The following is a 144,179-nucleotide window of genomic DNA, read 5'->3' on the forward strand; positions in this document are numbered from 1 at the left end:
CAAGCCTGTAGTTTTGAATTAAATAAAGAGTGTTTCTCTCTGTGCTGTATTGTATTGGATGTGACCCAAGCCTGTAGTTTTTAATTTAGGCCAAAAAGTCCATGTATTTGCTGTGTTGTCTTGTTTAACACAGGCTTCCTTCTTTTCTCTTTGTCATTCAGGCCTTTAATGTGGAGTGAATGCAATGTTGTTGATTGTCTGCATTTTCAAGTCCTGTGGTGGCAGCATCATGTTATGGGTATGCTTGTACACTCTGGAATGATCAGAAATCCTTAATACAGTGCATTCAGAAAGTATTCAGACCCATGAACTTTTTCCACATTTTGTTGCATTACAGCCTTATTCTAAAATAGATTCAATGCATAAACAATTATCATTAATCTACACACTATACCCCATAATGACAATGCAAAAATAGGATTTTTAGATATTTAGAAAATGTATTTAAAAAAAAAAGTATTCAGACCCTTTACTCAGTACTTTGTTGAAGCACCTTTGGGAGTGATTACAGCCTCAAGTCTTCTTGAGCCAAGCTTGACGATACAAGCTCGGCACAACTGTATTTGGGGAGTTTCTCCTATTCTCTGCAGATCCTCTTAAGCTCAGTCAGATTGGATGGGGACTGTTACTGCACAGTTATGTTCTGGTCTCTCCAGAGATGTTCGATCAGGTTCAAGTCTGGGCTCTGGCTGGGCCCCAGTCTGAGGTCCTGAACGCTCTGGAGCAGGATTTCAGCAAGAATCTCTTTGTACTTTGCTCCATTTATCTTTCCCTCAATCCTGACTAGTCTCCCTGCTGCTGAAAACATCCCCACAGCATGATGCTGCCACCACCATGCTTCACCATGGGGATGGTGCCAAGTTTCCTCCAGACGTGACGGTTGTTCAGGCCAAAAGAGTTCAATCTTGGTTTCACAAGACCAGAGAATCTTGTTTCTCATGGTCTGATAGTCCAAGCGGGCTGTCGTGCCTTTTACTGAGGAGTGGCTTCTGTCTGGCCACTCTACAATAAAGGCCTGATTGGTGGAGTGCTGCAGAGATGGTTGTCCTTCTGAATGGTTCTTCCATCTCCACAGAGGAACTCTGGAGCTGTCAGAGTGACCATCGGGTTCTTGGTCACCTCCCAGACGATGGCCCTTCTCCCCCAGTTGCTCAGTTTGGCCGGGAGGCCAGCTCTAGGAAGAATCTTGTTGGTTCCAAACTTCTTCCATTTAAGAATAATGGAGGCCACTGTTCTTGGCAACCTTCACCGCTGCAGACATTTTTTGGTACCCTTTCCCAGATCTGTGTCTCAACACAATCCTGTGTCGGAGCTCTACGGACAATTCCTTCGACCTTATGGTGTGGTTTTTGCTCTGACATGCACTGTGAACTGTGGGACCTTATATAGACAGGTGAGTGCCAATCCAAATCAGGTCCAATCAATTTAATTTACCAGAGGTGGACTCCAATCCAATTGTACAATCCAAATGTACAAATGACCTCGACTAACCTGTACCCCCACACACTGACTTGGTACCGCCTGTATTTTTTATTACATTTTTTACTTTAGTTTATTTAGTAAATATTTTCTTAACTATATTTTGTGAACTGTATTGTTGTTTAAGGGCTTGTATGTAAGCATTTGTATTTGGTGCATGTGACAAATAAAATTTGATTTGATTTGTAGAAATTTGTCAAAAAGGATTAATGGAAACAGGATGCACCTGAGCTCAATTTTGAGTCTCATATTAAAGCGTCTGAATACTTATGTATTCAGAAAATAGAAATAAGGTATTTCTGTTTGATATTTTTCATAAATTAGCAAAAATGTCTAAAAATGTTTTTTGCTTCGTCATCATGGGGCACTGTGTGTATATTTATGAGGAAAAATAAGGCTGTAACGTAACAAAATATGGAAAAAGAGAAGAGCTCTGAATACTAAGGAATCATTGTGTAAGACAAATCAGAAAGGCTAAATCTGATTATTATGTAACTGCTCTTTTGGATTGTAATGGGAACCCAGCTAAATTCTGGAAAACTGTCTAATCTCTTAAGGGTTTTACTTCTTCCTCTCTGCCACAACAAATTAATTCAGACACTGGCCTCTTTACGGAAAAAAATGCCTTTATTGATGCATTTTATCACCATTTTATTTCAGCGGGCTATCTCTTTGAAATAACTTCTACGTCTATTCACAGTGATTTTGGGCTGGATGCTGATAGGGGAAACTTGCTGAATGATCAGAGAAATAATAGTTAAAGCTTTTCTTTTAGGTTATTTACAGAAACATAAGTCCTGGATGCTTTGCTAGCAATAGACAAAAATAAATCCACAGGGACCGACCAATTGGATCCTGGTCTGCTTAAGTGTGCAGCTCCCAGCATTGTTGGCTGAATAACCCAAATGTTTTATTTAACATTGTTATCCGGAAATATTCCAAAAGTATGGAAATCAGTTCTGGTGCTGTCACTCTATAAGGGCGAGTATAGTAGTGGTCTTAATAATTATCGCTCCATTTCAAGGCTTCCTTGTCTAGCTAAGATTCTAGAATCCTTGGTAAATGTACAACTTTTCTCTTTTGTATCTGAGAAATGTATTTAGAATGTAAACCAATCAGGGTTTAGATCTGAGAATAGCTTTATTAAAGCAACCACTTTAGATGTTAATGATCTTGTTAATGTTTTAGACACTACAATGAAATGTGCTGCTTTGTTTGTGGACCTGTCAAAGCTTTTGATACTGTTTATCCGGCTATTCTATTGGATAAGTTGTCCTTGATAGGCCTGAGCCCTGATGCCTGTTGATGGTTTCATCATTATCTTAGTGACAGAACTCAGGCCATCATGATTATCTTAGTGACAGAACTCAGGCCATCATGATTATCTTAGTGACAGAACTCAGGCCATCATGATTATCTTAGTGACAGAACTCAGGCCATCATGATTATCTTAGTGACAGAACTCAGGCCATCATGATTATCTTAGTGACAGAACTCAGGCCATCATGATTATCTTAGTGACAGAACTCAGGCCATCATGATTGATGGAATTATCTTGGCAAAGGAGACATGCTCACTAACAGGGGTGTTAACAAATTTGTGGCCAAAATTTCAGGGAAATAAGGTTTTTGTGCCTGTGGAAAATGTATTAGATATTTTATTTCAGCTCATGAAACATGGGACCAATACTTTACATGTTGCGTTTATATTTTTGTGCCATATATTTTAATGTGTGTAGATGTGCCAGTTCTTTGTATGTTTTACAGGTTTTAATTTTTTTATTTTATTACATACAAATGAATGCCAATGACACACCAGAATGACTTTCCAATAGGTGTTGAGTGTTCCTGAATGATCCAGTCTCAGTCCTGACTTAAATTTGTTTGAAAATCAGAGACAAGGTTTGAATATTGCTGTCCATCAATGACTCCCAACCAAACGTATTGAGCTTGAGCAATTAACAAAACAAACAATTGATATATGTTTGTAGAATCTGATTTAAAATGATTCCCAGCTGCAATGGCTGCAAAAGGTGCTTCCACCAAGTATTACATCTGGGCTGTGAAGACAAACGCAATCAAGAGGCATGTTCGTTTTTTTATTGTCATTCATTTGGAAGTTTTTCTTTCACTTTGAAAATGTGGAGTAGGTTATGTACATCGGTAGGGAAACAATCTAATTCAATAAATGTTTTGATTTATAATCCTCAGGACTGCAATACAGCGCCAGGCTTTAAAAATGATTCTGTTGATCTATTCCCAGTTATACTCTGATGGATACAGTACATAAATGAAATGATACTGTGTGGTGCCGTGTTGGGAGATAGCTAGTACAGTAATATATACAAAGACAGAACACCCAGGCATGATCCTATACACATTTATGCAACACACACACACACACACACACACACACACACACACACACACACACACACACACACACACGTACAGTACCTATAGAAAGTCTGCACACCCTTGAACTTTTTTCACATTTTGTAAAGGGGGATTGAAATAGATTTTTTTCACATTTTGTAAAGGAGGATTGAAATAGATTTTTTTCACATTTTGTAAAGGGGGATTGAAATATTTTTTTTTCACATTTTGTAAAGGGGGATGAAATAGATTTTTTTTCACATTTTGTAAAGGGGGATGAAATAGATTTTTTTCACATTTTGTAAAGGGGGATTGAAATGGATTTTTTTCACATTTTGTAAAGGGGGATTGAAATAGATTTAATTGTATTTTTTGTCATTGATCTACACAAAATACTTCATAATTGAAAAGAAAATTTTACACATTTTGACAAATTAATAAAAATAAAATAACTAAAATATAGTCATTGCCTAAGTATTCACCCCCTTTGTTTAGGCAAGCCTAAATTAGTTCAGAAGGCTTAACAAATCACATAATAAGTTATATTGACTCACTCTGTGTGAAATAATAGGAGTTGACATGATTTTGAAAACCCCTTCCTCTGTCCCCCATACATACAACATCTGAAAGATCCCTCAGCCGAGTATTGAATTTCAAGCACAGATTCAACTCGAAAGAACATGGAGCTTTTCAAAATTCTCATTAAAGGGTGATTAGATGTGTAACAATAACAAATCAGACATTGAATATCTCTTTAAAGCATGGTCAAGTTAATAATTATGCTGTGGATTTTATATTAAACCACCCAGACACATCAAAGAAGTAGTCGGCATTCTGAACTGAGCTGCAGTACAGGAAGGAAACTGCTCAGGGATGTTACCATGATGCCATTGGTCATTTTTAAACAGCTACAGAGTTCAACTAGGCAAGTCAGTTAAGAACAAATTCTTATGTACAATGACAGCCTACACTGGCCAAACCCAGACGACGCTGGGCCAATTGTGCACTGCCCTATGGAACTCCAAATCACAGCTGGTTCTGATACAGCCTGGAATTGAACCAGGGTGTCTGTAGTGATGCTTCAAGCACTGAGATGCAGTGCCTTAGACCGCTGCACCACTTGGGAGCCCTAGTTCCCAATGGCTGATGGGAGAAAACTGTGGATGGGTTGTTGTAGTGACTTCACAATAATGACAGAATGAAAAGAAGAATACAAATAATATAATAAAATATTCCAAAACATGAACTGCAACAAAGAACATGGCAAAAGAATACACTTTTGGTCTAAATGCAAAGGCTCAAGTTTGGGGCAAATCCAACACAACACATAGCTGAGTAAATGACTCCTTATTTTCAACCATGGTAATGGCTGCATCACCATGGTGAATTCACCTTTCAGCAAAACAATGACCTACAACACGAAGCCAAATCGACACTTTAGTTGCTTACCAAGAAGACAGTGAATGTTCCTGAGTGGCCGAGTTACACTTTTGACTTAAATCTGTTTGAAAATCAATGGAAATATTTGATCTGTCTAGCCATGATCCCCACCACCTTGACAGAGCTTGAAGAATTCTGACAAGAATAATGGCCAAATTATGCACAATACAGGTGTGCAAAGCTCCTATGAGACTTACCCAAGAAGACAGCTGTAATTGGTGCCAAAGGTGTTTCTAAGATGTATTAACTCGGGGGTGAATACTTATCTAATCAAGGTATATTAGTGTTGTATTTTTCATTCATCTTTTTTTCTCCACTTTGACATTACAGAGTATTTTGTGTAGATCATTCACACAAAAATGATAATTAGATCCATTTGAAGCTAATATACATATCAGTTGGTGGATTAAAGTAGCTAATATACATATCAGTTGGTGGATTAAAGTAGTTAATATACATATCAGTTGGTGGATTAAAGGAGCTAATATGCATATCAGTTGGTGGATTAAAGGAGCTAATATGCATATCAGTTGGTGGATTAAAGTAGCTAATATACATATCAGTTGGTGGATTAAAGTAGTTAATATACATATCAGTTGGTGGATTAAAGTAGCTAATATACATATCAGTTGGTGGATTAAAGTAGCTAATATACATATCAGTTGGTGGATTAAAGGAGCTAATATACATATCAGTTGGTGGATTAAAGGAGCTAATATACATATCAGTTGGTGGATTAAAGTAGTTAATATACATATCAGTTGGTGGATTAAAGGAGCTAATATGCATATCAGTTGGTGGATTAAAGTAGCTAATATACATATCAGTTGGTGGATTAAAGGAGCTAATATACATATCAGTTGGTGGATTAAAGTAGTTAATATACATATCAGTTGGTGGATTAAAGGAGCTAATATACATATCATTTGAAGAATTAAAGTAGTTAATATACATATCATTTGAAGAATTAAAGTAGTTAATATACATATCAGTTGGTCAACATCAACAGTGAAGAGGCGACCCCGGGATGCTGGCCTTCTAGGCAGACATGCAAAGAAAAAGACATATCCCAGACTGGCTAATAAAAATAAAAGATTAAGATGGGCAAAAAATCACAGACACTGGACAGAGGAACTCTGCCTAGAAGGCCAGCATCCCGGAGTCGCCTCTTCACTGTTGATGTTGAGACTGGTGTTTTGCGGGTACTATTTAATGAAGCTGCCAGTTGAGGACTTGTGAGGTGTCTGTTTCTCAAACTAGACACTCGAATGTACTTGTCTTCTTGCTCAGTTGTGCACCGGGCCTCCCACTCCTCTTTCTATTCTGTTTAGAGCCCATTTGCGATGCTCTGTGAAGGGAGGAGTACACAGCGTTGTACGAGATCTTCAGTTTCTTGGCAATTTCTCGCATGGAATAGCCATTTCTCAGAACAAGAATAGACTGACGAGTTTCAGAAGAAAGGTCTTTGTTTCTGGACATTTTGAGCCTATAATCGAACCCACAAATGCTGATGCTCCAGATACTCAACTAGTCTAAAGAATGCCAGCTTTATGGCTTCTTTAATCAGAACAACACTTTTCAGCTGTGCAAACATAACTGCAAAAGTGTTTTCTAATGATCAATTAGCTTTTTAAAATGATAAACTTGGATTAGCTAGCACAACGTGCCATTGGAACACAGGAGTGATGGTTGCTGATAATGGGCCTCTGTATGCCTATGTAGACATTCCATTAAAAATAATCAGTTTCCAGCTACAATAGTCATTTACAACATTAACAATGTCTACACTGTATTTCTGACATTATTTTAATGGACAAAAAAATGTGCTTTTCTTTAAAAAACAAGGACATTTCTACGTGACCCCAAACTTTTGAATGGGAGTGTCACGACTCCGACCGAAGGACACTCCCCTTCCCGTTCGGGTGGCGCTCGGCGGTCCTCGTCGCCGGCCTACTAGCTGCTACTGATTATTTCCTCCCCCTCCTTATGTGTTGATTGAGTGCACCTGTTTTGAATTAGGTAGTAGGCTTTATTAGTCAGCCGGCCCGCAGAGTTCCTTGTGCGGGATTAATTATTGTGACCATCTGTTTTAGTGCACTTGTGTGCACGTCTATAGGTTTTGTGTTTTTCCCATTTTGTGGGTTTTCCCTGGACCGTTTAAGTCCCGCTGTTTGGGGGCATTTGTTTGCTCATTACGCCCTGTGTGTTCGTGAGGGTTTGCTTATGTTCGCCGTTTGTTCGGTGCATTAAAATAGCACTCACCTGAACTCTCTGCTTCCTGCGCTTGACTCCTCACCCACTACACTCAGATCGTTACAGGGAGTGTACATAGCAGTTGAAGGATGAAGCTAGTTAATATACATATCAGTTTGAAGAAGTCCTTGAATGGGTATCAGTATAGATCAGAGATCAGGGTTGGCCTAGTATGATCACTGGTTCACGTCTCAGTGCTACTTTCGATAAAGATCTGAGAGAGCTCAGAAGAACTCAAAAGCCCCAAATCTGATAATATAACCTTAGATCTGGTATGTTTTCTGGGCCAATTAAGCTGTAGGGGGGCTTTTTGAAGTTCTACATTGAAGGGCGGGAGGCTGGCTTTCCAGCACGGCCTGAACTTACCAGTGAGGGGGGAAGAGAGGGGAAGACCCCAGGGGTCCCGGTTCCCAGAGCCTGGCTGTGTAATCCAGTCAAAAACGCATGCAAATCTCATCTGTGCCCGCACACAATGGCCTGTCTGTGCTCGAGGCCTGGGAGGAGAGCAAGGTGGACATGGTGGATGTTCCCTGTGTGCCACAGATACCCTGATAGGCATATATGAACAAACAAAGCAGACCTGGGTTCAAATAGTATCTGTTTTCTTTAGAAAGGGTTGATCGAGCATCAAGAGCCAGATGGCGGAGTTTGGGGTTCCATTGTCCGGGGCCGGCAGACGAGCTCAATCAAGCGCAGCTCACGTTATTGAGAGACAATAGAAATATGCATCCCAAATAAAAACGATTTGAACCCAGTTCTGATAGCTACAGTAAATAGACACACAGAGAAAGATTGAGAAACTAGCGTCTTTCTTAAGGGCTGTTACACAAACATCTCACTAATTAGCCAGACATTTTTATTGCTAATGGCGTCTGAAGAGAGAAGATACAGCGTCTCCAATAGAGGAACAATGTGCGGATAGCTACTTGGCACTTCTCATGATACGGGTCTCTGCAGGCAAGCAAAGTTGGCAAAGTGCATCTCTGGGGAAATTAAAAATCTTTCTATTTTCTGGCCAATTAAATTGAATCCCATTTTCAAAAAATGTGTTGCGGCTCCTCCGAATAAATGTTTTATTTGTGAGCTGTGTCTGCCATGTCTATCTAGTCTATGCCCATTGTTGAGCTTCATTGAGTTTCCCGACATGGAACAGTGTGGGAGTTGGGAAGGGGACTGGATGAGGGGGTGTATGTGGGGATTTTTCCCAGGGTTCCAGATCAGAGACACAGGGAACTCAGTTTACATCTGTCGCTATTTTATAGATTTATAGGATTAGGGCATATGCTCTTCAGCACACACTGGCTCCAATCTTTAATCTTAAACATTGGATTAGATGGTCCTGTGAGATTGTGTGTATACGTGTGTGTGTGTGTGTGTGTGTGTGTGTCCCTTCAAATGGATATGGTCCCTTTTCTCTGGCATCCCCTTATGCTATTGTGTGTGAGGGTGTATGCGTGCCTGTGTGTGTGTGTGTGTGTGTGTGTGTGTATTCTCCCCTAGAACCTGTTCTATTGTGATCCCAGTTAGTAGACTATAGCTCAACAGGCAGCCTTCTCTCCAATTTGCCATCGTTTGTCCCCATTTGTTCGCCCAACAAACATAAGTTGGCCTTCAATCTTTCCTGTTGGTCACACACACACGCACACACACACACACACACACACACACACACACACACACACACACACACACACACACACACACACACACACACACACACACACACACACACACACACACACACACACACACACACACACACACAATCACTGACAATCCTCCTCTCTTAATATAATAAGAATTTGTTCTTAACTGACTTGCCTAGTTAAATGAAGGCAACATTTTTTTTAAATGCACCAATGAGAGTCCAGTAGGTCTATACCATTATTGAATACTCTATAATAATAATAGCTATATACAGGGTCAGTTTCAGGGTCAGTTCCAATACCATATGTACACTGTGCAGGAATACTGGAGTGATAGAGGTATACTGTTTGTATAGGGGTAAGGTGACTAGGCATCAGGATATAATGATAAACAGAGCAGCAGCAGCGTATATGATGATTGTATATGAGTGGGTGTGCGGATGTGTAGAGGCAGTATAAATGTATGTGCATATTATGTGTGTGTGAGCAAATGATGGAGTGAGTGTTTGTGTGTGTTGGAGTATCAGTGTGCGTAGTGTGGGTGTGCATAGAGACAGTGCAAAAATGAAGATTTTGGGGGTCAACTCACAGATAGTGCATATAGCCATTTTGTTAGCTATTTAGTTAGCTATTTAGCAGTCCTATGGCCTGGGGATATAAACTGTTCAGGAGCCTGTTGGTGTCAGACTTGATGGTCCGGTACCACTTGTCATTCGGAAGCAGAGAACAGTCTATGGAGCAGTCGATGGAACAGTCTATGGAACAGTCTATGGAACAGTCTAAGGAGCAGTCTATGGAACAGTCTAAGGAACAGTCTATGGAACAGTCTATGGAACAGTCTAAGGAACAGTCTAAGGAACAGTCTATGGAACAGTCTATGGAACAGTCTAAGGAACAGTCTATGGAACAGTCTAAGGAGCAGTCTATGGAACAGTCTAAGGAACAGTCTATGGAACAGTCTATGGAACAGTCTATGGAACAGTCTAAGGAACAGTCTAAGGAACAGTCTATGGAACATTCTATGGAACAGTCTAAGGAACAGTCCATGGAACAGTCTATGGAACAGTCTAAGGAACAGTCTAAGGAACAGTCTAAGGAGCAGTCTATGGAACAGTCTAAGGAACAGTCTATGGAACAGTCTATGGAACAGTCTAAGGAACAGTCTATGGAACAGTCTATGGAACAGTCTAAGGAACAGTCTATGGAACAGTCTAAGGAACAGTCTATGGAACAGTCTATGGAACAGTCTAAGGAACAGCCTAAGGAACAGTCTAAGGAACAGTCTAAGGAACAGTTTATGGAACAGTCTAAGGAACAGTCTAAGGAACAGCCTAAGGAACAGTCTAAGGAACAGTTTATGGAACAGTCTAAGGAACAGTCTAAGGAACAGTCTATGGAACAGTCTAAGGAACAGTCTATGGAACAGTCTAAGGAACAGGCTAAGGAACAGCCTAAGGAACAGTCTAAGGAACAGTTTATGGAACAGTCTATGGAACAGTCTAAGGAACAGTCTAAGGAACAGCCTAAGGAACAGTCTAAGGAACAGTTTATGGAACAGTCTAAGGAACAGTTTATGGAACAGTCTATGGAACAGTCTAAGGAACAGTCTATGGAACAGTCTAAGGAACAGTCTAAGGAACAGCCTAAGGAACAGTCTAAGGAACAGTTTATGGAACAGTCTAAGGAACAGTCTATGGAACAGTGTCTCCTAGTGTATTGGGCATTTAGTTTGGCGTTTCTCACCAACTAAGGCAGACAATGGCTACGCCCCAAAAGGCACCCTATTCCCTATATAGTGCACTACTTTTGACCAGAGCCATATGGGCCCTAATCAAAAGTACTGCACTATACAGGGAATAGGGTGCCCATTTGGTGTGCAGCATTATAACAGCGACACACATCTCTAATACCAGACTGGCGGACCCTCAGATTCCAGATTAATCATGTTATCAGGGAATAGGGTGCCCATTTGGTGTGCAGCATTATAACAGCGACACACATCTCTATTACCAGACTGGCGGACCCTCACATTCCAGATTAATCATGTTATGCTGCCCACCGAATCAAACACTGCATGGTAGTTGTACTTCGCTAATGCTACTCAAACTTTCTCACGCAAAATCTTAGATTCTGGCTGCAGAGGTAACATGAGAAGACTCTATGTCATCAGATTGTTACTGTTGGTTTCAGTTGGTGGTGGTAACATCTCAGTGTTCCCATCTCAACCGCTGTCTGTGGTGAACCTGAAGCATGATAAAATGGTCTATAGCTCCATAAATGCCAGCGGAAGGTCAAACTGTTAATGATCTGTACTGGCTGGGAGGCGAAGCGTCTCTTTAGAGCGCCTGTAAATGGTTGGGCCATAAACTTTAGGTGACTGGGAGTTTAACGGTCAGAAATGAATCCAGTCAGTTGGAGGGATTCAATTTCAACACTCATTCTCTACCATAATATTTCAACACACATTCTCTACCACAGTATTTCGACACTCCTTCTCTACCACAGTATTTCGACACTTATTCCCTCCCACACTGATCTGATGTTCTGTGTTATTATGTTTTAGAGATGAGTTGTCGGATGAAACAGCCTGGTCTCATAGACTAGACATAATAAATGTTAATGATGTTACGTTTGGTATGGTTTAAGGCAAAAACGAAAGTAGGGTGGTTAGTTAGGATGGATGGGTGGGCATATAACGTGAACGTCTAGCAACCCAAAGTTGCGAGTTTGAATCTCATCACGGACAACTTTAGCATCTTAGCTAATTAGCAACTTTTCAACTATTCACTACTTTTTAGCTACTTTGCAAGTACTTAGCATGTTAGCTAGCCCTAACCCTAACCTTAACCCTTTAACCTAACTCCTAAACTTATCCCTAACCTTAACCCTAACCCCTAGTCTAACTAACATTAGCCACCTAGCTAATGTTAGCCACCTAGATAGAATTCGTAACATATCATACGTTTTGCAAATTCGTAACATTAGTACTTTTTGAAAATTCATAACATATTGTACGTTTGGCAAATTCGGAACATATAATATGAAATGGGTGATGTACATCCACAAATGAATACATACCATACGAAATGTAGCATATCAAACATATCATGGAGTGTCTCAGATTTATGTACAGAATAATACAAAATGCTCTGAGACCAGGTTGGATGAAGAGAGAGAGAGGGAACTGTTCTGTTTGGTGGTTCACTGTGTTAATGTGTAACTACATAAGGACAAGTTGGCTAAAGCAGGACACCCACAGATGTGGGCTCTAAATTCAATCACCCTGTTGCAAGAGAACTTTCCTGCAATTCAGAACATTTTAAACGTGTAGTGTTTTTGTCATTTTAAAAGATTTCTGAAGTGTGCAATTTCCACTTAGAAATGTCAGACTTGATTTTCTCTTATGGAAAATTGATCAACCCCTACAGAAATGTCCATGAATTATAATTCACATAGTAATTCACATTTCCTGTTGCTACAGGATTATTTTCCTGCTGCAGCAAACTGAATCAAATGAAGATCCTATATCTGTATAGGCTAAAAAAAAAACATTAAAAAAAGGGAAGTGCAGATACTTGAAGTGTTAAAATCATTTTTTTTAAATGCAGTGAATTTAAACTCTTAATTAACCTGTTACTAGGAAGAATTTGTTGTCAAAAGCATGTATGTTGTACATATTTAAAACAGCATACTAAACTTTTAAATAGTATGTCCTTACTTTAACTCCTTCCTAGCGTACCTGATTATAAATTCTCTCATTACTTTGATATAAACTGTCTGCTTGTGTGGATCTACTAGGAAGGCCATGTGAGCTCAGACAGCAGTTAGTGGGTAATTGGAGACAGAGATGTTGACCTGGTAGTACATTTTCCAGACCAAAGTAAAGACCGACCTTGCTACTTTTATGTTTCTTTGCCTCTAGGGCTTTACGGCTCATGGGATATTTATTGCAAACATAAATCCAATGTTTAAAGACTGTGTGCAAATATGTTCAAGATGGTCTTGCTGATACCCTGTGATGTTGTAGGAATAAATAAATAAACAGTTAACATGTATGATATTCCATGAAGTCTATTGATGTGTTGTCCCTCTGATGGTTATAAGGTTTGATGGTAGGTTTGTAATACTGCATGTTAAAATTAGGACTAATATGTTGTGTCCCCAAGCAATTATGACCAACACGATTAAGGCGAGTAACACATAAAAAGGTACCCATAGTCTTATAGAGAGCAGGCTATTCACTAGTCTTATGAGAAGACTAGAACGAGGGTGTAACGGTACCATGGAAAGCCCCGCTGACAGCTGTGTAGGCATTTATAAGAGAAGTGCCTACATGGTCTGCAGCCACTAACATATGTTGCATAGCAAGTAACGCCAAGAAAATCGTTAAAAGATGCAAATGGGTTAATGTGAGAGATTACCAAGTGTTGTTTGGGAACAGTACTTAGTGAATGTGGATGTGAAAGTTGTGAGATATGACATATTAAGCTTGATTGAAATTTGGATAATAAATCGATTGAAATTATTATTGTTAAGATTTAAATTTGGATAATGAGATTGATACAAATTTGGTTAACAAGAAAAATGGATAATAAACTGATTGAAAATTGTATAATAAGATATTGAAATTTAGCTATAACGTACTGAGTGAATGAGAGCTGTCAGTGAAAAACTCAGTGAATGTGAGTTTTTCAATCTATAATGTTATCTAGGGGTTCTGTCCACCACTGCCCATCATAATCTGGGGCTACGAATAATAGCACTGGTGTTATTGAGCACAGGTTCTGTTATAATCTCCACCCGGCACAGCCAGAAGAGGACTGGCCACCCCACATAGCCTGGTTCCTCTCTAGGTTTCTTCCTAGGTTTTTGCCTTTCTAGGGAGTTTTCCTAGCCACCGTGCCTCTACACTTGCATTGCTTGCTGTTTGGGGATTTAGGCTGGGTTTCTGTACAGCACTTTGAGATATCAGCTGATGTACGAAGGGCTATATAAATACATTTATATGTATAGGACGTAGTGGTCTATAGACATTTCTGGAATTGTCTATGTGGTCTGGGATCACTGTACCATAGTCTCTGGTAGGCTAAAGAACCGTTTAAGATACATATGGAGTGGTGTGTATGTGAATACCTAAGTATATTTATATAGGGAAAATAATGAACACCCCAACCTGTTCTGTGAGCTGAGTTTTTCAATCTATAATATTATCTACGCTTATTATATATGTATAGGAAGTAGAAGGTGTGAGAATGTCTTCCTATTGGGATAAGGGAGTCCTAGATGAAGGAAACAGATATGGAGACTAGTGAAAGAAACAAAGTAAATGGTAATTGGCTTTCAGATAGCACTCTAATAATGCAATATCTTAGTAATTTGAAGAAGTACATTTAAATACAAGGTCACATGACGAACAGAGGTATAAGGCCACCATCTGGTGTTTGGGTTAGAGATAAGCTTCCTGTGGAACAATAGATAGCTGTCAGTACACACTGAACTCAAACAGGCTGTAAGGGAAACGAAGGGATCTCCCAAATTAAGGCCAGGCCATTTTATTTGTTTTTACCCTACGATTTTTAGCACACACACCTCAGCACCCAAACACAACCCACCTTGATAAGAAATGTACCGAAAAACCCATTGCGAACTTGTTTCAACAAACGTTAGAAATGTTTGAAATATCCTCCTGATCGACATGTGTACTTGGTGCATTGAGTTGTTTGGAACCTCTCCAGCGCACTGATAATAAACAACGATTCATTTAAGATTGACTTCGAGTGTCCCTGCGTAGAATTTCCACGACAGACCATTTATACAACGGGTGGGTCTAATCTTATGACCATATTTATATTTGTCAGAGATATGGGTAGATCGGTTCAATAAAAATGCAATGAGGGGAGTCAGGGGAAAAACAACCCAATCCCGGGTCCTCGCTGGCGAGACCCTTCCTCCTAATCAAATCATGTGTCCCCTTAACCTTAAATTTAACTCAAATTCAGAACATGGTACTGTGACTTGGCTGAGGTTAAATAAATAAATGAAGTATCAGTGAGATAATTTAAAGGTTATTTCTGATTGATCAGATATATGTGTTTACTGGGAATGCCGAGAGGCGAAATTACAGAACATCTGCTCCTGGGTACTTGTGAGCCATTATGGAGGCTTAGCTTCTGCGTTTAAAGGACGATTAAATATTGACATTAGTTTAAAAACAGCAAACCCACATAGTTATGTGATATACAGCAATTTCGGGCCACCTTACATTTGATGTTTTGTTGGTTTTTTAAAAAGGACAAATGTGAGATTGTTTTATGTACTATAATAGCAATGCAATGCAATTAATTATGCAGCATTACAAAGAAACTAACACCATGGTATTTCTTTCATCCACTGAAGCAGTATTGTCAGTATGAATGAGAACGACAGAAAAAAGTGGAAACAATATAAAGGATGAATACGACCCCATATATGTCACCTGTTCTAAATAGGCCTCAATGTGTTTGTTAATCATTAATCTACAGGTAACTGCCCAAATAAAATAAACACTTCGGTAAATGAGAGATATAAAGCATATTGAAAGCAGGTGCTTCCACACAGGTGTGGTTCCTGAGTTAATTAAGCAATAAACATCTCATCATGCTTAGGGTCATGTATAAAAATGCCCAGATGCCAATTATTTTGGCTACCATGAAGAAGAGATTTCAGTGACTTTGAAAGAGGAGTCTCAAAGGAGCTTAGGGGTTTTAAAGGGTGTGTGTGTGTATGTATGTGTGTTTGTCTGTCTGTCTGTGTGTGTGTCAAAGTCACCAGATCTCAAACCAGTTGAGGACTAATGGGAGATTCTGGAGTGGCGTCTGAGACAGCGTTTTCCACCACCATCAAAACACCTAATTATGGAATTTCTCATGGAAGAATGGTGTCGCATCCCTCCAATAGAGTTCCAGACACTTGTAGAATCTATACTAACACCTATTAAGACCCTTTATGTTGGTGTTTCCTATATTTTGACAGCTACCTGTAAATGTGTCTATTAAGGAATACTTTGGGGTGGCAGGGTAGTCTAGTGGCTAGAGCTTTGGACTAGTAACCGAAAGGTTGCAAGTTCATATCCCCGAGCTGATAAGGTACAAATCTGTCCTTCTGCCCCTGAACAAGGCAGTTAACCCACTGTTCCTAGGCTGTCATTGAAAATAAGAATTTGTTCTTAACTGACTTGCCTAGTTAAATAAAGGTAAAATAAAAAAAGCACTGATGTAAAGCCTAGTGTCAAACATTCATCAAAGTTAAGATAGTAATATTAAGTTAAAATAGTACACAGTCATCTTTTATAGTTAAACTATGTGTTTATATACCATACATTTTTGCAGTGCCTATCCCATAAAATTATATGAATTTAAGATACAGATTCTCAAATCAAATCAAATTGTATGCGTCACATGCACCGAATAGAACAGGTGGCAGGGTGGCTTACTTACAAGCCCTTAACCATGCACCGAATAGAACAGGTGGCAGGGTGGCTTACTTACAAGCCCTTAACCATGCACCGAATAGAACAGGTGGCAGGGTGGCTTACTTACAAGCCCTTAACCATGCACCGAATAGAACAGGTGGCAGGGTGGCTTACTTACAAGCCCTTAACCATGCACCGAATAGAACAGGTGGCAGGGTGGCTTACTTACAAGCCCTTAACCATGCACCGAATAGAACAGGTGGCAGGGTGGCTTACTTACAAGCCCTTAACCATGCACCGAATAGAACAGGTGGCAGGGTGGCTTACTTACAAGCCCTTAACCATGCACCGAATAGAACAGGTGGCAGGGTGGCTTACTTACAAGCCCTTAACCATGCACCGAATAGAACAGGTGGCAGGGTGGCTTACTTACAAGCCCTTAACCATGCACCGAATAGAACAGGTGGCAGGGTGGCTTACTTACAAGCCCTTAACCATGCACCGAATAGAACAGGTGGCAGGGTGGCTTACTTACAAGCCCTTAACCATGCACCGAATAGAACAGGTGGCAGGGTGGCTTACTTACAAGCCCTTAACCAATAATGCAGTTTTCAGAAAATACCAACAAAAAAGTAAGAGATAAGAATAAGAAATAATTCAAGAGATGCAGTAAATAACACAGCCCTATAGGCTGGCTACATACAGGGGATACCGGTACAGGGTCAATGTGCGGTGGCACCGGTGTCGAGGTAATTGAGGTAATATGTACATGTAGGTAGAGTTATTAAAGTGACTATGCATAGTTAATAACAGAGAGTAGCAGCAGTGTAGAAGAGGGGGGGGGGCATAGTCTAATAGTCTGGGAAGCCATTTGATTAGCTGTTCAGGAGTCTTATGGCTTGGTGGTAGATGCTGTTTAGAAGCCTCTTGGACCTAGACTTGGCACTCCAGTACCGCTTGCTGTGCGGTAGCTGAGAGAACAGTCTATGGCTAGGGTGGCTGGATCTTTAGGGCCTTCCTCTGATACCGCCTGGTATAGAGGTCCTGGATGGCAGGAAGCTTGGCCCCAGTGATGTACTGGGCCGTACGTACTACCCTCTGTAGTGCCTTGCAGGCGGAGGCCGAGCAGTTGCCATACCAGGTAGCGATGCAACCCGTCAGGATGCTCTCGGTGATGCAGCTGTAAAACCTTTTGAGGATCTGAGGACCCAAGTCTTTTCAGTCTCCTGAGGGGGAATAGGTTTTGTTGTGCCCTCTTCACGACTGTCTTGATGTGCTTGGACCACGTTAGTTTGTTGGTGATGTGGACACCAATGAACTTGAAGCTCTCAACCTGCAGCCCCGTTGATGAGAATGGGGGGCGTGCTCGGTCCTCCTTTTCCTATAGTCCACAATCATCTCCTTTGTCTTGATCACATTGAGGGAGGGGTTGTTGTCCTGGTACCACACGGTCAGGTCTCTGATCTCCTCCCTATAGGCTGTCTCATCGTTGTCGGTGATCAGGCCTACCACTGTCATCAGCAAACTTAATGATGGTGTTGGAGTCGTGCCTGGCCGTGCAGTCATGAGTGAACAGCGAGTACAGGAGGGGACTGTGCACGCAGCCCTGAGGGGCCCCCGTGTTGAGGATCAGAATGGCGGATGTGTTGTTACCTACCCTTACCACCTGAGGGCGGCCCGTCAGGAAGTCCAGGATCCAGTTGCAGAGGGAGGTGTTTAGTCCCAGGGTACTTAGCTTAGTGATGAGCTTTGAGGGCACTATGGTGTTGAACGCTGAGCTGTAGTCAATGAATATCATTCTCATATAGGTGTTCCTTTTGTCCAGGTGTGAAAGGGCAGTGTGGAGTGCAATAGAGATTGCATCATCTGTGGATCAGTACATGTCCTGGTGATCCGTCTGGCCCTGCGGCCTTGTGAATGTTGACCTGTTTAAAGGTCTTACTCACATCAGTTGCGGACAGTGTGATCACACAGTCGTCCGGAACAGCTGATGCTCTCATGCATGTTTCGGTGTTACTTGCCTCGAAGCGAGCATAGAAGTTATTTAGCTCGTCTGGTAGGCTTATGTCACTGGGCAGCTCTCGGCTGTGCTTCCCTTTGTGGTATGTAAGGGTTTGCAAGTTTCGGAGCTGGTGTAGTACGATTCGATCTTAGTCCTGTATTGACACTGCCTGTTCTATGGTTCATCGGAGGGCATAGCGTGATTTCTTATAAGCTTCCGGGTTAGAGTCCCAATCCTTGAAAGTGGCAGCTCTACCCTTTAGCTCAGTGCGAATGTTGCCTGTAATCCATGGCTTCTGGTTGGGGTATGTCCGTACAGTCACTGTGGGGACGACGTCCTCAATGCACTTATTGATAAAGCCAGTGACTCTCAGCCCAAAACCCCTTCCTGGACTGTGTCTCACGTTGCATCCCACATGGCACCCTATTCCCTACATAGTGCACTACTTTTGATCCGAAGTAGTGCACTAGTTTTGATCCGAAGTAGTGCACTACTTCAGTTGAATACATGCAGTTGGACAACTGACTATGTATCCCCCTTTTCCTTTACTTACTTTTGACCCGAAGTAGTGCACTACTTCAGTTGAATACGTCCAGTTGGACAACTGACTAGATATCCCCCTTTTCCTTGACTTACTTTTTTTTCCCGAAGTATTGCACTATATAGGGAATAAGGTGCCATTTGGAGCACATCATCTTCTTTAATGTCGAGGGCTTTGTTCACACCAACTCCTGTAAAGGCTTCTTTGTGGCTCTAACTACGGAATAAGATTAGAGAGAATTCGCACGCCAACACTTTGATGACAAAGACAGAAGAGACGCACAGAAAATGTCATCCTTCAAGAACCCTAGTAACCAAACCGATTTAACTTGTGGGGGTTCAGTTGAGAATGTCAGTTTTTAACAGCTATTTTCTGTGAAATGTGAGAGAAGAGCATGTTATCTTCAGTCAACCCTAAGAAGCTGTGTGGATGCATCCTTTGAAAATGAATTATTCATAGTTTTGTTACTCAAGTTCAACCTGCGCGTAATCCAAAGCGTCTAATCTTCTCCCTCTTTTGCAAACATGAAAGTTATTTTAAGTATACTATTTAAATATACATATTTAAAGGCCCAGTGCAGTCAACAACATGATTTTTCCTGTGTTTTATACATTTCCACAATATGAGGCTGGAATAATACTGTGAAAATGTGAAAATGATGATAACCCATTAAGCACAGATGTCAATTCAACGTCTTTTCCACGTTGGGTCAACGTATTTTCAGTGAAATGACGTGAAAACAGTGATTCAACCTCCCACTGGGCACAAACTGGTTTAATCAACATTGTTTCAATGTCATTTGGATTTGAAAAAAGTAATCAAAAAAGTAATCAACAATAAACTGTTGTTTTGAGTGTTCAACCACAGGATTATGTCTTCATAGTAAGTATTTTAAACATAGACAAACCTTGTATAAAATATGTTGAATTTGTATCTTTGAAACAATGTCAGATCTTCAAAGTTATATCCTCTATCAGAAAATAAACAATAGGCTGGGCAGTACCTCCTACTACTAGAGAGTTGATCTGTCTACAGCCATCTATGTGGTCTCCCATCCAGGGTTTTAATCAAGCCCTGCTTAGCTTTGATATTTGTCACTGACTACTACCAAGTTTAACAGAGCAAATTAAATGCACGTTATAGGCCATACAGTATATCATCAATTATACTGTTAAGGCCTATATAGGTGAAAAATATCCCCATAGCATGATGTTGACACCACCATAGTTCACCGTAGGGATGGTGCCAGGTTTCCTCCAGATGTGACGCTTGGCATTCAGGCATTCAGCTCTAAGAAGTTTTGATGGTTCCAAACATCTTCCATTTAAGAATGATGGAGGCCACTGTGTTCTTGGGGACCTTCAATGTTGCGGAAATGTTTTGGTACCCCACCCCAGATATGTGCCTAGCCACAATCCTGTCTCGGAGCTCTACCGACAATTCCTTCGATCTCATGGCTTGGTTTTTGCTCTGACATGCACTGTCAACTTTGGGACTTCATATAGACAGGTGTGTGCCTTTCTAAATCATGTTCAATCAATTGTAATCTATCACAGGGGGACTCCAATCAAGTTGTAGAAACACCTCAAGGATGATCAATGGAAACAGGATGCACCTGAGCTCAACTTCGAGTCTCATAGCAAAGGGTCTGAATACTAAGGTATTTCTGTTTTGAAGTTTTTAAGAAATTTGAAAAGAAATCAAAATACTTGTTTTTGCTTTGTTATTATGGGGTATTATGTGTAGATTGATGAGGAACATTTTTATTTAATCCGTTTTAGAATAAGGCTGTAACGCAACAAAATGTGGAAAAAGGGAAGGGGTCTGAATACTTTCCAAATTACATTTTGATATTTGGTTGCATTGTCAAACAAACAATTTAATATAACTTCTGTAATACAGTAAATACACTAAAGTTAAGGCTATCTTACAAACTAATATAACAGTATTTATTCAACCTTAAAATGAGTAACACATCCATGGCCACATTTTGAGGGTACTGTAACTATAAATGTCTTCTTATGTAATCATATAAAGCATGTATGTTCAAGATAGCAAACATAGGTCATTGCAGGTCTGTGGAGATCTTCACAATTGATGCAATTATCTGCGCTGAATTTCAAACAGCATCGATCACTTTCAACATGTACTTTTAATGTACTGTAATCTCAACTGCAATCCAGATCATTTGTTTGTGCTATTAGATGAAGCACAGTGATAACACATTAAGTTGTTATATAAATACCAAATATCTGACATTGTATTCCCATTTGAACTTTTTTGTGTTTTTAAATGGTTGAAAGCATAGTGATAACACATTTAGATGACAACTAAACCAGAACGTGAAATTGTTTTAACATTGGAATTGCTTGGTTGTGCTTCTATATGGTTGAAGGCATAGTGATAACACATTGGGAATTCAACAAACTTCTGGCTGTCTTTTTGAGTGTGTGAATAAAGGTTGAAATATCATTGGTCAACATCTCAACCAAATACGATCCACATTTCCACGTTGAAATGACGTGATGTGCCCAGTGGGAATGCCCTTATTGAGTATGAGAGCTGTTTGAAAAGACCGCTTGACATTTCAGCCTTTTTTGGTAGGATTGTGTTTAGGCCTGCCTGGTAACATCACCAGCCACTAAATTAGTTCATAGACCAATAAGAGAGTTCCAAACCTCTCTGCCAATAACAGCTACTTTTCAGTTTTCCCCTCCCCACTCAGACTATTCCCAGATAGTCCTAGCAACATTTTAGCTTGAGAAATTGTTCTTTGCTAAGAAGCAATTTTTGTTTAGTTTGACAGTTTTAATTGAAAACAAGCGCAGTAAGGTACAGTACTTAATTGTTACCCAGAAATGATTTGATATTGAGATGAAAACGGTTGCATTGGAATTTTAATATATCCATGGATTAAAATAATCCTTCCTTAATTTCTAGAACTAATATTTTATTAAAATGGGAGTTTTCAGGGCAGAAACTCGCATAGGCAATAAAATATACTTGCAGCACTGAGTTGTTCAAGCGAATAGCAAGAAACAAAGTACAGCATCCCTCTCTGCTGTACTCCAGTCTATTCCTCAGCACTCATTACTGGGAGGAGGAGGTGGGGGGGTAGAAGAATAGAGGATGAATCTCAGAGCTCGTAGTGTTTCAGGGAAGTAGACTCATATCTCGTTACATACAGCTGGAGCTCAATTAGCGGCCATTTTGCCTAGTTAGGCACACTCAGCCCGATTCACTGCTGCGAAAAACAAATGTTGTTTGTCCAATCACACCCCACATCTGTCAAGTTGCCTCTGAGGCAGCCTTTAAGACCTAAGTAAATACTGAAGCATACAAGCAGCCTCTTTGGCAGTGTGAATACAACAACAACCAAAATGAAGTGAGGAGCTGTAACAATTCCAGTGGCTTCTAATCCAAGGTAGCTTTGATTTTGAGTTTGAAAGTTTTTGGTGAACCCAAATTTCCCTCACTATTTTGTTGTTGTTATTGTTTGTGAACAGCAATTATTCCAAGAGGAGTGAGTCGTATCATGTAAAGTAGGTTGGCTTGCAAAGAGTGTTTCTAATAGTGCGTGAGCGAAAAACAAAGTAGTGGCAACTTCACTCTCGATGAGTAAAGTGAGAAAGACCCACCGAGAGAGACTTGTGTTAATTGCCTCAGAAGTGTCTGTGTGGTTAACAATCTTGTCTCATGAGATGTGTTAAATTGCCCCCCGAGGCCGTTTGGGGACAGAAACAGTCCAGCTCTATACTCCAACTGCGTTCGGTATTAATTTACCAGACAAGACAGGTCCTCAACAGAAGGGTCAGTCTTCCCCAAACGATCTGTCGACCCCTTCATCCCTTTCTTTCATCCCTTATCATGGGTGCTCTTTCCTCCATCTAGCTGTTGCCATGGCTACTGGTCGCAGGGACGAAGGAATGAGAAGCACGCTGGAGTTTAGAGAAGAAGAACTGCTATCACTGGAGTTTAGAGAAGAAGAACTATCACTGGAGTTTAGAGAAGAAGAACTCCTATTACTGGAGTTTAGAGAAGAATAATTTCTATCACTGGAGTTTAGAGAAGAAGAACTCCTATTACTGGAGTTTATAGAAGAAGAACTCCTATTACTGGAGTTTATAGAAGAAGAACTCATATTACTGGAGTTTAGAGAAGAATAACTTCTATCACTGGAGTTTAGAGAAGAAGAACTCCTATCACTGGAGTTTAGAGAAGAAGAACTACTATCACTGGAGTTCAGAGAAGAAGAACTCCTATTACTGGAGTTTAGAGAAGAAGAACTCCTATTACTGGAGTTTAGAGAAGAAGAACTCCTATTACTTGAGTTTAGAGAAGAAGAACTCCTATTACTGGAGTTTAGAGAAGAAGAACTCCTATTACTGGAGTTTAGAGAAGAAGAACTCCTATTACTGGAGTTTAGAGAAGAAGAACTCCTATTACTGGAGTTTAGAGAAGAAGAACTCCTATTACTGGAGTTTAGAGAAGAAGAACTCCTATTACTGGAGTTTAGAGAAGAAGAACTCCTATTACTGGAGTTTAGAGAAGAAGAAGAACTCCTATTACTGGAGTTTAGAGAAGAAGAACTCCTATTACTGGAGTTTAGAGAAGAAGAACTCCTATCCACACACACCCTCTGTTAACCCGGACTAAATCCCTTATTTTGATCCTCCTTTGATGGAGCCATTAAGGATGTATCTTCTGTACAGTTTGACTAGCTGAGGTATTTAGTTCAGAATGTTTTAGGCTCTCGAGTGGCGCAGCGGTCTAAGGCATCTGCATCTCAGTGCTAGAGGCGTCACTACAGACCCTGGTTTGATCCAGGTCTATATCACAACCGGCTGTGATCAGGAGTCCTATAGGGTGGCACACATTTGGCCCAGCGTCGTCCTGGTTAGGGGAGGGTTTGGCCGGGGTAGGCCGTCATTGTGAAATAAGAATTTGTTCTTCACTGACTTGCCTAGTTAAATAAAGGTACTTCCATATGCAATATTTGAAGATAGAGTGGCAGGTAGCCTAGCGATTAGAGCATTGGGCCAGTAACTGAAAGGTTGCCAGTTCGAATCCCCGAGCCAACAATATTACAAATCTGTTGATGTGCCCTTGAGCAAGGCACTTAACCCTATTTGCTCCAGGCTAGCAGTTGATAATAGTAGACCCGGGCCGTGATCCCACTCTTCTAGGATGTCTCAGGGGGAAAAAAAGAAGGAAAAAAAACATTTCCAATTCATTCATACAAATGTGAATTTGTGGGGCAAAAAAGTATTTAGTGGGGCAAAAAAGTATTTAGTCAGCCACCAATTGTGCAAGTTCTCCCATTTAAAAAGATGAGAGAGGCCTGTAACAGACAAAATAAGGGAAAAAAATCCAGAAAATCACATTGTAGGATTTTTAATGAATTGATTTGCAAATGATGGTGGAAAATAAGTATTTGGTCAACAACAAAAGTGTATCTCAATACTTTGTTATATACCCTTTGTTGGCAATGACAGAGGTCAAACGTTTTCTGTAAGTCTTCACAAGGTTTTCACACACGGTTGCTGGTATTTTGGCCCATTCCTCCATGCAGATCTCCTCTAGAGCAGTGATGTTTTGGGGCTGTTGCTGGGCAACACAGACTTTCAACTCCCTCCAAAGATTTTCTATGGGGTTGAGATCTGGAGACTGGCTAGGCCACTCCAGGACCTTGAAATGCTTCTTACAAAACCACTCCTTCGTTACCCGGGCGGTGTGTTTGGGATCATTGTCATGCTGAAAGACCCAGCCACGTTTCATCTTCAATGCCCTTGCTGATGGAAGGAGGTTTTCACTCAAAATCTCACGATACATGGCCCCATTCATTCTTTCCTTTACACGGATCAGTCGTCCTGTTCCCTTTGCAGAAAAACAGCCCCAAAGCATGATGTTTCCACCTCCATGCTTCACAGTAGGTATGGTGTTTTTTGGATGCAACTCAGCATTCTTTGTCCTCCAAACACGACGAGTTGAGTTTTTACCAAAAAGTTATATTTTGGTTTCATCTGACCATATGACATTCTCCCAATCTTCTTCTGGATCCTCCAAATGCTCTCTAGCAAACTTCAGACGGGGCTGGACATGTACTGGCTTAAGCAGGGGACACGTCTGGCACGGCAGGATTTGAGTCCCTGCCGGCATAGTGCTTTACTGATGGTAGGCTTTGTTACTTTGGTCCCAGCTCTCTGCAGGTCATTCACTAGGTCCCCCCGTGTGGTTCTGGGATTTTTGCTCACCGTTCTTGTGATCATTTTGACCCCACGGGGTGAGATCTTGCGTGGAGCCCCAGATCGAGGGAGATTATCAGTGGTCTTGTATGTCTTCCATTTCCTAATAATTGCTCCCACAGTTGATTTCTTCAAACCAAGCTGCTTACCTATTGCAGATTCAGTCGTCCCAGCCTGGTGCAGGTCTACAATTTTGTTTCTGGTGTCCTTTGACAGCTCTTTGGTCTTGGCCATAGTGGAGTTTGGAGTGTGACTGTTTGAGGTTGTGGACAGGTGTCTTTTATACTGATAACAAGTTCAAACAGGTGCCATTAATACAGGTAATGAGTGGAGGACAGAGGAGCCTCTTAAAGAAGAAGTTACAGGTCTGTGAGAGCCAGTAATCTCACTTGTTTGTAGGTGACCAAATACTTATTTTCCACCATAATTTGCAAATAAATTCATTAAAAATCCTACAATATGATTTTCAGGATTTTTTCCCCTCATTTTGTCTGTCATAGTTGAAGTGTACCTATGATAAAAATTACAGGCCTCTCTCATCTTTTTAAGTTGGAGAACTTGCACAATTGGTGGCTGACTAAATACTTTTTTGCCCCACTGTATAAGCACCCACCAAATTAGAATTATTACACACAAACACAATGAGGATAATGAACTCTGCTGTGGTCTATGATAGAGCGTTGTGCACTACTCACTCCTAGTACTCTTACAAAGAACAAGCTCTATTCAATTACAGAGGTTAGCCTCAAGTTACATTGCACTTCAAAACTGACAAATGTAGTTTACGAAGGTTGAATCAGGAAGGCTGGTCTGAATGGCTTGTCACTTTTAAATTAATCTAGTAAACACAATATAATTCACATCACTTCCTATCGCACGGGCATAGCAGGTATACATACAGTAGTGTTTATCATGTTACCTCATCAGCATAGCAGGTAGTGTTTATAATGTTACCTCATCAGCATAGCAGGTAGCGTTTATCATGTTACCTCATCAGCATAGCAGGTAGCGTTTATCATGTTACCTCATCAGCATAGCAGGTAGTGTTTATCATGTTACCTCATCAGCATAGCAGGTAGTGTTTATAATGTTACCTCATCAGCATAGCAGGTAGCGTTTATCATGTTACCTCATCAGCATAGCAGGTATCCAACCAGTAGTGTTTCTCATGTTACCTCATCGGCATAGCAGGTATCCAAACAATAGTGTTTCTCATGTTACCTCATCAGCATAGCAGGTATCCATTCAGTAGTGTTTATCATGTTACCTCATCAGCATAGCAGGTATCCAAACAGTAGTGTTTCTCATGTTACCTCATCGGCATAGCAGGTATTTAAATGAATATAGGGGTTCGATGCCAGCTGCCTAGCATAAGACAACCTGTCATCAGCATCTGGCTCTGAGGAGCAATCCTCAGAGAAGAGGCCATACCCCAAACTATTCAATAAAATCCCATATTGCATTCTGTCCTGTACTCGATTTAACAGAACTGAACGGTCGTCATGGGTAACAGTACACTAGAAAATCAAGAGAGGACATTCGTATTCATCACATGCCGCCTGGCACAATCATTTATAACCGCTCATGTCCGTCAATGACAAATGATGCATCGCACATAGTGGCATGCGCCAACTAGCTGACACGTTAACAAGGTCGTTGTGATTTGATTGGAGTGAGCCGTATGCATCGTTATACTCCCGTGAAGTCATTTGTCAGCTAGGGGTTCTAAAAGTTAAAACTGGTGTCGTGTTGTGTATATGCTAGCTGGAGTTCTATGGGGTGTGTAATAAATTGTTGGTGTCAGGTGTTTCCATGGGGATGATTACTTGAGAGCAAGACAAGGCAGTATAAGCATGTGGGATTTGGAGCCAGCCCATCAAACGCTCGACAGGCCCATCTATTTCACATATACCAGGTAGTTTCAGATAATCAGAATCTGACATGGTATGCCTTTGTGTTTATTCGTTTCGGGAATCAAATGTTCAGAATATGCCAAAGGTTGCCTATAAATACCTGTATGAACCAAACAACCCAAAAAAGTAATTTGAGGGGGCTTTGTTGCTATGGTTAACGCGTCTCTACATCAATACTTTTTTGTTGGTTCGGGTAATCTGTTTGCCTTTCTCTCCTTGTATTTTTAATATAAATCTTGTTGAAATGGTTCCCAGAGCCGTGCCAGTCTGTTCACATTACAAAGAGTCATCATGCCCTCTGGCCACACTCTTGAAATACCCTTTTAGATCTACGGCTGCCTGCTATACTACATTCTACAGATATACGTTTTTTTTGTGAAATATTCCCAGGCTTTATATCTAGTAGTCCCTTGCACTTTCTCTCTTTCTTCCCCAATTTTCACCATCTGTTCAGAGACCTCAGACCTCATCACCCCCGTATCAAACAAAGTTTGCTCAAAGGCCTATGTTACCCATCTATCTCCCTCTTTTCTTTGTTCTATCCTTCTCCTTCCCCTCCCTGGTGGGGTTTGTAATGCAAGCAGGAGGTTTGTGAGACCTTCCAATCCCATCAGCAAACACTCAGATGCATAATCTGTCTAAATCTGCCATTTCTCCCTCACCCATCCACATGCAAGCTAATTTGTCTTGGTAGGTTCTTCTTTTGAGCCAATGTCCATCACTGTGACTGGGATGACTGCTGGGCACCACAAGCCATGAATCAAGACTTCTTATCCTAGGATGTATATTGGTTAACACTTAAAGCTGACAGGGATAATGGGTTATTACTTGTTTTTAACTAATAACAATTTGGGGGGGGGTGCTTATATTTGTCCTGTTACACACAGAGACACCCACTGTAATGAGTTATTACTTGTTACATAAGCATGTATGTTATGAGATGACATAGGACTGTATAATGGGTTCATACATGCTTATGACATGTCGTAAAATGCATTATAACGGCACAATACATTATACCTATTGGGTTTAAGTAAAGTGGTACTTGATGAAATCTCCCTAGCATTTTTTGTGGAGTTAAATGTAAAAATCACCACATAAAATGTATCTGCGGAACACTAACAGAATGAGAGTTAAAACAGAGATTATGATATTTTACTTTGTATTCAAGGGTTCAGACTTGTACTTTGAAAGCCGAAGACATGGACAGTACTGTATTTGAAGAGTAAAATATAATTATGGAATTTCAGTTGAAATATATAATATTTTTGACTGTTGCCAATGGCTCAAATTTGAGGGATTTGAGCTTGCATGACTCCAATTAAAGGGCATATTTTTGTCGAGTGTTGTCAGAGTCAATCATCTCAAACTCACATCAGTGGATTGGCATACTTGTGATGCAGCTCCACGCGATGATGTGTAGATCAGTGAATTAGTGTCATCCCCCGAGCTATGATGAGCAACCGTCAATTAACAAACCACACAGGTTCAATTAGACAAATGACTTCAGATTGATCTATTTTAGAATACAGATTAATTCACACACAAGCACCTGTGGGTGGCACAGACAGACAGACAGGCAGACTGACAGACAGACTGGCAGGCAGGCAGACAGACAGACAGACAGACAGACAGACAGACAGACAGGCCTTGGGTAGTTGAGCAGTATTGGAAGAGCAAGGCTCTCTGTTTGTGAATGTAGCCAGGCACATTGTGATGCGTATCCTGTATCCTATCCATCAGACTCAGGCCCTTGGGTATTGACACCCATTTAATCAATGGCAGGCTTTAGGCCTTTAGTGGATCGCATCACACTGAACTATACAAAACAGACACACAGGCCTTACCCTCTTCAGCCTCACTGGCCGCACACAAAGTGCACTGTCATGCTAATCTGGAAAACACTGGAAGCTAAATACATTATGACAAAGACTGGCGGGAGTTGTGGAGTTGACTTGGAACTGCGTAATGACAAAGACTGGCGGGAGTTGTGGAGTTGACTTGGAACTGCGTAATGACAAAGACTGGCGGGAGTTGTGGAGTTGACTTGGAACTGCGTAATGACAAAGACTGGCGGGAGTTGTGGAGTTGACTTGGAACTGCGTAATGACAAAGACTGGCGGGAGTTGTGGAGTTGACTTGGAACTGCGTAATGACAAAGACTGGCGGGAGTTGTGGAGTTGACTTGGAACTGCGTAATGACAAAGACTAGCGGGAGTTGTGGAGTTGACTTGGAACTGCGTTGCTTTGACTATTTTTGTTTGTCTCAATTATATAATTTTATTTGAATGAATATTGGGGTAAATAACCTTGTAAATGAGTGTGCAGTATGCTGAACAATGTGATTCCTTCACTGTAACAGCATTATGTAGATCATTGATGGCACAACATCATTTTGTCATTTCCCAACAACTTCACCTGTCAACTTTCCCCATCCTCCTTGATAAACCCTTCAATCTGCTGTGTTGAGGTTTCCTCCCAATGAGAGATAGCAGGCACAGTTGAAAGGCAGATCTTTTTGTGACTAGCCCGGCAGTTTTCAGCCGAACAGCCTGTCATTTTCTACATGAAGGGGGTAGTTTTCCACTGATGAGGCTGCACAGACAGCATCGGCCGTCTCACCGGCAGCAAATCACTACTCTGTTAAAAGTCCCTGATGCGTAGCAAACTCTGCCTGCCAAACCTCGCTTCAAATCTGCCTGCTAGCACAGCCTGCAGTAATTGGAGGCATTACACTAGCTTTGGACAGAATAGCAAATGAGCGCTATGAGCTTAGGCAGAAACTGTGAGATGGGGGGTGGAATCAGAAGAGGGTACTGAGAGATAGGGGGGGTGGAATCAGAAGAGGGTACTGAGAGATAGGGGGCGGAATCAGAAGAGGGTACTGAGAGATAGGGGAGGGGTGGAATCAGAAGAGGGTACTGAGAGATAGGGGGGTGGAATCAGAAGAGGGTACTGAGAGATAGGGGAGGGGGTGGAATCAGAAGAGGGTATTGAGAGATGGGGGTGGAATCAGAAGAGGGTACTGAGTGATAGGGGAGGGGTGGAATCAGAAGAGGGTATTGAGAGATGGGGGGTGGAATCAGAAGAGGGTACTGAGAGATAGGGGGGTGGAATCAGAAGAGGGTATTGAGAGATGGGGGGGTAGAATCAGAAGAGGGTATTGAGAGATAGGGGGTAGAATCAGAAGAGGGTATTGAGAGATAGGGGGATGGAATCAGAAGAGGGTACTGAGAGATAGGGGGGTAGAATCAGAAGAGGGTATTGAGAGATAGGGGGATGGAATCAGAAGAGGGTACTGAGAGATAGGGGGGTAGGATCAGAAGAGGGTACTGAGAGATAGGGGGGTAGTGTGTGTGTGTGTGTGTGTGGCTGTGTGTGGGGGGAAGGGAGTGTGTGCAAGCAAATGTGCATGTGTACGTGCATGTATTAGTCTCTCTCTCTCTGTGTGTGTGTGTGTGTGTGTGTGTGTACACATGCTGGCATGTGTGTGTGTGGGTGGATGATTATCCTTCCCCACACACACTCTCATGTACACACAGTGGTAAGTACAAGAGCTTGCCTGTTGTTAATCTCCCAGTAATCACATGGCTCACTCTGGAGATTTGACGTTCTACTGCACGAGTGTCTGGCCATCAAAAAGCATACGACAAGCAAGCAGGAAATTGCCTGCCATCTACGCGCCGCGTCCTCCGTTCTTACTCCATCAAGCACGCTCATTAAAATCTACAGATGAACTGTCTCAGTTGATTTGTCATTACCTAATAGGCTGTAATATGGGGATGGTGTCACATCCTTTCCTGAGAAGTTTGCTGTCGTCTAGCATTAAATTGGAAGGATATAAAAAAAACGAGTTTCCGAAACAGTTTTATTGAGATTAAGTGATGGAAGATTGAAGATTTCTAGCTTGTAGTCCGTGGTGGTCCTGAGAGATATTGTGTTGGATCAACATTGATTTCATTGTAGAAAAATAGAATGCGAAACCCCACTCCTGACACCACGTGTCAACGGCGCTACACACAGTCAATATGGAATATATACTCTGGCTGAAGGCATTAGTTAGTCAAGGCCCTCGTCTTCAACACCTAATGCACTGAAGTGCTGTATACTCAAAGCTCTACACAGCAAAAACCTAAAATACTATTCTTCATTCTTTAACACAACCTTTATTTAACCCATTGACATAGATAGACTCTTCTCCAAGGGAGACCTGGCCAAGATGGCAGCTTCAGTATCTATATTAATAGGTTTTCTCCCATCTACGTCTAGTGCTGTATGTTCCTGAACAACCTATACTGGGGGCTACAGTACAAGAAGAATATCTATAACAAGACCCATTATAGCCCAGATATACAGTACTCTATTATACACAAGAAGGAAATCATGCCAGATCTAACCATACATCTCAATGACCTATTCCCACATTCTTAATCAACTGGGACACTATATGGTGTTGGTGGCAGTACGTCTATCTTCTCAAGGACAAATTCGGAGGAGAACGGACATGTCACCTCCGATCTCTCCTCAGGGAGATTATCATACGCCTTCTTCCTCAACATCGGGTCCAAAAACCCCCGATAAATATCTGCATTAGCCGTCCAGGCCATCCACGAGGGTCGGTTTTAACACAGTCAATAAAAACAGAACATCAGTAAAGTGTCCACCTCTAGGGTGTTGCCAGGTGACAGCACCGCTCCTTAATATTGGCAAGACAAGACCGATGTGACATGATGCGGTTGTGTACAGGTTGTATACAGGTCGTGTACAGGTTGTGTACAGGCTGCCAAGAAATGCACATAGATCCACTACCAGTGCTGGAATGATGTCAGGGTATCTCGCTTCCTTGAAGCCTCTCTCATGACAGAGGACGAATCTATAGTCCTGCTTTCTCACTAATTAATGAGCTGTGTGGACTGGTCTTTGATTAAGCTTAAAAGTGAATGAGTTTCATAACTAATATGATATTCTAAAAGAAAAACATACTTGCTATTCCTTATGTTCGTCCTACGACTGGAAGAAGAGAAGACCTGGAATGACTTTGTGCTGGACCCGCAGAGAAATAAAAGAGAATACCATAGATCACTTTAATAATTGATTTGCATATGATTATCGAAAAAATACTAAGAGAGAAATGCTTATTTTGTTCTAGTTTCTTTTTTCTTCTTCAATTCCATACACCTTAGTCTCACAGAAAGAAGTCTGCCCTGACGGACATTTCCTTGTTTTTCTTATTTCACATAGATTTTTCTATCCTGGTACATGGCCCCTTTAAACTGTCATTTTTCTTTTGATGTTGCCAACAACAAACAAACATACGGAGGTTCACACGAAGGTCAGAGGGGCCAAATGAAGATGAACTCTGAGCGGATTTAGTAGGGATGGGGAGATCATATAACACGGCAGATACTGACAGCTGGCGTACTTTAAAAAAAAACATGTCAAGAGTAATTCACTGAATAATTCAAACTTTTTGTGGGTCAGGTTGATATTGAGGTCACATAGTTATCATCTTAATGGCAACATATTTCATTTGCACGGGATCCTTGACACATTTTACTTAAGAAAACATCCGACACTTCAACATAGTTAGCCAGTTAGCCTGGTACCATATTCTATGTGCTTTAGCCAACTTCCCTGACTATCGGTGTCAGACCAAACATGTTCGGCATGACTAATGGAAAAACACAGAGACGATTTGGTTAAAGCACAAACAGACTGGAACCCCAGGCTAAGATATCAGTAGCGTGTCCAGAATAATGGAATTGACAACTGTACTGACAGGCTGGCGATGTGGGCCAGCAATGGTGACTAGAAGTAGCTATGGTTCATCATTAACCCTTTCCTACGAGCTACAGCTGCCACAAAATATTTGAATATTGTTTAATCATTAAATTCACTGTCTAGTGTATTAAGATAACGTGTGGAAAAAAAGAAGATATCCCTCAATTACTGTAGAAAACGCAATACTATATTCAACTATAAGTAATAACTTAGCATCCAAAACAAGACATAGTTGAATAAAATAAGAGTAAGAAAATAGAGTAATAGTTATGCGGAACCATTGTCTCTTGTTCACATGACATTCATCCACAACAGTTCCAATTTGGCATGCACATGATGGTGTGTCCTGTACTGTGTTACAGTCAAATACGTCCTACTCAGTCAGCCCCTTTATCCAGGGAAGGTGAATGGGACACGCAAAGACACATACAGTATCATGAGACCGAAACCTTCCACTGACATGAAAGACCACAATTAAAGAAAGTGGACAAAACAAGATAATAAAAAACAGCAATTCTTATAGAAGTCTGCAATCAAGTTCTCTGACCAAGGGCATTCGGATACAATCTTTTCAGGTGTCCGCGTTCCTTCAGAATCCATAGAATACATCCTCAAAGACTCATCATTCGAACAATCCCTTTTGTATCATCATTGCGCCTGTATCTTTCCATATAGTATCCTTATCTGTTCCCATCCGTGGTCAAAGTCAATAATAAAGGCAGGGAAGACATGGGAATCACTTTGGCAAAAAGGACGCTTCCCAGGCAGCAGAAAACACATGCAGACATGCAAACATAACCTGAGGGAGAGTTTGGCTTTCTGTCAATGGACGGTTCTCGAAATCACAAATGTCAATACTGAGTGCGAGCACCCACCAATAAACAAGTTCTCCACAAGCTGCTCAAGAGTCTGTTCTCAACAGAGCTCCACTGAAGCTGTCCAAAGTCAAGATGTCCTTTTCCATGTTAGTTTTGTGTAGGTACAGCAGACCACTTTTGTTTTGTCTAGGAATGGGTCATCCATTCATTTATTCATTGGGTTCTGCAAGTAGAGCTCCTAGGTAGTTTCTAGTGGGTCCAGTTTCCTCTGCTGATTTGTTGGTTTGTTGTTCTGTTGGTCCAGATCCAAACCTCAGACCCTTATGGGGAGAGTTGCGCTCATCTGTTGTCGAACGATGTCATTCTGACTGCTGTCCAGGCTCTTCATGTGGTGGCCAGGCAACGTCCCCCCGATCCGCATCAGATCCCTGTTAACAGAGGCAATAGGTCAGTCACGTGTGGTTTTTTTCAAGAGTACAAACTGTTACACCAGTGTTATTAGATTCCTGGTTCTGGAGCAGAGACCCATAGGGTGTGCAGGGTTTTGTTCCAGCTCAGTGCTAGCACAAAATGTTCAACTTATCAACTAATTATCAAGCCCTTGGTTTGTTCAATTAGGTGTGTTAGTGCTACACTTATCTATTTCAAACTGTATTTACCCAGGATCAGGACTGAAGAACGCTGCTGTGTTAGGTGGTATAGTATTATGCTGTCAACAACATTGAGGATGGGAGACAGCACACAGCACAGCACACAGTGAGAATCCATCAAATATGTGTTGATACCGATCATGGAAAAGACAATCTAGAAGCCAGTTCCACCACTTACAAAATCCAATTTAACCTCAGAGCAGAATAAATTAATCATGTTGGGGTTGTAATAAAAACGAGTACCTCCGTCATCTCCATTCTAAAGATACTACAGTATCCGTACAGTATTGATAAGGCTCTCACTCACACTCACTCACTCACTCACTCACTCACTCACTCACTCACTCACTCACTCACTCACTCACTCACTCACTCACTCACTCACTCACTCACTCACAGATGAGGCCATAAATGAATCATCGGCATACAATGACACGTAGCATAACACACGCAAGACATACACCTACATACACACATTGATACACACACACACAATGACACACGCACACAAACACACGCTTCCCCATTTGGCCCATCACAGCAATGGGCTTGGCCTCCCTTAGCAACCTAATTAAATACATTCCTCTTTTAGCTTCTCCTCAATCTGTCTTATTACCCACACTCCATCCCCTCAGCTCTCTGTTAGTCTGTTTCTACATCCTCCATCACCTCAGTCTGTTTCTACATCCTCCATCACCTCAGTCTGTTTCTACATCCTCCATCACCTCAGTCTGTTTCTACATCCTCCATCACCTCAGCTCTCTGTTAGTCTGTTTCTACATGCTCCATCACCTCAGTCTGTTTCTACATCCTCCATCACCTCAGTCTGTTTCTACATCCTCCATCACCTCAGTCTGTTTCTACATCCTCCATCACCTCAGCTCTCTGTTAGTCTGTTTCTACATCCTCCATCCCCTCAGCTCTCTGTTAGTCTGTTTCTACATCCTCCATCACCTCAGTCTGTTTCTACATGCTCCATCACCTCAGCTCTCTGTTAGTCTGTTTCTACATCCTCCATCACCTCAGTCTGTTTCTACATCCTCCATCACCTCAGTCTGTTTCTACATGCTCCATCACCTCAGCTCTCTGTTAGTCTGTTTCTACATCCTCCATCACCTCAGTCTGTTTCTACATCCTCCATCACCTCAGCTCTCTGTTAGTCTGTTTCTACATCCTCCATCACCTCAGTCTGTTTCTACATCCTCCATCACCTCAGTCTGTTTCTACATCCTCCATCACCTCAGCTCTCTGTTAGTCTGTTTCTACATCCTCCATCACCTCAGCTCTCTGTTAGTCTGTTTCTACATCCTCCATCACCTCAGCTCTCTGTTAGTCTGTTTCTACATCCTCCATCACCTCAGTCTGTTTCTACATCCTCCATCAGTCTGTTTCTACATCCTCCATCACCTCAGCTCTATGTTAGTCTGTTTCTACATCCTCCCTCAGTCTGTTTCTACATGCTCCATCACCTCAGTCTGTTTCTACATACTCCATCAGTCTGTTTCTACATCCTCCATCACCTCAGCTCTATGTTAGTCTGTTTCTACATCCTCCCTCAGTCTGTTTCTACATGCTCCATCACCTCAGTCTGTTTCTACATACTCCATCAGTCTGTTTCTACATGCTCCATCACCTCAGCTCTCTGTTAGTCTGTTTCTACATACTCCATCAGTCTGTTTCTACATCCTCCATCAGTCTGTTTCTACATCCTCCATCACCTCAGCTGTCAGTCTGTTTCTACATCCTCCATCAGTCTGTTTCTACATCCTCCATCACCTCAGCTGTCAGTCTGTTTCTACATGCTCCATCACCTCAGCTGTCAGTCTGTTTCTACATCCTCCATCAGTCTGTTTCTACATCCTCCATCACCTCAGCTCTCCATCAGTCTGTTTCTACATGCTCCATCAGTCTGTTTCTACATGCTCCATCACCTCAGCTGTCCGTCAGTCTGTTTCTACATCCTCCATCACCTCAGCTGTCAGTCTGTTTCTACATCCTCCATCAGTCTGTTTCTACATGCTCCATCACCTCAGCTGTCCATCAGTCTGTTTCTACATCCTCCATCACCTCAGCTGTCAGTCTGTTTCTACATCCTCCATTAGTCTGTTTCTACATCCTCCATCACCTCAGCTGTCAGTCTGTTTCTACATGCTCCATCACCTCAGCTGTCAGTCTGTTTCTACATCCTTCATCAGTCTGTTTCTACATCCTCCATTAGTCTGTTTTTACATCCTCCATCACCTCAGCTCTCTGTTAGTCTGTTTCTACATCCTCCATCAGTCTGTTTCTACATCCTCCATCACCTCAGCTCTCTGTTAGTCTGTTTCTACATCCTTCATCAGTCTGTTTCTACATCCTTCATCAGTCTGTTTCTACATCCTCCATCAGTCTGTTTCTACATCCTCCATCAGTCTGTTTCTACATGCTCCATCACCTCAGCTGTCCGTCAGTCTGTTTCTACATCCTCCATCAGTCTGTTTCTACATCCTCCATCAGTCTGTTTCTACATCCTCCATCACCTCAGCTGTCCGTCAGTCTGTTTCTACATCCTCCATCAGTCTGTTTCTACATCCTCCATCAGTCTGTTTCTACATCCTCCATCGGTCTGTTTCTACATCCTCCATCGGTCTGTTTCTACATCCTCCATCGGTCTGTTTCTACATCCTCCATCGGTCTGTTTCTACATCCTCCATCGGTCTGTTTCTACATCCTCCATCGGTCTGTTTCTACATCCTCCATCGGTCTGTTTCTACATCCTCCATCAGCTCAGCTGTCCGTCAGTCTGTTTCTATATCAGCAGCCCTGGCTCTGTCTGTGCCATCTCTTTCTCTGTCCTATTACCTACATTCAGGAGGCAGCCAAGAGCACGGGGAATTAAACCTAGGTCAGACATTACATTTCCACACGCAATTAGCTTCACAGAGGCCCGCTCCTGGCAATAGGAATCACTCTTGGGGTAATGCTGCAACAGTGAAACTGGCAGACATTGAGGCTCAAGCGAGAAACTGATAAGTGGAATATGATAATTTTGTGGTTTTGTTTAGTGGGGTACAAAGAGCTGAACCAGAACTTCATGCCCTATACATCAGTTTAGGCCCAACACGCTGCTGTTGATATTGTTGATCGCACGCCAAAACAACAAATCAAACCAACAAGAAATAAAATATGACCATGTCTGTAAAAACCACTAAATGTGTAGGTTGGTGTTTCGATAATTATTACTATTGACAGTATACTTTGAATTTTTGTTCATTATCATGGGAGAGGTTTTTGTGCAAATCTGTAGGTTTCTCGGGTGCAGACGCACGTATGCTTATTTAGAAACTGTTGTTTAGAAACCATTTAAATGTTTCTTTACACCGGTCTTGTTGTGCATATAAAATACACATATATATACATTTATATAAAAAATATGATTAAAACAATTATATAAACTCAGTAAAAAAATAAAAGTCCTCTCACTGTCAACTGCGTTTATTTTCATCAAACTTGGACTGCACCAGATTTGCCAGTTCTTGCTGTGAGATGTTACCCCACTCTTCCACCAAGGAAGGATCCGGGTTGGAGCGAGCGGTCGCATCTGCACTCGGTCCGCAGGTAGTATTACATTTCATTACATTTCATTATAGTACAACGGTTTGATTTGTCTAATCTTAGCAATTTTTCTTCTTAGCTAGCTACATAGCCGTCTTTGTATCATAGATAATTGCGTAATTATCGTATTTCGTCGTCCTAACGCAGTCTACACCGCCCTGCAGCTAGCTAGCTAGCTAACGTCTACCGTTAGCTAGTCCACCGTCTACCGATTAGCAGCACAACTTACACTCAACTGAACGACTTGATTAGTGTAGTGTTAGCTAGCTACATAGTTGTCTTTGCTGTCTTCGTATCCAAGATAATTGTGTAGTTTAGAGTGTGTAGTTTTAGAGTGATTATCTTAATTTACCGAGGTTAGCTAGCCAGCTATTTGTCGTCCTTAACGTAACAGAACTTCCACACTCAACAATCCGGTCGCATTTCGCTTCGCTCCACAGGTAGTATCACATTTTTCATTTCATTACAGTACAACGGCTTGATTTGTTTGATCGTAGCTAGCTACATAGCTAGCTACATAGCCGTCTTTGTATCAAAGATAATTGTGTAGTCTTGAGCGATTTCCTAGGTTAGCTAGCCAGCTATTGTCGTTCTTTTAACGCAACGTAACGTAAATCAACACTGTTAGCTAGCCAGCTAGCCCCGAATAGCAGCACAGTAGCACAGTAGAAACCATTACACTCAACGGAACGACTTGATTAGTGTAGTGTCAACAACGCAGACACTGCCAGCTAGCCTACATAGTCAACAACGCAGCCTCTGCCAGCTAGCCTACTTCAGCAGTACTGTATCATTTTAATCATTTTAGTCAATAAGATTCTTGCTACGTAAGCTTAACTTTCTGAACACTCGAGACGTGTAGTCCACTTGTCATTCCAATCTCCTTTGCATTAGCGTAGCCTCTTGTGTAGCCTGTCAACTATGTGTCTGTCTATCCCTGTTCTCTCCTCTCTGCACAGACCATACAAACGCTCCACACCGCGTGGTCGCGGCCACCCTAATCTGGTGGTCCCAGCGCGCACGACCCACGTGGAGTTCCAGGTCTCCGGTAGCCTCTGGAACTGCCGATCTGCGGTCAACAAGGCAGAGTTCATCTCAGCCTATGCCTCCCTCCAGTCCCTCGACTTCTTGGCACTGACGGAAACATGGATCACCACAGACAACACTGCTACTCCTACTGCTCTCTCTTCGTCTGCCCACGTGTTCTCGCACACCCCGAGAGCTTCTGGTCAGCGGGGTGGTGGCACCGGGATCCTCATCTCTCCCAAGTGGTCATTCTCTCTTTCTCCCCTTACCCATCTGTCTATCGCCTCCTTTGAATTCCATGCTGTCACAGTTACCAGCCCTTTCAAGCTTAACATCCTTATCATTTATCGCCCTCCAGGTTCCCTCGGAGAGTTCATCAATGAGCTTGATGCCTTGATAAGCTCCTTTCCTGAGGACGGCTCACCTCTCACAGTTCTGGGCGACTTTAACCTCCCCACGTCTACCTTTGACTCATTCCTCTCTGCCTCCTTCTTTCCACTCCTCTCCTCTTTTGACCTCACCCTCTCACCTTCCCCCCCTACTCACAAGGCAGGAAATACGCTCGACCTCATCTTTACTAGATGCTGTTCTTCCACTAACCTCATTTTCCTCTTCTCTCTCTGCTGCTAAAGCCACTTTCTACCACTCTAAATTCCAAGCATCTGCCTCTAACCCTAGGAAGCTCTTTGCAACCTTCTCCTCGCTCCTGAATCCTCCTCCCCCTCCCCCCCCTCCTCCCTCTCTGCAGATGACTTCGTCAACCATTTTGAAAAGAAGGTCGACGACATCCGATCCTCGTTTGCTAAGTCAAACGACACCGCTGGTTCTGCTCACACTGCCCTACCCTGTGCTCTGACCTCTTTCTCCCCCTCTCTCCAGATGAAATCTCGCGTCTTGTGACGGCCGGCCGCCCAACAACCTGCCCGCTTGACCCTATCCCCTCCTCTCTTCTCCAGACCATTTCCGGAGACCTTCTCCCTTACCTCACCTCGCTCATCAACTCATCCCTGACCGCTGGCTACGTCCCTTCCGTCTTCAAGAGAGCGAGAGTTGCACCCCTTCTGAAAAAACCTACACTCGATCCCTCCGATGTCAACAACTACAGACCAGTATCCCTTCTTTCTTTTCTCTCCAAAACTCTTGAACGTGCCGTCCTTGGCCAGCTATCCCGCTATCTCTCTCAGAATGACCTTCTTGATCCAAATCAGTCAGGTTTCAAGACTAGTCATTCAACTGAGACTGCTCTTCTCTGTATCACGGAGGCGCTCCGCACTGCTAAAGCTAACTCTCTCTCCTCTGCTCTCATCCTTCTAGACCTATCGGCTGCCTTCGATACTGTGAACCATCAGATCCTCCTCTCCACCCTCTCCGAGTTGGGCATCTCCGGCACGGCCCACGCTTGATTGCGTCCTACCTGACAGGTCGCTCCTACCAGGTGGCGTGGCGAGAATCCGTCTCCACACCACGTGCTCTCACCACTGGTGTCCCCAGGGCTCTGTTCTAGGCCCTCTCCTATTCTCGCTATACACCAAGTCACTTGGCTCTGTCATAACCTCACATGGTCTCTCCTATCATTGCTATGCAGATGACACACAATTAATCTTCTCCTTTCCCCCTTCTGATGATCAGGTGGCGAATCGCATCTCTGCATGTCTGGCAGACATATCAGTGTGGATGACGGATCACCACCTCAAGCTGAACCTCGGCAAGACGGAGCTGCTCTTCCTCCCGGGAAGGACTGCCCGTTCCATGATCTCGCCATCACGGTTGACAACTCCATTGTGTCCTCCTCCCAGAGCGCTAAGAACCTTGGCGTGATCCTGGACAACACCCTGTCGTTCTCAACTAACATCAAGGCGGTGGCCCGTTCCTGTAGGTTCATGCTCTACAACATCCGCAGAGTACGACCCTGCCTCACACAGGAAGCGGCGCAGGTCCTAATCCAGGCACTCGTCATCTCCCGTCTGGATTACTGCAACTCGCTGTTGGCTGGGCTCCCTGCCTGTGCCATTAAACCCCTACAACTCATCCAGAACGCCGCAGCCCGTCTGGTGTTCAACCTTCCCAAGTTCTCTCACGTCACCCCGCTCCTCCGCTCTCTCCACTGGCTTCCAGTTGAAGCTCGCATCCGCTACAAGACCATGGTGCTTGCCTACGGAGCTGTGAGGGGAACGGCACCTCAGTACCTCCAGGCTCTGATCAGGCCCTACACCCAAACAAGGGCACTGCGTTCATCCACCTCTGGCCTGCTCGCCTCCCTACCACTGAGGAAGTACAGTTCCCGCTCAGCCCAGTCAAAACTGTTCGCTGCTCTGGCCCCCCAATGGTGGAACAAACTCCCTCACGACGCCAGGACAGCGGAGTCAATCACCACCTTCCGGAGACACCTGAAACCCCACCTCTTTAAGGAATACCTAGGATAGGATAAAGTAATCCCTCTCACCCCCCTTAAAAGATTTAGATGCACTACTGTTCCACTGGATGTCATAAGGTGAATGCACCAATTTGTAAGTCGCTCTGGATAAGAGCGTCTGCTAAATGACTTAAATGTAAATGTAAGGCACTTGCAAGTTCCCAGAAATTTCTGTTGGGAATGGTCCTAGCCCTCACCCTCCGATCCAACAGGTCCCAGACGTGCTCAATATGATTGAGACCCGGGCTCTTCGCTGGCCATGGCAGAACACTGACATTCTTGTCTTGCAGGAAATCACACACATAATGAGCAGTATGGCTGGTGGCATTGTCATGCTGGAGGGTTATGTCAGGATGAGCCTACAGGAAGGGTACCACATGAGGGAGGAGGATGTCTTCCCTGTAACGCACAGCATTGAGTTTGCCCGTTAATCTTTTTTTTTACAACAAGCTCAGTCCGATGATGCTGTGACACAACGCCGTCCACCTCCAAATCGATCCCACTCCAGAGTACAGGCCTCAGTGTAACGCTCATTTCTTTGACGATAAAGGCGAATCCGACCATCACCCTTGGTGAGACAAAACCACGACTCGTCAGTGAAGAGCACTTTTCCCCAGTCCTTTCTGGTCCAGCGACAGTGGGTTTGTGCCCATAGGCAACATTGTTGCCAGTGATGTCTGGTGAGGACCTGCCTTACAACAGGCCTACAAGCCCTCAGTCCAGCCTCTCTCACCCTATTGCGGACAGTCTGAGCACTGATGGAGGGATTGTGCGTTCCTGGTGTAACTCGGGCAGTTGTTGTTGCCATTCTGTACTTGTCCTGCAGGTGTGATGTTCGGATGTACCGATCCTGTGCAGGTGTTGTTACACGTGGTCTGCCACTGCGAGGACGATCAGCTGTTTGTCCTGTCTCCCTGTAGCGCTATCTTAGGCGTCTCACAGTACGGACATTGCAATTTATTGCCCTGGCCACATCTGCAGTCCTCATGCCTCCTTGCAGCATGCCTAAGGCATGTTCACGCAGATGAGCAGGGCCCCTGGGCATCTTTCTTTTGGTGTTTTTCAGAGTCAGTAGAAAGGCCTCTTTAGTGTCCTATGTTTTCATAACTGTGACCTTAATTGCCTATCGTCTGTAAACTGTTAGTGTCTTAACAACCGTTACACAGGTCCATGTTCATTAATTGTTTATGGATCATTGAATAAGAAGATCTGTGAAGTTATTTGGATTTTTACAAATGATCTTTGAAAGACAGGGTCCTGAAAAAGGGATGTTTCTTTTTTTGCTGACTTTAATAATTATTATTTAAAAAATATATAATAATAAAGAAATAAATACATGATAAAGAAATAAAGAAATAATTCCTCTCCAGTCTCTTCCACTCACCCTGAGTATGTGCTGGTGACCACTTTGAGTGTGGCGGCGTTGCGGAGCAGCTTGTCCAGGGTGCTGACGATCTGGCAGAATTTGGGCCTCAGGTTCCTCTCCTTCACCCAGCACTCCAACATGAGCTGGTGCAGCACCATGGGGCAGTCCATAGGAGGGGGCAGACGGTAGTCCTGTTCAACCGCAGTCATCACCTAAGGAAAGGGTTTAATACGATATGATACAATGTGATTGTATACAATGTGGTACGATACAATATGATATGTTATGATACCACAGGATACAATACCATATGATATGATAGAATAGGTTTAGGGATCAATTCCATTCTCAATTCCTGTCCATTTAAAAAGTGTATTGAAATTCTAATTCATGAGGAAGAACAGAAAAGAAAGTAAGAGTCAGTTAATTCAGTTGATTACTGTTGATTGCTGTTGATTACATGTGATTACTGTTGATTACAGTTGATTACAGTTGATTACTGTTGATCGCTGTTGATCACTGTTGATTACTGTTGATTACAGTTGATCACTGTTGATCGCTGTTGATTACTGTTGATCGCTGTTGATTACTGTTGATTGCTGTTGATTACTGTTGATCGCTGTTGATTACTGTTGATTACAGTTGATTACTGTTGATCGCTGTTGATTACTGTTGATCGCTGTTGATTACTGTTGATTACAGTTGATCACTGTTGATTACAGTTGATTACAGTTGATCACTGTTGATCACTGTTGATCGCTGTTGATTACTGTTGATCGCTGTTGATTACTGTTGATTGCTGTTGAATACTGTTGATCACTGTTGATTACTGTTGATTACAGTTGATTACTGTTGATCGCTGTTGATTACTGTTGATCGCTGTTGATTACTGTTGATTACAGTTGATCACTGTTGATTACTGTTGATCGCTGTTGATTACTGTTGATCGCTGTTGATTACTGTTGATTACAGTTGATTACTGTTGATCGCTGTTGATTACTGTTGATTACAGTTGATCACTGTTGATTACTGTTGATTACAGTTGATTACAGTGGATCACTGTTGATTACAGTTGATTACTGTTGATTACTGTTGTTACAACATGCTATTTTCTGTTCTACTTTCTATAAACTTCACATGTATTTGACTACTTGCTACAAAGCAAATGGGCCTTTGTAAAAGATGAAGAATCTCTCTACTGCACTGCACAACTTGCTCTCCCCGTTTCCTCATTTATTTGTCATGACGTGTTTGTATTCTCTACAAAGCTATTTATATCCATATGCTGTCGGTATGTATTTTGGTTACTTCTTGCTGCAATGCAAATTTGCCTTTGGGATCATACAACATCTGTACTATTCATATTCCTATTTTTCACTGCTCACAAATGTAATGATTATTTTGAAACTGGCTACTGCAGTGATACAACATGTTGGATGCCACGTTTGGATGAGCATAATTGCTCTCTATTCATTAATAAGGTAGAAGCCCAGTGAGATGGTAAGATGTGTTTTGGGGATAGAGAGTGGGTGTGTGTGCGCGTGAGCTTGTGCATATGAGTGTGTGTGTGGTAGTTAACTACTCTGCCGTAGTAAATATCTGTGGATTGATGATACAGGCGGAGACGTGGTTAGCAGGAGACATTAAAGTAAAAAAACGTCAACACAGCTGCACTAACCACCTGCACAGTGAAGATAAAAACTCTCAAGCATAACTGTCAAGCTCAAACTAAAAGTGCAACTGCAATGTACCTCAGTGTAAACTATCCCTTCAAGACTTAAAGCGTATTTTAACTTATAAACGCAACTATGTATCCATGGAAGTATGTTGTAGCCAAGTCTATAAAAATATACCCTTGTCTGGCGCTAGACTGTATAACGTTACAATGATAATACACTATGATATTTAAGTTGCTGTTTTAGTGGAATAAAACTTTCCCGGCGGCGACATAATTTAGGGGTCTAGACCTCGATGTGGATCGAGTCTTGAAATAGACGAACCAATAAACCGCTTTAGACGCTTTCGTGTTTATTAGCCAGTGTATTTTAAACTCACTAATGTCGTCTAGTTAGGTATCCGATTTAATTTCATATTTACGGTGTTGTTGTTATTATTATTCAACTAGCGGGCTGGTTCAGTTAGCATTAGCCCAGCTAGCTAACATCTCCGACCATGAGTTCACTAAGCTGTTCTCCTTCTGATAAAGAAGAGGTGGTCTGCTGGACGGAGAAAGAGGGTCTCGTCAAAGAGGAGGAGGAAGAGGAGGCTGTTACAATACAAAAACAAGTAGAGGGTGAGGCTGTTACCTGCTGTCATTAGCGTCACGGTTGGAGCGAGCGGTCGCATCCGCACTTCGGTCCGCAGGTAGTATAACTTTTCATTACATTTCATTATAGTACAACGGTTTGATTTGTCTAATCTTAGCAATTTCTTCTTAGCTAGCTACATAGCCGTCATTGTATCAAAGATAATTGCGTAATAATTTTGCCACCTTCTCCTCCCTCCTGAATCCTTCTCCCCCTCCCCCCCTCCTCCCTCTCTGCAGATGACTTCGTCAACCATTTTGAAAAGAAGGTCGACGACATCCGATCCTCGTTTGCTAAGTCAAACGACACCGCTGGTTCTGCTCACACTGCCCTACCCTGTGCTCTGACCTCTTTCTCCCCTCTCTCTCCAGATGAAATCTCACGTCTTGTGACGGCCGGCCGCCCAACAACCTGCCCGCTTGACCCTATCCCCTCCTCTCTTCTCCAGACCATTTCCGGAGACCTTCTCCCTTACCTCACCTCGCTCATCAACTCATCCCTGACCGCTGGCTACGTCCCTTCCGTCTTCAAGAGAGCGAGAGTTGCACCCTTCTGAAAAATCTACACTCGATCCCTCCGATGTCAACAACTACAGACCAGTATCCCTTCTTTCTTTTCTCTCCAAAACTCTTGAACGTGCCGTCCTTGGCCAGCTCTCCCGCTATCTCTCTCAGAATGACCTTCTTGATCCAAATCAGTCAGGTTTCAAGACTAGTCATTCAACTGAGACTGCTCTTCTCTGTATCACGGAGGCGCTCCGCACTGCTAAAGCTAACTCTCTCCTCTGCTCTCATCCTTCTAGACCTATCGGCTGCCTTCGATACTGTGAACCATCAGATCCTCCTCTCCACCCTCTCCGAGTTGGGCATCTCCGGCGCGGCCCACGCTTGGATTGCGTCCTACCTGACAGGTCGCTCCTACCAGGTGGCGTGGCGAGAATCTGTCTCCTCACCACGTGCTCTCACCACTGGTGTCCCCCAGGGCTCTCTTCTAGGCCCTCTCCTATTCTCGCTATACACCAAGTCACTTGGCTCTGTCATAACCTCACATGGTCTCTCCTATCATTGCTATGCAGACGACACACAATTAATCTTCTCCTTTCCCCTTCTGATGACCAGGTGGCGAATCGCATCTCTGCATGTCTGGCAGACATATCAGTGTGGATGACGGATCACCACCTCAAGCTGAACCTCGGCAAGACGGAGCTGCTCTTCCTCCCGGGAAGGACTGCCCGTTCCATGATCTCGCCATCACGGTTGACAACTCCATTGTGTCCTCCTCCCAGAGCGCTAAGAACCTTGGCGTGATCCTGGACAACACCCTGTCGTTCTCAAATAACATCAAGGCGGTGGCCCGTTCCTGTAGGTTCATGCTCTACAACATCCGCAGAGTACGACCCTGCCTCACACAGGAAGCGGCGCAGGTCCTAATCCAGGCACTTGTCATCTCCCGTCTGGATTACTGCAACTCGCTGTTGGCTGGGCTCCCTGCCTGTGCCATTAAACCCCTACAACTCATCCAGAACGCCGCAGCCCGTCTGGTGTTCAACCTTCCCAAGTTTTCTCACGTCACCCCGCTCCTCCGCTCTCTCCACTGGCTTCCAGTTGAAGCTCGCATCCGCTACAAGACCATGGTGCTTGCCTACGGAGCTGTGAGGGGAACGGCACCTCAGTACCTCCAGGCTCTGATCAGGCCCTACACCCAAACAAGGGCACTGCGTTCATCCACCTCTGGCCTGCTCGCCTCCCTACCACTGAGGAAGTACAGTTCCCGCTCAGCCCAGTCAAAACTGTTCGCTGCTCTGGCCCCCCAATGGTGGAACAAACTCCCTCACGACGCCAGGACAGCGGAATCAATCACCACCTTCCGGAGACACCTGAAACCCCACCTCTTTAAGGAATACCTAGGATAGGATAAAGTAATCCTTCTCACCCCCCTTAAAAGATTTAGATGCACTATTGTAAAGTGGCTGTTCCACTGGATGTCATAAGGTGAATGCACCAATTTGTAAGTCGCTCTGGATAAGAGCGTCTGCTAAATGACTTAAATGTAAATGTAAATGTAAGACTATGAATCTGAAATAAAACAGTGGCTCCGTTCCAACAGCCATACTAGCACACTACTTTAAATTCATGACCAATAAATTATTTCATTCTAAGTAATTCATTCAGGGAACATTTGCTTTGTTGCTAAACGGGGACATTTACATTGATGTTGAAACTGAAATGTTTTAATTCAATGACTAATGTGCACTGTCCCTATCAAATAAATACCCTGAATAAATCAATAAGTAGTAAGGTAGTGTGGGTATTGGAACCATATTCAACACGCTGTGTCGATCTGTCAGACGCAACGGGAGCTAGGAACTAACTAACTGACATCCAGGTCGCATGCTAGTGTGTTCTAGTCTGCTACAGTAGATATTGAAACACTTCTTCTGGTAGTATGAGCCTATCAGACGCAACAGGAGCTAGGAACTAACTAACTCACATCCTGGTTGCCCATGTCCCAGTAGGGCCTCTCTCCGTAGGACACCACCTCCCACATGACGATGGCGTAGCTCCAGACGTCACTAGCCGAAGTGAACTTCCTGAAGGCAATGGCCTCAGGGGCGGTCCAGCGGATGGGAATCTTCCCTCCCTGCAGAGACACAGGGGGAGGCGGGGTTGATACAGTGGAGCATGCTGGGCGATGGAGCCATTATAAACACTCACACAGGGAGAGGAAGGTAGACACATGCAGACACACGCAGGCAGAGACACACACACGCAGAAATACACACACGCAGAGATACACACAGAGACACACACACACTTACACACAAACACACGCAGAGACACACATACGCAGAAATACACACACACACACACACACACACACACACACACACACACACACACACACACACACACACACACACACACACACACACACACACACACACAGGTAACCAAAGTCTCACAAACATGATCACAGAATGCAGAGAGACACAAAGACACAAATGAGTGAGCACACACACACACACACACACACACAATTGCAAACAAACAAAGAAAGCAAACAAACAAGCAATCTCACAGATAAACACACACAGACAAAAATAGAAAGACCGATTAAATACAGACCAAGCTAACAAGATCCATACCTACAACCCCCCTCTCCATTCAGGTCACTCATACCCACAACCACCCTCTCCATCCAGGTCACTCATACCTACAACCCCCCTCTCCATCCAGGTCACTCATACCCACAACCACCCTCTCCATCCAGGTCACTCATACCTACAACCCCCTCTCCATCCAGGTCACTCATACCCACAACCCCCTCTCCATCCAGGTCACTCATACCTACAACCCCCTCTCCATCCAGGTCACTCATACCCACAACCCCTCTCCATCCAGGTCACTCATACCCACAACCACCCTCTCCATCCAGGTCACTCATACCCACAACCCCCTCTCCATCCAGGTCACTCATACCCACAACCCCCTCTCCATCCAGGTCACTCATACCCACAACCACCTTCTCCATCCAAGTCACTCATACCTACAACCCCTCTCTCCATCCAGGTCACTCATACCCACAACCACCTTCTCCATCCAAGTCACTCATACCTACAACCCTCTCTCCATCCAGGTCACTCATACCCACAACCCCCTCTCCATCCAGGTCACTCATACCCACAACCCACCCTCTCCATCCAGGTCACTCATACCCACAACCCCTCTCCATCCAGGTCACTCATACCCACAACCCACCCTCTCCATCCAGGTCACTCATACCCACAACCCCCCCTCTCCATCTAGGTCACTCATACCTACAACCCCCTCTCCATCCAGGTCACTCATACCTACAACCCCCTCTCCATCCAGGTCACTCATAGCCACAACCCCCTCTCCATCCAGGTCACTCATACCCACAACCACCCTCTCTATCCAGGTCACTCATACCTACAACCCCCTCTCCATCCAGGTCACTCATACCCACAACCCCCTCTCCATCCAGGTCACTCATACCCACAACCATTCTTTCCATCCAGGTCACTCATACCCACAACCCCCTCTCCATCCAGGTCACTCATACCCACAACCCCTCTCCATCCAGGTCACTCATACCCACAACCACCCTCTCCATCCAGGTCACTCATACCTACAACCCCCCTCTCCATCCAGGTCACTCATACCCACAACTCCCCTCTCCATCCAGGTCACTCATACCCACAACCACCCTCTCCATCCAGGTCACACATATCTACAACTCCCCTCTCCATCCAGGTCACTCATACTCACAACTCCCCTCTCCATCCAGGTCACTCATACTCACAACCCCCCTCTCCATCCAGGTCACTCACCAGAGAGCTAGTGTAAGTGGGATCGGCTGATGAGTCGTCTAGGAAACGGGACAGGCCGAAGTCGGACACCTTACACACCAGGTTGGTATTAACCAGGATGTTGCGGGCAGCCAGGTCCCGGTGAACGTAGTTCATATCCGAGAGGTACTTCATGCCCGCCGCGATGCCACGCAGTATGCCCACCAGCTGGGTCACCGTGAAGCGCCCGTCATTCAGCTGTGAGGGAGGCGAGGGGTAATGGAGAGGGGGTTGGGGAGGGAGGGTAGATAGATAGAGGGTTAATGCAGAAAGAGGGAGTGGGTAGATAGAGGGGGATGGGAGAGGAAGAGAGGGAGGGAAAGAGAGAAGAGAGGAGGGAGAGAGACAGAAATGGGGGAGATGGGAGAGGAAATATATATAGGTGAGGGAGAGTGAGAGAGACCGAGTGTGAGCGAGAGAAAGGACACCACCTCAGCACACAGGGGCACAAACACCTACCTGGAGGTGACAGCATTCCCTCCCCCATATATGCCCCCCTAGACACAACTACGACAACATAACCAACAGAAATGGGTCACAACTCCTGCAGCTCTGTCACACGCTGGGTATGTACATAGTCAATGGTAGGCTTCGAGGGGACTCCTACGGTAGATACATTTTTAGCTCGTCTCTTGGCAGTAGTACTGTAGACTACGTTATCACTGACCTCAACCCAGTCTCTCAGAGTGTTTACAGTCAGCCCAATGACACCCCTATCAGATCACAGCAATATCACAGTCTACTTGAACAGAGCAATACTCAATCATGAGGCATCAAAGCCAAAGGAACTGAATAATATTAAGAAATGCTATAGATGGAAGGAAACAACAAATTCAATCCCTTTTAGACAATTTCCTGGACAAAAAGTTTCACTGTAATAGGAAAGTTGTAAACTTGGCAGTAGAAAACCTAAACTGTATTTGACCTCTCAGCTTCCATATCAAATCAAAAAATTGCAAGCAGACAACCTAGGAAAATGAACAACAATGACAAATGGTTTGATGAAGAATGCAAAAACCCAAGAAAGACATTGAGAAACCTATCCAACCAAAAACATAGAGACCCAGAAATCCTGAGCCTACACCTTCACTATGGTGAATCACTAAAACAATACAGAAATACACTACGGAAAAAGAAGGAACAGCACGTCAGAAATCCTCTCAATGTAATTGAAGAATCCATCAAATCTAACTGCTTCTGGGAAAATTGGACACTAAACAAACAACAACAAGAAGAGTTATTTATCCAAAATGGAGATTATATATGACCAAATACAAATCTTAGAATCAACAATTAAAGACTCCCAGAATCAACTGGATTCTCCAATTACGTTGAATGAACCCCAGGACAAAATACAAACCCTCTCACCTCAAAAGGCTTGTGGTGTTGATGGTATCCTAAATTAAATGATAAAATATACAGACCATAAATTCTAATTGGCTATACTTCAATTATTTAACATCATCCTCAGCTCTGACATCTTCCCCAATATAAGGAACGAAGGACTGATCAGCCCAATAACTACCGTGGAGTGGGATATGCGTCAACTTCAACCTTAGGGAAATCCTCTGCATTATATCATTAACAGCAGACTCGTACATATCCTCAGTGAAAACAAGGTACTGAGCAAATGTCAAATTGGCTTTTTACCAAATTACCGTATGACATACCACGTATTCACCCTGCACTACCCTAATTGACAAACAAACCAAAAAAAGGCAAAGTCTTCTCATGCTTAGTTGATTTCAAAAAATATTTGGACTCAAATTGGAATGAGGGTCTGCTATGCAAATTGATGGAAGGCGGTGTTGGGGAAAAAAACAAGACATTCTAAAAATCCATGCACATAAACAAAATGTGTGTGGTTAAAATTGGCAAAAGAACACACACATTTCTTTCCACAGGGCTGTGGGGTGAGACAGGGATGAAGCTTGAGCCCCACCCTCTTCAACATACACCACTGTTCAAAAGTTTGGGGTCACTTAGAAATGTCCATGGCCTTCTAGGCAGAGTTGCAAAGAAAAAAACATTTCTCAGACTGGCCAATAAAAATAAAAGATTAAGATTGGCAAAAGAACACAGACACTGGACCTCTGCCTAGAAGGCCAGTGTCCCAGAGTCGCCTCTTCACTGTTGATGTTGAGACTGGTGTTTTGCCGGTACTATTTATTGAAGCTGCCAGTTGAGGACTTGTGAGGCGTCTGTTTCTCAAACTAGACACTCGAATGTACTTGTCCCCTTGCTAAGTTATACACCGGGGCCTCCCACTCCTCTTTCAATTCTGGTTAGAGACAGTTTGTGCTGCTCTGTGAAGGGAGTAGTACACAGCATTGTACCAGATCTTCAGTTTCTTGGCAATTTCTCACATGGAATAGTCTTCATTTCTTAGAACATGAATAGACTGATGAGTTTCAGAAGAAAGGTCTTTGTTTCTGGACATTTTGAGCCTGTAATCGAACCCACAAATGCTGATGCTCCAGATACTCAACTAGTCTAAAGAAGGCTAGTTTTATTGCTTCTTAAATCAGGACAACAGTTTTCAGCTGTGCTAACATAATTGTAAAAGGGTTAATGATCAATTAGTATTTTAAAATTATAAACTTGGATTAGCTAACACAACGAGCCATTGGAACATAGAAGTGATGGTTGTTGATAATGGGCCTCTATACGCCTATGTAGATATTCCATAACAAATCTGCCGTTTCCAGCTACAATAGTAATTTACAACATTAACAATGTCTACACTGTATTTCGGATCAATTTGATGTTATTTTAATGGACAAAAAAAATGTGCTTTTCTTTAAAAAACAAGGACATTTCTAAGTGACCCCAAACTTTTGAATGGTAGTGTATACAGTATATCAACGAATTGGTGGGCACTAGAACAGTCGGCCTCACCCTACTAGAATCTGAAGTCAAATGTCTACTGTTTGCTGATGATCTGGTGCTTCTGTCCCCAACCAAGGAGGGCCTACAGCAGCAACTAGAACTTCTGCACACATTCTGTCAGACCTGGACCCTGACAGTGAATCTCAGTCAGACAAAAATAATGGCGTTCCTAAAAAGGTTATGCAGGTTATGTATTCCATCTAGACACCGACAACTCTACATACCTCGGCCTAAATGTCAGCGCCACAGGTAACGTACACTGTGAATGAGGCAAGGCAAGAGGTGCCTTCTACGCCATCAAAATAAACATTACGCTTCAAAGCCATACAATACTCCTTCCGTGGCCTCCAACTGCTCTTAAGTGCTAGTAAAACTAAATGCATGCTCTTCAAAAGATCGCTGCCCGCACCCGCCCGCCCGACTAGCATCACTACTCTGGACGGTTCTGACTTAGAATATGTGGACAACTACAAATACCTAGGTGTCTGGCTAGACTGTAAACTCTCCTTCCAGATTCACATTTAGCATCTCCAATCCAAATTTAAATCTAGAATCGGCTTCCTATATCACAATAAAGCCTCCTTCACTCATGCTGCCAAACTTACCCTCGTAAAACTGACTATCATACCGATCCTTGACTTCGGCGATGTAATTTACAAATTAGCCTCCAACACTCTACTCAGCAAATTGGATGCAGTCTATCCCAGTGCCATCCGTTTTGTCACCAAAGCCCCATATACTACCCACCACTGCGACCTGTATGCTCTCGTTGGCTGGTCCTTGCTACATATTTGTCGCCAAACCCACTGGCTCCAGGTCATCTATAAGTCTTCATTCGGTATAGCTCGGCCTTATCTCAGCTCACTGGTCACCACAGCAACACCCACACGTAGCACGCGCTCCAGCAGATATATTTCACTGGTCATCCCCAAAGCCATCACCTCCTTTGGCTGCCTTTCCTTCCAGTTCTCTGCTGCCAATGACTGGAACGAATTGCAAAAATCACTGAAGTTGGAGACTTATATCTCCCTCACTCATTTTAAGTGTCAGCTGTCAGAGCAGCTTACCGATTGCTGCAGCTGTACACAGCCCATCTGTAAATAGCCCATCCAACCAACTACCTACCTCATCCCCATATTTGTTTTTGTTTTTCTGCTCTTTTGCACACCAGTATTTCTACTTGCACATCCTCATCTGCACATATATCACTTCAGTGTAAATTGCTGAATTGTAATTACTTCGCCACTGTCATGACGTTGGCCTGCGGGTAGGTTTATGACAGTCATAAATACCTCTTCCCCCCTTTTTCCTCTCTCTACCCTACTGATGTTACATTTGCAAACACCTTGGTTAACATAGAGATTCTGGGAACATCAGAAGGTGGGGGGAAATGAACTATATTCTGGTAATCTGACCAATTGAACATATGCGGTGGTACTTAATGAATATGATGTCAGTTCCGTTGTCATTTGAGACATTCTCATCAATGATAAGATGACATAAACTCTACAGTGGAAAGTCTACACATCAGAGTTATCGGATTCACATGGAATTGTTGTTCAATTTAAATGTTTGAATATGAAATTATTCGTGATGGGATGAAAATGAGAATTGGGTTTTTATAAGGTTAGGGCTCTGCTCAATCAGTGGCCCGCCCCTGTGAAGGGACATGGGCTATAAAACTTTTCAAACACGCCCTCCTCTCCCTTCCTATATAAAGCCTTGACGACAATATAACCTCCGGTTCCGAGGATGTGAGGACGACGGTCCGATGTCAAAATGGTTCAGATAATAACTACAGAACGAAGCCAACATCAGCGTGAGCTTTGGTTGCGAATGGTATGAACTTTGAACTCTTATTCACTACAGAAGTGATACCTCCTAGCCGTTGAGTTAGCAACAGCAGCTGCAAACGCAGGTTAGGAAGGAACAGACAGAGTATCCCGTCTACCACACAACGATGTTACTACAACGTATTCAATTTACCAGCAGAGACATTCTTCAAAGGACAAAGGACTCGGTTGGGCAACACGGCCTTCCATCTACCACCAACCTACCGAAGCGCAGCTCAGAGTAAATATTTATTGCATTTTCCTTTTCCAAATGGGCGGTAATTTAGAATGCATAATATACTGTATTTACGATAGCACAGCTTCTCCCTGTGTCCCTCAGTCTTCCCGCTCTTTCACTCAAACCCAGTCCTTTTCTTTTGTGTAACCAGCTGTCATATCTGTTCCGCCCGCTAGGGATGTTTTCCTTTATGATGTAATTTGTAATCAAGTTATGATTAATTATGTGTATGTGTAATTATGTGTGATTAGTTAGGTATTTAGTAAATAAATAATTAAACCCAATTTTGTATTGCTGATTCAACTTGTTAGCCAGGGTTCGTGCAGATAACCAAGAATTTACAACTTTCAGATGAGACTGAATTAAGGTGAGGATTAATATTGACTGCTATTGATGTAAAATATTACTAGGTCTTTAAGAGTTATTCAGAAGATAACAGCTCTATAAATATTATTTTGTGGTGCCCCTTATCTCTAGTTATTTACATTTACATGATTAGCTCAATCAGGTCATATTAATTCCGGATAAATTATTTTATAGAACAGCATGTCATATCACTTAATCCGGCATAGCCAAAGAAACGACACCACTATTGGCCTATTTATTGCCTTACCTCCTTACTTCATTTGCACACACTGTATACAGATTTTTCTATTGTGTTATTGACTGTTCATCCCATGTGTAATTCTATGTTGTTGTTTTAGTCGCACTTGCTTTCCTTTATCTTGGCCAGGCCGCAGTTGTAAATGAGAATGTGTTCTCAACTGGCCTACCTGGTTAAATAAAGGTGTTCTCAACTGGCCTACCTGGTTAAATAAAGGTGTTCTCAACTGGCCAACCTGGTTAAATAAAGGTGTTCTCAACTGGCCAACCTGGTTAAATAAAGGTGTTCTCAACTGGCCTACCTGGTTAAATAAAGGTGTTCTCAACTAGCCTACCTGGTTAAATAAAGGTGTTCTCAACTGGCCTACCTGGTTAAATAAAGGTGTTCTCAACTGGCCTACCTGGTTAAATAAAGGTGTTCTCAACTTGCCTACCTGGTTAAATAAAGGTGTTCTCAACTGGCCTACCTGGTTAAATAAAGGTGTTCTCAACTGGCCTACCTGGTTAAATAAAGGTGTTCTCAACTAGCCTACCTGGTTAAATAAAGGTGTTCTCAACTGGCCTACCTGGTTAAATAAAGGTGTTCTCAACTGGCCTACCTGGTTAAATAAAGGTGTTCTCAACTGGCCTACCTGGTTAAATAAAGGTGAAATAAATGTAATTAAATAAATAAATAAAAATTGACATACCAATTAGGATCTGGCTAAAAGTACTTGAATCAGTTATATAACCCCTTGCCCTTTATGGCTGTGAGATCTGGGGTCTGCTCACCAACCAAAAATTCACAAAATGGGACACACACCAAATTGAGACTCTGCATGCAGAATTCTGCAAAAAATATCTTCAGTGTACAACGTAAAACACCAAATAATGCATGCAGAGCAGAATTAGGCCGATACCCACAAATGATCAAAATCCAGAAAAGAGACGTTCAATTCTACAACCACCTAAAAGGAACCGATTCCCAAACCTTTTATAACAAAGCCATCATCTACAGAGAGATTAACCTGGAGAAGAGTCTCCTAAGCAAGCTGGTCTTCTCCCAAGAGCTCTACCGGCTCTATGCACACTGCCCACAAAATGAGGTGGAAACTGGGCTGCAATTCTTAACCTCCTGCCAAATGTATGACCATATTAGAGACACATACTTCCCTCGGATTACACAGACCTACAAAGAATTCAAAAACAAATCCAATTTTGATAAAATCCCATATCTATTGGTTGAAATACCACATTGTGCCATCACAGCAGCATTATTTGTGACCTGTTGCCACAAGAAAAGGAAAAACGCCATTGTAAATACAACACATATTTATATATTTTACTTTTTGTACTTCAACTATTTGCACATCATTACAATACTGTATATAGCCAAAATATGACACTTTCTTTGGCAATGTAAACATGTTTCCCTTGCCAATAAAGCCCTTTGAATTTGATTGAAGAGGGAGATAAAATCAGTCCGTAGGTCAGTCTAAATAAGCATAAACCTACATAAGCCTACATAAACATAAACCTACAAAAACATAAACCAACAAACAACTTCATAAACATAAGTCTACATAAACCTACATAAACCTAAATAAGCCTTCATAAACATAAACCTACATAAGCCTTCATAAACATAAACCTACATAAGCCTACATTGACATAAACCTACATAAATATAAACCTACATAAATATAAACATAAATAAAAATAAACCTACATAAACCTACTTAAACCTACATAAGCCTACATAAGCATACATAAACATAAACCTACATAAGCCTTCGTAAACATAAACCTATATAAACCTACATAAACATAATAAACATAAACCTATATAAACCTACATAAGCCTTCATAAACATAAACTTACATAAACATAATAAATATAAACCTATATAAAGCTACATAAACATAAACATAACATATGGCATAACTATCCACGACTGGTTCTGTCAGTCTGCAACAGATTACCATGTGTCTGATCCCATCTAATGAGTCATTTAAATATTTAATAGTTAGAGGTGTGTGTGTGTGTGTGTGTGTGTGTGTGTGTGTGTGTGTGTGTGTGTGTGTGTGTGTGTGTGTGTGTGTGTGTGTGTGTTGCTACAGCATGAAAGTGAATAGGACAGTCCACTGATAATTAGTTACAGTTAGAATTAAATTATCTTTTCCCAGAATGACTAGAGGTTCGACCTTTCTCTGCTTATCCAGTCTTGACTGAAATTAATTAAGCATTGAGTTGATGGGAACCAAGCTACCACTCACAACACCTCCATAGAATTAGAATAACTAGAATGGAAAATCATGTCTCCTTGACTTGAAGCAGGTTGACATTTATTATCATGAATCTTGCCTTGGAGGCCAACCTGAGCGATGTCCGCTAGATGGGCCAGCTGCAAAGTAAAATTGGCAAAATCGTAAAAATGAATGCAAACAAAAATGTTTAGGTTAGGGTTAGGTTAATTTAAGGTTAGGGTTAGGCATTAGGGTTAATAGTGGGTTAAGGTTATGTTTAAAATCAGATTTTTATGACTTTGCGGCTGTGCCAGCTTAGTGACCACTCTAAAGAGCTGCCTCCAGTACATGAGTCATTCAAATAAATGCCAACCTTCTGACTTGAATGGGGATGTTCGTTGTAATGATTCTATTTTTATAAACAGCTCCATAATCAGTCCCATTTCTCATTAGTTTTGTGATGGCATACTTCCCATGTCTCAAGGAGCCTGGAAATCAAGGTTTATTTGTCATGAACTCAGGAGGGTTAGATTCCCAACGTGCCAAGTATCTAAACATACTGCTTTGTTCTTTACACATGAATGGAGTTTGACATTAAAACACATCTGGATGGGTATGTTAACAACATGATTCATCAGGGGGGGAACTCAGGGGGGCAACTTTCACATTTTGAAATTGTCTCCCTCAGTTTTATCATTGGAATGTGATACAAAACGAGGCAACGGTGTGCTTTAGGACCATGCGGACGCCCCCGAGCGGTCGGGTAAGCTGTTTGGAGTGTTTATCCGACTGGATTTAAATGAATAAAAAATAAATACAAATATGCCAACAAAACCCTAAGTAGATGTACCTTCTTTAGGAAAACAGCTCTAATGTTGGAAACAAACATCATTATGTTGTCCAGAGTCACATTTATTTATTTTACAAGCTATAGCACAACAGCACAGTTTGGTCTGTTTTGTGTTTTCATTTTTGCCATGGAAAATATATCCCAATGCTGGTATCGTCACAGCCCTAATGCATTGGAGGCATAGATGGATAGGACAGTCCTGCTTGGGAGTGTGTGTTTGTGTTTATGAGTGCACATGTGTTTCTTGTTGTTATGCATGTGTTATGTGTGTTCACATGTGTTTCTTGTTGTTATGCATGTGTTATGTGTGTTCACATGTGTTTCTTGTTGTCATGCATGTGTTATGTGTGTTCACATGTGTTTCTTGTTGTCATGCATGTGTTATGTGTGTTCACATGTGTTTCTTGTTGTCATGCATGTGTTATGTGTGTTCACATGTGTTTCTTGTTGTCATGCATGTGTTATGTGTGTTCACATGTGTTTCTTGTTGTCATGCATGTGTTATGTGTGTTTGTGTTTATGAGTGCACATGTGTTTCTTGTTGTCATGCATGTGTTATGTGTGTTTGTGTTTATGAGTGCACATGTGTTTCTTGTTGTCATGCATGTGTTATGTGTGTTCACATGTGTTTCTTGTTGTCATGCATGTGTTATGTGTGTTCACATGTGTTTCTTGTTGTCATGCATGTGTTATGTGTGTTTGTGTTTATGAGTGCACATGTGTTTCTTGTTGTCATGCATGTGTTATGTGTGTTTGTGTTTATGAGTGCACATGTGTTTCTTGTTGTCATGCATGTGTTATGTGTGTTTGTGTTTATGAGTGCACATGTGTTTCTTGTTGTCATGCATGTGTTATGTGTGATGTGTGTTTGTGTTTATGAGTGCACATGTGTTTCTTGTTGTCATGCATGTGTATGTGTGTTTGTGTTTATGAGTGCACATGTGTTTCTTGTTGTCATGCATGTGTTATGTGTGTTTGTGTTTATGAGTGCACATGTGTTTCTTGTTGTCATGCATGTGTTATGTGTGTTCACATGTGTTTCTTGTTGTCATGCATGTGTTATGTGTGTTCACATGTGTTTCTTGTTGTCATGCATGTGTTATGTGTGTTCACATGTGTTTCTTGTTGTCATGCATGTGTTATGTGTGTTTGTGTTTATGAGTGCACATGTGTTTCTTGTTGTCATGCATGTGTTATGTGTGTTTGTGTTTATGAGTGCACATGTGTTTCTTGTTGTCATGCATGTGTTATGTGTGTTTGTGTTTATGAGTGCACATGTGTTTCTTGTTGTCATGCATGTGTTATGTGTGATGTGTGTTTGTGTTTATGAGTGCACATGTGTTTCTTGTTGTCATGCATGTGTATGTGTGTTTGTGTTTATGAGTGCACATGTGTTTCTTGTTGTCATGCATGTGTTATGTGTGTTTGTGTTTATGAGTGCACATGTGTTTCTTGTTGTCATGCATGTGTTATGTGTGTTCACATGTGTTTCTTGTTGTCATGCATGTGTTATGTGTGTTTGTGTTTATGAGTGCACATGTGTTTCTTGTTGTCATGCATGTGTTATGTGTGTTCACATGTGTTTCTTGTTGTCATGCATGTGTTATGTGTGTTCACATGTGTTTCTTGTTGTCATGCATGTGTTATGTGTGTTCACATGTGTTTCTTGTTGTCATGCATGTGTTATGTGTGTTTGTGTTTATGAGTGCACATGTGTTTCTTGTTGTCATGCATGTGTTATGTGTGTTCACATGTGTTTCTTGTTGTCATGCATGTGTTATGTGTGTTCACATGTGTTTCTTGTTGTTATGCATGTGTTATGTGTGTTCACATGTGTTTCTTGTTGTCATGCATGTGTTATGTGTTATGTGTGTTTGTGTTTATGAGTGCACATGTGTTTCTTGTTGTCATGCATGTGTTATGTGTGTTCACATGTGTTTCTTGTTGTCATGCATGTGTTATGTGTGTTCACATGTGTTTCTTGTTGTCATGCATGTGTTATGTGTGTTCACATGTGTTTCTTGTTGTCATGCATGTGTTATGTGTGTTCACATGTGTTTCTTGTTGTCATGCATGTGTTATGTGTGTTTGTGTTTATGAGTGCACATGTGTTTCTTGTTGTCATGCATGTGTTATGTGTGTTCACATGTGTTTCTTGTTGTCATGCATGTGTTATGTGTGTTCACATGTGTTTCTTGTTGTCATGCATGTGTTATGTGTGTTCACATGTGTTTCTTGTTGTCATGCATGTGTTATGTGTGTTTGTGTTTATGAGTGCACATGTGTTTCTTGTTGTCATGCATGTGTTATGTGTGTTCACATGTGTTTCTTGTTGTCATGCATGTGTTATGTGTGTTCACATGTGTTTCTTGTTGTTATGCATGTGTTATGTGTGTTCACATGTGTTTCTTGTTGTCATGCATGTGTTATGTGTTATGTGTGTTTGTGTTTATGAGTGCACATGTGTTTCTTGTTGTCATGCATGTGTTATGTGTGTTCACATGTGTTTCTTGTTGTCATGCATGTGTTATGTGTGTTCACATGTGTTTCTTGTTGTTATGCATGTGTTATGTGTGTTCACATGTGTTTCTTGTTGTTATGCATGTGTTATGTGTGTTCACATGTGTTTCTTGTTGTCATGCATGTGTTATGTGTTATGTGTGTTTGTGTTTATGAGTGCACATGTGTTTCTTGTTGTCATGCATGTGTTATGTGTGTTTGTGTTTATGAGTGCACATGTGTTTCTTGTTGTCATGCATGTGTTATGTGTGTTTGTGTTTATGAGTGCACATGTGTTTCTTGTTGTCATGCATGTGTTATGTGTGATGTGTGTTTGTGTTTATGAGTGCACATGTGTTTCTTGTTGTCATGCATGTGTATGTGTGTTTGTGTTTATGAGTGCACATGTGTTTCTTGTTGTCATGCATGTGTTATGTGTGTTTGTGTTTATGAGTGCACATGTGTTTCTTGTTGTCATGCATGTGTTATGTGTGTTTGTGTTTATGAGTGCACATGTGTTTCTTGTTGTTATGCATGTGTTATGTACGTTCACATGTGTGTAGTTCTGCCTGCATCCCAGAGCCAGGCACCGTAGTTTGACGGGACATCACTAGATCACTGCAGTGTGTATCTATGAGTCACACACACAAACACACACAAATGTAGCTGGATGGACATCTGACTGACAGGAGTGTGTGAGAAGGAGTGAGAGGATGAGCTTGAGTCACGAGATGAGCTTGAGTTTGAGTCACGAGAGATGAAATGAAATGAGATTAAATGAAATTAGATGAATTGAGATGAGATGAAATGAACCAAGGAGGGTTATGGACATTGCTCTGTACTTTATGATCGTAAATCTATCCAATAAGAGAGATTATTTGTATATATTAATGTTATACACCATTTATTTTTTATTTATTTTTTATTTAACCTTTAACTAGGCAAGTCAGTTCTTATTTACAATGACGGCCTACGAAAAGGCAAAAGGCCTCCTGCGGGGACGGGGGCTGGGATTAAAAATATATATAGGACAACATTGGACTGTAATAATCTGGGTTAACTGTTACAGAAAGGACAGGAGCTACTGCATAACTACACAGAGATTAAGCGATTCCATATTATAAACTGGGTGGTTCCAGCCCTGAAAGCTGATTGGCTGACAGCCGTGGTACATCAGACCGTATACCACGGGTATGACAAAACATTGATTTTTACTGCTCTATTTACGTTATTTCACCTTTATTTAACCAGGTAGGCTAGTTGAGAACAAGTTATCATTTGCAACTGCGACCTGGCCAAGATAAAGCAAAGCAGTTCGACACATACAACAACACAGAATTACACATGGAATAAACAAACATACAATCAATAATACAGTAGACAAATCTATATACAGCATGTGCAAATGAGGTAGGATAAGAGAGGTAAGGCAATAAATAGGCCATGGTGGTGAAGTAATTACAATATAGCAATTAAACACTGGGATGGTAGGATGTGCAGATGATGAATGTGCAAGTAGAGATACTGGGGTGCAAAGGAGCAAGCTAAATAAATAAATACAGTATGTGGATGAGGTAGATTGGATGGGCTATTTACAGATGAGCTATGTACAGGTGCAGTGATCTGTGAGCTGCTCTGATAGCTGGTCCTTAAAGCTAGTGAGGGAGCTAAGAGTCTCCAGCTTCAGTGATTTTTGCAGTTCGTTCCAGTCATTGGCAGCAGAGAACTGGAAGGTAAGGCGGCCAAAGTAAGAATTGGCTTTGGGGGTGACCAGTGAGATATACAGTGCCTTGCGAAAGTATTCGGCCCCCTTGAACTTTGCGACCTTTTGACACATTTCAGGCTTCAAACATAAAGATATAAAACTGTATTTTTTTGTGAAGAATCAACAACAAGTGGGACACAATCATGAAGTGGAACGACATTTATTGGATATTTCAAACTTTTTTAACAAATCAAAAACTGAAACATTGGGCGTGCAAAATTATTCAGCCCCTTTACTTTCAGTGCAGCAAACTCTCTCCAGAAGTTCAGTGAGGATCTCTGAATGATCCAATGTTGACCTAAATGACTAATGATGATAAATACAATCCACCTGTGTGTAATCAAGTCTCCGTATAAATGCACCTGCACTGTGATAGTCTCAGAGGTCAGTTAAAAGCGCAGAGAGCATCATGAAGAACAAGGAACACACCAGGCAGGTCCGAGATACTGTTGTGAAGAAGTTTAAAGCCGGATTTTGATACAAAAAGATTTCCCAAGCTTTAAACATCCCAAGGAGCACTGTGCAAGCGATAATATTGAAATGGAAGGAGTATCAGACCACTGCAAATCTACCAAGACCTGGCCGTCCCACTAAACTTTCAGCTCATACAAGGAGAAGACTGATCAGAGATGCAGCCAAGAGGCCCATGATCACTCTGGATGAACTGCAGAGATCTACAGCTGAGGTGGGACACTCTGTCCATAGGACAACAATCAGTCGTATATTGCACAAATCTGGCCTTTATGGAAGAGTGGCAAGAAGAAAGCCATTTCTTAAAGATATCCATAAAAAGTGTCATTTAAAGTTTGCCACAAGCCACCTGGGAGACACACCAAACATGTGGAAGAAGGTGCTCTGGTCAGATGAAACCAAAATTGAACTTTTTGGCAACAATGCAAAACGTTATGTTTGGCGTAAAAGCAACACAGCTCATCACCCTGAACACACCATCCCCACTGTCAAACATGGTGGTAGCAGCATCATGGTTTGGGCCTGATTTTCTTCAGCAGGGACAGGGAAGATGGTTAAAATTGATGGGAAGATGGATGGAGCCAAATACAGGACCATTCTGGAAGAAAACCTGATGGAGTCTGCAAAAGACCTGAGACTGGGACGGAGATTTGTCTTCCAACAAAACAATGATCCAAAACATAAAGCAAAATCTACAATGGAATGGTTCAAAAATAAACATATCCAGGTGTTAGAATGGCCAAGTCAAAGTCCAGACCTGAGTCCAATCGAGAATCTGTGGAAAGAACTGAAAACTGCTGTTCACAAATGCTCTCCATCCAACCTCACTGAGCTCGAGCTGTTTTGCAAGGAGGAATGGGAAAAATTTCAGTCTCTCGATGTGCAAAACTGATAGAGACATACCCCAAGCGACTTACAGCTGTAATCGCAGCAAAAGGTGGCGCTACAAAGTATTAACTTAAGGGGGCTGAATCATTTTGCATGCCCAATTTTTCAGTTTATGATTTGTTAAAAAAGTTTGAAATATCCAATAAATGTCGTTCCACTTCATGATTGTGTCCCACTTGTTGTTGATTCTTCACAAAAAAATACAGTTTTATATCTTTATGTTTGAAGCCTGAAATGTGGCAAAAGGTCGCAAAGTTCAACGGGGCCGAATACTTTCGCAAGGCACTGTACCTGCTGGAGCGCGTGCTACGGGTGGTTGCTGCTATGGTGACCAGTGAGCTGCGATAAGGCGGGATAGCAATAATAGCAATAAGGCACTTAGGGGGTTTGTGATATACAGTCAATATACCACGGCTAAGGGCTGTATCCAGAACATCCCTTAAGCCCTCAGCCGTGGTATATTGGCCATATACCACACCCCCTGGTGCCTTATTGCTTAAGTATGACCACCTATGAATGGACTTGAACAGTGCTCCATTCTCGTAAGAGCTCATTGAGGATAATGAACTCTTACTGAGTGAGAGAGCATTACTGTGTGAGTGCACAGCCTATTGCCTACTGTAGGAATCATGTAATAGAACTCTTTAGGTTGTAGAAGTTCTGTACTTCCCCCATCAGTGTCCACTGTCCTGTAGGAGGTGGTGTGTGTCCTTGTCCCCAGGCTTTTGTGTAGTAATATAATAATATACATTTTATGTCATTTAGCAGACACTTTTATCCAAAGCGACTTACAGGGATGCGTGCAAACATTTTATTTATGGGTGGTCACGGGAATCAAACCCACAACCCTGGTGTTGCAAGCACCATGCTCTATCAACTGAGCTACAGAGGTCCACATGTAGTCCAGTAAAATATGGTTTTGTACAGCTGAATTCCTATCAGTCAGCGATGTTGTGTCTGACTACGCATGTCTCTGGATTTTCAACAGCACAACTCCTGTTCACTATTGGTCAGAGGTATCATGAACGGTTCAGCGTATCGCCATAACTGGTGTGTGTGCGGTACGACTCTAAGCATTACTGGTGTGTGTGCGGTACGACTCTAAGCATTACTGGTGTGTGTGCGGTACGACTCTAAGCATTACTGGTGTGTAGGTGGTGGTATGTGTGATTATGCGTGACTCCAGGTTTTTATGAAGTACGGTAGAATCGATATCAATTAGAATGTATCATGTACAATTCCGCACATCATCGCACCTGTCAGCTTCACTCACCCTGAGGAAGGAGTCCAGTGCTCCGTTCTCCATGAACTCGGTGATGATGAGCACGGGGCAGCTGCGGGTCAGCACGCCCTCCAGCCGGATCACGTTGGGGTGGTCAAACTGGCCCATGATTGACGCTTCGCCAAGGAAGTCCCGCCTCTGGCGCTCTGTGTAGCCTGCCTTCAGTGTCTTAATGGCCACCACCGCCTCACGGCGCCCGGGCTGCTTCAGGCGCCCGCGGCACACCTCCCCAAACTCACCTGGGTGGAGGGTTGGGGGGAAGGGGGGTAGGGAAGAGGGTGTGAGGGTTGGGAAGGGGGAGGGAAGTGAAGTGAAGGAAGAGGGAGGAGAGAGAGGGGAGTGGAGGAAGAGGGAGGAGGGAGAGAGGGGAGTGGAGGAAGAGGAAGGAGAGAGAGGGGAGTGGAGGAAGATGGAGGAGGGAGAGAGGAGTGGAGGAAGAGGGAGGAGGGAGAGAGGAGTGGAGGAAGAGGGAGGAGGGAGAGAGGGGAGTGGAGGAAGAGAGAGGAGAGAGAGGGGAGTGGAGGAAGAGAGAGGGGAGTGGAGGAAGAGAGAGGGGAGAGAGGGGAGTGGAGGAAGAGGGAGGAGGGAGTGGAGGAAGAGAGAGAGGAGAGTGGAGGAAGAGGGAGGAGAGAGAGGGGAGTGGAGGAAGAGGGAGGAGGGAGTGGAGGAAGAGAGAGAGGAGAGTGGAGGAAGAGGGAGGGAGAGAGAGGGGAGTGGAGGAAGAGGGAGGAGGGAGAGGGGAGTGGAGGAAGAGGGAGGAGGGGAGTGGAGGAAGAGGGAGAGAGGGGAGTGGAGGAAGAGGGGAAAGAGGAGGAGGAGGAGTGAGGGAGGGAGAGGGAGGGAGGGAGGGAGCATTACTGGTTGAACCGAAGAGGAGGAAGAAGAGGAGGAGGAAGAGGAGGAGGAACTCTAGAAATATAGGAGTGAAAGGAAGAAGGAGATTGTAAAAGAGCGAGGGATGGGGGTTGAGCTGTGTAGGAGAGAGAGTGAATGAGGAAGGTAGGAAAAGAGAGAGACAGGAAACTTAGGGGTCTGAGAGGTTGGGGAGGGATGGAGAGAAGGAAAGATCATCCCGTGACCGGGAGTGGAGCCTGGGACCGGTGGAGGGGGAGAGGGAACGGATGAGGAGCCTGGGAGTTTTGGTGCCTTGGTAAAAAGTTGTGTGTTTATAAAGGAGAAGAGAGAAAGAGGAAGAGAAATAAAGGGACATATGGTTCAGGGTGAAGTCAGGAGAAAGAACACATGCTCTCGGAGAAGAAACAGCAAACTAGCTGGATGACAGAAGAAGTTGTTTCACTGACACCTCTCCTCCACTCCTCCCCCCCACACCTCCCCTCCACACATCCCCCCCACGCCTCAACCTCCACACCTCCTCTTCACGCCTCCCCTCCACACCTACTCTCCACGCCTCCCTCTACACCTACCATCCACACCTCCTCCCCCCCACACCACCCCCACACCTCCTCTCCACACCACACCTCCCCTACACATCCCCCCACACCACCCCCACACCTACTCTCCACACCACCCCCACACCTCCTCTCCACACCACCCCCACACCTACTCTCCACACCACCCCCACACCTACTCTCCACACCACACCTCCTCTCCACACCACACCTCCCCTACACATCCCCACACCTACTCTCCACACCCCCACACCTCCTCTCCACACCTCCCCCAACAACCCTTTTGCCCCTTTCCACCCAACACACATCTTGTTCAACCAACAACCCACCCCAACATCACCCACTCCCCTAAACACACAGCTGTCCCAAAACATCTCTCCATTTTCACAAATACCCCCCCCCCCCTACCACCAAACACAAAATCCACTCCCTCCCAAAACCCTGCCCTCTGAACACCGCACTTCAACACCTAGCTATGTTGGTTACCTGCACCAATGACCTCCTCAATCTTCACACACGAGATGTCAATCTCCTTGGCAAACTCATGGACTGCCTCATTGGGGTCCTCGTAAGTGAACGGATCAATGTACACCTTCACCCCGGGAGAAACTACAGAGATGAAGGGAGGGATGCATCAGATGTTCTTGAATATACACATTCATCAGACATTCATCAGATGTTCATGACACTGGCAGTTTGTTGTTGTTGTGTTCCAATGCATAATTATTAACTAATACAGTTATGAATGGAAATGGAATCACATTTGATGCATGAACAGCAGTTGGACATATCTATCACGCAGCTCTTTGAGTCTTGAAAAGCTGAAAAGCCAGGGAGTCTGCTGCACTTTGGGGTTTCATAAACCATCTGATCTAGATAATCATGGTTTCATTGAGCAAATGCAGTTTCCTGCTTTGGTTAGGTGATTGGATAATTGATTAAATCAGGTGGTTTACTGTCCTGGTTTGAACAAAGGACCACAGAAAGGCGTAGCTCTCCAAGTCTGCACTCACAACATGCACGCACGCACACAAACCCCTCCACCAACACACACACACACAACCCCCTCCCCCAACACACATACACACAACCCCCTCCCCCAACACACACACACACACACACACACACACACACACACACCTCTCTCCCCCAACATGCACACAAACCCCTCCCCCAACACACACACACACACACACACACACACACACACACACACAACCCCCTCCCCCAACACACACACACACAACCACCTCCCCAACAGACACACACATACACACACACACACACACAACCCCTCCCCAACACACACACACACACACACACACACACACACACACACGCACACACACACACAACCCCCTCCCCCAACAGACACACACCTTCCCCTCAGTACTCACCATACTGCTGCAGTTTCTCTGTGTACTCCAGCTCCGAACCGCTGCGTTGTTTCCTACAAACAAGGACCACACACGCACAATCTCATTCACATCATCCATCCTCTGTCTTGGCAGGCACTCCACAGTAGATACACAGGCTGCTTTCAAATAACAAGCAGAAGATAGTAGATTGTCTGCAGACAGTCGGGATTGGAAGAATGGAACAATGCTCAGGGTGGCTAAAGCCTTTCTAAGGGCCTTTTCAGGATTCAAGGAACCAAGATACCAAACAATGACCAAAAATGTCAAAACAATGACCAAAAAGGCCTGTTAGATAAATATACATAAAAGTCAAAGACTTACCGAGAGCAAACTATGGCAATGACCACAAGGGCGACGATGACCACAAGACCGGCGGACGCTGAGCCCACTATGAGAGGCAGCTGGTCCTGCACTGACTTCATAGGGTCACCTAAAGGTCACCGAAGAAATAATAATCAAAGAATAAACACCTGGAATGTCACTGAAGAACTTCTTAAAGAAACAGCTAGCGAAATATGGAGGCAGATTCATGGCAAAACAAATAATGGGTATTGTATTCCAATCTGTGTTTACATGTATATATATATATCTATATATTTTTTTCACAATAAATACATGTCATTATGAAAAACAATGCATAGTAAAAACAAAACAATATTCTAATATTAATTTGACTTCAATGTTATTTGTATTCACCTTGCATTCATCTGCTACCATGATATGCGACCCTGTGTATATCGCCTCGTCGTGTATTTATTCCTTGTGTTATTATTTTTCACTTTTTTGCTTTACATTTTATTCTGCATTGCTGGGAAGGGCCCGTAAAAAAAAGCACAGCTCCTTGAAATAGCTTGTTCGGAGTTCTTTCACTGCTTGGATGGATTGTACTGATTAAAGATAACATAGAAAATCTCTAAAACACTGGTGAATAAAAAGATGAGGCATTATCAATGGTGAAGGACAATGATAAATAGTGATGGGACAGAAGGGAAGGGAGAGAGACAGAGAAAGAGAAGGAAATACAAAGTAGTGAAGGCGGAGAAGGAGGAGGAGGAGGAGGAGGAGGAGGAGGAGGAGGAGAGAGAGGGAAAGAGAGAGAACGAGAGACAGACACAGAACGCAGAGAGAAAGAGTGTGACAATGAAGTAGCGAAGGAGGCGGAGGAGGAGGAGGAGGAGAAGGAGGAGGAGGAGGAGGAGAGAGAGGGAAAGACAAAGTAGTGAAGGCGGAGAAGGAGGAGAGAGAGGGAAAGAGAGAGAACGAGAGACAGACACAGAACGCAGGAGGAGGAGGAGAAGGAGGAGAGAGAGGGAAAGAGAGAGAACGAGAGACAGACACAGAACGCAGAGAGAAAGAGTGTGACAATGAAGTAGCGAAGGAGGCGGAGGAGGAGGAGGAGGAGGAGGAGGAGGAGGAGGAGGAGAAATGAAATGACTTACTGTGTGTTGAGGTGCTGAAGTCCTTAGGGATGCTGTAGCGGCCATAGCCAGCCACGGTGCGAGCCCGGACCTGGACCACGTAGGGAGTGGCAGCCCGCAATCCCTCCACACGGACTGAGCTGTGCTGGGCTGTCACCGTGTGAGACATGGCCTGGCCCTGTGGAACACATCAATCAATCACATGTATTTATGAAGCCCTTTTAATATCAGCAGTTGTCACATGCTTTTACAGGAACACAGCTTAGACCAGTGGTATTCAAAGTCGGGGGTCCCCAGAAATTCTGGCGGAAAAAACAGGCTCCCCTGAATTAGACTTGTTGGATTCTAGCTGGAAATATACTTATTCATGTTACCATACTACAACTTACTGATTACTTTATATGTATAAGGAATGTATATATTAGGGGTCAAGGAAATGTCAAGAGGAACTTGGTATGTGGGAAGTTACTGACTGAGAAAAGGGGAAATGCAGAAAGTTATTGTGGAAAAGAGAAACAGTCTAGTTTCAGTTCCTGATAGGGCAGGCCAGTTCCTGTGGAACCAGGAACATGAGGGATGTGGAACTCAACTTGAGATAAGGGCAACAGATGAAGAGAGAAGACACTGCTGGAAGGGGGGCCACAGGGGCCCACCCTGAAGACCATCTGATTATAGTAGGGCATGGTTGCGTTGTCTAGCGATTACGATTCGGCACTCTCACCGCCATGGCCCGGGTTCAATTCCCTTTTTTAATTTTTTTTTATTTATTTCACCTTTATTTAACCAGGTAGGCTAGTTGAGAACAAGTTCTCATTTGCAACTGCGACCTGGCCAGTTGCAAATTCCCTGTCAGGAAACGACTTACGATAGGGCTCCCGAGTCGCGCAGCGGTCTAAGGGGTCAGTTTGTTATATCTGGAGTACTTCTCCTGTCCTATTCGGTGTCCTGTGTGAATTTAAGTGTGCTCTCTCTAATTCTCTCTTTCTCTCTTTCTTTCTCTCTCTCGGAGGACCTGAGCCCTAGGACCATGCCTCAGGACTACCTGACATGATGACTCCTTGCTGTCCCCAGTCCACCTGGCCGTGCTGCTGCTCCAGTTTCAACTGTTCTGCCTTATTATTATTGGACCATGCTGGTCATTTATGAACATTTGAACATCTTGGCCATGTTCTGTTATAATCTCCACCTGGCACAGCCAGAAGAGGACTGGCCACCCCACATAGCCTGGTTCCTCTCTAGGTTTCTTCCTAGGTTTTGGCCTTTCTAGGGAGTTTTTCCTAGCCACCGTGCTTCTACACCTGCATTGCTTGCTGTTTGGGGTTTTAGGTTGGGTTTCTGTACAGCACTTTGAGATATCAGCTGATGTACGAAGGGCTATATAAATAAATTTGATTTGATTTAAGGCAAGAGGGTTACTACAGTCCCTGGTTTGAATCCAGGCTGTATCACATCTGGCCGTGATTGGGAGTCCCATAGGGCAGCGCACAATTGGCTCGGGTTTGGCCGGGATAGGCAGTCATTGTAAATAATAATTTGTTCTTAACAGACTTGCCTAGTTAAATACAACAACAACAACAACAAAACTTGTCCTATCTCACACACACACACATTTCCACGCCCATGAGGGTCCTATCTCTCACACACACACATTTCCACGCCCATGAGGGTCCTATCTCACACACACACACATTTCCACGCCCATGAGGGTCCTATCTCACACACACACACACATTTCCACGCCCATGAGGGTCCTATCTCACACACACACACACACACACACACACTTCCACGCCCATGAGGGTCCTATCTCACACACACACACACACACACATTTCCACGCCCATGAGGGTCCTATCTCACACACACACACACACATTTCCACGCCCATGAGGGTCCTATCTCACACACACACACACACACACACATTTCCACGCCCATGAGGGTCCTATCTCACACACACACACACATTTCCACGCCCATGAGGGCCCTATCTCACACACACACACACACACACACACACACACACACACACACACACACATTTCCACGCCCATGACATTTACATTTACATTTAAGTCATTTAGCAGACGCTCTTATCCAGAGCGACTTACAAATTGGTGCGTTCACCTTAAGACATCCAGTGGAACAGCCACTTTACAATAGTGCATCTAAATCTTTTAAGGGGGGTGAGAAGGATTACTTTATCCTATCCTAGGTATTCCTGAAAGAGGTGGGGTTTCAGGTGTCTCCGGAAGGTGGTGATTGACTCCGCTGTCCTGGCGTCGTGAGGGAGTTTGTTCCACCATTGGGGGGCCAGAGCAGCGAACAGTTTTGACTGGGCTGCGCGGGAACTGTACTTCCTCAGTGGTAGGGAGGCGAGCAGGCCAGAGGTGGATGAACGCAGTGCCCTTGTTTGGGTGTAGGGCCTGATCAGAGCCTGGAGGTACTGAGGTGCCGTTCCCCTCACAGCTCCGTAGGCAAGCACCATGGTCTTGTAGCGGATGCGAGCTTCAACTGGAAGCCAGTGGAGAGAGCGGAGGAGCGGGGTGACGTGAGAGAACTTGGGAAGGTTGAACACCAGACGGGCTGCGGCGTTCTGGATGAGTTGTAGGGGTTTAATGGCACAGACAGGGAGCCCAGCCAACAGCGAGTTGCAGTAATCCAGACGGGAGATGACAAGTGCCTGGATTAGGACCTGCGCCGCTTCCTGTGTGAGGCAGGGTCGTACTCTGCGGATGTTGTAGAGCATGAACCTACAGGAACGGGCCACCGCCTTGATGTTATTTGAGAACGACAGGGTGTTGTCCAGGATCACGCCAAGGTTCTTAGCGCTCTGGGAGGAGGACACAATGGAGTTGTCAACCGTGATGGCGAGATCATGGAACGGACAGTCCTTCCCCGGGAGGAAGAGCAGCTCCGTCTTGCCGAGGTTCAGCTTGAGGTGGTGATCCGTCATCCACACTGATATGTCTGCCAGACATGCAGAGATGCGATTCGCCACCTGGTCATCAGAAGGGGGAAAGGAGAAGATTAATTGTGTGTCGTCTGCATAGCAATGATAGGAGAGACCATGTGAGGTTATGACAGAGCCAAGTGACTTGGTGTATAGCGAGAATAGGAGAGGGCCTAGAACAGAGCCCTGGGGGACACCAGTGGTGAGAGCACGTGGTGAGGAGACAGATTCTCGCCACGCCACCTGGTAGGAGCGACCTGTCAGGTAGGACGCAATCCAAGCGTGGGCCGCGCCGGAGATGCCCAACTCGGAGAGGGTGGAGAGGAGGATCTGATGGTTCACAGTATCGAAGGCAGCCGATAGGTCTAGAAGGATGAGAGCAGAAGAGAGAGAGTTAGCTTTAGCAGTGCGGAGCGCCTCCGTGATACAGAGAAGAGCAGTCTCAGTTGAATGACTAGTCTTGAAACCTGACTGATTTGGATCAAGAATGTCATTCTGAGAGAGATAGCGGGAGAGCTGGCCAAGGACGGCACGTTCAAGAGTTTTGGAGAGAAAAGAAAGAAGGGATACTGGTCTGTAGTTGTTGACATCGGAGGGATCGAGTGTAGGTTTTTTCAGAAGGGGTGCAACTCTCGCTCTCTTGAAGACGGAAGGGACGTAGCCAGCGGTCAGGGATGAGTTGATGAGCGAGGTGAGGTAAGGGAGAAGGTCTCTGGAAATGGTCTGGAGAAGAGAGGAGGGGATAGGGTCAAGCGGGCAGGTTGTTGGGCGGCCGGCCGTCACAAGACGCGAGATTTCATCTGGAGAGAGAGGGGAGAAAGAGGTCAGAGCACAGGGTAGGGCAGTGTGAGCAGAACCAGCGGTGTCGTTTGACTTAGCAAACGAGGATCGGATGTCGTCGACCTTCTTTTCAAAATGGTTGACGAAGTCATCTGCAGAGAGGGAGGAGGGGGGGAGGAGGATTCAGGAGGGAGGAGAAGGTGGCAAAGAGCTTTCTAGGGTTAGAGGCAGATGCTTGGAATTTAGAGTGGTAGAAAGTGGCTTTAGCAGCAGAGACAGAAGAGGAAAATGTAGAGAGGAGGGAGTGAAAGGATGCCAGGTCCGCAGGGAGGCGAGTTTTCCTCCATTTCCGCTCGGCTGCCCGGAGCCCTGTTCGGGCAGCCGAGCGGGTCCTATCTCACACACACACACATTTCCACGCCCATGAGGGTCCTATCTCACACACACACGCACATTTCCACGCCCATGAGGGTCCTATCTCACACACACACACACACACACACTTCCACGCCCATGAGGGTCCTATCTCACACACACACACACACACACATTTCCACGCCCATGAGGGTCCTATCTCACACACACACACACACACACACATTTCCACGCCCATGAGGGCCCTATCTCACACACACACACACACACACACACACACACACACACACACACACATTTCCACGCCCATGAGGGTCCTATCTCACACACACACACACACACACACACACATTTCCACGCCCATGAGGGTCCTATCTCACACACACACACACATGTCCACGCCCATGAGGGTCCTATCTCACACACACACACACATTTCCACACCCATGAGGGTCCTATCTCACACACACACACACACACACACACACATTTCCACACCCATGAGGGTCCTATCTCACACACACACACATTTCCACACCCATGAGGGTCCTATCTCACACACACACACACACACACACACACACACACACACACACATTTCCACGCCCATGACATTTACATTTACATTTAAGTAATTTAGCAGACGCTCTTATCCAGAGCGACTTACAAATTGGTGCGTTCACCTTAAGACATCCAGTGGAACAGCCACTTTACAATAGTGCATCTAAATCTTTTAAGGGGGGGTGAGAAGGATTACTTTATCCTATCCTAGGTATTCCTGAAAGAGGTGGGGTTTCAGGTGTCTCCGGAAGGTGGTGATTGACTCCGCTGTCCTGGCGTCGTGAGGGAGTTTGTTCCACCATTGGGGGGCCAGAGCAGCGAACAGTTTTGACTGGGCTGCGCGGGAACTGTACTTCCTCAGTGGTAGGGAGGCGAGCAGGCCAGAGGTGGATGAACGCAGTGCCCTTGTTTGGGTGTAGGGCCTGATCAGAGCCTGGAGGTACTGAGGTGCCGTTCCCCTCACAGCTCCGTAGGCAAGCACCATGGTCTTGTAGCGGATGCGAGCTTCAACTGGAAGCCAGTGGAGAGAGCGGAGGAGCGGGGTGACGTGAGAGAACTTGGGAAGGTTGAACACCAGACGGGCTGCGGCGTTCTGGATGAGTTGTAGGGGTTTAATGGCACAGACAGGGAGCCCAGCCAACAGCGAGTTGCAGTAATCCAGACGGGAGATGACAAGTGCCTGGATTAGGACCTGCGCCGCTTCCTGTGTGAGGCAGGGTCGTACTCTGCGGATGTTGTAGAGCATGAACCTACAGGAACGGGCCACCGCCTTGATGTTATTTGAGAACGACAGGGTGTTGTCCAGGATCACGCCAAGGTTCTTAGCGCTCTGGGAGGAGGACACAATGGAGTTGTCAACCGTGATGGCGAGATCATGGAACGGACAGTCCTTCCCCGGGAGGAAGAGCAGCTCCGTCTTGCCGAGGTTCAGCTTGAGGTGGTGATCCGTCATCCACACTGATATGTCTGCCAGACATGCAGAGATGCGATTCGCCACCTGGTCATCAGAAGGGGGAAAGGAGAAGATTAATTGTGTGTCGTCTGCATAGCAATGATAGGAGAGACCATGTGAGGTTATGACAGAGCCAAGTGACTTGGTGTATAGCGAGAATAGGAGAGGGCCTAGAACAGAGCCCTGGGGGACACCAGTGGTGAGAGCACGTGGTGAGGAGACAGATTCTCGCCACGCCACCTGGTAGGAGCGACCTGTCAGGTAGGACGCAATCCAAGCGTGGGCCGCGCCGGAGATGCCCAACTCGGAGAGGGTGGAGAGGAGGATCTGATGGTTCACAGTATCGAAGGCAGCCGATAGGTCTAGAAGGATGAGAGCAGAAGAGAGAGAGTTAGCTTTAGCAGTGCGGAGCGCCTCCGTGATACAGAGAAGAGCAGTCTCAGTTGAATGACTAGTCTTGAAACCTGACTGATTTGGATCAAGAATGTCATTCTGAGAGAGATAGCGGGAGAGCTGGCCAAGGACGGCACGTTCAAGAGTTTTGGAGAGAAAAGAAAGAAGGGATACTGGTCTGTAGTTGTTGACATCGGAGGGATCGAGTGTAGGTTTTTTTCAGAAGGGGTGCAACTCTCGCTCTCTTGAAGACGGAAGGGACGTAGCCAGCGGTCAGGGATGAGTTGATGAGCGAGGTGAGGTAAGGGAGAAGGTCTCTGGAAATGGTCTGGAGAAGAGAGGAGGGGATAGGGTCAAGCGGGCAGGTTGTTGGGCGGCCGGCCGTCACAAGACGCGAGATTTCATCTGGAGAGAGAGGGGAGAAAGAGGTCAGAGCACAGGGTAGGGCAGTGTGAGCAGAACCAGCGGTGTCGTTTGACTTAGCAAACGAGGATCGGATGTCGTCGACCTTCTTTTCAAAATGGTTGACGAAGTCATCTGCAGAGAGGGAGGAGGGGGAGGGGGAGGAGGATTCAGGAGGGAGGAGAAGGTGGCAAAGAGCTTTCTAGGGTTAGAGGCAGATGCTTGGAATTTAGAGTGGTAGAAAGTGGCTTTAGCAGCAGAGACAGAAGAGGAAAATGTAGAGAGGAGGGAGTGAAAGGATGCCAGGTCCGCAGGGAGGCGAGTTTTCCTCCATTTCCGCTCGGCTGCCCGGAGCCCTGTTCGGGCAGCCGAGCGGGTCCTATCTCACACACACACATTTCCACGCCCATGAGGGTCCTATCTCACACACACACGCACATTTCCACGCCCATGAGGGTCCTATCTCACACACACACACACACACACACTTCCACGCCCATGAGGGTCCTATCTCACACACACACACACACACACATTTCCACGCCCATGAGGGTCCTATCTCACACACACACACACACACACACATTTCCACGCCCATGAGGGCCCTATCTCACACACACACACACACACACACACACACACACACACACACACACACACACACACACACATTTCCACGCCCATGAGGGTCCTATCTCACACACACACACACACACACACACACACATTTCCACGCCCATGAGGGTCCTATCTCACACACACACACACATGTCCACGCCCATGAGGGTCCTATCTCACACACACACACACATTTCCACACCCATGAGGGTCCTATCTCACACACACACACACACACACACACACATTTCCACACCCATGAGGGTCCTATCTCACACACACACACATTTCCACACCCATGAGGGTCCTATCTCACACACACACACACACACACACATTTCCACGCCCATGAGGGTCCTATCTCACACACACACACACACATTTCCACACCCATGAGGGTCCTATCTCACACACACACACACTTCCACGCCATGAGGGTCCTATCTCACACACACACATTTCCACGCCCATGAGGGTCCTATCTCTCACACACACACACACATTTCCACGCCCATGAGGGTCCTATCTCACACACACACACACATTTCCACGCCCATGAGGGTCCTATCTCACACACACACACACACACACACACACACACACACACACACACACACACACACACACACATTTCCACACCCATGAGGGTCCTATCTCACACACACACACATTTCCACGCCCATGAGGGTCCTATCTCACACACACACACATTTCCACACCCATGAGGGTCCTATCTTACACACACACACACACACACACACACACACACACACACACACACACACACACACACACACATTTCCACGCCCATGAGGGTCCTATCTCACACACACACACACACACACACACACACACACATTTCCACGCCCATGAGGGTCCTATCTCACACACACACACACACACACATTTCCACGCCCATGAGGGTCCTATCTCTCACACACACACACACATTTCCACGCCCATGAGGGTCCTATCTCACACACACACACACATTTCCACGCCCATGAGGGTCCTATCTCACACACACACACATTTCCACACCCATGAGGGTCCTATCTCACACACACACACATTTCCACGCCCATGAGGGTCCTATCTCACACACACACACACACACACACACACACATTTCCACGCCCATGAGGGTCCTATCTCACACACACACACACACACACACACATTTCCACGCCCATGAGGGTCCTATCTCACACACACACACATTTCCACGCCCATGAGGGTCCTATCTCACACACACACACACATTTCCACACCCATGAGGGTCCTATCTCACACACACACACACACACACACATTTCCACACCCATGAGGGTCCTATCTCACACACACACACATTTCCACACCCATGAGGGTCCTATCTCACACACACACACACACACACACACACATTTCCACACCCATGAGGGTCCTATCTCACACACACACACATTTCCACGCCCATGAGGGTCCTATCTCACACACACACACACACACACACACACATTTCCACGCCCATGAGGGTCCTATCTCACACACACACACACATTTCCACACCCGTGAGGGTCCTATCTCACACACACACACACACTTCCACGCCCATGAGGGTCCTATCTCACACACACACATTTCCACGCCCATGAGGGTCCTATCTCTCACACACACACACACATTTCCACGCCCATGAGGGTCCTATCTCACACACACACATTTCCACACCCATGAGGGTCCTATCTCACACACACACACATTTCCACGCCCATGAGGGTCCTATCTCACACACACACACACACACACACACACACACACACACACACATTTCCACGCCCATGAGGGTCCTATCTCACACACACACACACACACACACACACATTTCCACGCCCATGAGGGTCCTATCTCACACACACACACATTTCCACGCCCATGAGGGTCCTATCTCACACACACACACACATTTCCACACCCATGAGGGTCCTATCTCACACACACACACACACACACACACACATTTCCACACCCATGAGGGTCCTATCTCACACACACACACATTTCCACACCCAAGAGGGTCCTATCTCACACACACACACACACACACACACACACACACACATTTCCACACCCATGAGGGTCCTATCTCACACACACACACATTTCCACGCCCATGAGGGTCCTATCTCACACACACACACACACACACACACACACATTTCCACGCCCATGAGGGTCCTATCTCACACACACACACACATTTCCACACCCGTGAGGGTCCTATCTCACACACACACACACACTTCCACGCCCATGAGGGTCCTATCTCACACACACACATTTCCACGCCCATGAGGGTCCTATCTCTCACACACACACACACATTTCCACGCCCATGAGGGTCCTATCTCACACACACACACACATTTCCACGCCCATGAGGGTCCTATCTCACACACACACATTTCCACACCCATGAGGGTCCTATCTCACACACACACACATTTCCACGCCCATGAGGGTCCTATCTCACACACACACACATTTCCACACCCATGAGGGTCCTATCACACACACACACACACACACACACACACACACACACACACACACACACACACACACACACACACACACACACACACACACACACATGTCCATGCCCTATCTCTCACACACACACACATTTCTACGCCCATGAGGGTCCTATCTCTCACACACACACATTTCCACACCCGTGAGGGTCCTATCTCAACACATGACAACAACATGGCAGCATCACAAAATGGTAACAGCACAAAACATGGTACAAACATTATTGGGCACAGACAACAGCACAAAGGCAAGAAGGTAAAGACAACAATACATCACGCGAAGCAGCCACAACTGTCAGGAAGAGGGTCCGTGATTGAGTCTTAGAATGAAGAGATGGAGATAAAACGTTTTTTTTCCAGTTTTTGCAGCTTGTTCCAGTCGCTGCAACTATAAGAGAAGCGACCCAGGGATGTGTGTACTTTGGGGACCTTTAACAGAATGTGACTGGCAGAAAGGGTGTTGTATGTGGAGGATGAGGGCTGCAGTAGATATCTCAGATAGGGATGGGAGTGAGGCCTAAGGGTTTTTTATAAATAAGCATCAACCAGTGGGTCTTGCGACGGGTATACAGAGATGACCAGTTTACAGAGGAGTATAGAGTGCAGTGATGTGTCCAATAAGGAGCATTGGTGGCAAATCTGATGGCCGAATGGTAAAGAACATCTAGCCACTCAAGAGCACCCTTACCTGCCGATCTATAAATTAAGTCTCCCTAATCTAGCATGGGTAGGATGGTCATCTGAATCCGAGTTAGTTTGGCAGCTGTGGTGAACGAGTAGCGATTACGATAGAGGAAACCAAGTCTAGATTTAACTTTAGCCTGCAGCTTTGATATGTCCTGAGAGAAGGACAGTGTACCGTCTAGCCATACTCCCAAGTACTTGAATGAGGTGACTACCTCAAGCTCTAAACCCTCAGAGGTATGAATCACACGGGTGGGGAGAAATGGATTCTTCTTATCAAACCACAATGTTTTGGAGATGTTCAGAACAAGGTTAAGGGCAGAGAAAGCTTGTTGGACTCTAAAGCTTCAAAAACACAGACGCCAGAATTGGTACACTAGAATGACATTCATTTCCAATGAAACACTGTGTTTTGCCTTGCAGCATAGTGTTGCAGAGGCAGTTGCAGTGTGTTCTGTGTGGAGCAGACAGTACGTTGGTGAATGTTGGTGAATGTGAATGTTGAACTTTTGTTGCCCACATCCAGATGATGCTGTGTACTATTTTGCGCAATGACGCTGTCAGTGTGTTCGAAGCATAAGAAAGCTTTGTTGTAGAGCGTTTAACACAAAATCCGGGGCTGTGTATAAGACTGTATCATCTGCATATAAATGGATGAGAGCTTCTTACTGCCTGAGGTATGTTGTTTTTAAAAATACATTTTAAAGAGGTGGATCAGCTTAATATTGCGGAAAGATTGTTGCTTCCATCAATGTAATTGTCTGCATCATTTCCAATCTCCCATATCTTTTTTTTGGTATATATATATATATCTCCATATACATACACTTACATACACATATGCATACATATACACATACCTATATAGATATACATACTTTTTTTTAGAATATACCTTTATTATTCCCCACAAACCCTACCATCCTTCCCCCAAGTGGAGTAAACTAATAAACAATAACACTTAGGCTTCTACCTTCAGTTTATACATACTGTACACATTTTACAGACAATCTATTTTACAATAGTTATATTTAGTTTGTTTTTAGTCCTTCCTCTATTTCTGATGTCCATCCAGTTTGATTTCTATTTGTAACTGTGCTATTTCACAACATTTCTGAACCTATATACATTTTACAGACCCTGTATTTTTTACATTGGTTATCTTGTTATTAGTCCCACCCTTCAGCTCCATTCAACCCCTCCCATCTATCTTTCAACACCATAATTTTGGATTTCTATTTGCCATATATTTTTTCAGCTGTGCTGTGATGCTTCACAAAAGTACTGAACCTTTATATTCTCATAGCTTCTACAGATTGTAAATGAAAGATAAACATTATTGCTAAAATAATTATTATATTATTGATTGATTGACTATGGCTTTTCAAATCACCCAGTATTGCCATCTGCAGCGTTAGTTCTAGGCAAATGTTGCAATTCTTCAGCCATTCCTGGACATGTGACCAAAAACGAGCTACATATGGAAAATACCAAAATAAATGCTTCCTCACATTAAAATCTGCAGAGCTGGGAAGATTGTATCCCCCCCATATATATAACATTCTATTGGTTGCAAGAATTTTGTATAGAAATTTAAATTTAAAAATTTGAAGTTTTGAATCCGGCGTTGTTTTGCGTATCAATTGATAAACCATGTGCCATGGAATGAGTACATTGAAAATCTCTTCCCAACTAGTCTGTCATTTATATGGCACCGCAGTCAGTTTTTTGGTCCTTAAATTAAATTGGTATATATTTATATTTATCAGACCTTTCTTTAACCATTTATGTTCTTTAATACAGGGCCGACATACAAGTTCCATACTTTTTCCCCCTTCTACTTGCCTCTTCCATTTCTGTGGTAATGCTGCAAATAGTTGGTTGTAATTTTGTGTAGAGCAGACATTTCCATATGTCTGTGTTAGCTGCATGTGTGACATAACTCCACCAGTCCTATTTATGATATCATTCACTAAAATTATACCTTTTTTAAATGTATTTTTTAAATTTCTTCCAAAAAATATGTTTTTTTAATCAATTAGTTACTTACTTGAGTTTAACCACAATATTTGTTGTATTATTTGTTCTGTATTTTCAGGTGGATTAAACTGAAATTGCAACCAACGTTCTAAGGCTTGCTTAAAAAAATTATGATATTTTGGAGATTAATTTCCTTTTCAAACAACCGAAAGTGAGCAGTTGTAATCTGAATAAAGGGAAAAGGGCCATTCTTGAACATGGGATGAGACATTCCTACCAGTTTACTAGAGAACCAGTTTGGATTTAAGTATAACTTTTGTATGACTGATGCCTTTAGTGAGAGGTCTAATGCTTTAATATTTAATCATTTCTGCCCTCCGAATTCATAATTGTTATATAAATAGGCCCTTTTAATTTTGTCTGGCTTGCAATTCCAAATAAAATAGAATATTCTTTGTTCGTATAATTTAAAAAGCAGGTCACTATATGTAGGCAAAACCATAAGCAAATAGGTAAACTGTGATGTGACTAAAGAGTTAATCAGGGTGATTTTTCCACAAATAGACAGGTATTTTCCTTACCATGGTAGCAAGATCTTATCTATTTTTGCTAATATTCTATAAAAATGTTTTGGAGTGAGATAATTTCTTTCTTTTGGGATTTGTATACCGAGTATGTTCACATCTCCATCAGACCATTTAGTTGGTAAACTACATAGTAATGTAAAATTTGCATTTTTTTGTGATCCAATACATAATATAGTACACTTATCATAATTTGGTTTTAATCCAGAGAGGATAGCAAAAGTATCTAGATCCTCTATGAGGCCGTGGAGAGATTATAATTGTGATTTTAAAAGAAAACATGAATCAATTGCGTACAATGACACCTTAGTTTTTAAGCCCTGGATTTCTAATCCCTTGATATTATTGTTGGATCTAATTTTAACAGCTAACATTTCGATGGCAATAATAAATAGATATGCCGATAGTGGACAACCTTGTTTTACTCCTCTAGATAGTTTAACATTTTCTGAGTTCTACCCATTATTTACTATTTTACACCTAGGGTTAGTACACATAACTTTAACCCATTTTATAAGAGATTCCCCAAAATTGAAACATTCTAGCCATTTGTATCTAGTCGTACTTTATCAAAAGCCTTTTCAAAATCAGCTATGAAAACCAGGCCTGATGTCCCCGATATTTCATAGTATTCTATTGTTTCCAGTACTTGTCTTATGTATCGCCCATGTAAAAAACCTGTCCGATTAGGATGAATAATATCTGACAATTCTTTTTTAATTCTATGCGCCAAGCATTTAGCTAGGATTTTTGCATCACAACACTGAAGTGTAAGAGGTCTCCAATTGTTTTAATGGACTGGATCTTTATATACAGTGGGGCAAAAAGTATTTAGTCAGCCACCAATTGTGCAAGTTCTCCCACTTAAAAAGATGAGAGAGGCCTGTAATTTTCATCATAGGTACACTTCAAATATGACAGACAAAATTAGAAAAAAAAATCCAGAAAATCCCATTATAGGATTTTTTATGAATTTATTTGCAAATTATGGTGGAAAATAAGTATTTGGTCACCCTCAAACAAGCAAGATTTCTGGCTCTCACAGACCTGTAACTTCTTCTTTAAGAGGCTCTTCTGTCCTCCGCTCGTTACCCGTATTAATGGCACCTGTTTGAACTTGTTATCAGTATAAAAGACACCTGTCCACAACCTTAAACAGTCACACTCCAAACTCCACTATGGCCAAGACCAAAGAGCTGTCAAAATTGTAGACCTGCACCAGGCTGGGAAGACTGAATCTGCAATAGGTAAGCAGCTTGGTTTGAAGAAATCAACTGTGGGAGCAATTATTAGGAAATGGAAGACATACAAGACCACTGATAATCTCCCTCGATCTGGGGCTCCACGCAAGATCTCACCCTGTGGGGTCAAAATGATCACAAGAACAGTGAGCAAAAATCCCAGAACCACACGGGGGGACCTAGTGAATGACCAGTAGAGAGCTGGGACCAAAGTAACAAAGCCTACTATCAGTAACACACTACGCCGCCAGGGACTTAAATCCTGCAGTGCCAGACGTGTCCCCCTGCTTAAGCCAGTACATGTCCAGGCCCGTCTGAAGTTTGCTAGAGAGCATTTGGATGAACCAGAAGAAGATTGGGAGAATGTCATATGGTCAGATGAAACCAAAAAATAACTTTTTGGTAAAAACTCAACTCGTCGTGTTTGGAGGACAAAGAATGCTGAGTTGTATCCAAAAAACACCATACCTACTGTGAAGCATGGGGGTGGAAACATCATGCTTTGGGGCTGTTTTTCTGCAAAGGGAAAAGGACGACTGATCCGTGTAAAGGAAAGAATGAATGGGGCCATGTATCGTGAGATTTTGAGTGAAAACCTCCTTCCATCAGCAAGGGCATTGAAGATGAAACGTGGCTGGGTCTTTCAGCATGACAATGATCCCAAACACACCGCCCGGGCAACAAAGGAGTGGCTTCGTAATAAGCATTTCAAGGTCCTGGAGTGGCCTAGCCAGTCTCCAGATCTCAACCCCCTAGAAAATCTTTAGAGGGAGTTGAAAGTCCGTGTTGCCCAGCAACAGCCCCAAAACATCACTGGTCTAGAGGAGATCTGCATGGAGGAATGGGCCAAAATACCAGCAACAGTGTGTGAAAACCTTGTGAAGACTTACAGAAAACATTTGACCGCTGTCATTGCCAACAAAGGGTATATAACAGAGTATTGAGATAAACTTTTGTTATTGACCAAATACTTATTATCCACCATAATTTGCAAATAAATTCATTAAAAATCCTAAAATGTGATTTTCTGGATTTTTACCCCTCATTTTTTCTGTCATAGTTGAAGTGTACCTATGATGAAAATTACAGGCTTCTCTCATCTTTTTAAGTGGGAGAACTTGCACAATTGGTGGCTGACTAAATACTTTTTTGCCCCACTGTTTACCACTTGGGTCCTGTTTCAGTAATAATGATATCAGACCTTATTGCGTGTCTGATACTCTGTGTCTGATACTGATACCATTTATATAGGAGTCGTTAAAACTTGCGAATAGTGGTCCTCTGAGTATATCAAAAATAGTTTTGTATACTTCCACTGGAATGCCATCCAGCCCTGGAGTTTTCCCATTCTTAAAGGCTTTCATTGCATCAAGAAGTTCCTCCTCTGTAATTTGGCCTTCACATGAGTCTTTCTGTACATATGTTAATTTTACATTATTATTAGGAAAAAAATCCATACAATTAGATTCAGTTAGTGGAGATGGAGGAGACTGAAACGAAAACATATTCTTAATTAAAGTACTTTACCTCCTCTTTCAAAATATCATTCAGTGAATCATGCTTGACTCCATCATTTGTAACAAGTTTCAATAAAAAAAACATTTTGGTAGCATTTCTATATTGAACATTGAAAAATAATTTGGTGCATTTTCCCCCATATTCCATCCAGTTAACTTTATTTTTTATAATATATTACACTGGATCTTTCTTGAATAAGTTCCTCCATTTCTTTTGGGTTTTTCCTCTAACTTATTCTGTGCCTCTATGGTACAGTTTTTATTGCTATCTGACTGTCCTGTTAGTCCTTCCATTTCCTTTGTTAATATGGACTCTTTTGATCTAAATTGCTTTTGTTTTATAGATGAGTACTGAATTGCATGGCCTCTAAAGGCACATTTAAAAGTGTCCCATACAATAAGGGGATCTGTTGTACCTATGATATGTCTGAAAAAGGCAGTTATAAACGATTCTGTCCTAGTTCTAAACAATTTATCATCTAGTAGGATTTGATCAATTTCTAATATCCTCGCCCACGTGGAAATTCTGTAAGAGTAATATATATGCCAATTATGTGATTATCCGACAACATTATGTCCTTTATCAACACTTTTTAAACTTTTGGTGCCAGAGAGAATGACATTAGAAGGTAATCAAGACAACTAGCTTGATTAAGCCTCTGCCATGTATATCTCACTAGGTCAGCGTATTTAAGTCTCCATATATCCACTAATTCCAATATATCCTTGACATTCATGATTTCCTTAAGTGCCTGAGGGTGATAGTTTGTAGTGTGATTTCCTTTCCAGTCCATAGAGGTATTTAAGATCATATTAAACTCTCCCACCAAAATAATAGTCTAGTGTTGCTTGTAGAGTTGATAAATTCTTAAATATATTTTCAAAGAAGCTTGGATCATCATTATTTTGACCATATAGGTTAATATGCCATACCTGTTTATTAATATATTTAAAATAATCCATCTACCTTGATGATCTGTTTGGGCAATTTTCACATTTGGATCAAAAATTACTGTTAATTAATATCATCACCCCTTTTGAATTTCTTTGCCCCCTGGGAGAAATATATTTCACCCCCCAGTCCTTTTTCCACAAAACTTAATCTAAAATTGTTGAATGAGTTTCCTGTAAACAAAATATATTATATTCCTTCTCTTTTAGCCAGGTAAATACTGATCGTCTTTTCTTATTATCTGCTAAGCCATTACGATTGTAATTGTCTATACTTATTTCACCACTTACCATAATGAGACACAACTTTCAATTCAATTTATCAAAATATATGTTTATAAACGTACCATTAAAAAGTAACATGATGATTGAGTGTCTATATAGCTGTACCATGATATTTGCATTGCTACTAAGTAAACCTCCAATTGGTCCCTACTATTCCACCCGCTAAAAGCCCTCCTCATCCCGAGTTGTGTTGTCATCCCAATGCCCGGCAGAGCACCCCCGTCCCCCTGGATCCCATAGCCCCGGAGACACCGGGACCCATCCTTCGAAAAGAGCACACAGTGCCATTTACAGAACAGAAGTAGATCAACAGCCAAATGCATTTCCATCGCCCTCACCTCGATTTGTATTTTATATAGCCATCAAAAAATATATATATTTTAAAAATCCTGTTTCTTATTTTCCATAATTAGCTATCAATATTTCTAGTCGTGTAGGCAATTCATGCAAAGGATTTTTACCTCTCACCAGTCTCGCCATTACCAAAATTACATTATGGCAAGCAATTATTATATTAGTAAACAATTATTGTGAATGATCCTATATTGTCCCTAACATCTTTTACTCCTTCGCAGCAGTTGTGGGATACACACACACACACCCACACATACACACTCATACAGACCCACACACTCATACACATACACACTCATACAGACCCACACACTCATACACACCCACACACTCATACACACCCACACACTCATATAGACCCACACACTCATACACACCCACACACTCATACACACCCACCCACACATACAGACCCACACACTCATACACACCCACACACTCATACACACCCACACACTCATACACACCCACACACTCATACACACCCACCCACACACACATACACACCCACACACTCATACAGACCCACACACTCATACAGACCCACACACTCATACACACCCACACACTCATACACACCCACACACTCATACACACCCACACACTCATACACACCCACACACACATACACACCCACACACTCATACACACCCACACACTCATACACACCCACACACTCATACACACCCACACACCCACACACACATACACACCCACACACTCATACAGACCCACACACTCATACACACCCACACACTCATACACACCCACACACTCATACACACCCACACACTCTTAACCCTTTCCCTCCACACAACCATAGGCTCACATTCTCAACAGTTGCACCATCCCAGAGCCCAACTCAAGAAAGGTCTTGATTTACGAACGCATATACAGTTGCAGCTGTATGAGAAGGCAGGCAAGACTGTGCAAAAATAAATGGGCAGAAATGGAGAGATTTTATTAACCATTGTCACGTCCTAGATGATGGAGGTCAAATGTACACATTTGTGCTTCTACACCTGCATTGCTTGCTGTTTGGGGTTTTAGGCTGGGTTTCTGTACAGCACTTTGAGATATCAGCTAATGTACGAAGGGCTATATAAATACATTTGATTTGATTTTCCATGAAACACCCACAACACGGTCCCTCGTATTGATCATATTCCCAAGCATCTCCATGCAGTCAGACTTTTGATTTTGTGCCACCAGGGCCACAATAATATACCCCTCTCTGAATATCCGAGTGTGACCCCCTCCCCATGGGTTACTGCAGCTAGTGACTGAGCTATGTTGGTGATGTAAATTGAGAAGAGGGTGGGGCCTAGGATAAAGCCTTGGGGTACTCCCTATGGGGTACTCTCTATGATCGTATGCTATCCATTCATGCTTTTTATATGTTCTATTTATATATTGAAACTGACTAACGAAATCAAGCCACACCCGGCCATGATTATAGACACCTGTGTGTCCCTTGAAACTATATAAACAAGTGACCTGCAGTCTTTGTCATTTTACCCTGATGAAGACAACTTGTCTGTCGAAACGTTGGTTATAAGGTTATTGCATCTGAGCTCCTAGAGTGTGAGGCTCTCCTTTTCTTTTTTAAGGGCCATGACAATACCAGTAAGAGGAACCTACCTGTGTTTCTGACTAACAACAGAGAAGGACTGTCTATCTTAGACATGGAAGGAGATGACTCCGCCTAGTTAGACATGGAAGGAGATGACTCCGCCCAGTTAGACATGGAAGAAGATGACTCCGCCCAGTTAGACATGGAAGAAGATGACTCCGCCCAGTTAGACATGGAAGAAGATGACTCCGCCTAGTTAGACATGGAAGGAGATGACTCCGCCCAGTTAGACATGGAAGAAGATGACTCCGCCCAGTTAGACATGGAAGGAGATGACTCCGCCCAGTTAGACATGGAAGAAGATGACTCCGCCTAGTTAGACATGGAAGGAGATGACTCCGCCTAGTTAGACATGGAAGGAGATGACTCCGCCCAGTTAGACATGGAAGAAGATGACTCCGCCTAGTTAGACATGGAAGGAGATGACTCCGCCCAGTTAGACATGGAAGGAGATGACTCCGCCCAGTTAGACATGGAAGAAGATGACTCCGCCTAGTTAGACATGGAAGGAGATGACTCCGCCCAGTTAGACATGGAAGGAGATGACTCCGCCCAATCGGAAGGTATAAAGATGTGCTTGTGTGACTTGTATGTTCTCTTTGCAGCTGTATGACCCTGTGGGTGAATAAACGTGGTCTGAGCTTTTCCTAGTCGTCCCTTTGAGTTTTTACTCTTTTTGTTAAGAACCTAACAGACTGAAATCAGAAGCAGAGGCACATTGGCTAAGAAAAACATCAAGGAACCCAGCAACACATCTATTAGAAAAGAAAACATGCTAAACTCTTCGTTGTTTTGTTAAAGGGACAGCGTTCACTTGATGTAGTCAAGTGTATTTGTTTCAGATTACTTTCTATAGCAGCAGCATGTCTATGTCCATGCTGACATAGTACACATGATGCTTTTGAAGAAAACGCTACACAGCTGCATCAAGTCAGCACTAACCTGTGGAATGCCAAACAACTCTGTCAACCATCTACATCAGACAGGACACACATGGCATATTCATTTTCAAACATATTTCATACAAGGGTTTTGTCTCCAGTGGCTCTTCAAAATTAAGGTACAGAGTAAATGTTTACTTCAGTGCATCATGTTTGAATTAGAGAACAGGAGGAGTGGAATCCACCAAATAAACAGATCTGGGACCAGGCTAGATAATTCTGACAATGGTAAAATGAGTGGGCTACACAGCATAAACAGATCTGGGACCAGGATAGATCATTCTGACAATGGCAATTGGAGTGAGCTACACAGCATAAACAGATCTGGGACCAGGCTAGATCATTCTGACAATGGTAAAATGAGTGGGCTACACAGTATAAACAGATCTGGGACCAGGATAGATCATTCTGACAATGGTCAAATGAGTGGGCTACACAGTATAAACAGATCTGGGACCAGGCTAGATCATTCTGACAATGGTAAAATGAGTGGGCTACACAGTATAAACAGATCTGGGACCAGGATAGATCATTCTGACAATGGTAAAATGAGTGGGCTACACAGCATAAACAGATCTGGGACCAGGCTAGATCATTCTGACAATGGTAAAATGAGTGGGCTACACAGCATAAACAGATCTGGGACCAGGCTAGATCATTCTGACAATGGTAAAATGAGTGGGCTACACAGTATAAACAGATCTGGGACCAGGATAGATCATTCTGACAATGGCAATAGGAGTGGGCTACACGGCATAAACAGATCTGGGACCAGGCTAGATCATTCTGAAAATGGTAAAATGAGTGGGCTACACAGTATAAACAGATCTGGGACCAGGCTAGATCATTCTGAAAATGGCAATAGGAGGGGGCTACACAGTATAAACAGATCTGGGACCAGGCTAGATCATTCTGACAATGGCAATAGGAGTGGGCTACACAGTATAAACAGATCTGGGAGCAGGCTATAAAAAAAAGTGCCTTACCCTTTCGTAGTACTTAATCTCGTAATCTAGGATAACCCCGTTGGGTTTCTCTGGGGGCAGCCAGGACAGGCTGAGTGTGTCTGATGTGGACTTCATCAGGTGCACTGTGGGTATTGCTGATGGTGCTGTGATTGGACAATAAAAATGGGTAACTTTAATAAAAATTAAAATATAAAGCTTTCATTTCGAATATGTTAAGAGTATTTTTGTTCCTGTATACATGAAATTAACAAAAATGTACACGCTCTTCATCTAGCATTGTTTACGATGATCTCACTTCTTACCATGACATTCATCTGTGCCTTCTACGTGACATTTCAGTTTATTAATTTGGTACTAAGCTGAAATGACACATACTGAGTCCATAAACTCAGGCAACACATCAGTACTGATCACAAGATGAGGCAGTAAAAGTGAGTGCCATTGCAAGGTGCAGCTAGCCTGAGTTGAGAGGTAAACTTGAGTGGTGATGTTAAGTGGTAGCTAGCTACTGTACTTACAGTGGTGACCTTGAGTGTCGTGGGGTGAGGTGATAGTGAGTGCTGATATCAAGTATTAATGTTGAGTGCAGCTAACGTTAAGTGCCGGCGTCCAGCGCAATGGCGATACTTACCGGCCTGGTTGGTGGTGATGTTGACGGTGGCGTAGCGCGGTGCGCCGGGGCTCTTCCCAGAGACGCCGTTGACCGCCTGGATCTCAAAGCTGTAGCGGGTATGAGCCTGCAGGTTCCTCATTACCACCTTCTTCTGGGTCAGGCCCAGTCGGCGCGGCGATATGTCCACGTTGTCGTCACAGCGCGTGCACGGGCTCCGGTCGTGCAGACACTTCTTGCACACCACATTGTAGATGACGTCATCCCGTCCGCCGGTGTCCAGCGGCTCTTCCCACTCCAGGGAGATGGAAGTCTCGTTCACGGTGGAGATTACGTATTGAGGTGGCGAGGGCTTGGCTGCACAGAAACACCACAGACGTGTTAGTGATATCCTCTGAACACTGTTTATAGAGGCAAATACAGTAGAACCTCACTATTAAAACCTTACTCTTAGAACCTCACTATCAGAACCATAATCTTAGAACCCCACTTTAACAACCACACTCTTAGAACCCCACTCAAGAACCTCACTTTTAGAACCCAGACTCTTAGAACCCCACTCTTAGAACCCCGCTCTTAGAACCTTACTATTGACGGGGTAAATTATTTTGTTTATGATTAGCTTACTAAGATAGCCATTAGTCCATTAGTGCTTATCTTCCTGGGCCCATACAGTTCACTGTTCTGTTTCTGCTGGGGAAATATGACCTCCAGTACATAATTAAACAAATAGTAAACTTCATTCTTATTATATATATGCCATATTCTTTCCATGCAGGACTTCAACATTATAGTTCAAGGAATTTAAATCAGTACCCATTAAATACCAATGGGAGTTCATTCCATCAAAGTAGAAATAAGTTATGATATACATGACAAAATAAATAGCTGTGTTCATATAGAGAATAGAAACCACATCCACGCCACGCATGACTTAAACATTAGCCTTCGTGAAACATTGATTCAATACCCATGAAATTGAAAATATCTGAATTTCAATGCTTGTAGCTATGGCACAGTGGTGGTGCATGATATATCCATGGGCCTGTGTTACTCAAAAAAAGACGAGTTCTTTAAATAAGAACTGTATGAAATTGGGGGAGGTGTGATATCTGCTACGGGGGACAACTGGTGCAGCAAGAAGGTTTCTTTCATCCAATAATCTAACCCCAACCCCATCTCTAAGGCTGAAGGGTAATCTATCCCCAACCCCTCTAAGGCTGAAGGGTAATCTATCCCCAACCCCTCTAAGGCTGAAGGGTAATCTATCCCCAACCCCTCTAAAGCTGAAGGGTAATCTATCCCCAACCCCTCTCTAACGCTGAAGAATAATCTAACCCCAACCCCATCTCTAAGGCTGAAGGGTAATCTATCGCCAACCCCTCTAAGGCTGAAGGGTAATCTATCCCCAACCCCTCTCTAACGCTGAAGGGTAATCTAACCCCAAACCCTCTCAAAGGCTGAAGGGTAATCTATCCCCAACCCCTCTCTAAGGCTGAAGGGTAATCTATCCCCAACCCCTCTAAAGCTGAAGGGTAATCTATCCCCAACCCCTCTAAGGCTGAAGGGTAATCTAACGTAACCACTCTCTAAGGCTGAAGGGTAATCTAACCTAACCCCTCTCTAAATCTGAAGGGTAATCTATCCCCAACCCCTCTCTAAGGCTGAAGGGTAATCCAACCGAACCCCTCTCTAAGGCTGAAGGGTAATCTATCCCCAACCCCTCTCTAAGGCTGAAGGGTAATCTATCCCCAACCCCTCTAAGGCTGAAGGGTAATCTAACCTAACCACTCTCTAAGGCTGAAGGGTAATCTAACCTAACCCCTCTCTAAATCTGAAGGGTAATCTATCCCCAACCCCTCTCTAAGGCTGAAGGGTAATCTAACCTAACCCCTCTCTAAGGCTGAAGGGTAATCTACCCCCAACCCCTCTAAGGCTGAAAGGTAATCTATCCCCAACCCCTCTAAGGCTGAAGGGTAATCTATCCCCAACCCCTCTCTAACGCTGAAGAATAATCTAACCCCAACCCCATCTCTAAGGCTGAAGGGTAATCTATCCCCAACCCCTCTAAGGCTGAAGGGTATTCTATCCCCAACCCCTCTCTAACGCTGAAGGGTAATCTAACCCCAAACCCTCTCAAAGGCTGAAGGGTAATCTATCCCCAACCCCTCTCTAAGGCTGAAGGGTAATCTATCCCCAACCCCTCTAAAGCTGAAGGGTAATCTATCCCCAACCCCTCTAAGGCTGAAGGGTATTCTAACCTAACGACTCTCTAAGGCTGAAGGGTAATCTATCCCCAACCCCTCTCTAAGGCTGAAGGGTAATCTATCCCCAACCCCTCTAAGGCTGAAGGGTAATCTAACCTAACCACTCTCTAAGGCTGAAGGGTAATCTAACCTAACCCCTATCTAAATCTGAAGGGTAATCTATCCCCAACCCCTCTCTAAGGCTGAAGGGTAATCTAACCTAACCCCTCTCTAAGGCTGAAGGGTAATCTATCCCCAACCCCTCTCTAAGGCTGAAGGGTAATCTAACCTAACCCCTCTCTAAGGCTGAAGGGTAATCTATCCCCAACCCCTGTCTAAGGCTGAAGGGTAATCTAACCTAACCCCTCTCTAAATCTGAAGGGTAATCTATCCCCAACCCCTCTCTAAGGCTGAAGGGTAATCCAACCGAACCCCTCTCTAAGGCTGAAGGGTACTCTATCCCCAACCCCTCTCTAAGGCTGAAGGGTAATCTATCCCCAACCCCTCTAAGGCTGAAGGGTAATCTAACCTAACCACTCTCTAAGGCTGAAGGGTAATCTAACCTAACCCCTCTCTAAATCTGAAGGGTAATCTATCCCCAACCCCTCTCTAAGGCTGAAGGGTAATCTAACCTAACCCCTCTCTAAGGCTGAAGGGTAATCTATCCCCAACCCCTCTAAGGCTGAAAGGTAATCTATCCCCAACCCCTCTAAGGCTGAAGGGTAATCTATTCCCAACCCCTCTCTAACGCTGAAGAATAATCTAACCCCAACCCCATCTCTAAGGCTGAAGGGTAATCTATCCCCAACCCCTCTAAGGCTGAAGGGTAATCTATCCCCAACCCCTCTCTAACGCTGAAGGGTAATCTAACCCCAAACCCTCTCAAAGGCTGAAGGGTAATCTATCCCCAACCCCTCTCTAAGGCTGAAGGGTAATCTATCCCCAACCCCTCTAAAGCTGAAGGGTAATCTATCCCCAACCCCTCTAAGGCTGAAGGGTAATCTAACCTAACCACTCTCTAAGGCTGAAGGGTAATCTATCCCCAACCCCTCTCTAAGGCTGAAGGGTAATCTATCCCCAACCCCTCTAAGGCTGAAGGGTAATCTAACCTAACCACTCTCTAAGGCTGAAGGGTAATCTAACCTAACCCCTCTCTAAATCTGAAGGGTAATCTATCCCCAACCCCTCTCTAAGGCTGAAGGGTAATCTAACCTAACCCCTCTCTAAGGCTGAAGGGTAATCTATCCCCAACCCCTCTCTAAGGCTGAAGGGTAATCTAACCTAACCCCTCTCTAAGGCTGAAGGGTAATCTAACCTAACCCCTCTCTAAGGCTGAAGGGTAATCTATCCCCAACCCCTGTCTAAGGCTGAAGGGTAATCTATCCCCAACCCCTGTCTAAGGCTGAAGGGTAATCTAACCTAACCCCTCTCTAAGGCTGAAGGGTAATCTATCCCCAACCCCTGTCTAAGGCTGAAGGGTAATCTAACCTAACCCCTCTCTAAGGCTGAAGGGTAATCTATCCCCAACCCCTGTCTAAGGCTGAAGGGTAATCTATCCCCAACCCCTCTCTAAGGCTGAAGGGTATCTATCCCCAACCCCTGTCTAAGGCTGAAGGGTAATCTATCCCCAACCCCTGTCTAAGGCTGAAGGGTAATCCATCCCCAACCCCTCTCTAAGGCTGAAGGGTAATCTAACCAAACCCCTCTCTAAGGCTGAAGGGTAATCTATCCCCAACCCCTCTCTAAGGCTGAAGGGTAATCTAACCAAACCCCTCTCTAAGGCTGAAGGGTAATCTATCCCCAACCCCTCTCTAAGGCTGAAGGGTAATCTATCCCCAACCCCTGTCTAAGGCTGAAGGGTAATCTATCCCCAAACCCTCTCTAAGGCTGAAGGGTAATCTATCCCCAACCCCTCTAAGGCTGAAGGGTAATCTAACCGAACCCGCTGAAGGGTAATTTAACCTAATCCCTCTCTAAGGCTGAAGGGTAATCTAACCTAACCCATCTCTAAGGCTGAAGGGTATTCTAACCCAACCCCTCTCTAAGGCTGAAGGGTAATCTAACCCAACCCCTCTCTAAGGCTGAAGGGTATTCTAACCGAATCCCTCTCTAAGGATGAAGGGTAATCTAACCCAACCCCTCTATAAGGCTGAAGGGTAATCTAACCCAACCCCTCTCTAAGGCTGAAGGGTAATCTAACCCAACCCCTCTCTAAGGCTGAAGGGTAATCTAACCGAACCCCTCTCTAAGGCTGATGGGTAATCTAACCCAACCCCTCTCTAAGGCTGAAGGGTAGTCTAACCGAACCCGCTGAAGGGTAATTTAACCTAATCCCTCTCTAAGGCTGAAGGGTTATCTAACCTAACCCATCTCTAAGGCTGAAGGGTGATCTAACCCAACCCCTCTCTAAGGCTGATGGGTAATCTAACTGAACCCCTCTCTAAGGCTGATGGGTAATCTAACCTAACCCCTCTCTAAGGCTGATGGGTAATTTAACCGAACCCCTCTCTAAGGCTGATGGGTAATCTAACCGAATCCCTCTCTTAAGGCTGATGATCAATCTAACCGAATCCCTCTCTAAGGCTGATGATCAATCTAACCTAACCCCTCTCTAAGGCTGATGATCAATCTAACCGAATCCCTCTCTAAGGCTGATGATCAATCTAACCTAACCCCTCTCTAAGGCTGATGATCAATCTAACCTAACCCCTCTCTAAGGCTGATGATCAGTCTAACCTAACCCCTCTCTAAGGCTGATGATCAATCTAACCCCTCTCTCTCTAAGGCTGATGATCAATCTAACCCCTCTCTCTCTAAGGCTGATGATCAATCTAACCCCTCTCTCTCTCTAAGGCTGATGATCAATCTAACCCCTCTCTCTCTCTAAGGCTGATGATCAATCTAACCCCTCTCTCTCTAAGGCTGATGATCAATCTAACCCCTCTCTCTCTAAGGCTGATGATAAATCTAACCCCTCTCTCTCTAAGGCTGATGATCAATCTAACCCCTCTCTCTCTAAGGCTGATGATCAATCTAACCCCTCTCTAAGGCTGATGATCAATCTAACCCCTCTCTCTCTAAGGCTGATGATCAATCTAACCCCTCTCTCTCTAAGGCTGATGGGTAATCTAACCCCTCTCTCTCTAAGCAGATCCAGAAAACAACACTTCTGCAGCAGCACACGGCAAGAAGATAGAAATGCTTTCAGGGTGTCTCAGTTCACACATCTCAACCAGTTCAGTTCAGCTCCTCTGCCTGTTCACCCTGAGTGGAGTGTGTTTTCCCCCATGCTCTGTCCTATCCAATTAGACTGACACAGTTTGGAGTATGGCCTGATCTAATTGGGCACAAAGTCTGAAACGCTGGGCTCCCACAGAGAGCCGGAGCTGGCCCGAGCTGAGCTCTACAGTACGTCACCCTCGGTCCCTTGCAAAACATGAGCTATGTGGACTGGCACAAGCTCTGACAGACTACAGGGGAAGTATGGAGCCCAAATGACCTGAGGATTTTTTTTTTTAACTAGGCAAGTCAGTTAAGAACAAATTCTAATTTACAATGACAGCCTACTGGGGAACACTGGGTTAACTGCCTTGTTCAGGGGTAGAACAATATATATTTTTTTTAGCTTGACAGCTCGGGGATTCGATACAGCAAACTTTCAGTTATCAGCCCAATGCTCTGACCACTAGGCTACCTGCCACCCCAAAATGGAACACTCGGAATTCTGGACAAGGAGAGTCGATTAAGAGTCATTTGGGCTCGGTCACATTCCATTGATGTCATGTCAGTGAAAAAAGGTATTGGATGTTGTACCAATTATCTGACATCAACAAAGTCTGTAGAAACGACCATATAGGCACTCAGTTTAACACTAAACCTACCTCTACTGACACTTACACCCTAGTGCTTTTTGACACATATGGGCTGGTTTCCCAGACACAGATTAAGGAAATAGCATGCTCAATGGGGATTCTCCATTCAGCGTACACTTCAGTCCGTGACTTGGCTCAGTCTGTGTCCAGGAAAGAATCCCAAAGAATATCTACAGCCAATGACAACTGCTGAGAAAAAGCTAGGAGCTTGACTTACTGGTGCAGGCTGAGTCCGGAGAATCACTGTCGGCACGGTAGAAGCCATTTTGGCATGGGCAGATATTGGCCCCCCTGTAGCTGGTGCGACTGTTGGGGGGGCAGGGGTAACATGAGTCCTCCCCATGTTTGTACTTGAATGACCCGGGGGTACATGCTATACAGGAAAGGCAGAAACGAAAGGGACAGTCAGAACACTGTCAACGTCAATAAAGCACATTGACATTTGTGACAACGACCTAACTCTTGGTCTAGTTCTAGATGAGCGATAGAGAGGAGCTAGTCAGTTCAAATCCTTCAAACCATAATGTTATAATCTTTGTCTGGGTGGGGTTGAAATATGTGAGAGTTTTAACTCTTTATCAGGGGTATTTCTGTTCAAATCCTAATTTTCATCATAACATACAAGGGATATCTATCCCAGATAGGTCTAAGGATGACAGATAAATTGAGAGGAAACGGTAAAGATGGTGGGACGACAGTTGATTGCTCCTGTCTGGTTAAGAGGGATGGAGGACGCCGTTGAGAGTTAGGATACACCTGCATCAATCACACAGTGTCCATTTGGGGTTTCAACACGTTATTCAAGAGGTGGTTCGGCATGCATACAAAGCAGCTGGATCATCCATCAACTGCAACTATAGAGATACTACCTTATACGGTATGTTTTTGTTTGTTTTAGACAGGCATTCTTTTTTTTGGGCAGCCCTTCTCTTTTTGGGGGGCCTATCCTCTATCAAGTCAATCTTCAACTTCATTAAAGGAGGTCCCGTGTGGCTCAGTTGGTTGAGCATTGCACTTGCCATGCCAGGGTTGTTAATTCAATTCCCACCGGGGACCAGTCTGAAAATGCTTTCACTCCCTACTGTAAGTCACTCTGGATAAGAGCATCTGCTGAATGACTAACATGTAAATGTAATGTCATAAGAAAAGTTACCTGATAAACCAACACAGGTCTCAACTTGAAATAAGATTGAGGAGATTTACACTAATGCTGCATTTACCCCAGAGTTTTACCCAAAAGGCTCAGGCTTTTCTTGTTCCATCTACGCGGGCCGGCACCCGTGTCTCCCTGGGCCATGGCTCCGACAGACCTGCTCTCACTTGGAGCCAAAGCCAGGCCACTGATACTTTTCAGCTGGCATTTCCATAACAATAGCTAAATTTGAACTTTAAAACCTAACAAAGCAAGGGGTTTTGATTATGCAGAGGTTGTTGATCCTGTCCTCACTGTCAGCCCTAGTTATGGAAACACCATTTCCACAGGAACACAAGGGTGTTTACACTAAATGCAGCATAAAAGATTGCACTTAGGAGCTAGACTTTACTTTGACCTTTGTCCTTTAAGTGTAAAACCGAGGCTCTGGCTAACATCTGTCTTATCAGTATGAGGGCTCATAAAAACCTGGCTGGCGAGGGTGTGATTAACTAGTCAGGCTAAGTGGTTTTCCAGTTTGAACTAGGCTCCGTCCTAATTCTCCGGAATGCCACTTTCAGTGACATTAGTGAACTTTAATGCTCCACATTCTAGCAGCAACAAGAAACATGCAATAAATAGCCAAGTTAAGATAACACGAAAATGTGTTTTAGCTCTCGTAACTCAACAAAGACCACAGGTCCTGAAACACTCATGAAACACTTTAATCTGATTTATATTTGTCTTATTACACACTGCATCATCGTTTTGTTTTGCTCTTTCTGGAGGAGAAGGGTTGCATCACCTGAATAGCTTCATTTGTTAACCTCCTTGGAGGGCATGCCTTTTTGTTTGTCTTCTCTGATTCCGGAAAGTTCTGTGGCCCTCACTGGCCTCTCTCTCTTTCTCCCTCTCTCTCTCTCTCTCCCTCTCTCTCTTTCTCCCTCTCTCAATTCCAATTCATTTCAATTTCAAAGGGCTTTATTGGCATAGGAAACACATGTTTACATTACCAAAGCAAGTGAAATAGATAATAAACAAAAGTGAAATAAACAAAACATTTACAGAAACATCTCTCTCTCTCCCCTTCTTCCGCTTCCTCTATACCCAATCCCTCCCTCCCTCCCTCCCATCACCATCTCTCTGTCTCTGACCCCCTCCCTACACCCTCCCATCGCCATCTCTCTGTCTCTGACCCCCTCCCTACACCCTCACCGTCCATCTCTCTGTCTCTGACCCCTCCCTACACCCTCACCGTCCATCTCTCTGTCTCTGACCCCTTCCCTACACCCTCCCATCGCCATCTCTCTGTCTCTGACCCCCTCCCTACACCCTCCCATCGCCATCTCTCTGTCTCTGACCCCCTCCCTACACCCTCACCGTCCATCTCTCTGTCTCTGACCCCCTCCCTACACCCTCACCGTCCATCTCTCTGTCTCTGACCCCCCTCCCTACACCCTCACCGTCCATCTCTCTGTCTCTGACCCCTCCCTACACCCTCACCGTCCATCTCTCTCTCTCTGATCCCCTCCCTACACCCTCCCATCGCCATCTCTCTGTCTCTGACCCCCTCCCTACACCCTCACCGTCCATCTCTCTGTGTCTGACCCCCTCCCTACACCCTCACCGTCCATCTCTCTCTCTCTGATCCCCTCCCTACACCCTCCCATCGCCATCTCTCTGTCTCTGACCCCCTCACAACACCGTCACCGTCCATCTCTCTCTCTGACCCCCTCCCTACACCCTCACCGTCCATCTCTCTCTCTGACCCCTCCCTTCACCCTCACCGTCCATCTCTCTCTGACGCCTCCCTATACCCTCACCGTCCATCTCTCTCTCTCTGACCCCCTCCCTACACCCTCACCGTCCATCTCTCTCTCTCTGACCCCCTCCCTACACCCTCACCGTCCATCTCTCTCTCTCTCTGACCCCTCCCTACACCCCCATAGTCCTTCTATCTCTCTCTGTGCCCCTCCCTACACCCCCATAGTCCTTCTATCTTTCTCTGACCCCTCCCTACACCCCCATAGTCCTTCTATCTCTCTGACCCCCTCCCTACACCCCATAGTCCTTCTATCTCTCTGACCCCCTCCCTACACCCCCATAGTCCTTCTATCTCTCTCTGACCCCCTCCTTACACCCCCATAGTCCTTATATCTCTCTCTGACCCCCTCCCTACACCCTCACCGTCCATCTCTCTCTCTCTGACCCCCTCCCTACACCCTCACCGTCCATCTCTCTCTCTCTCTGACCCTCTCCCTACACCCGCATAGTCCTTCTATCTCTCTCTGACCCCCTCCTTACACCCCCATAGTCCTTCTATCTCTCTCTGACCCCCTCCCTACACCCCCATAGTCCTTCTATCTCTCTCTGACCCCTCCCTACACCCCCATAGTCCTTCTATCTCTCTGACCCCCTCCCTACACCCTCGCCGTCCATGTCTCTCTCTCTCTGACCCTCTCCCTACACCCCCATAGTCCTTCTATCTCTCTCACCCCCTCCCTACACCCCCATAGTCCTTCTATCTCTCTTTGACCCCCTCCCTACACCCCCACAGTCCTTCTATCTCTCTCTCACCCCCTCCCTACACCCCCACAGTCCTTCTATCTCTCTCTCACCCCCTCCCTACACCCCCATAGTCCTTATCTTCCTCTCGTCCTCCCCCTTTCTTATTTTCCTTCCCCCCCTCCCTCCCTCCCTCCCCCTTCCCCCCTCTTCTTCCCTCTCTCTCGCTCTAGACTGAGGTAAGAGATTAAACATCCCTGTGATTAATGGTGAGCGGTGGCAGTGTTGGCTCACGGTGGTCTGAGCGGTGTTAATGAGTGCAGCCGACTGTAGATGAACTAACGGTGGGGAGACCATAGAGGAAATGACACTTCCTCTTCCTCGCCACCACCGCGCCTGAAGCCTCTGGAGGGCCTTTTATCAGGTGTTGACGGCAGGCTTTTAACCTTGAGCCGCCAAATGGCGCTAAATTAGCTCTCTGGCTCGTTATGTACCATTCCTCAGGCCCATGTAAAGGCAGGAGAGGTGCATGGAGGCTTCTCTTTCTTTCTCTGACCGCTCCTGATGTTGTCCTGGGCAATGGGAAATTCATGGCTCTATCTCTCAGTCCTCCTCTCTCTCCCTCTTATGTGTCTCTCACTTTATCTTTCCTTCCCCCTCTCACAATATATCTCTCTCCCCCTCACAATCTCTTTCTCCTTTACACCCCTCCAAAAAGATTCTCTCTCACACACTCTCTCTCCCCCTCACAGTCTCTCTCTCCCTCACAATCTCTTTCTCCTTTACAAACCCTCCAAAAAGAGTCTCTCTCACAGTCTCTCTCCCCCTCACAGTCTCTCTCTCCCTCACAATCTCTTTCTCCTTTACAAACCCTCCAAAAAGAGTCTCTCTCACAGTCTCTCTCTCTCCCTCACAATCTCTTTCTCCTTTACAAACCCTCCAAAAAGATTCTCTCTCACACTCTCTCTCTCCCCCTCACAGTCTCTCTCTCTCTCACAATCTCTTTCTCCTTTACAAACCCTCCAAAAAGATTCTCTCTCACACTCTCTCTCTCCCCCTCACAGTCTCTCTCTCCCTCACAATCTCTTTCTCCTTTACAAACCCTCCAAAAAGAGTCTCTCACACAGTATCTCTCTCCCCCTCACAGTCTCTCTCTCCCTCACAATCTCTTTCTCCTTTACAAACCCTCCAAAAAGAGTCTCTCACACAGTCTCTCTCTCTCCCCCTCACAGTCTCTCTCTCCCTCACAATCTCTTTCTCCTTTACAAACCCTCCAAAAAGATTCTCTCTCACACTCTCTCTCTCCCCCTCACAGTCTCTCTCTCTCTCTCCCTCACAATCTCTTTCTCCTTTACAAACCCTCCAAAAAGATTCTCTCTCCCACTATCTTGCTTTCTCGCCTCACTATCTCGTCCCCTTTCACTATCTCATTCTCCCTCTGATTGCCCTCTCTCAATATTTGTATGCTGCTGCTCTCTGCAACAGCTCATTAATGCAAACTCTCCATCCTCCTTCACCCTTCATTCATGTGCCACACAATACACACAGACAGGATGGTGTAGACTGTGACTTTCGATGGGCATTAAAAACAGGCTTTAGTTAAAAGTCAAAACAGTCGACTGTAGACTAAAGACTCACACTGGCACTGTGTGTCGGTCATGGCCGGCTCAAACCCTGGCATGCAGGTACAAGAACCCACGGGAACCATCCACTCCCCATCCCCGTTGCAGTACAGCTTCAGAGGGACGGACACCTCCTGCGCATTGGACACGCATGCCCCTGGGGCGATGACCAAGGAGGTGGCCTCGGCCCCTGTAGCCGTCTCGGGGAAGACGGCGAAGTTTGCGATGGTCGTCGAGCACTTCTTGAAGAAAACCCGCACGGATATCAAGGACATACAAGCCCCCAGGTCCTGGAAGGCCAGGTAGAAGCCGGCCTTGGAGAGAGGTCCGAAGCTTCGCACTTTGGTGTTGATCCTGCCTGCCACCAGAAGGGAAAAACTCTCATCGGGAGCGATGGTGTCCACCTTCACATAAGGGTTCTCCCTCCACAATGGACTACTTTCCGTGGCGGTGTCGCCGTCAGACTCGTAGTAGAAGAGGTTAAAGGTCTCCTTGCAGGAGCCGGGGATGTTGGGAATACTGGCGCAGTCGCGGACAGAGAACTTGAGCTCCACGTAGACGCGTAGCACGCCTTTACGGGGGATGAAGTCCGTCCTCAGCCAGTTGTTCTGGTTGGGCTCGCGCACGTTGCACACCTGATACGTCCTTATGGGACTCATGGAGTCATCGTAGCCACTCACCTCCTCCCACTGCAGGAAAACAGAGACAAACACTGTAACTAGTGAAGAGAGAGAACTGTACACATTATCATACATGGGTTCAAATAGTATTTTTCGATCAAAACCTAGAACTTGATTTAGTTTTCCAGGTGCAATGGAACCAATGGAAGCATCCCAAAAGCGCAAACCCCACCCAGCAAAGTCTTTGAAAGAAAACAAATGCTATTTGAACCTAGGTCTGCTTATAATCATATTATCATTGCACAGAGAAGGCAGCAATCAGAACGTCGTTCCTATGAAATAAGTCACTTTGCAGGTGCTGCTATTGAGATAGATTATAGGGCATGTCCTCAATGAGAACTACCTCATCTCATCACAAACAGTGTATTATCTATTGAAGAGGCGATTCAAGCGCAATCTCATCTCGCTGGTTGCATCACAGAGGTGTTATGGAGTATCTTTTAAGATTCAAGTGGAACATTTTCTAAGCCTACACCTCAAGTCACAAGGAGTATTTTTGCATGCTATGAAATGTGGTCCAGTCGAGCAGTCAATAAATCATTTCACAGCACTTAGCTTCAACAGCGATGATATGGTTCTCCACAGTCGGGGAATAAACCATTTACATCAGTTCATATCAGCAGATCTTCTATATCAAATACATTTGACATTATTACAATATAGGCATGACCACCTAAAGGAAATAGTCAAAGAGCCATCTATTTGAGGATTATATCTATAATTAACCATGATCCTAATTAACTGGGTTATTAACAGATTTTTGCCCAAGGAAATAATCATCTCCTCTAAGAAGTTAATCTTTTGATTCTAACAAGTCAACCTGAATAATACATTTCCATTCTTAATGACATCGATCAATTCAACAGGAGGAACAGAATGCATAATTCAATATGGTGGAGCACACACGCATACAATCTATTCCAAAACGATGAGTCCAGGAATCAGCATCGTACACCATAAATCAGGGCCAGCACGGTGCCGTAATACCTCACAAATAGGATAATTGCACCCGGCCAGAGCGTATGGGCTTGTCACACATTTTGAAAGGGCCATCTTGCCCTTATGACGTATGGCTTGTAGGGGTGCAAAGACATTTGCTGTGAGCCTGCAGAAAGGCTCGAGAAAGGACTGGACTGCCTAAGATTGTTGCCATAGTAACACATCGTTTCCATTGACTGACTTTGCGCTCACGTACCAAAGACAAATTACACTGCCCTGGAGTGGGGGAGGTCTATCAAGCTGTTAGCCTAGGGGTCAAATTCATGTTGTTTTATTTTCTCATCATTCCTACGGGGGATATCATCATCTGAAACATTAATTTCCCTGCTGTAATTTGCCTATGTGCTTCTTCCACCTTAAGAGATATATTTCCACACTCTACAGCTGGTGTTGCTTACAGGCGTGTCTGGGTCTGTTTAGGTCTGTTTGGGTCTGTGTACCCAATATGACTGAGTTTCCTCTTTTTGGACAATATTAGAATCGTATGTTTTTGGGAATCCTGATATGCGAGAAACTTTGCTTAAATTTCAAACCTAAAGGTGTATGTTTATCATTTGTTTTTAGCAACCAAGAAAACAAACAGAGTTATAAAACAGTGGGAGGTATGTCGTTTAAGTCCGGGGGAGATCTATTAACTAGCAGATGGAGCAAATGCTGTGGAGTACTGCAGGAACACAAGTCAAGGTTTAAATTCTGTACCAAAATACACACACACACACACACACACACACACACACACACACACACACACACACACACACACACACACACACACACACACACACACAGACTCACTCCACTCTCCGGAAACGTGGTCCAGGCCAGTTCTGTGGTTGCCCACTTGCTGTCCATTAGTGTTTCTGTAAATCAAGAACAAGAGGGTTAGTTTAAACTAAGTATTAAGAGGTGGTTTATGGGAAATAAAAAATATAGCACAAACAAAAAAAGCCCACACAGATGTCTATTATTAACTTAATGAAATATTTTCTGTATTTTCATTCTATTCATTTCTGTGGTCTTGACATCAATTCCACACACACAGACGCACAGACACAGAAAAGGGCTGAATACATAAATAATCTGTCATCATGACACAACTGTTATCACACATAAAGTTCCATCACATAGAAATAAGATTCTAGAAGAAAAAAACTGTCAGTCTTTGATAGAAATGGAAATACAGAAATGGGCAAAAAAATGCCCCATCCTCTAGGAGGGAGAAATCATCTTGATCGGATTTCAAAGCTTTACTGCTAAACGATATCGCAATCAATCCCAAAGCACTCGGAGACCCAGCCATAGTGGATTCCCCAGAGTATTGACCTTGTATAATACAGGTCATTGTGAAAGAATCAGGTGAATTAAAGTCAGTTTGTTCCTGCCTAGCAACAAATGATCCTAGTATCTTTTTTTCTTTACACCTCTGTGTTTACGATGTCAGAACGAGGGATGAGGTTAAACAAATACAAGAAAAGAACGTGTAAATTAGTGGATCAATAGACACTGTTGTCACCTGTCAGGCTGTGTGATGGTTGAGTGTAGGTCATTAAACCACACAAAAGGCCCAGTTAAAAGGCTATCTTCTTGATTGTGAAGATTCAACTGTTTACTCAAATGCACCTCCAATTTACAGATGTGTCAATGACTTTGAATAGAAACTCAAGCATGAGGACTCCCTTATTTTCATGGTAGTTTGGACCTACATTAGCAATACATTGTCAAAAGTTATCTTCTTCATTCTAATAATCAATCTAAACATTGGATTCTTTACTCAAATGCAACTCCAATTTACAGATGTGTAAGGACTCACCCATTACTATATTGTGTTGGGGATCTACATTTGCTATAAGGTGTGGGTACCACTTTATAATAACCTTGCATGAATAACATTATATAAATTATTATAAATGTTATAAATGATTATGAATTGTAAGGCTTATAATGATTATAAAAAAGGTATTTATAGTTATTTTTTATTAAGGTGTGCATGTTTGCTATTGTGTGTTGGATTACCCCTGGTTGACCAAGAGGAGAGTGAAGTGATACAACAGGTGTGTAGCTATGGTTGCTGCACTACACATTATCAAATTACCATAGATGTGAGCTGGCCAGCTGCGGAAGCTTGAATACAACGGGTATTGAAATAAATGCCAATAACAGTTCATCAGTCACGAGACAGCGAGAACATTGACTAGCTGTCTTCACGTTCAACAAGCGCCAAGCCCAAGTCCATCTATCTCAGGTTCCAGGTTATTTCTTGGATGTTAGAGCCTTTTCTTGAGGCAACATAAACTCTTCTCCAACTGAACTCTTCATAGACCTCAGTGAGCCTTGCTGTGGCTTACTGAACAGGGCTTTGCCTGAGAATTCCATCGCTCCTCGCAGTAGCACTCAAAGAACATTTGTGTAGATTAGAGGTACTTTATCCACAGGCTTACCACATGAGTTCAATTCAGATTCCCAAGGTTTGACAGAAGGCTCAATACTAATTCAAACGTGCTTCAGCTGCGCAGGAAGTCTTTTATTGAAAAACATTTTTTTTTTTTACTTGACCCCAGAAAGCTAAACACAGCTTTTAATTAAATAGCATCCCAAGTGTAAAAACTCTCTACCCCTTCGCCCTCCAAGTACCATTTGAAAGTCTAACTTTGTTGCTATTTCTCAAATCCGTCAAGATACTCTCCCATAAAACTACAGGCAGTGGTGATGCCTCCCCCAGGGCAAAAAAAACCCAATGGAACTTACAGGATCTCCATCACCGCCCCCATGGTGTTTACTGTTTGTATTCACTGGAGCTAAATGCGTCAGTATGTCCTTACTCACTGCTCCTATTGGAGCACACAGGCTAATGTTTAATGCATTTTGTTGAGTTGGGAGGCTATGAAAGGAAGGCCACTCCTCGTATTCAATTAATTTGACACGTACTTCCACAAATATATGAAATATTTATAGGCCTAACATCTCTCCACTGATTCTGTGTATAATCAGGTACATATAGATAGACATAGGCCATAACACATGGGTATTTCGACTGGAAATGAAGTGGCAAATTCAGAGTTCGTAGGTCTACTGTTTGACTATTTTCGCTGGTCTCGCTAGATGAGTGCATCTTCTATCTCCATTCATCAATCAATCAATCAATCAAATGTATTTATAAAGCCCTTTTTACATCAGAAGATGTCACAGCATGCTGTACAGAAACCCAGTCTAAAACCCCAAACAGCAAGCAATGCAGATGTAGAAGCACGGTGGCTAGGAAAAACTCCCTCGAAAGACAGGAGCCTATGAAGAAACCTAGAGAGGAACCAGGCTCTGAGGGGTGGCCAGTCCTCTTCTGTCTAAGCTGAGATGTTGAGATGTTATGCTTGATGAACCGCTTTAATCAACTCAAGCTGACCCTAATTCGACATTCTCCTTCAGGCTATTTGGATCTGCACATATGGTTCAAATCGGAATGATGCATATTTACCTCTAATGTACAGACAAGAGATAAGGAAAGTGTGCACTGATATAGAGATGTTCCTCGTGTATGTGCAGAAGAAAATGGCTAAGTGTGTTCTTCTGCAGTCATGCATATTTTTAGTCGCCTATTACGTCAGATATTTTTTATAGAATGTTAAGGTTTTCTGAGCAATTATGTAATTGCATTTACGTTCCAATACCATGTGACTGAAAAATAGTACAGGTACACAACATTACTGTTAAAGGGGTTAATTATAAAGAAGATCACAGGGTCAATGCGTCACACACATGACTAGGAGGCCAGAGCTTATATAGCCAGATAAACTCATGGACACACCCAAGGATGCAGTTGGACACTGCATTCAAATCCACAAAACAAATCGACATTCAACTGACATACAATACTGGGGGGGGGGGTCCTCATGGAAACCAATGTGAAACTGCCAATTCAATTGTTCCATTAATTCCAATTCATCTTTTGGAATTAACTAAACGACACTGAACTTAACTCAAATGAATTGGATTAATTCTATGGATGGAAGTAAATGAAACCAACAGGCAACTGCCAATTTAAGAGCCAAACTCCAACGCATCTCCCCATCACACTGGCAACAGGGCATGGACCCCAACAGCCCTAAAACCCATAAGACACTCTAACCACTCTAACCTCCGCCCATCCCCAGAGGACAGACATTAGTTAACAACCCAGTGTTGAGTAACTGAAGTTGTTGGTCGGGGAGAAACTTGCTGATGAAAGGCCCAGTGGGACCAGCTAGGGAGGCTGCGGCTGCCGCTGCATTGATTTAGATGCTGACACCAGAATTAATGAGGGATAATACTGGCTGGCGTCCAAGAGAAGCAGATTGTACTCGGAGAAGGACAGGCAGGCAGGCAGGCAGGCAGGGAGGGAAAGATGGGGGATTTGGAGAGAAATATAAAAAGGAGCTGGTATAGCCTAAATGAATTTGCCTTGGTTTACATTGGCTGGGCTCCACCCTGTAGAAATAACCTGGTCTCAGATTGGTTTGTGCTGTCTTGCCAACTCGCGTGACAATGTCTGACCATAGACGTTGGTAAGACAGTGCCAAATGTGACAATGACCATAGCCGTTGGCAAGACAGCACAAACAGATCTGGGACCAGGCAATCGATTGGCAAGCAACTGGGAGAGTATGCTCCTCTGGTAATTAGTCAGTTTGTTTTGGTTTCTGAAATGACTACATATCAGTGAAGCACTTTGGAAGGAAGGTTCAGGATTTAAATTGTTCGAGATATTGGCTTTTCCCTACAGAAAGGAAATGTACAGAGCGACGCTAAACCTTGTTACACTAAGCATGTAATATGCACGTTGTAATGTGAGGCACCTATTTTGGAGTTATGCCAATTGAATATACAGATGTAGGATCTTAATTTGATCACTATTGTTGCTGAAAATGCAAATTTACAGTGTATTCAAGGTATAAAAAGTTAATAATTTCCACTTTAAAATGTCAGACATGATTTGGTATCAACCCCCAAATGTCCAATAATTATAAACCAATTTTTTTCCTCCAGATTTCCTGTTGTTGCAGGATTATTTTCCTGCTAGCAAACTAGCTCAAATTAAGATCCTACATCTATGTATGAAAACTACAACCTCCCCATCGGTGTAAGCCCTTGTTTACTTTGTGATAACTAATTACATCATATCATATATATATATAAATATCAGAATGTCAGAGTCCGGAATACATATATATCTGACATTCTGATATTTTTGGGATTTGTGTGTTTAGTTATACTGCACTGTTGGAGCTAGAAGCATAAGCATGTCGCTGCACCTGCGATAATAACATCTGTAAAATATGTGTAAGTGATACAAGTTGATTTGGGTGTATTATACAGCATTAGTCCTGAATGTCAAACTGAGCTGATTTATGGGTTTGGTCAAGCAACCAATCATAAGGACAGAAGGCCATCCTTAGCTTGTGGGTGTGACAACAGAGCAAAAGGTACTCAACAATAGCCACGGGGATGCAGTTGCAATGTAAGCATGGGAGTGTTACACACGGGGGACTGAGAATGCAAGGCATCCTTTTCCTTTGTAGGGAAAGCTATACCAAGGAACTGTAGTTTTTCTAGTGTGTGTGTGTGTGTGTGTGTCATTGATCAGTTTCGTAGAACAATAATCATCAAATGTGTGGCTCAACCACAACACAATAAAATGGTGTGATACGAAACACGACGTATATAATAATATTAGAATAGTATGAACATAAACGGTAACTTTGTATCCTAAACAATCGATCTACTCTATCCATTGTCAACTGTGGAACATTACAACCTTTTTCAATTTTAGGTTATTACAGGTATCCTACAACCTGCAATCAAAATAATGAATGTTTTTATGAGCCATGCAATTGCCAAAATAAAGCTGCGCTTCATGATATTGTACAACGATTATTCATATTATTCTAACATAATTGCCTTATTGGCAGTTCATCAAGGCTTGGGAACACATTCGTTGGCACATCTACATACGTAAAAGAAAAGTCGTAGAAAATAGTGTAGTATATTAACATGATTTTTTTGTACATACCTTCAACAGCTAATACCACGGGAAGCACAAAGCTGCACATCCACAGCAAGTAATCCATTGTCATAAACTAGGTTCTTGCAACATGAATAAAGGCTTTGACTGGACCGGTCAGATGGTGCCACACAACGTACACCACCTATAGCACTGGAGTTGATGAACGGTTTACACGTCACTTGAATTAATATGATGAATAAAACCATCCCGATCCACTACATCCAGTCGAACGCAGTATTAATCAAGCATTTTTTGTTTTTCATTGAAATCAACGGTCAAATCCTCGAAGAGAATGGACAAAGCTTACGGAGCATTACAATGCGCTCTTTCTACAACTCCTTTCTCGCGCTTTACCGATGCCAAATTGTTATCCAAACGCACATCTATGCCCTTGCACATTGCTCCAAAAATACAGCAAATCTTTTCTATCTAAAAACTAAGTAATCCACTTCACTAACTCCGTTGTAGCTGTTGCTCCTCAAGGAGTGTGCATTGGAATGGCAATCCGGATAGCCGAGACAGACGGGGGCTGGGGAGTGTACGGGACGGGTGGAAGGAGGGGGGGTTCTGCCTTGCTCTGCGAACATGCAAGTCACACCCCTCCCGAGACGCAGAGAGAATCTCGTGCACTTTGGGGACCAGCATTAGAGATAAGAGAAAACCTTTCCTGGTTTATGTGGTGGTTTTGTTAATTTAAGCCCCATAACCTGAATCAATGTGCAATACAAAACGAACTGTGGATCGGTGACGAATGTCAATAACCAAGCCTTGGATAGATGGATAGATAGCGCCTCCCACAGGTTATTGAGTTACTATTGTAAGCTAGCAGGCTGTGATATTAATTACTAGCGCCTCCCGCAGGTTATTGAGTGTCAAGGTTACTATTGTAGGCTAGCATGCTGTGATTTTAATTACTGTTGACCTACTGTGATTTATTGAACTATTACAACATAACTCATACTATGGGTAATCTGTTTTTCTTTAAGGGGGCAATCAGCAATTGAAACAATAACAAAGAATATTCCCTGCCCCTCTTTCGTTAAAAAGCTGAGGGGTGGGGCTGGCGAAATGTAACCAATCTCAAATCCATAGACAGAGCTATGGAGGCAGACTGGCCATCCATATGTACAAACTAAATATATGGGGGGTTGGAAATTATGCAGACAATTACATTGATGGAAGCCACAATCTATATGCAATATATATAATAATACATGTAAATAAATATATATATATTTTTACCATCCATGGCATCAAGGCCTTTATAAGTTATATTCTTCATGGGTACATATCATTACTTTTCAAGTGCAAAACATTTATGTAGCAACTGCAGATTGCCCCTTTAAGAGATATCTTAAAAAAATAATGACGAGTCATCATCATCACCAACACCATTATCAAACTTCCTCAAATGTTTTCTCCTTCTCATCATCCTCTCCATATCCCCTATTTCATAATTCTTTCTTGGTCATCCCCCTCTTCTCCATTACACTAGACCTCTTCCCGTTTGTCTCTCCCCCCAGCAGGACATGGCACGCATTAATCCCAGTGGTGTATGTAGGCAGCAGGACATGGCACACATTAATCCCAGTGGTATATGTAGGCAGCAGGACATGGCACACATTAATCCCAGTGGTGTATGTAGGCAGCAGGACATGGCACACATTAATCCCAGTGGTATATGTAGGCAGCAGGACATGGCACACATTAATCCCAGTGGTGTATGTAGGCAGCAGGACATGGCACACATTAATCCCAGTGGTGTATGTAGGCAGCAGGACATGGAACACATTAATCCCAGTGGTGTATGTAGGCTGTATTCAAACAAGGCTCCCCTTTAAAACGGCTATTTCAGCTGCCTGTATTTGTATTTATTATGGATCCCCATTAATTCCTGCCAAGGCAGCAGCTACTCTTCGCTACTCTCCCTCGGGTCCAGCAAATTTAAGGCAGTTATACAATTTTAAAAACATTACAATACATTCACAACAGATTTCACAACACATTAAGTGTGTGCCCTCAGGCCACTACTCTACTACTACATATCTACAACACAAAATCCATGTGTATGTGTATGTATAGTGCGTATGTTATCGTGTGTGTGTACGCACTGCATCTAAGTGCAAGTAGGCATCACTACAGACCCTGGTTCGATTCCAGGCTGTATCACAACCGGCCGTGTTCGGGAGTCCCATAGGGCAGCGCACAATTGGCCCAGCGTTGTTAGGGTTTGGCCGGGGTAGGTCGTCATTGTAAATAATAATTTCACTTGCCTAGTTAAATAAATGTTAAATAAAAAAATGCATGTGCCTGTGTTTGTGTCTCTTGACAGTCCCCGCTGTCTCCTCTCCCCCCTCCTTTGCTCGGCAGCTTTACACCAAACCCCGTATCCCCCGGTCATGGCCACCACCCCCCTACATCCCCTTGTGACCCCCACACTGCCAGCTCCCCTTCAGCTCCCCACACACCCTCTCTCCCCTAGCCCCCCCCACCCCACCCCACCCGGACTCCTTTTGTCCCCCTGTCTTTGTGGTCTAATTACCTCCAGCTCAGTCCCCAGCAGGCTTGGGTCAGCCCCTCCATTGAAACAGTGATGGGCAGGATGGCTCTTTAAACCACATCCCACTACATTGACTGAACCCAAAATATGACACTGCTGCCTGGCTTCTTCATAGAATCAATGACATCATTGTAAAGAGTGGGGGTCATCTATGTAAATGCTAGGAATGCAGCATGTAGTCTATTATAGAGACATTGAAATACTTGTTGGGGGGTTTGGAATCAACTGGTGTTGTTGTGATGTATACGTCTAGTGATGTATTGGGTGCTTTAATGTAGTTGACAGACTGGAACCGTAGCGTTTTTCTTTTGAGAAAATGAAACATTTACTGTTTATGCGGGTTGTTTTCTCATTATGCCGATGTCGAGACAAAGAATATTCAGTGCCTTCAGAAAGTATTCACACCCGTTGACTTATTCCACATTTTGCTGTGTTACGGTCTGAATTCAACATTTATTAAATACATTTTTTCCCCCTTACACATCTACACACAATACTCTATAACGACAAAGGGAAAACAATCTTACAAAATGTATTCAAAATAAAATACAGAAATATTGAATTTACATAAGTATTCCCACCCCTGAGTCAATACTTTGTAAAGGGCACATTTGGCAGTGATAACAGCTGCGAGTCTTTTGGGTAAGTGTCTAAGAGCTTTGCACACCTGGATTGTACAATATTTGCCAATTATTTATTTAAAAATTCTTCAAGCTCTGTCAAGTTGGTTGTTGATCATTTCTAGACAGCCATTTTCAAGTCTTGACATAGATTTTTCAAGACGATTTAAGTAAAAACTGTAACTAGGCCACTCAGGAACCGTCAATGTCATCTTGGTAAGCAACTATAGTGTATATTTGGCCTTGTGTTTTAGTTTATTGTCCTGCGGAAGGGTGAATTTGTCTCCCAGTGTCTTTTGAAAAGCAGACTGAACCAGGTTTTACGTGTTTAGCTCTATTCCATTTTTTTCATCCTAAAAAACTCCCTATACCTTGCCGATGACAAGCAAACCCATAATAACATGATGCAGCCACCACCATGCTTGGAAATAGGAAGAGTGGTACTCAGTGATGTGTTGGATTTCCCCCAAACATAACGTTTTCAATTCAGAGCATAAAGTTCAGTTCGTTACCACATTGTTTGCAGTTTTAATTTGTGCCTTATTACAAACAGGATGCATGTTTTGGAATATATTTAAGTCACTATTGGCCTCATGGTGAAATGCCTGAGCGGTTTCCTTCCTCTCCGTCAACTGAGTTAGGAAGGACTTGTGTATCTTTTTACTGACTGGGTGTATTGATACACCATCCAAAGTGTCATGAATAACTTCACCACACTCAAAGGGAAACTCAATATCTGCTTTTTAAATTTTATTTCTACCAATAGGTGCCCTTCTTTGTGAGGCATTGGAAAACCTCCCTGGTCTTTGTGGTTGAATCTGTGTTTGAAATTCACTGCGTGTCATGTTCTGACCGTTATTTCCTGTGTTTTGTATTTAGTTAGTATGGTCAGGGCGTGAGTTGGGTGGGCAGTCTATGTTTGTTTTTCTAGGTTTTGGGTATTTCTATGTTTCGGCCTAGTATGGTTCTCAATCAGAGGCAGGTGTCATTAGTTGTCTCTGATTGAGAATCATACTTAGGTAGCCTGGGTTTCACTGTGTGTTTGTGGGTGATTGTTCCTGTCTCTGTGTTTGCACCAGATAGGACTGTTTTGAGTTTTCACATTTCTTGTTTTTTGTAGTCAGTTGTTCATGCGTACCTTAACGTATTAAAAAGAACCATGGACACTTACCACGCCGCATATTGGTCCTCTGATCCGTTTCGCCTTTCCTCTTCGGAAGAAGAGGAGGAAATTCATTACACTGCGCAACTGAGGGACCTTACATATGTGTGTAACGGTTTTCCTCCTCTTCTGAGGAGGAGTAGGAAAGATCGGACCAATGCGCAGCGTGGTAAGTGTCCATATATTCTTGAAATATAACCGAACACTGAATACAAAAGAACGAGGAATAAATGAAAACCGAAACAGTTCTGTATGGTAAAACACAGACACAGAAAACAACTACCCACAACCCAAAGTGGGAAAACAGGCTGCCTAAGTATGGTTCTCAATCAGAGACAACGATCGACAGCTGCCTCAGATTGGGAACCATACCAGGCCAAATACAGAAATACAAAACCTAGAATACACAACATAGAATGTCCACCCCAACTCACGCCCTGACCAAACTAAAACAGAGACATAAAAAAGGAACTAAGGTCAGAGCGTGACAATGTGTGTGGTACAGAGATGAGGTAGTCATTCAAAAATCATGGTAAACACTACTATGGCACACAGAGTGAGTCCATGCAACTTATTATATGAATTGGGAAGCACATTTCTACTCCAGAACTTAGTTAGGATTATCATTACAAAGTGGTTGAATACCTATTGAGTCAAAACATTTCAGCTTTTCATTTTTTGTTAATTTGTAAAGATTTCCAAAAACATGATTCCACTTTGACATTATGGGGTATTGTGTGTAGGCCAGTGACACAACACCTCAATTCAATCCATTTTAAATGAGGCTGTAACAATAAAATGTGGAAAAAGTCCAGAGGTGTGAATACTTTTACAGCCAGTGCTGTGAGGAAGAAAACAATAGCCAATGAATTAAGTCGCCTATGGAGGAGGGTTTTGAAAGACTTTGATTGTGTAAGTGTAAACACTCCCTCTCCCTACTATGTGTATTGGATACCTATGTGCAATCACAGCAGCAACATTTGTGACCCATTGCCATGAAAACAAGGCAACCAGTGGAGTACAAACAATATTGTAAATACAACCTATATGTATCTGTTTGCTGATCTTAACTATTTGCACATTGTTAAGAACACTGTATGTTGCTGATACTATACAATTTGAAACGTCTTTATCCTTTTGAAACTTTTAGAGTGCAATGTTTACTATACGTTTGTTTTTTTGTTGTTGTTTTTGGGGTTTCTTCTCACTCTTGTTTATGTAAACATGTTTCCCATGCCAACAAAGCCCCTTTGAATTGAATCGAGAGGAGAGAGAGAGGATCAATGTCTGTGATTTAACTGAGGACCAGTGTTTCTCAAATGCAAGGAGTTTGGTGGATTACATTTACATTTAAGTCATTTAGCAGACGCTCTTATCCAGAGCGACTTACAAATTGGATTATGGGGCAAACACTTCATTTTAGACCCCCACTTATAGCAAGAAGTCAACAACAGAGGGGCTCCAGACTGTCATCTGAAGAGTGTTGCCAGCAGCTACGTATATGGGTGTGAGATGTCTCAACCTCTCACTCATCCTGTGACTTCCCCTTCCTGGGAGCATGTTGGTCAACAGTATCATCAACACACTAGTATTACAGTTTCTCGATTGCTTGAGCACATTTGTCCAAACACAATTCCCTTCTTCAAAACAATTAACACACTTCCCCAAGCTGAAACACGTTGGTCAAAAACGACACATTTAATTTACATAATGTATAAAGAGTCTTAAAAACATGAAATGCATGACACAAAACCAACTACCTCCATCAAAACATAAAACTTGTTATCTAATGAAAAGTTATTTCAATCAATTGTTACATAATGGCCCAATAAATATTAACTACAGCTATCAATATACCCTAACATGGTTAACCCCCTTTTATATGTCTGGGACATTTGTTGATAATATAATTCTAGCACCATAAAAGGCAAATTAACATCATTACAGCATGGGCTATATTCTTTTTCCTAAAATGATTTTTACCAAAGATGACCAATGCATAATGTCACTCAAGAGCATCAATATTCAAAAACAAGAGGCTTTATTTGACCTTGTTCCATTTTAACTGAGAGTTGAACTATCTTCCTCTGTGTTCCTCTCTACCTCTTCTTTGTCCTTACCCTCTGCCTCTTACTTGGTCCATTCTTGCAAACAGCAAGTGAAAGGTGACTTATTTTATGCATGAATAAGGACCGATTACTGTTTTGGACACGTGCAGAAGAGGTTCACATTCATGGGAGTAATTTGTATCAGCTGTGACCAAAATGTGTAAATGTTGTTTGTCTCGATTTACTCAACTGAGTTTTGCGTTTTTTTTTGTAGAAAGTTGGGTTTACTGTTTTTCAAAAACGTGCTTAGCATTTTCATTGTGTGTGAAAGCTATGAGGAATGATTTACAGTTTTGCAAAAAAATAATACTGTTGTGCTCTCTAGGCTATGATGGACATCAAGTGGACCCCAGTTTCATTAGAAGTGTCTTAGCAATCAACGAGAACTGTAACACATTGTCATCAGTACATTGCATTCTGTTGCACTGTCTGCATTGTTTGGTTAAGGGCTTGTAAGTAAGCATTTCACGGTAAGGTTGTATTCAGCGCGTGTGACGAATAAAAATTGATTTGATTAGATTATAATCAACACATTATCATCAATACATTATCATCGACACATTATCAACACATTGTCATCAACACACTATCATCAACACACTATCATCAACACACTATCATCAACACACTATCATCAATGCACTATCGTCAACACATTATCATCAACACATTATCATCAACATGACCGTTATTCGTTCTGCTGTTTCCAGAAGGTTGAGGCCTGAGAGAATGCTCTATACAGTATTCTGTATGTTAATCAGAGGTCAACTTACAGCTGTTACATGTTTACTGAATGATCCATAGGTACATAGCTACTGTATGTTTCATTAAAAGGCCTTCATGAAGTTTCAATACTGATATTGAGTCACCCTCAATAAAGAGGTGTGGCTTTTTATTGTTGCATACGTTTGTGTAGAATGATGACTTTTTAGAGAAACCTATCTATAGCTCTTCATTCATTCAATAATTTAGCCATCCATCCAACAATAAGTCTCACCCTTTCATTCATTGATTCATTCAGTCATTCAAACAGATCCTAACCCAGGCAGTCAAGTCTACCACATATACTATAGCTTTGATCATAGACTGAGAATATATGTGCCTGGGCTTTCGCTGTGACGGCAAGTGGTGTGTTATGAAGAATCATGGTTGAGAGAACCTTTTTGCCATCCTGCCGTAGTCCACAAATGAGAAATCAGTCCTTGGGATGAGGTGGGGAAATATATATTTCACAGAGCATGGCGAAGAGAGGCTGCCGTGATATGACACGATTCAAGGGCTACAGGTGTAGGATCTTAACTTGAGCCAGTTCGCTACAGCAGTAAAATAATCCTGCAGCAACAGGAAATGTGAATTATTATGTAGATTACAATTTGGATTTTTTTGTTGTTGTAGGGGTTGATCATTTTATTGTTCGGGCAAATCAAGTCTGACATTTTAAAGTGGAAATTCCAAACTTTAAAAATACTTTTTAAACCTTGAATACACTACAAATATGCAAATTCCAGAAACAACATGATGATCAAATTAAGATACGGCATCTCTATGTCCCCAATGGTACCCCATTCCCTATATAGTGCACTAATTTTAACCATGACCCATAGGGCTCTGGTCAAAACTAGTGCACCGATGTAGGGAATAGGGTGCCATTTGGGAATCAGACAAGGATAAGCCTGGGAATAGAGTATTGCACTGGGGGGGTATCAGCTGTGAAACAGCAGCTGACAGGACAGGATGACAGATCATTTCACAGCCTGAGCTCTCCTGGAAGCTACTTTGGAATTATGTCTAACTCTGCTACTGTATGTGTGTGTGTGTGCGTGTGTGTGTGTGTGTGTGCGGGGAGGTTGAAAAGATTTGCCACGGGCTCTCAAATCGTCAAAAAGTTCTAAAGCTGCACCATTGAGAGCATCTTGACTGGCTGCATCACCGCCTGGTATCGCAACTGCATGGCGCCACAGAGGGTGGTGCGGACCACCCAGTACATCACTGGGGGTGAGCTCCCTGCCATCCGGGACCTCTATATTAGGCGGTATGAAAGGAAGGCCCAGAAAATTGTTAAAGACTCCAGCCACCAAACCATAGACTGTTCTCTCTGCTTCTGCACGGAAAGAGGTACCAGAGCATCAAGTCCGGCAACAGCAGCCTCCTGAACAGCTTCTATGCCTAAACCATAAGACTGCTAAGGAGCTAACAGAATGGTTACACAGACTATCCGAGTTGACCCTTGTATTTTATTTTTGGACTGACTCTAGGCACTCTCACACACTGACACTCACACACACTGACACTCAAACACACACTTAATTTGCTCACACACAACACGTATACACATACTTACGGACTCTACACACACAAGCACACACAATCATCATATACGCTGCTGCTGCTCTGTTTATCATTATATCCTGATGCCTAGTCACCTTACCCCTATACAAACAGTATACCTCTATCACTCCAGTATTCCTGCACAGTGTACATACGCTGCTGCTACTCTGTTTATCATTATATCCTGATGCCTAGTCACCTTACCCCTATACAAACAGTATACCTCTATCACTCCAGTATTCCTGCACAGTGTACATACGCTGCTGCTACTCTGTTTATCATTATATCCTGATGCCTAGTCACCTTACCCCTATACAAACAGTATACCTCTATCACTCCAGTATTCCTGCACAGTGTACATACGCTGCTGCTACTCTGTTTATCATTATATCCTGATGCCTAGTCACCTTACCCCTATACAAACAGTATACCTCTATCACTCCAGTATTCCTGCACAGTGTACATATGGTATTGGAACTGACCCTGAAACTGACCCTGAAACTGACCCTGGAACTGACCCTGTTATATAGCTACTGACCCTGGAACTGACCCTGTATATAGCTACTGACCCTGGAACTGACCCTGTATATCGCTTACTTACTTTCTTCTTATTTCTATTTCTGCTGTGCTTTTGTTCTACTTCACTTTATAGTTCTACTGATATTGATTACTGCATTGCTGAGAAAGAGCGAGCAAACAAAAGCATTTCACTGTACTTGTGCACGTGACAAAACTTTAAACGTGTGTGTGGGTGTGTTTGTGTTTGTGTGTGTGTGTTTGTGTGGGTGTGTGTGTGTGTGTTTGAGTGTGGACACTAGAGTGAAGGAAAAGAGTATCCAGGACAAGCACTAGTTCATCATTGAAGGCCAGGGCGCTCTGGACAATATAGGAAGTCTGTCAGTCTTGATTGTAAAATGATGCAGTAGCACTTCGTATAGCACTTTGTGACATATGTAGAAAGGGCTTTATAAATACATTTGATTGATTGATTGATTTGTATTTGTATTTGTATTTATTATGGATCCCCTTTAGCTGCTGCCAAAGCAAACAAAATTAAGGCAGTTTATACCATTTTAAAACATTACAATAGATTCAAAGACTTCACAAAACACTGTGTGCCCTCATTCCCCTACTCCACCACCACCACATACAGTGGGGCAAAAAAAGTATTTAGTCAGCCACCAATTGTGCAAGTTCTCCCACTTAAAAAGATGAGAGAGGCCTGTAATTTTCATCATAGGTACACTTCAACTATGACAGACAAAATGAGAAGAAAAAAATCCAGAAAATCACATTGTAGGATTTTTTATGAATTTATTTGCAAATTATGGTGGAAAATAAGTAGCCGGAAAGTAGAGCATTGCAAGTAGTCTAACCTAGAAGATTAATTTTTCTGCATCATTTTTGGACAGAAAGTTTCTGATTTTTGCAATGTTACGTAGATGGAAAAAAGCTGTCATTGAAACAGTCTTGATATGTTCTTCAAAAGAGAGATCAGGGTCCAGAGTAACGCTGAGGTCCTTCACAGTTTAATTTGAGACGACTGTACAACCATTAAGATTAATTGTCAGATTCAACAGAAGATCTCTTTGTTTCTTGGGACCTAGAACAAGCATCTCTGTTTTGTCCGAGTTTAAAAGTAGAAAGTTTGCAGCCATCCACTTCCTTATGTCTGAAACACATGCTCCTAGCGAGGGCAATTTTGGGGCTTCACCATCTTTCATTGAAATGTACAGCTGTTAACATTATGTTTTCGAATGACATCCCCAAGAGGTAAAATATATAGTGAAAACAATAGTGGTCCTAAAATGGAACCTTGAGGAACACCGAAATTTACAGTTGATTTGTCAGAGGACAAACCATTCACAGAGACAAACTGATATCTTTCCGACAGATAAGATCTAAACCAGGCCAGAACTTGCCTGTGTAGACCAATTTGGGTTTCCAATCTCTCCAAAAGAATGTGGTAATCGATGGTATCAAAAGCAGCACTAGGGTTTAGGAGCACGAGGACAGAAGCAGAGCCTCGGTCTGATGCCATTAAAAGGTCATTTACCACCTTCACAAGTGCAGTCTCAGTGCTATGATGGGGTCTAAAACCAGACTGAAGCATTTCATATACATTGTTTGTCTTCAGGAAGGCAGTGAGTTGCTGCGCAACAGCATTTTCAATTTTTTTTGAGAGGAATGGAAGATTCGATATAGGCCGATAGTTTTTTGTATTTTCTGGGTCAAGGTTTGGCTTTTTCAAGAGAGGCTTTATTACTGCCACTTTTAGTGAGCTTGGTACACATCCGGTGGATAGAGAGCCGTTTATTATGTTCAACATAGGAAGGTAAGTCGCTCTGGATAAGAGCGTCTGCTAAATGACTTAAATGTAAATGTAAATGTAAGGCCAAGCACAGGAAGCAGCTCTTTCAGTAGTTCAGTATGCAGCTTGAAGGTTTAGAGGCCATGATTATTTTCATCATTGTGTCAAGAGATATAGTACTAAAACACTTGAGTGTCTCTCTTGATCCTAGGTCCTGGCAGAGTTGTGCAGACTCAGGACAACTGAGCTTTGAAGGAATACGCAGATTTAAAGAGGAGTCCGTAATTTGCTTTCTAATAATCATGATCTTTTCCTCAAAGAAGTTCATGAATTTATTACTGCTGAAGTGAAAGCCATCCTCTCTTGGGGAATGCTGCTTTTTAGTTAGCTTTGCGACAGTATCAAAAAGGAATTTCGGATTGTTCTTATTTTCCTCAATTAAGTTGGAAAAAATAGGATGATCGAGCAGCAGTAAGGGCTCTTCGATACTGCACGGTACTGTCTTTCCAAGCTAGTCGGAAGACTTCCAGTTTGGTGTGGCGACATTTCCGTTCCAATTTTCTGGAAGCTTGCTTCAGAGCTCTGGTATTTTCTGTATACCAGGGAGCTAGTTTCTTATGAGAAATGTTTTTAGTTTTTAGGGGTGCAACTGCATCTAGGGTATTGCGCAAGGTTAAATTGAGTGCCTCAGTTAGGTGGTTAACTGATTTTTGTACTCTGGCATCCTTGGGTAGACAGAGGGAGTCTGGAAGGACATCAAGGAATCTTTGTGTTGTCTGTGAATTTATAGCATGACTTTTGATGTTCCTTGGTTGGGGTCTGAGCAGATTATTTGTTGCAATTGCAAACGTAATAAAATGGTGGTCCGATAGTCCAGGATTATGAGGAAAAACATTAAGATCCACAACATTTATTCCATGGGACAAAACTAGGTCCAGAGTATGACTGTGACAGTGAGTAGGCCCAGAGACATGTTGGACAAAACCCACTGAGTCGATGATGGCTCCGGAAGCCTTTTGGAGTGGGTTTGTGGACTTTTCCATGTGAATATGAAAGTCACCAAAAATGTGAATATTATCTGCTATGACTACAAGGTCCGATAGGAATTCAGGAAACTCAATTAGGAACGCTGTATATGGCCCAGGAGGCCTGTAAACAGTAGCTATAAAAAGTGATTGAGTAGGCTGCATAGATTTCATGACTAGAAGCTCAAAAGACAAAAACATATTTTTTTAAATTGTCAATTGAAATTTCCTATCGTAAATGTTAGCAACACCTCCGCATTTGCGGGATGCACGGGGGATATGGTCACTAGTGTAACCAGGAGGTGAGTTCTCATTTAACACAGTAAATTCATCAGGCTTATGCCATGTTTCAGTTATGCCAATCACATCAAGATTATGATCAGTGATTAGTTCATTGACTATAATTGCCTTTGAAGTAAGGGATCTAACATTAAGTAGCCCTATTTTGAGATGTGAGGTATCATGATCTCTTTCAATAATGACAGGAATGGAGGAGGTCTTTATCCTAGTGAGATTGCTAAAGCGAACACCGCCATGTTTAGTTTTGCCCAACCTAGGTCGAGGCACAGACACGGTCTCAATGGGGATAGCTGAGCTGACTACGCTGACTGTGCTGGTGGCAGACTCCACTATGCTGGCAGGCTGGCTAACAGCCTGCTGCCTGGCCTGCACCCTATTTCATTGTGGAGCTAGAGGAGTTAGAGCCCTGTCTATGTTGGTAGATAAGATGAGAGCACCCCTCCAGCTAGGATGGAGGCCGTCACTCCTCAGCAGACCAGGCTTGGTCCTGTTTGTGGGTGAGTCCTAGAAAGAGGGCCAATTATCGACAAATTCTATCTTTTGGGAGAGATTCAACATGTCAATAACTGTCATAAATAAAAGTAGTGATGAAGTCAATCTCTCCTCCACTTTCAGCCAGGAGAGATTGACATGCATATTATTAATATTAGCTCTCTGTGTACATCCAAGGGCAAGCCATGCTGCCCTGTTCTGAGCCAATTGCAATTTTGTCCTTTTTAAGTCCTTTTTTGTGGCACCTGACCAAACGACTGAACAGTAGTCAAGGTGTGACAAAACTAGGGCCTGTAGGACCTGCCTTGTTGATAGTGTTGTTAAAAAGGCAGAGCATCGCTTTATTATAGACAGACTTCTCCCCATCTTAGCTACTTCTGCGTCAATATGTTTTGACCATGACAGTTTACAATCTAGTGTTACTCCAAGCAGTTTAGTCATCTCAATTTGCTCAATTTCCACATTATTTACTACAATATTTAGTTGAGGTTAGGTGTTTTGTTCCAAATACAATGCTTTTAGTTTTAGAAATATTTAGGGCTTACTTATTCCTTGCCACCCACTCTGAAACTAACTGCAGCTCTTTGTTGAGTGTTGCAGACATTTCAGTCACTGTAGTAGCTGACGTGCATAGTGTTGAGTCATCCGCATACATAGAAACTCTGGCTTTACTCAATGTCAGTGTCATGTTGTTCGTAAAAATTGAAAAAGTAAGGGGCCTAAACAGTTACCCTGGGGAATTCCTGATTCTAACTGGATTATGTTTGATAGGCTTCCATTAAAGAACACCCTCTGTGTTCTGTTAGACATTATCCACATTATAGCAGGGGGTGTAAAGCCATAACACATAAATTATTCCAGCAGCAGACTATGATCGATAATGTCAAAAGCTGCACTGAAGTCTAACAAGACAGCCCCCACAATCATTTAATCATCAATTTCTCTCAGCCAATCATCAGTCATTTGTGTAAGTGCTGTGCTTGTTGAGTGTCCTTCCCTATAAGAATGCTGAAATTCTGTTGTCAATTTGTTTACTGTAAAATAGCATTGTATCTGGTCAAACACCATTTTTTCCAAAAGTTTACTAAAGGTTGGTAGCAGGCTGATTGATCGCCTATTTGAGCCAGTAAAGGGGGCTTTACTATTCTTGGGTAGAGGAATGACTTTAGCTTCCCTCCAGGCCTGAGGGCACACACTCTCTAGTAGGCTTAAATTGAAGATGTGACAAATAGGAGTGGCAATATCGTCTGCTATTTTATCATCGGTAATTTTCCATCTAGATTGTCAGACCCTGGTGGCTTGTCATTGTTGATAGACAACAATCATTTTTTCACCTCTTCCACCCTGACTTTATGGAATTCAAAAGTACAATTCTTGTCTTTCATAATTTGGTCCAATATACTTGGATGTGTAGTGTTAGCATTTGTTGCTGGCATGTCATCCCTAAGTTTGCTTATATTGCCAATGAAAACGTCATTCAAGTAGTTTGCAATATCAATGGGCTTTGTGATGAATGAGCCATCTGATTCAATAAATGAAGGAGCCAAGTTTTTTCCACATTTTTAAAAATTTAATGTGCCCCAAAGCTTTTTATTATCAATCTTTATATAATTTATCTTTGTTTCATAGTCTAGTTTATTTTTATTTAGTTTAGTCACGTGATTTCTTAATTTGCAGTACGTTTGCCAATCAGTTGGGCTGTCAGACTTAATGGCCATACCTTTTGCCTCATCCCTCTGGACCATATCATTTTTCAATTCCTCATCAATCCAATGGGATTTAACAGTTTTTTACAGTCATTGCAGTCTGCATTTGAAGACTTCCAGCTATCAGCCCTAGTACAGAAGACATACCCATACAAAGTTATACAGACAGATGAATAATTCATACAAAAGTCAAACATACTGTCATACAGTACTACAAAAGGCATTTGGCCTGTATGTGAATAATAGTGTGAAACTGTTTTTATTAATTTCTCAGCTAACAAGGCCCAAACAAGACTGTCATACTTTTTGAAATGAGAAGTCAGTGAGATTCTGGAGTGGGGTTTCAATTCGCTGCAAGAGACTAATGATTTGTGCGGAGAAAGAACTAGTTGGTGCCTAAGGGTGCCAAAACTGTGGAGGTGGAGGGTTACTTTATTTTAACCATGTGAAATATGAATCGATGCTGCTGCACATTCAATGTGTCGGGCTCATCGAAAAAAGGACTTGAACAGGGATTATTTATGAACCTGTCTGACAGTGTCAACCTCACCTGGTAACATTGTATGAGTAGTATGCTACTCAAAAATGTCAACACAACCAATGATACCTGACTACTAGCTTACAGGTTGCCACGGGAGACGGCTCTAGTTTGTGGATGCGCCACAACCATTGTGACAAGTTTTTCAGAGTACCCAAACTCTTTCTCAGCCTACTAACATAATGAGTCTGCACCATGAAGACAAAACGAGACACAGTAACACTAATTAAAAACAACTCGTGGTAGGGATATTTCATTTTCAGCAGTAATCTTTTTTAACTCTAAAGTACTCCCATCCTCCGTCTGTTATTGATGACTCCCCACATTTGCCCCCCCCCCATTCCCCTCCATTATTAATCCCGCTCTTTTTAATCTCCTGTGAGCTGACTCAGAACTCCTTTATCATTTGGAGACTGTTCATCTTCTATGCACATGTCCATAGCATTGATTAACTGGGTCTCGGTGAGCTTCGGATTACATTGGGGTTTATTTGAAATGGCATTTCAAAATGTTTTTCCATTACGGAGCACGAGGAAGGGGAATTTAGATAAACTTGGCCTTGCACTTCCTGCTGAATTTCGCCTTGTTTGCCTCGTCCACTTGTGGCCTCGGCGCAAGTAACAATTACTGTCGTCGGCTAATGCCCAATTCTATGTTTACATCACTCAGCAGAAGGGTTCCACCAGTCAAAGAGAACTCCCATTGGAGGAGAGTGGAGAGAAGGAAGAAGGCAAAATGGAGGAGAGAAGGAAGAAGGCAAAAGTAGTATTTATTACGTGAGATTGCATGAGGGAGAGTATTAAATGAGATTGGATAATAGGGTAGCCTACAATTAGGGTCTGGACATCACGTGAGTATCATTGGTTGAAAAGACATCAGGCTGAAGTGATCGAAAACATTGTTTATACATATTTTTGTAGTCCTTAAAAATGTATTTACCTGGTTGTGATCTGACAAGTAGGTTACAGTTCCCATGTCGAATTTCCCAGCTGAGCAAGAAGCAAGTGGAAGAAATGACAGATGGGCTGAATAGATGACATCACTCCAGAACATCAATGTGTCACGGTTTATTCAATCCCCAGTGTTGTCTCTGGGTTCTAATGGTCTGTGGTTGACACATCCCATATCACAGAAGTGGGACTCTGTTTCCTTATCATCACAGTTTGAGACTGAATAAACAGGGTTCCATTTCTGTAGGTCAAAGGCTCTCTGAACGTTTCATAATGGGGTCAGAGTGAGCAGGTTTTTCTCCTACTGTATCTGCATGAGTCGTTCCTTAAGTATTACTGGGGATGAGTAAGTCAGTTTTTTACATGTCTTAGACCTGAATGTCTCTCCATATATTTTTTAAAGGCATACTCCATCATTGGAGAAATACATTGTTTACAAACAATGGAGTAAAACATTATTGTATTATGGGTTATGATGGAGTAAGACATTATTGTATTATGGGTTATGATGGAGTAAGACATTATTGTATTATGGGTTATGATGGAGTAAGACATTATTGTATTATGGGTTATGATGGAGTAAGACATTATTGTATTATGGGTTATGATGGAGTAAGACATTATTGTATTATGGGTTATGATGGAGTAAGACAGTTGAACAAAGCTCATGGGCCTTTCTATGTGATATTGTTAAAATACTCCGGAATCAATGGTTGTATAATTAATGCATTTAAATGATCAAAAACTGCTGTGAATATCACATATTTCCCCTTTCCAGGATGTTGATAATGAGTGTCTCTGTGTACCGCCCAAAACCGTCCCTTCTCATCCCCACACAGGTGACGGCTGGGTTTAGGTCATCAGTGATGAAAACAGACATTTGAAGGGGTTGATGAGTTACTCAAGCTGTCTTGAGGACATTGGGTATTTTGTCTTCTACTGAAACCTGCTGGATATTTATTCTCTGAATGCCAAATACTTACTGAATAATGGAGGGGAGGCGCCATCTAGTGCTTAATAGACTCATTACAAATCAAACTCTTGTACAGTGCTGCTGTGTCACTAGACTGTATAAAATAATGGTCAATAATTACAGCAAAAACCTGGGAGAGAGATAAGCATAACCATGTGTGTTGTCTGTGAGGCTGGGGTTGATTTGACCATGGTAGAATGCTCAACTACTTATGTCATATGAAGGACAGTACCCTGTGCAGGGAAACATTTGGCTTGAGGCATTGGAGTCTCCTTGGACCAGATAAAAAAGTGGCCCCTACTGACCCTCCAACAACTACTCCCATCCATAAGACCCGGCCCTAGCTTCTGAGGTTACAGAGTGTTAAGGCTGCCTAGGTATGTTTTTTAACGATGGCATCAGCACATCAGGAGGTTATCCATACAATATTAAAGAGGATTATTTTTGTACAATTTGATGTTAGATGGTTCCTCGTCCTGAAAGTAGTTCATGGCCCAAGAGAAACTGTAAATGGTTCAGTTTTCCTTTAAGGTGAAATCTGCAGTTGAAACAATAAGTGATTCCCCACCACTGTTTTGGTAAAAAGCTGGTGCTGTATTGCTGCTGGTAGAGTATGGCGGTTGCCCCACCAGGGTTGTGGGTTTGATTCCTCGGACCACCCATATGTAAAATATATGCACGCATGACTATAAGTCTCTTTTAAAAAAAGCGTCTGCTAAATGGCATATATTATAGGGCTGGAGAAATGTAACCACTCAAATGTATAGACAGAGCTATGGACGCAAGGACCCAGTAGCAGACAATAAGAAGACGGTGGCAGAATAAATTCAACCACACCTTTGTTTAATCACAAAACCGGAGAGCAATCTCTGTCAGGTGAAGTCCACAAAGCATATTGCATGTACAGTAACAGACAGTGACATGACCTACAGCATGGTGAAGCAAGCTAAAGTTTCTGACATTTTTTGGACCACTTAACATCTATTGACTTAGAACCACAGAGAGTTACCGCAAATCACAAAGAAAACAGGAGCTGCCTCCACTATTCCAGCACCATTTCAACTTCAACATTATAAAAATCACCTCTGCTTAGTCTAATACAGTGACAACTAAAAGATACCAAAAACGATTTAGTCCAATCAATGTAAACTAAATATGATGTGGCTGTCCATGGTTCCACAATTAATCTTCTCCTTTCCCCCTTCTGATGACCAGGTGGCGAATCGCATCTCTGCATGTCTGGCAGACATATCAGTGTGGATGACGGATCACCACCTCAAGCTGAACCTCGGCAAGACGGAGCTGCTCTTCCTCCCGGGGAAGGACTGCCCGTTCCATGATCTCGCCATCACGGTTGACAACTCCATTGTGTCCTCCTCCCAGAGCGCTAAGAACCTTGGCGTGATCCTGGACAACACCCTGTCGTTCTCAACTAACATCAAGGCGGTGGCCCGTTCTTGTAGGTTCATGCTCTACAACATCCGCAGAGTACGACCCTGCCTCACACAGGAAGCAGCGCAGGTCCTAATCCAGGCACTTGTCATCTCCCGTCTGGATTACTGCAACTCGCTGTTGGCTGGGCACTCCCTGCCTGTGCCATTAAACCCCTACAACTCATCCAGAACGCCGCAGCCCGTCTGGTGTTCAACCTTCCCAAGTTCTCTCACGTCACCCCGCTCCTCCGCTCTCTCCACTGGCTTCCAGTTGAAGCTCGCATCCGCTACAAGACCATGGTGCTTGCCTACGGAGCTGTGAGGGGAACGGCACCTCAGTACCTCCAGGCTCTGATCAGGCCCTACACCCAAACAAGGGCACTGCGTTCATCCACCTCTGGCCTGCTCGCCTCCCTACCACTGAGGAAGTACAGTTCCCGCGCAGCCCAGTCAAAACTGTTCGCTGCTCTGGCCCCCCAATGGTGGAACAAACTCCCTCACGACGCCAGGACAGCGGAGTCAATCACCACCTTCCGGAGACACCTGAAACCCCACCTCTTTCAGGAATACCTAGGATAGGATAAAGTAATCCTTCTCACCCCCCCCCTTAAAAGATTTAGATGCACTATTGTAAAGTGGCTGTTCCACTGGATGTCTTAAGGTGAACGCACCAATTTGTAAGTCGCTCTGGATAAGAGCGTCTGCTAAATGACTTAAATGTAATGTAAATGTTCTGTTTTCTGTGGGCGTTTGTGTTTGTGTGGGCAAGTAGAAAAACATGTTGACTCACCCTATTGTATAGAAATGCCAATGCCATCCTCCTCTCTTTCACTGTTGACGAAACAGTCTATAACTGTGTCATACAGTACACGCTTTTAGTTTTTGTTGTCCAAGGCTACCTCGCTAAAATGTTTGCTCGCTTAACTAACTTCCATTCATGGGCAACGTTAGCTAGTTAAACATTAGTCTTCTACAACTAGCTACATATTGAACTTCCATCCTCTCAAGTGTGAGGTTCTGTGTTATGCACTATAGCCCATTACCATATCATATGTGATTGAATATTATTTGCTGTTGGCTTATGTGGGTGCATGTGTTATGCAACATAGCTGACTTGAGACATTGTTAACAGTTTCAGGGCCATGGGCCTTTCTCGTGATGAAAAAATACAGAATAACACGACAGGAACTGTGCAATGAGTTGTGAGGGACACATACAGAACTTAGTGTAGAGAACAAACGGTCTTTTGTTAGATAACAGGAGCCAGGTGTGTGATAACTGTATCAAGAGTATGAGCGCACAGATATTCTACACAACAACGCCTGACCGCTGAAGCGCCTGGGGGCTGGGACCAGTTCGTGCGCCAACAATCAACGATAGGCTGGGTGAGTTTCAACCACGCCCAGTCTCTACTCTGACAGGCCGGCTCGGAAGCAGGAACTACTTCTGTCAGAGTATTAAAGAAAATACCGTTAGGGTGTTGTCCAGTTCTCTGTTCTACCCTGCGTGGTGTTACAGCGAACCCGTATATACGAAAATTGCATTTACCATTTATTGCTTAGCTAATAAAAAAACATAGTATACAATCGGTGACTCAGTGTCATACTTGTTCTGATACCAGATTCGAATTGACGCAACCCTAACACAAGCCAGGGGCACAACAATGTGTATGAATTAATGGTTTAATTAATTACCGTTATAATCTTTGGCCATTGCGGAGAATTAAGGAAAACCAAATCCCTTTCCCATCCATGGCTAATTTAGGAAAAGGACAATTTTAGCTAGGCCAAATGCTCGCTGACTTCCCTTGCCTTCAATGCTACGGGAGGCAACAATGTCATACTCTTTATGACCAGACAGCATCAGATAGATGGCCTACACATACAGAGACAGAGGGGCGCTGTTTCACTCACTCTAAATGCTTTCTCCTGTGAGATACATTCAGCCTCTTGCGAATTGATTGAATTTTAATTATCTTATTAAAACACTAACCCTAGTGAATAACAAAAAGAATAACATCTTCATGAATCATTATAATAAGATAATTTCAGAGTGAATATAATTGCACTTAAATTGTTTATTTTTTGTATTTTATTTATATTTTTTGTATGTTTGAGCATTGTTAATACCTGTGTTTGGTTTGCTAGACATGTTTGATGTAGCGATGTAAGATGATTTTTGTATTATGAATAAAATACATTTATAAAATAAAAAATAAAATAAAAATCTTGCGAATTGAAGGAACATTATGAAACACAGAGAGACGATAGATCAATTATTTTATGTTTAAAAATATATATATTTTAGGGAAGCCTGGATTCCCTTGGCATGAATACAAAGCACTGCACGGACCATCCATGATATCAAAATGATCATTTAAACTATGTTTTCAGGCTATACAGCATTTAGTGTGTACGTTATTTACAAACATTGGAGTAAAACAAGCTTATATTTTGGGTTCTGATGGGGTACTACAGCTGTTTGGTTTAGTTTAGTTGATTAATTCGACCATTTATATAAAAAAAAAAAAGAAAACATAAAACTTGAAAAAGTCATACATAAAAAAAAAAAGTCATACATAACACTCAGACACTAAGTCTGGGACTTATTTCCATTGTGGTCCTCTTGAGACAAGAAGGCTGGAAAAGATCGAACACAGTATGGCAGTGAAATAATAAAACAAAACAGAGAAGAAGAACATCTATCTCATCATTCCAGTTACATCATAGGGGTTATTCATATGGGCACAGAAGACATCAAACATATTTTTACTTTATTTTTAAAGCTGTTCAGAGAGGATGTTGTTTTTATAGACAGAGGCAACTCATTCCATTCTGAGGCTCCAGTAGACAAGAAAGTACCTTTCCCAGCATTACTCCTGAACCTGTATAAGCACACATCAGCAACACCTGATCTGGTGCTGTGATTCCTCGTGTTAGGGACGCAGACAAAGTAATCACTTAGATATCTAAATACTCCTGTAAACCAAACCTAGTCTTATCTGGGACACCCTAGCTTCAACAGGCAGCCAGTTCTAGTTCCTGAAAGCAGCTCCTGCCTATGTGAGTATATGGACTCACCTTCATTACTACCCTGATCAGCTTATTCTGGGCTATCTGGAGCTTCCCCTTCATACGTTTAGATAAGCCCCCAAACCAGGAAGTACTAGCAAAGTCAAAATGTCATTGAATGAGGGCATAGCACTTTCATGGAGTCCTTATCAAGCAGCTTGGACTTTCGAGCCAAAAACGTAGTCCTGGTATTAACCTTCTCTAGCACTTTATTGGCCATGCTCATACCTCCCAAACTTCCATCAATGATACATCCCAAGTAGATAACAGAGGTTTTAGTAGTCAGCACCTCACCCCCTAATTCCACACTAATTTCAGAGGACCTACTCAATTTAGGTCTGGATCCAAAAATAATTGCTTCCGTTTTTCCTACGTGCAGAGATATCTTATTATCTCCAAGCCATTTGCCAATGTTAGTAAACTCTGTGCTAAGTATGCTGTCCAACATAGTTTTACTTTTGTGAGACACCAGAAGTGTAGAGTCATCTGCATTATGAAAAAAACGGCAAGAACAAGCATCTTTCATGTCGTTAATATACAATAAAAACAGCAGAGGCCCAAGCACGCTCCCCTGTGGAACACCACAACTCATTGGCTTTGCCTGAGACAGAAAACAATTAACCTCTACTACTTGCTCCCTTCCTGATAAATAGGACTTTACCCAGCCTAGAGGGATACTGCTTAACTCCAATGCCTCCAGTTTGGAGATTAGGAGACAGTGGTTGACTGTATCAAAGACCTTCTGTAGGTCAAGCAGTAGCATTCCACACAGATTTCCCTCATCAATCTCTTTCCTGATGAAGTCAGTCAAGTAAAGTAGACATTAATCAGTGGAGTATGTTTTTCTAAAACCCGACTGAAAATCATACATTAGACCCTGTTTGTTAACATATTCATACATTTGCTCATGTACAATTCTCTCCAGGATCTTTGATGTTACACAGAGGATAGATACAGGTCTATAACTCCCAGGGTCAGACTTTATCCCCTTCTTATACAGAGGTATAACTTTAGCTTGTTTCATGTCCCTGGGAAAGGTACCTTGTTCAAGAGAGAGAGATTAACGATATGCGTAATACAAGGGCCAATTTGCTCAGCAGAATCTATAAGAAACCTTGCAGGAATATTATCCAGGCCTGTGGCTTTGGAGCATTTAAGCTCTGCCAGCATACTGACTATTCTGGCTGTTGCTGCTTTTTCAAAAGAAAAATAGTGTGGCTGAACCACTATCTCTACATAATACTTCTTGACTTGGTTGCTTCCATACAAACCAGAACTGGTGGGCAGCTGGCTAACCAGCTTGCTGGCAACAGAAGTAAACAAAACAAAAAAAAGAGTTGAATTCATTGGCAACCTCTGCTTTTTCATACACCATCTCCCCCCTGATGTTCAGTCCAATACTGTTTAGTTTTTTGGGGGGTGTACTACTACAGCCTAGTTCCTTAAATGATTTACAAAGCTTTTTAGGGTAATTTTTGTTCTCAATTATTTTCTCAGCAAAGTAACCCCTCTTAGCTTCATCCATCCTGCTCTGTGCTTCATTCCTGTGATGTTTATATGGGACAAAATCATGCTGCTCTTGACAGTTCTTGAATTTTGTAAAGGCCTTATTCCTTGCTTGGATAGATACTAGAATCTCATGATTAAACCAAGGGCTAGATCTCTGCTTTACCCTGACCCGTCTAATGGGAGCCATCACATTCACCACATCAAGGAATCTACCTTTAAAGACTTCCCAGGCACTGTCTAACCCTACACTATTTAGCACAGGTGACCAGTCAATTTTACCCACTACCTCCCTAAACTTTTCAACACAGTATTTTGTTGAGTCCTCTGATTCTAACAGTTTTGTGACACTTAAATATAGCTTTAAAAATCATCCTTGTGCAAAATGTAATAAAATTATGACTGATTCCATATAGTATTACTCCACTCTGCGATATTTTAGATTTATCAGACACCAATATTAAGTCAATCGTACTTTGCACTGGTTCACATAACCTGGTGGGATCTTGTATCATTTGGGTCAGAGCAAGTGATCTACGAAAGTGCATAAATACATTGTGGGTTGGGCTATTCTTTTTGCAGACATCAGTATTGAAATCCACTAACAAAATGATTTCCTTCAACAGGGAAGCATTACAGTTTGACAACACAATTTCAAGACCTTCATAGAATGCATTCTGATTGGGCGGCCTATAACACACCCCCAACAAAATCGGCTTGGTTTTGGGAAGGCCGATATCCAGCCAGACAATCTCCAGATCAGTGCTTAAATCCGGTCTGGCGTTAAAAGCAATGTCTGATCTTACAAACGCACATATCCCCCCACCGTTCCGATTCCGATCCTTCCTGACAACACAGTAATTACCCATCTCAATTTCTCATCACATCACAAACAGATGAATCCAACCATGTCTCAGTAAAACATAAGACACCCACCTCTGATTTGCAAACAAACAGGCGCATCTCATCGATCTTCGGTAGTAGGCTTCGGACGCTTCGGACGCTGAACTAAGCTCAATAATCAAATGGGTACATACTGTATCATTATTCAAAACATTTATGTAGAAACTGCAAATGTCCCCTTTAAACAACCACTACAAACTTCAGCTAACTTAAGCCACCACTAGCTAACAATCAATGGGCGTGAGTAGTAGCCCTTAATGACGGGGCGGCAGGGTAGTTTAGTGGTTAGAGAGTTGGACAAGTTCAAACCCCCAAGCTGACAAGGTACAAATCTGTCGTTCTGCCCCTGACGGCCTGTTCCTAGGCCCTGACAGCCTGTTCCTAGGCCCTGACGGGCTGTTCCTAGGCCCTGACGGGCTGTTCCTAGGCCCTGACGGGCTGTTCCTAGGCCCTGACGGCCTGTTCCTAGGCCCTGACGTCATTGAAAATAAGAATTTGTTCTTAACTGACTTGCCTAGTTAAATAAAGGTAAATATAATGACCAAAAGTGCACTCTTTGGCCTCATAATTAACATTATTTAAAAAAAAAAGTTTTTTAAAGAGAACAGTTGTTATATTTCAGTCTTCGGGGATGTATATATAGTGTAACATTGGGATGCAAACTCAATTTTAGAAATTTAAATATTATATCTGACATGGTACATTATTTATTTTTTTAAAGCTCATAACCATGTGTGTGAAGTGTATACTTTTGTTTAAAAGTAGATTTGTTTAAGACTACCAAGAATCACTCTGTGTGACCCTGGTTTACCCTACTGCAGTAAATACAAGTCCAAAGTAGTAGTATATCAGTCTCCATTGCAAATGAATTCTACTGTGCCAGTATACATCTGCATGAGGCACAACACGTCATGAATGTGACATGGACTGCATGGTTGACATTAGGGTATGCAAGCCTCTACACAAACTGGAAAATGTGAAGGGAACAATGCAGATGAAATTAAACCAGAGGTACCAGTCAGTTGTACATCAATACATTTCATACCAGTGAACCGGGTTATTTTAATGGTTTAAATATGGGACGCATCAATAGAGGGCTCTTCTTTGCCATAATGGCTTCTGTGACAGCATGGACAGCACCACTGAGGGCTTTCTCCACTAACGCAGTACAGTACCTGCGGTTCTGGAATGTTTGCCAAGTTGTATAATTCATTGGACAACCCTCCTACTGACCTGGTTGGAATTGTGTGTATCACAACCCAGGATATTCATAATATCATTGGCAAATGATTATAGGCCACCCTTGAATGTCTAAAACTAGACATAGAGAATGTGTAAATTATACTGAACAAAAATATAATCTCAACATGCAACAATTTCAACGATTTTACTGAGTTATAGTTCATTTAAGGAAATCAGTCAATTGAAAAGAATTAATTTAGCCCTAATCTATGGATTTCACATGACTGGGCAGGGGCACAACTGTAACAGTATAACTTTAGTCCGTCCCCTCGCCCCTACCCGGGCTCAAACCAGGGACCCTCTGCACACAGACAACAGTCACCCACGAAGCATCGTTACCCATCGCTCCACAAAAACCACGGCCTTTGCAGAGCAAGGGGAACCACTACTTCAAGGTCTCAGAGCAAATGATGTCACCGATTGAAACGCTATTAACGCGCACCACCGCTAACTAGCTAGCCATTTCACATCGGTTCCACAACCATGGATGGGCATGGGCCCACCAACTTGGCAGCCAGGCCCACCAACTTGGCAGCCAGGCCCACCAACTTGGCAGCCAGGCCCACCAACTTGGCAGCCAGGGCCCTTATTTATCAATGTTGCGTACGAATAGAAATGTTTGTAAACCATGCGTGAGATAATTTCTAAGCAAAGTGTGGGATTGATCAATTTGTACTTATACTTGAGAATGTGTGTGAATTTAAGTACACCTCTGACCATGTGTACACACAGCACCATGTGGTAGAAAAGTCCAACTGCTAAATGAAATACCATACACCAAATGGAGAAAGGATTGACATACTGGACCAAATCATCACCTATGAAGAAAAAAGATAATACATTAATAGCTTATTCTTGTATTTATTTTATAGACACTTAAGCTACTAATAGTTTTCTCAGGGTGCTATCGAATTCATAAATATGAAACCATTTAAGCCTAATTGAATAATAAAGTCAATTAGAAAGACAGTGGAATGTAAGATTGGAGGCAATCTAGTTAAAGCCGTTAAATATTATAAAAGTCAATACTGAGGCATTGTGACATTCCAAATTGCAAATCTTGCATTGCTAGAGGATGCGGCACAAGCTGCATTCCGCAACCAGTTTGTTTTCAATGAGCGTGCAGATTATTTTTCTGAGAGCATCACTTGGCTTGTTAGTAGTCGTTTTCCAAGGCATGTTTTATTGTATCTCTGCAACCAATTCTCTCCAGTATTAGAAAGGGAGATGAAACGCACCAATGCCATCCCAGTGCACACCCAAGTCCTCTCCACCCTGGGATATTTGGCCACTGGAACATTCCAACTGGAGATTGCAGATCGATCTGGCAATTCACAACCAACCATGAGCCGACTATTGCCTGCAGTCCTTCATGGAATTATTTAATTGATCCCACAATACATCCAGTTTCCGTACACTGCTGTGCAACAGGACAGAGGGAAAAGGGATTTCCATAGCTGAATTTCACAATGTCATTGGAGCAATTGACTGCACCCACATCGCAATAAAAGCACCTTCATTGAACGAATTAAACTTCGTCAACAGAAAAGATTTCCATCCTGTCAATGTGCAGGTCATCTGTGATTCACGTTTGGCTTTGTTGAATGTAGTGGCCAAATGGGACACCTGATTCATTCATTGTGCAGAACAGTTCAGTCGGCCTTAACCTCCAGGAAGGAGCTGTTGACGATGGATGGCTTATTGGTAAGTGACATGTTTTATTTTCAAGGTTTTATTTATTTATTAGACCTCTACTGGGAAACAATATCTGAATGTTGTGTTCATAACTGCAGGAGACCGGGGCTACACATTAAAAACATGGATGATGACTCTCCTCCAAACCCCTCAAACCAAGAGGCAAGGTACAACCAAGCCCACGCACACACCAGAACAACAGTGGAGTGCACCATAGGCCTGCTGAAAGGGCATTGGCTGTGCTTGTCTGGGATAGGAGGCACACTGCAATACCAGCCTAGCAAGGTTTGCCTCGGAAATGACATTCCTTCAAATACCATTATGTGAATGCAATACAATATGCAAATTCATTTGTAGGTTTGCTACATTGCCAAGGCTTGCAGTGTGCTCCACAACATTGCGATCAAAAATGGCATCCCACTGAATGATCCACCCAGACCCGATGAGCCCATGCCTAATAGGGAGTGTTTCCCACCACCCATAGCTTTGGCACTGAGGACAAGTATCATACAATGGTTTTAAGTATCTGTTCTTCCAAACATGGTAATCAAAATCGACAAGGAAAAAACATTTACATTGCACCAGAATGTATTGTTTCACTTTTGACACAATACACAAGTTGTTTCAATGATTGATTTCTCTCTCAGGCCGTTGTGTACATCCTCCAGCTGCTGTTTGAGTCCAAGAATTGATGTGTTGATAATCTCTTGCTGTTGTTTCAGGACTGCGTCAGTCAAAACATGCAGCGCAGCTGAAGCGCTCACTAAAGAGGACACCCTTCTGGTAGGCCTGGGATGAGGGGTCAGGCAATTCTTTTGGTTATATATATATATATATATATATATATATATATTAGTTATATTTATTGTCAAGAAAAAATATTTAGATGTGGTCCATGTCTGAATATGGTTGCGAAAATAAAGCTTGACTTACCATCACTTGGTGTGTCTGGTATTCCTTCATGGTCTGGGAGTGGGTCCTCAGTACCACCATCACTAATGATACCAGACACTGAGGTCTCTCCAATTATGGTGCCAATGCTCTGGTCCATAGCAGACAGCGTGCTGGTCCATAGCAGACAGTGTGCTGGTCCATAGCAGACAGTGTGCTGGTCCATAGCAGACAGTGTGCTGGTCCATAGCAGACAGTGTGCTGGTCCATAGCAGACAGTGTGCTGGTCCATAGCAGACAGTGTGCTGGTCCATAGCAGACAGTGTGCTGGTCCATAGCAGACAATGCTCTGGTCCATAGCAGACAGTGTGCTGGTCCATAGCAGACAGTGTGCTGGTCCATAGCAGACAGTGTGCTGGTCCATAGCAGACAGTGTGCTGGTCCATAGCAGACAGTGTGCTGGTCCATAGCAGACAGTGTGCTGGTCCATAGCAGACAATGCTCTGGTCCATAGCAGACAGTGTGCTGGTCCATAGCAGACAGTGTGCTGGTCCATAGCAGACAGTGTGCTGGTCCATAGCAGACAGTGTGCTGGTCCATAGCAGACAGTGTGCTGGTCCATAGCAGACAGTGTGCTGGTCCATAGCAGACAGTGTGCTGGTCCATAGCAGACAATGCTCTGGTCCATAGCAGACAGTGTGCTGGTCCATAGCAGACAGTGGAGAGTTACTCTGCCCTCCTCCTGTTGCACTTATCCCTTTTGTGGATCATAATAAAAAAAAATGCATTTGTTTTCAAATCAAACCATTTCTTTTTAATTTCATTAACTGTTCTGCAACCAGATGAGGCAGAATTTACCACAGCTCTAACCTGCTCCCAAGCAATATTTTTTCTTATTTGTTAAGACATTGCTGAGGGCTCCAAAAAGTATGGCTTGTTTTGCTTCCACTTCGGTGATCAAAAGTTGTATTTTTTTTTTCTTTGATTTCTCCATGTTGGCGGACAGAAATTAGTGACATTTCTTGCAGCTTTAAAGGGAAGGTTTTTGACCATAAATGGTCATTTAGGGCAGTTATTTATGTAAATGAGACTTCACGTGCACTAGCACAGTGTTTTAGAACGTGTCTGATTAATCAAGACAAAATACTTAAAGGTGTGTGAAAATCAAGCGCACGAACAATTGATAAATACCAACTTTTTGAGTACATTCTACATTTTCTTCGTACGAGTTCATTTAGAAGCTTTTCTACCCAACATTGATAATTGAGGGCCCAGGCCCAGCTAATCAGAATGAGTTTTTCCTAATAAAAGGTTTTATTACAGACCGAAGTACTCCTCAGTTTCATCAGCTGTCTGTGTGGCTGGTCTCAGACAATTCCACAGTGAAGAAGCCAGATGTTGAGGTCCTGAGCTGTCGTGGTTACATGTGGCCTGCGGTTGTGAGGACGGTTGGACGTACTGCCAAATTATCAAAAACGAAGTTGAACGTGGCTTGTGGTAGAGAAATTAACATTAAATGATCTGCTAACAGCTCTGACTGACGGTCCTGCAGTCAGCATGCCAATTGCACGCTCCCTCAATTTGAGACATCTGTTGCATTGTGTTGTGTGACAAAACTGCACATTTTATAGTGGCCTTTTATTGTCCCCAGCACAAGGTGCACCTGTGTAATGATCATGCTGTTTAATCAGCTTCTTGATATGCCACACCTGTCAGGTAGTTGGAGTATCTTGGCAAAGAAGAAATGCCGCTAACAGGGATATAAACAAATTTGTGTGCAAAATTTGAGAGAAATATCATTTTTTGTGCTTATTGAACATTTCTGGGATCTTTTATTTCAGCTCATGAAACATGGGACCAAAACTTTACATGTTGTGTTTATGTTTTTGTTCAGTGTATAATGGACCTATATACACTGAGTATACAAAACATTAGGAACACCTTAATAACCTTAATATTGAGTTGCACCCCCTTTTTCCCTCAGAACATCCTCAATTCAATTTAAAATCTTTCCACAGGGATGCTGGCCCATGTCGACTCCAATGCTTCCCACAGTTGTGTCAAGTTGGTTGGATGTCCTTTGGGTGGTGGACCACTCTTGATACACACAGGAAACTGTTGAGCGTGAAAAACCCAGCAGCGTTGCAGTTCTTGACAAGCCTACTACCATTCCCCATTCAAAGACACTTAAATCTTTTGTCTTGCCCATTCACCTCTGAATGGCACACAAACACAATCCATGTCTCAGTTGTCTCAAGGCTTAAAAATACTTCTTTAACCTGTCCCTTCCCCTTCATCTACACTGATTGAAGTAGATTTAACAAGTGACATCAATAAGCGATCATAGCTTTCACCTGGATTCACCTTATCAGTCTTTGCCATGGAAAGAGCAGGTGTTCTTAATGTCTTGTACACTCAGTGTATTCTCAAATAACTGCCGATTTTCTGGCCCGCAAAATGCTTTTGACAAACAAATCGGTCTAGAAAAAAATCTCTGCGGCCCTCCGCTGAATTTGAAAAGCTGATGAAGCCCTCGAACCAAAATGATTGCCACCACTGATCTGATTACAAATACAATATACCCAACAGGCCGATGTATTGAAATAAAATACAAGATACTTTTGCAATGTATTGTATTGCTATTTTAGATTGTTTGTATTTTCAAATGACAAAATACATTTGCAAGTACATGTCTTAACTACAACAACATTCTCAGTAAGGAAATACTCTATACTTGCTATGACTGATCTACCTGTGTAATCTACTGGACGCACTGGCTGTAAGTCGCTCTCGATAAAAGCATCTACTAATGACCAACATCTAAATGTAAATCTAAAAATGTACAATTGCAAAGCACACTATGTATTAGCATTGGCCTTGTTTCAGGGCCAGAGCTCATTAGAATAATATCCAGTGTGCTTTGCAGGTGTTTTTACATGTACATTTTGGTCATTTTGCTGATGCGCCCATCGCACGGTAGTGCCATCAGACTTCTGATACCAATGCAGGGTGAAAGGGGGCCACAAAATTGTGAACTGCATAAAAAACAATGAAAATACAAATTATATTTCAGGCAAAGTGTAACACAAATGACAAAATACAAAAAAAATGGTTTCAATAGTAATTAAATACGTATTTCAAATACAAGTTTCAGAAATACTGCACCTCTCTGATGGTTATCTATCCAAGTCTATGGACGGATCTGAGAGTCAAGTGGCGCAAAGAACTCAGGGAGGATATGGAATAATATCTGGTTCCTCTTTGTCTCTCCTGAATTGTGTATAGAATGTTGTTTATTCCAAGTCTGTTGCTTTCCCCATTAACTCTCTTGTTCTGTTGCTTTTCCACTAACACTCCATGGGAACTTAACATGACCTATTGGTTTCCTGGAAAAAATAACTCACTTACTGGACCATGTAAACACCAGAAACAGAGTGGGAGGAAGTGGAATGGACATCACCGTACAACGCTTACAATAACAAAATATACAATGCTCTATGATCTAAGTATGTTTTGTCAGTTAGTCTTACCTCTGGCATCCATTCGCTTGTAGAGGAAAAGTGGGTGAATGCAATTATCTTTCAGCTAGTTTTAGTTTTAGTCCCAAATACACCATTTGATCACTCTTTTGTCGCTAAGAATTTTCCTGCACTGCAAGGAATGCAGATGAGCTTCATGATTGACATTAATTAACTAAAAACCTGCACTAAGACATGGTTATATTAACAGTATTGCACTTTTCATGTAACCTAATTTTTGGCCGGCTAATAATAGCCTAACCACCAATCAAGAAACATTATTGACAAAACATTCAAATCCTGTTGTTGCGACAATACTGGGCAAATGAAGATCCTACATCTGTAGGTGGAGTTGTAAAGTAGATGTTCAACTAACTTTTTACATTTAAGATTTGTTCAATTATCTTCTCTGTTGGAAGGAAGTAAATCCTCTCACTTAGAGTTGATAAATTATATCCACAGACTGTCCATTAGTCTACTAATTATGCCTTTTATCAAAGTGTGTTCATAATGAGAATATATTTGACTGAAGCTGAAGGGCAGCCCACTGTTTAACTGCTGGACATGACGTCAATCAAATGTGAAAATGTACATGAATATTCCAAGGGTCATTTATTTTATACAATGGTTGAAAACCGGTGTGTCTGTGTGTCATAATAATGCAATAATAATTTGGTGGGTGCTTATATTTGTCCTATTTCACACGTGTACAAGTGTGTCTCAATACACGTGTGAATTGGAAATGTTTTTTTTTGCATATCCCAACTCCTCCTGAGAGTGGAGTCACGGCCGGGGTCACCATTGTCCAGTGCCAATGGAGCAATTAGGGTGAAGTGCCTTGATCAAGGGCACATTGCCAGATGTTTCACATTGTTGACTCAGGGATTCGAAATAGTGACGTGTGTGTGTGTGGTGCATTTATCGTGCATTCCATCTCTCTGTGCGTGTTGAGTACCTAAACATGATTGAGATATGACGTCTTGGACACAGAGACATGATGCATGAAATGATGTATTTTACCCAGAACAATAAGGAGGATAGAAGTGGAGAAACATACACTGAAGGACATTGAACTGCAACCATCTCCTCATCCACTAAAACCAATACAAATAATATATTCTCCTAAGAGACGGTTTGTGAATTAAACAGCCTGCAAGAACACAATGGTATAGCTTTCTCTGGGAAACATCTTTACATTTGGAATTGTTTGTCATTTAACAGACACTCTTATCCAGTTTTATTACAGTTAGCGCCTTCATCTTAAGACAGCTAGGCGAAGCAACCACATATCACATTCATAGTAAGTACATTTTAAATAAATACCTCAATAAAGTAGTTATCAGCAAAGTAGGAAGAAACATGCTTGAGTTCTTCTTCTTCTTAGGAAACGTGATGGAGTGGAGCTTTTTAAATAGAGATTTTCCATTTGTATTGCCTTGTTATCCAAATCAAATTGCCTCCAGGCAAATGAACAACAACTAGGATAAGCATCAAGTATGCCATATGGAGGTACACAAGCATAACATTATCACCAGCCAGACTCAACTGCATAAAGGCACGTCACACACCATAACGAACATCAACCCTGTGCATGTATAAAGAACTGGACACACTATAACGAACGTCGGCCCTGTGCATGTATAAAGGACTGGACACACTATAACGAACGTCGGCCCTGTGCATGTATAAAGGACTGGACACACTATAACGAACGTCGGCCCTGTGCATGTATAAAGGACTGGGCACACTATAACGAACATCAACCCTGTGCATGTATAAAGGACTGGGCACACTATAACGAACATCAACCCTGTGCATGTATAAAGGACTGAACACACTATAACGAACATCAACCCTGTGCATGTATAAAGGACTGGACACACTATAACGAACATCAACCCTGTGCATGTATAAAGGACTGGACACACTATAACGAACATCGGCCCTGCTTGTGTTGATCACCTGCTCGCCGTTGGATGAACATCAGATATCGCGGTGAGCTTGTGAGATCAAGTTGTTGATGACCTCTCAACACTAAACTGTGTTGATATCCTTATTCTTCTGCCTCGTCGTTTTCCCTCTCACGGACAGTACAGGAACTGTCCAATGTCGATACAGATGTGAGCATGTCAGCAATCAAGATTTCTAGATGCAGGACTTTCAAAAAGCAAATTGTAACCTGGCACATCATCCTGATGCGTTTTGACAATGATTTATTTTCTTCATCGCATACCTCTCTACTTCCTGTGATGTGAATGTCATATATCTGTAGAATGTTCTGAATCTGTTCCAAGAAGGTCTGCATGATCTCCATCAGTTGTGCAGCTTTGTTTAGGCAAAGCCCCACAGAGCTCTTTAGGTCAACAACCTCTTGGTTACCATAGTGATAGTGGTGGTAGTGATAGTGGCTTGTCCCTAGTAAAATAATGAGAATAATGTTATTTTGTCTCTCATTATTAGACAGTTAAGCATCAAGGGAAACATTAAGACCCATCAGAGATGATTAGTACTTACTCTGATGGTCATATCATCTCCAATAACCATTGTCTGCCTCGTTAAACTTATAATTGTGATTACAGATATGCTGCCATCCACTAGGTCAGCCTGAAAAAGTAAACAGTATATTTAAAAAAAAAAAAAAGTGTAAAGAAATGCACATGAAAAAAACATGGAAAACGTGTCACGTTTGTGGTGCTATACACGGTTCCTACTATACACACATGAACTATTACTGCATTACGTGGGCAGAGGCCAACTACTCTAACCTGTGGTCTACATGTTCACGCAAGACTTTGCACTCCTTTATCACCCACATGAACTACACTGCATTACGTGTGTGGACACTGCTCAATAATACACACGCAATACAAGAGCTTTAATTGTCACATGGACTCAATCTTAATGCCTTATGGTAGTAACACTACCCTATAGAGTGCCTTGTTATC

The 144,179-nt window shown here is 43.1% G+C and overlaps 1 protein-coding gene across 1 annotated transcript; it reads right to left on the reverse strand.

Annotated features, from left to right (window-relative positions):
• Positions 1-32,414: 32,414 nt before the first annotated feature.
• LOC115103317 (ephrin type-B receptor 3-like) lies at positions 32,415-110,476 on the reverse strand. Its single transcript, XM_029624189.2, has 15 exons — positions 109,909-110,476; positions 104,665-104,729; positions 102,207-102,879; positions 97,149-97,304; positions 90,835-91,170; positions 90,222-90,346; positions 69,477-69,633; positions 68,359-68,467; positions 68,017-68,069; positions 67,106-67,228; positions 65,202-65,449; positions 49,650-49,865; positions 47,789-47,938; positions 43,011-43,204; positions 32,415-34,371 (listed from the first exon to the last, which is right to left on the reverse strand). Exons 1-15 carry the CDS (start codon positions 109,970-109,972, stop codon positions 34,257-34,259), a joined length of 2,784 nt encoding a protein of 927 aa, XP_029480049.1. The 5' UTR covers positions 109,973-110,476; the 3' UTR covers positions 32,415-34,256.
• Positions 110,477-144,179: the final 33,703 nt, after the last annotated feature.

The sequence above is a fragment of the Oncorhynchus nerka genome, linkage group LG20 (assembly GCF_034236695.1).
Source record: "Oncorhynchus nerka isolate Pitt River linkage group LG20, Oner_Uvic_2.0, whole genome shotgun sequence".
NCBI classification, from domain to species: domain Eukaryota; kingdom Metazoa; phylum Chordata; class Actinopteri; order Salmoniformes; family Salmonidae; genus Oncorhynchus; species Oncorhynchus nerka.

Bases quoted from the DNA above. Each gene is read 5' to 3' on its own strand.
- LOC115103317 (XM_029624189.2), bottom strand. From the start codon at position 109,972: ATGACAATGGATTACTTGCTGTGGATGTGCAGCTTTGTGCTTCCCGTG. The intron at 104,730-109,908 runs GTATGTACAAAA...CTTGATTTACAG, and splicing joins CGTGGTATTAGCTGTTGAAG to AAACACTAATGGACAGCAAG. The intron at 97,305-102,206 runs GTGAGTCTTTAG...TTTCCTGTATAG, and splicing joins GACCGACACACAGTGCCAGT to CATGTACCCCCGGGTCATTC.